Consider the following 121,896-nt stretch of genomic DNA (forward strand, 5'->3'; position numbering starts at 1 on the left):
TATGTGTGTGTGCGAGCGTGTGAATGTGTGTGTGTCTGTGTGTGAAGGTGTGTCTGTGTGCGAGTGTGTGTGTGTGTATATGGGTGGATGTGTGTATGTGAATATGGGTGTCTCCATGTGTGAGAGAGTTTAGGTGACAGAGAGTGTGTGTATGCACAGCTCCCAGTATTAATAGGAAACAGTGTGTATATGGGTGGATGTCTGTATGTGTCTGCGTGTCTCTGTGTGTGTGAGAGTTTATGTGACAGAGAGTATGTGTATGCACAGCACTCAGTATTAATAGGAAACAGACCCATGTGCACTGACTTTTTCCTCATTCTGGAGGGGTCCTGATTCTTATCAGTTACAGTGCACTGGGCCCTGTCCCAGCTGACATGCTAGCCTAGCACAAACCCTATTTCTCTCCAGCATACAGCTGTGTAAACCGTTAGAGTGGTAGGACCCGTCTCTCACTATTATCGTATCCTTCCCTGCCTACAACTCTTTTCAATTAAAATCCACAAAATAAAGGGCAAGGAACAAATTTCCTGTAATGGTTATATAACCGCTCTAATGAAAACCTGTTCTTTGCATTTTCACTGCTCTGCAGCTGGTCATGCAGAAACAGATGCCCACAGCTTTAAAGTGAATTTCGACTGTAGAAGAGGCTTTGAGAACTATATCAGTCCCTTAAGAATTATATTCTGTGAATGTGTTGTGTGTGTCTTCAATATTTCTATTTCACACGTTGATGCTGTTTGTGAATATTCAAGCATTCTTAATTTTCATCTTACTGTAAAAAGCACACATATCTGTAAATTACCCAATGAAGAGTTAGTAAATTTCCTGTGATTGCCATGGGATCATTACAGCATAATTTGCATAAGTTTGTACAAATAGTGAGCACATCGTCTGTGTATTTGTGTTTACATGTTTCAGTTTTTAAGGATTTGAATAAAGGTGTCAAAGGCGTATGAAGAGACAATATGTAAAGTCAAAAAAACCGAATACATAATTTGACATTTTCAATCAAACAATTCACGTGTGGTTAAAGTGATTACAGTATTGACCAACTCTGGGAGCCTTGGTTGTGACACGAGACTCCAATTTTTGATTTGTAATCAAGTTATTCACATGTGGTTAGAGTACAGATGATTCTCAGCTTTTATTTAAGGGTATATTTATACACTTTGGTTTCACCTAGTAGAAATTACAGAACAATTTACATGCGCAGTGAGCACTTTATTAGGGAGACCTGTACACCAGCTTGTTAATGCAAATATTTAATCAGCCAATCATGTGGTAGCTACAAAATGCATGAAAGCATGCAGACATGGTCAAGAGGTTCAGTTGTTTTTCAGACCATATTTCAGAATGGGGAAGAAAATGTGATTAAAGTGACTTTGTTTACTACTATTTACACATTTTGCAATATTACAATAGTCTTTTTTTTTTTGCCTAAGAAGAGAGAAAAATGCTTTTTCAAATGACAATAAGATTTAGAAATTGGGAACATTTCTAATTAGATTTCCCATTCCTCTCAAAAAAGAGAAGAGTACCTTTTACTGTTTACCGTTTACCATTTACCTCCCCTACCTCTATTAATCAGGCTCCTCTGCTTCACAGGTGTTTGTAATTAGTCACGTGTGTTCAATTGCATCTTTAGTGCATGTATACGAGAGCTTTCAGTATCTAGTCTTGATTCTAGGCTTTTGATTGCCTTTGGGGACTATTATTGCTGTTTTTCATATACTGAAGAGAAAATTGACGTGAATTCACTGTGCGAAGATGATGCCATTACAGGTCTGGCAGAGCATCCCCAGAGAAGATTCTCAACACCTGGTGAGAAGTCATTGCATACAAAGGATATAAGGTACTTATAAGGATATAAGTACAACATATGACTACTTTCATTTGGAAAACATGAATGTGTACCAAATGTTCTGATGACAAAGTACAGAACAGCCTCTGGATACTTTAGAGTTACTTCAGAATAAAAAGTTCAGCCCTGGAATTATCTAACAGCCCTAATGGGTACATCACCTGGATCTGGGCCTTTTTCAAAAATAACAAAGAATAATCCAAAAGGGTTCCGAAACTTATAAACAGTAAAAAAATGAAAATAAAAAGCAATCTTGCTTTAAAATTTGCAGAAAGGGCTCATGTTTAACTCCATGTTGTACAATTTAGAGGTCTGCTTTTGATAACATACAGATTCATTGTAACATACATTTAAACCAGGGGTACCCAAATTTTTGCACCCCACAGCATAGGCTAGCTAGCCAATTAACAAGCTGGCATTAACACTGATACTGCCATTTTTCCATGTTGCCAGAGCAAGCACTTTATTGATGTTTATGACTAGCCAAATAAACTAGCTACAATAGCTGGTGATTTAGCTGTAAGTTTTCTGTTTATGTACGCTGTTTATGGTTGCACTTGCTTTACTGTATCGGACACATTTTCACGAATTGAGTGCTTGCTTTCCTGCTGCTGTGAGCCTGTCTGTGTCATCAAGCAATGGCCTACACGCAATAACATTGCTGATCATAACCTTTACAACTTTATCTCTTTTTTTTCATTTAGAACGTTAAATTAGTCACATGCAAGCTAGCATTGTGTTTCCCAATTTTTAGTCTATGGACAATTCATTGTCAAAATGTCGAATTTTGACAATTTATTTTTGAAATTCTAATTTTGTAAAACATACAGTCATGAAATTAGAGAGCATGTATACTTCTGAATTTCTCATTGAATGAGTGGTCTTGTGTCGGGATCCTTGGATTAAAATTGAGTTATTTTTGCGCAAACACAGAACGGGTGCAACATATCAATACCAAAATCAGTCATTGGCGAGCCTGTAGCCTTTGTAGTAGACCTGCATTGCATTCAGATTGGTCTTGATATTGAGGTTCAAAATGTGCTATTTTGAATGGAAGTGCCAACCAACGCAAACATATACTCAATATAATAATAAAAATGATTAAATCTCAATAGGGAGGTAAATGAATCCCAAATATCCCTGTTTGGGGCTATGATTTTCATATATACTGTAGCTACTCTATGTAAAATGTACAATAGTAAAGGGAGATTGGACCAAAATCCAGAAATAGGCAGACAACCTAATAATGAAATGTAATGTTGCCAACTATAGCATTTTGCAAGATGATGAAGCATTCACCAATTAACAATGGTACTTTCACCAAATAATTTGAAGAACAAGAAATAATTTCCCTCAATGATAGGTTTCCCAAAAGTGCAGGACCCCATAAATCAAATGTGCAAAACATTTTCAGTTCTCAGAACCATTTTCAGGGCTCTTTGAAGCATATAAAAATCTAATATATGCCTACTGTATATGAGTATTCTATCAATCAGTTGTCAACTTAAACTTCAAGGTTAACACCCCAATGATAACAGAATGCCCCTGTGCTATAGGATAATAATTCAAAATGCTCATGTCAGTATGACAGAGATGTCTAGGAATTGTTTTAATTTGAATTTAATTATTTAATTACCTTAGAATTGCCATTAGGGTTGTTCATCGGTCATTATTTTTTAATGGCACTTTGCTCTTCATTACATTGTATGATATTCAGGCTTCTGTAAAGCAGAGGAATGTGTGCATGTGTTTGCTTTCAACGTGTTTTTGTTGTGTAACCTTTATCACTTGTCTGAAAACAGTATCAGCCTCATTGGTCTCAAAAGAGATGCTCAGGAGCACAGATTTTTCATTGATGAGAAAAATGCAATTAAAACGTCAACAAATTTTATTAGGATCTTCCCACTCCACTGGGCTTCCTGTGCCCCTGAGCTAAAGATGCAAAGTACGAATGTGTCAGGAAACATGACTCCAAAAATATTGGATGTTCGTGCATTTGGGCCAACCTCTGCAATTATCGTGACTTCAAAAACCACAAATGTCAATATTTGCAATCTTTTCCCATATTCTTTGCCAAATATTTTTATAGAAGACCTTTCATTTCTATACCGTATACATGACTGACCATTCCAAACTGGGGAGAAAATGGGGGGGATTTCAAATCTTTCAAACATTTCAAAGTCATGTATTCAGTTACAAGTACAATTGTAGAACACCTTGGAGGTCTGAAATGTGCACCTTCTGAGAGTGCTGGACTCAGCTCTTGGTACGTTCCATCCATCACAGCAATGATCTGCTGGAAACGGCCTTTAAATAACCATGAACATTCACTTGACCACTTAGACGCGCCGTAGTCATTCATCAATATTCATAGCCGCTCATTTCTTCTGACATCAAAGGTTGTACATCACGCAGTGCATCATAACACATCGTTATGCTGTAAAAACACTCATTGTAAATTCCAGAAAGTAGCCTTCTGAATATTAATGAATGATTATGAATGCTATTGTGTAGTCTTAGTTAACGCTTCATAAGGTGCAATGTAGGTCCCACTTAGACCATGCAATGTTAAGTGCTGCTAACCAAGTAGAATAAAGTGTGGTTTGAAAACATATTATACAAATTCATGAAGTATCACAATGCTATATTTTATGCTGCTACTGTAATATTTATATGGAAATTATGAATAATGTCAAACTTTGATGGAGCGTGATCTTCAAAGATTAATTTGTTTTGTTATGTGTGATAAGAGATCAGTGTTGCTCTAGAATAATAAAAATAAAAAGAGAGAGAATAGATCATTTTAATGGAAGTTAACAATGGGTCTCCAGTGAGCTCATTACATTGACCAGTTTGACTTATTTTACAGCCACTTGTAATTAGCTAGTATCTACAAGAGTTATTGCAGTAATCAAGCTAGTTTTTCTTTGACTACTTTTTGCTCAGTATTAAGTGGTGTTTTGCTCACTCTGAAAAGCAGGCATATCAGAAAAGACAGCGGCAATAAAACTAATAAAACTGTAGGGTTCCTTCAGGGAACTTTAATAATTCCATAGATGTGAGTGTTTTCCTTCGAAGCTGCAATTAACAAGAATATCTTTCCAGTGTGGAAGCACTGCAGGTCCGAGCTGTGAGCATGTGTAGGTGGGTGTTTGAGCTTCCTTTGCATACTGTGCATTAATAAACTACAATTAAAAACATTGCAATATGTGTTTCATGTATATACCTCCTCTTCAGAGAGTTTTACCTTTAGTTGAGACAAGGTTTACATACAGTGTATAACCCTTAAAGTAAATATTTAGAAGAATACACTTCCAAATTGTGGTCCTTTGTTTATGATATTGTTATCCACATTATCTAAGTTTCTGATTGAGGAAATAAAGCTACCCAAATTAAACAAGCTTTCTGTAACATTAGCATTCTTATTAGCAGTCTTTCTGTGTAGTTAATGCTGTAGTCTTACCACCAGGGCCACATATGTGTACTGTATAAATAAAAGAAATCATGTTTACTCTGATTTCATTATAAAATTATTACAGTGCACCAGTATTGCGTGATGTTATGGTTAATACACTGGACTGGGAATAAGCAGTCTGCGTGTTTGAATCCCTGGTAGACCTCTGCTGTAGAGAATGAGAAATTTCACATAAACAGCTCTAATGTATAAGGCAATATAAAAGAGTATGAAAGCAATATAAGAGAGTTGCTTGATATATCGCTCAAAACAAAAATGAGTGTATATCAAAAAATAAATGCATATCACCTGCAATTGTTGCATTCATGTGTTCTCCTTTTGAAGTGGGTGGATTGGTTGGTCTTGAATTGATTTCTAGGGTATACATTTCCGAGCGAGAAAACAGTCCCATGGTGAAAGCAGGATGTAGCGAAGACGCCAATGACAGTAAGTGAAAGCAATTGTAGTTGACTGAACTGCAAAAATTGCCCTTTGCTGTGGAAGGCATTTAAACTCTGTGCTTTCTTGAATAAGGGGATGCACAAAGCAAAAATCTGGCTTTGCTGGCAAGTGAAAATGTGCAAATGCTCCTTGTTTAGCGAGAATGTTTATTATTATTATTATTATTATTATTATTATTATTATTACTATTGTAATTATTATGAGCAGAGGTTTGAGAGTTAATTCCATAGTTTTGAACAGGGAAGGAATCCAGCTCCACACCCAAGTTCTTGTGGGCGGCACATTACCCATCAGGCATCAGCATTCACGGAGGTCTGTCCAAACGCCTTTATTCCTCTGTTGGCTTTTTTATTTCCTGCGCCTTTACTGCCCACCTAATGGCTTATTTATTACATCCATACTTTATAAGGCCGTTCCTGTGTGGCCTAATTACTCTGCGCACTTCTTTGGAATACTGAAATCATTACAGTCCACGTTGTTTTAATATGAGTCCTCACCAGCCTGAAACTCTGGCAGATGGGGAACTCAGTGCATTGTCAATGTTCCCAGAGGGGATTATTTTAATGCTGCACCAGGGGTGGATCCTTGGCAGCCCTAGCTTAAATATTCATATCAGAGTGTGTGATTCAACAGAAACAGCTTTCTGTTTCGATTACAAGTTTACTCTTCAAAATCCGTTAAATTATTTTGCTTTCTCAAATATCTTACTGTTATGTCTCTATTTATAAAGTAACTCCTTTGAGTTTGGAGTGACATTTAAAAATGCATTGCCAATGAGAGGGACTCAAATATGCTGAGATGTATAAAACATTTATTATGTGTCATACCACATGTTAAGTTTATGTTTTTTTGCAGTATTCACATATTTGAAAGGAAAAAACTGTAAAACGTTCCATTGCTAACAATGTTGAATGTATGGGTCATAAATTGAGACTGTGAAGAGTAGTAGCATTGAACAAATTCGAGATTACATGGTTCTAACTGATATTTTTGTCAAAAATGAGTTTGTGTCATGTTGTCTATAGGGCAAAAAAATTAAAAAGGTTGTATCTGCTTGGAACCCATTCACTTTGGAATCTTTGAAGCTCAATATCTCAAAACCACCACAGTTGGACCCTTGTACTTCTAAGGACACAAAATTATGACTCTCATCAATAACACTGAAGAACCAAACTCAATGTGATATGGACAGTACCTTGTTCTTTTAATAATCAAAAGTAAGCATACATTGTAAAGACCTACCATTTTGTGTGCTATTTGTTTGAAATGATTTTATATGCAGATTCATTTTACTCATATACAGCACAAACAATGAATCCTTATCCCCTGAGAGGAAAGTAAATATCAATTCCAAACCTCTTTTGTTGCTTTGGGAGAAGCCACTATGCTAAATGAAAGCCCTTGTTGATTGAAAAGTCATCTGCATTCTAAAAGATGGAGCATGACTGTTCATCCAAGCCATCTTTAACATCATAGCTATAATGTAGTGAAACAAAAAGATTTGTTGTATAGAAACCTCTATACAGCAATCGCCCATAATTGCGTCTGTATAAATGCCTTTTAATCCTAGCTTCTAGCTATTTATTAATGTGTTATTCATATTTTATAACTCTGTTATAGAGCTATGATGCTTATTTTATAACATATTAAAGTCACATAAAAAAATGTGTGTGAAACAAATTTGGAATAAAAATACATTTATATTCATATTCAGACAGGGCAAAAAGAAGGTCCTTATTCCCAGCGATGGAGTAATTAGCAATTTCATCTAAAGCACTTAAGTCCAATTCCGGTCCTAATGTTTTCATAAATGCCATCAGCTGAATAATACCTCAGAATTATTGTTGTATGAGGGTAGAAACAAGTACATTAAACAATTAAAATATTTTGTGCTACTTTACCAGGTATGTTCCATTAGCTGACATATATGAGCTGTGAATGAGACCCAGGTGATGTTTTCAGGCTAGTGGACGTGACCCACTTTAGGAAATGGATTGAGCACCAGTGCCCCAGGTGGTAATAGAGCGATATGAGGAGGTACATAAGACACAAGGGCCACAGAGCTAATAACATAAAGGTTATCCACATTACCTGCCATGTAATCATTGTGTTTAAGATGGCTGAGGAAAGGCGTGTAGCGGAAGAAATGGACGACTTGTCATTCTGTCATACAACGCTTATTTAAATGCCTTTGAATTCGCCTCTCCCCCAAGACAGCTTGATGGACAATACCCACTGTTCGCATTACAAAGGTAATTGGCGGCGGTTCTCTTGAGACACCGAAAGGAACAAAAAACGATTTCTCTAATCTTGCCATGAAGAATTTGAGCGGCCCCAACCCAATCACTCCAACACACCATCTTTGTTGCTTACCGCCTCCCCCTCTCCCCTTGGAAGCTTTCAAACGACTATTGTTATCCGCATTATCCAAGTCTGTAAACACATTGATTAAATCAGCAGATGCCGCTGGGATGTACAGTACAGTGCATACTGTACGTATGGCAGCTATGGTCAATGATCCAGCTTGTGCGGTGTGCGGGGTGCGGTGCCTCCTGCACCATTGTTATTACAAAACGGCGGCACAGCCTTTAGTGTCTGTGGTCATTACAGACTCCACAGCACTTATTTTTGTAAGTCTAGCCACCTAATCATCATTGCAACAGCTTATTTTTATTCTCCTGGTTGTTGTAACAAAAGAGACCAGATTTTGGGGTATTTGGCAGGTTAAGCAAATAAATATCTGAAATATACTGTATATCAATGCCTGTACATTATTTTGTCACAGTAAATATTTGACAGTTTAATATAACCATCTCACCCAATGGCTTTTCCAAAACCTATTTTGAAGGGAGAAACCCAGGCAGCTAGGTACAGTAACTACATAAAGTATTTTAACAGTATGATGGAGCACAATGCTAAGTTCAAGTTCACACCAGCAATGGAAACCACAATGTGACTGCCATTTTAATAATATATAAAAATATAGCAAAAACACTATTCTTTCAGCATGCGGTATATATCACTGAAGTTGCAGCAAAAGAATTTTAACTCAACATGTATTGATCGATGTGAAAGAAATAAATGATTCCCATGGATGGGGAAGTGGTGAGGTATACAATTTGGTCTTAAAATTGATCATATTTGAAAAAGTGTATTGTTTCGGGAGTATAAACCAGAATGTCCACTTAGAATCTGTATTTTGGCAAACTGCTTCTCAGGAACACAATTATTTTCTTTTTCAAAAGCCTAAATGTCAGCTGGGACTGAATAGACTTTTACTGTCAACAAACAATAGCATAACTTATACATTATGCTATTAACATACATCCAACGGGTAATTCTATGCAATTGTGTTTTTTGGTCATTTTCTTTTTCATGGAATCTGTTTGCATCTTACTGTGAAGTATCCACGATATGCATTATTTTTATTTTTTTTTACAGATAGCAAAGATGCAAGTTACAGACTTGCTCAGAGATCCTCGGTCTCAGCAGGTGAGCACATTCCACGCCTGTTCAGTCGACCTGAAGCTGCAGTGACTTTAGCAGCCGGCTCATCGAACATGCAGAATCCATTTGTTTAGTGGCCTGCCAGGGGAGGTGGTGATTGATTTATAAGGGCTGATTTTTATCTCAGACGATCGAGCTATCCGACGCTCATTGAATTTCAATGACCAGCCCCTTTAATCTCCTTTGCAGGTTGAGGATGCTCAGGTTTCATGCGAATGCCTTTGCTTAAACATTTGTTTAATTGATGCGGGAGTACGATTCAGCAGGGCAGCGGAGGGCTGAAGTGAACAGAGAGAGAGAGAGATGGATGTTTACCAGTGGAAGGCAGTACATACAACTATATGAAAGCTCTAAAGATCTGAAGGGAATATATGTATATTTACTAAGATTAATTAAATTTCCATTCTTGCACTGCTGGACATCCATAAATTGACAGAAGAAAAATAGTACAATGTAAAGGCTGCAAAATGCCTGTCCCAAGAAAAAGCCAGAAACATATATAAACAAGGTACCTTCCTTTTGTGGTGAACTTCGGTATGTACTGCTTTACATTAAATTTAGGTATAGCATATATGCTTATCTAGAGCAACTTAGATAGTGTGTACAGAAAGGTTCAAACAACAACAAAGAGGTGGTTCACAAAGCATTCCAGTTAACTGTTATGCTCATTTGTTTTCTAATGGTAATATCGCAGAGCATTTTTTAATATGAAAATAATAATGCAAAATTATTATTATTGTCTCTTTACAAGCTTTGTACCTGTGGGTATCAAACTAGTCCCGCAGCATAAGCCAAAGGCACAGACCTCATCAAGAACATCATCTTTCCTGATTTCAGGCACGTAAACACCAGTACACCCGTCCTCATTCACATAGCAAATAGCACTGCACCTTCTATTGCTCATCCTTCTTCAAACAACATCTGTTAGCTTATGGTAAGCACTCTCAACCCACATGCTTCCAGCAATCATCTTTTTGTGATGAATTGCCATACTGAAGCATCACTTCACTCTCAACCCTGTTTTGCACCTTTATGCATTTGATCAAATCTAAAGTGTGTGAATGGGCATCATTCTCTAAATGTTAAGTATGCCATTTCAGAAAATAAAATGAACTACAGTTGAAATCATGCTCGATGACATAGCCCACTCTTCAGCAAAAAAATACTGTGAATTTGCCCAGATAATGGCATCAGCCAAAACAGTTACAGAATAAAGACCCTGAAACTTCCTCACGTGCCACAAAATGGCTACTTCTGAAATAAAATCTGACACATGTCCAGTGTAGTGTAATCATGCAGCATCCTCCAGTGAAGGTTGATTTCACTGGCAAGACTCTGTATAGCAGTTTTGGGTGAGGGAGAGGTCCTGAGAAGTCTACTGTGTTTTGAAAAGGTATGTTTTCCAGACCACAACTGTTTAATAACGTTGCAAAGGGGCAGGGGGATGAATGACCCTTTGGGCTGTTGACACAAGGCCAAGTCTTACTGTACCAAATACAATGGACAAGGACATGTGTAGTGGGAACACATCATTGACCAAACAGAGACACAAGAGAGAAATTATCTCTTGTGTCAATTCCTCTGACACGAGAGGAATGCTGTGGAAATGATTTTTTTATTGGAGAGGTTCTGGAAATTACAATGGTGGATGAAGCCGATATCTGAGTACAGCGATGTAGGTTTTCATTTATCTGACATCTATTCTCGTATTGTTCTGAATTAGCGTATCTCTCTTAGACACTTCTCATGTTGAATCTGCATTTTCCTCCATTTCCCTGAGAATTAGTGTGGGCGGTTCTCTCTCCTACTTCCTGTGGACTCTAATGGTTTCCAGGAGAGAGGTGTTCTTCAGTGCTGGCCTCCCTTCTGGGAATGCTTATTAAAACAGCTTTCCCATTGATACAGTGGGCTTGATGCTTACCAGATTCGACAAAGTAAAGATCTCATGTTTGGCATAATATTACAAGGGAAACATAAGTGAATTAGTTGGCCGGGACGGCTGGCCATTATGACATTGTTAAAGCGCAGACTGAAACTCAACACCTGGTCGCCGCCGCATTGGGTTTTCATTATTTTCCCAGAAAGAAAAAAAAAAAGGAGTGATCGCACCCAGGGATTAAGTCATGGGGCAGGCTGTCGCCAAGCCAAACATCCTGCCTCCCACAGACAAGAGAAGGGATACAAAAGAAAACAGGTGTACATAGCGCTCTTCTCTTCTCCTGTCCTCTCCCACGGAAGTGTTCTCGATTGGACTCTGAATAAAACATCATCCAGCAGAAAGCGCCTTAAAAAGGAATGTCAAAACTGAGCCAATATAGAAGCAGAAATAGTTTTCCTGGTCAAGTGAAAGGTAGAGGAAATGGTTGGATCTCAGGAGAGAAGGAGAAATGGGGAGCTATCGTACATTTCTCTCGTTTGCAGTATGTGTGCGTATGTGTGTGTGAGGGTTTTTCTGTGTTGTAACTTTCTACAAAGGCATGGGCCATTGTAGTACAGTGTGACTTACTGGAGAATATTCCCTCTGCTGAAACTGTTCAGATTGTGGCACTTTGCCGCTGTAAATATTGCCAAATCACTGCCTTTCAACAAGTTTAAGACATGAGCATGCTGTTGCAAGATTGATGTATTTTCATTTGATAAAGAAATATAATGCCAGTGCTTATTTTCACTCCAGTCGGCATTGTATTTTTAAACATTGTCCAGCATTCTGCGCACAGTTCCCAAGCCTCACCCAGCATCAAGAGCCTGGGGCAACACTGCAAACGCGAGTGAACTTTTGGAAGAGATACTCGCATTCCACCTGAGCTGAGCATTGTGGGTCTCGCACTCTGATGTCACTGCTGAGGCCCAGACACTTCCTGTGTAAGATCACTTCCAGTCCTCTGTCAGTCCCAGAGGGGGTTCTTACAGGCCCACTCAATGCAATGTGGAGCATCACCATGACATTACATATATTATGGAAATATTACAAATAACACTGCAAATTGAAAGTGTGTGTGCATGCGTGTGCATGTGAGTGTGCGTGTGTTTCAGTCAGTGGTTAGAGCCAAAAGGTGCAGCTTTTTTTGTATTTATTGCTGGTTTTTGCCCAAGACCAAAACACATGAGCCCTTTACACATAAGCTAAGGCCATCCAGAATGCACAAGGGTTTCTGCAGAATTTACCACAAGGCATTTCAGCATCAACAGCTCCAACTTTAAGGAACTTTTTATTCTTTTCTTGGGGGCTTTCAGTGAAAAATGTCTTTCGATGAGGAAGCCCTAGTTATTCATTACTGAATACTTGCCGAAATGTCTCAGTCCTGTTAATGGCTGCCCCACACGACCAATCTGCTGTTAATGGACAAGGTCTACTTTTTTATTGGAAGGCTTGTACAATGTGCTTACCCACTTGGCACTTTGGAGAAATCTTTTGGACTCATTTTCTTCCCTGGCACGAGGCCTGGCACTGTGAGTTTTCAGAGTTTGGTGAGGGAGGTGATAATTTGATCTGTTTTTAAAAGTCCCCATTGGCACATTTTGGTGACATGCCACCCTCTACTGCCCTTTTGAAAGTAAACAGAAAGACTATTCATCCATCCCATGTGCTGTTATTAAGCTTTGGACACTCTTGTGTCCAACAAAGTCTAAACTTTGAGTTTGAAAACTGAGGGGTTTAAAAACTGAGGGGTTTGAGACACAGTACAGTGTTTTGAGCTATCTTGTTCCCTCAGTGTAATCATTGTAAAAAGCATCTATGCTTTTAGATTTAAAAAGATTATACTCTATTGTCATATTTATCTGATCAAAAACCTTCTTTTCACATACAGAAGGACTTTTCAGCAAAATAAGACCAACAGTCAGTGGCAGTGCTAGCCTGGCAAATGTACATAATGCAATTACATTTAATTTCCCCAACCGATTGCACTTGCCCATGGCCTATCCTTAGCCCATCTTTATCAGCTTGATAGACTGAGGGATGAAGGAGTTCTGCAGCCTGTTAAATCTAACTTGTGGGACCCAAACCTTCTGTTAGATAGCATAGGATGATATTCTTCAAATAAAACATGAGAGGTGTTAGACCTTGAAACGCCTTGGTGTAAAATCCAGCTATGATCAGCTTGATATGGTTTGACCAGCTACCAGCTGTTTCAAAACATAGCTTCAGCTGGTCATACCATGTTGAGTATAGAGTTGATCTAACTGGTCAACCAGCTACCAGCAGTTTCAAAACATAGATTGAGCTGTTTTTTTGCAAAAGATTGTTTGCTTTTTTCAGCAGGGCAGTGCTGCAGACAGCACTGTTCTATTGTAACACAGAGCTTTACCAATCCACTGTAGTCCATTTGTAAGTATCTCAGGACCCTGTAGGAACTAAACATGCCATATCCCTGCTATGATTGTCCCAAGTGCATTTGTGACCAGCCCTCGTTTTATTCAGGTTGAGGTATGTTTGAGGTACCATTAAGGGAAAAGCAAATGGGCAAGGAACCTTCAAGCACTGTGTTTGAAGGCTCCTGTGTGTGTCACACATACACACACACACACACACACACACACACACACACACACACATAGCATATGCATGTATATGATATATTTGTAATTGTATAAAGTTTAGTGGTTCAATATTCAGTTTGAATACTGGAAATGAGGAAGACACAAGAGGACTGAAATCTCCAAGGGAAAAAGTAATAATCATTGGCCCATTTTGCTTTCATCACATTAAAATCAGTTAATGATGGCCCATTTCAATCCAGCGCACTTGTAATGAACACAAGCTTGAGTTTTATTGTTTACTTCACGTTGTCAAAAATTTGCACACTAGCACTTTTAAAAAGATAACATTTTCTTGAACTTATTTCTTTTCTTGAATTGTTATAAAAGACTCTCCTGGGTTGAATAACTTGCTCAGCATTCTGATTGCCGCGATGCAGAGTTGTGATGTTGGAAGCAGAGCTGTGCTGTTCCTGCAGTTTTCCCTGGGAGTAATCCAGGAAAAGCCGTAATAAAGGCAACACTAATCTGGAGCTGCTGAGCAATGGCTGACAGTCCGTTTCCTGTGGCGTCCAATTCACCTCCCACTGACAGCCAAACGTAAAATGAGGAAATTGAGGGTTGGGTTCTGGGGCCTCTCTGTTCCATGTCCTACATGATCTGACCTGGGTTTGGACACAGACAGGAAACAGAGGTAACTATGAATCAATCTACTTGAACTTTCTATATCACTCCCTGACTTTGAGTAAAAACTGTAAGTTACAGGGATGGGTCATGGGTTTAAATTACTTCCACAAGTGCATGTATTTTCCATGATTATTTGCATGTATCTTCAGTTTTAAAATTCATTTTTCTTCCTCTTCCTTTTGTTTCATTGGGGTTTGAGCAGCTTTGTGATGTAGAATAAAATCATTTTCAATAAAATTCATATTTCATCTGTATAAATTACTGTTGTTTCCAATGAACCTCTGAAAGGCAAGGTTACGCAAACGCAGTTGAGAATAAAATCTACACAAGAGGGATTTTCAAGCCAAATGTCATCTTTATTAGTCTGCATCTGTACAAAAAAGCACTGGGTCACAGAGAAGCATGCATCTATTTACAGCATGGTCATAGTCAGAAAAAGAAAAAGCAACAGACATCACCCCCCTTCCTTCACATTTGTTAAAGAAGTTAATTAAACATTGTGCTTTGATATACTTCAATGATACAATATTCTATACTTTATAAATATGCAGTCCTCCCATCCAAGCATGTTTACATTTCAGTAACATTTCAAAAAACATTTGGGAAAAATACATTCTGCAGCTGCAAATCCTCCAAAAGCAATGGCTACGTTGCCAATCTACAATTATGAAACAGAAAAACCATCCAACAAATTTGAAACCACAATAAACAGCTGGAATGTAGTCAATGGGTGGGAATGACCGGAAGAACTGAATTTAATTCTGCAGAGAGAACATTATTGTAAATGGATTTTAAAAACAACATTGAACATAGCTTTTCTGTGGTAAGTAAAATCTATGTGAGAATGAAGAGTACTCTAAAAATTAATGGAGATTCCATTGCATAAACAAAGCAATTCCCCAACTTCTTATTTACCATTAGCCAGCACAGTATAAGGCATTTACTGTACACAATGATGATATTCAGACATTTTGCGATTCTCAAGCCCCTGGTGTCATTTATAAGCCAGCAGTATATCTCCTTTGCATTTCTTTTCATAATTGTGTTTACTTGGTTGATTTTTCTTTATTTTTAAAAGTCAAAGACAATTTATCCGTAAATCAAAAAGGTGGAGGTGGTGGATTCTAAATGAATACACAGATTACAGTTGAATTTCGGTTCCCGCAATTTGTAACACGATGTACACATACCAATTAATTGAAGATTTGACTGCTGACTGAATGCTGAAATGAAATATATAGCCTGACTCCCTTCAGGTTTCTTACAGCTTTTTTGTACTATAAATGTTCTCAGTCTAGATTCTAGGGCAACCATTCCATAGCAACTGATTCTATGGACTAGGTCAATAGTGAAGAACTCTTACAATTGTTATGACCAAACTACTGACTGATTTCAATGACATATCATGTATATCATGCTGCTGTGGAATCATTTCCATTCCATTTCTTCTTATTCCCTGACATATTCATAAATGGATGAGCTATTGTTTTCTGTACAGCCTATGTATATACTACCTTCCATTTACATATACACAAGCAGTGTACATATGAAGTGCATCATTTCATGCATTTGATTGTAATGCACACCAAGACAATGTATTCTGTATGTCTTAATGTATTACTAATCCACATGTGTATGCACTCACACCAAAAATTGTGTACACGTTCAAGCCCATATACACTCATGCACAACACACACACACTCTCTCTTGCGCCCTCTCTCTCTCTCTGATCGTCCCTGTTCCAGGCTCAGCCATTGTCACATCCCAGTAGATTTGGTCCCTGGGTATGTTTGTCATCCATTTGTAAATCTGCACTGTGCACATAGACTGGATTTCATATTTGTACCTAACAATGGAATCCAAAATGACTCTCCACAGCAGCATGGATGACATTATTATTATTTTTTTAAAAGCATCATTTCCTTTTGTTCCTCAAACTTCAACCTGTTTTCATTGTTTCTAATGGCATTTTTAAGAATGAGTATGAATCATGAAAATGCAGCATGTATATATGGTGAGCTGTAAGGCATCAATTTATATACATTTTGTTTTTATTTTACAAGTACTCCGCAAAGTGTGTGGCGTGAACCTCAATTGCATTACAGTGATACAAATTGCATAACTAAATGATACATTTATGTACACTGACGATGGAAACAAGAACAATACAATTGATGGAAATTTCTGCTGGTTAGAGCGGACACTACATTTCCCATGAGTCTCCATCTTAGAAGCACTGGGCATGAACAAAACATACAGTACTGGAACTATGTTTACTATAAGCAGGTGCATTACACTGCTCATCATTGGTCAAGAGGCAGAGATACCGGCATGACTTGTGATTAAAATACAACATCGTTCACCAATCAGCACAGGGCAAGGACAAGGGTGCATTTCAAATAACTTCAAATGAGAAAGAGGAATGATCAATATTGTTAATTTTAGAAATGTTCTCTGGAAAATTTACACATGAAAGGTAAAGTACTTTCAAACGAAAGATGGAAATATTTGTTTATATTGTAACTGTACATGATTTTTAAATTTTTTGATTTATTTTTTTTTTTTGCTTGCTAAGATGCAACGCTCTCATAGGTGTTCCAACTAATATAGTGCATTAGTAAATAACTATGATTATACACCCTTCACAATTATACACAGAGGACAAAGGAAAGGGAAGGGGGAAATTGTATACAAAAAAGATATAGGAATGCATTTTATACAAAAGTGGAGGAACTGCTTCCTGCTTTGAAAAACAGGGTGGTTTTACCAATTCTATCTTTTAACTGTTACAAAAGTGTTTTTTCTCATAGGTCTTTTTTGTTTTTGTACAGTATCTAAAAAGTATGAAGACATCAAATGTGTTTATATATTTTTTCCTCACTATTACCCAAGCCTATATCACCAAAAACAAACAAAATAAATCAAAACATACAAAATACAAAAAGCACAATAAGATGATGGATATTAAATCTGGTACCTAAATGTGGTTAAAACTGCAGCAAACGTTCCTTGTGTTTATCCTACAGATGGCCAAATATGGGAAAGCTAATCTGAACATGTTTCATCTCCCTAATCTATTGGCCCAACACAGACAAAGGCAAACATTGTTATTATCATTATTGTTTTGAAGAATTGGAACTGAAGTCCATGAAGAAATGTTGGCACACTTCTGTGTTGGCATGTGACTTTGTCTCCTATCTGCTATGCTCCTATGAAAAAGTATGCTTTAATATGTTAAACTAGAAAAATAAAAGTAAAAAGTACATTTACATATATGTCAACACGCCATATACAGAAAATATATAATTCACTGCCACTTCTAATATATGTGATTTATGCAAATATTGTCTTTTGTAATTTTACATTGCATGCTACAGCATATGCATGCAATGATGTGACATCAAAGTGTCAACAATTTATATATTTTCAATATATTACGTGGATTCTGACATTTATTAAATATGTATTCCTTATTTTTATATATTTCTTATAATATTTCAACATATATATTAACATTACTTTTTCGTATGAGGTTACCTCAGTTCCCAAAGTTCCTCAGAGATTAGGCCAAGCTCAGATTTCACTCATTTGGACTCACTGACGGAGTTGTTTGTAGATTTATGTGTATCTGACCTGATCTGTGATTTCATGTATCATGTTACTATGGTGAACATTCCTCATCCTGAGCCTGACAGCAAATTCAGCCAGTCTGTCATGCGGGGATTAGGATCAGTGTGTTCTCCATACACTTAATCGACGATGGATTGAACTGTGACAGAATCGGTAGAAACTGGCAGGAGGAATGGTATCGGACATCCATCCATTCTCTGGGGCTGGTCAGGCACCCATTTTACATTAATGGCTTAGTTATTATTAAGTGACCAATCATAGAGGCAACTGCTCGGATTTCATTGGGTTGGGGCAATACATATTACTGATTTTATGGGCGTCATCTGCACAAAACCCAGGAGAATCTCAAACTTTTCATTTGCAGTGCTGCAGTTTCTAATGCCTTGCCCAAGTCTGTGAATTTTAAATCTGTAGACTTTCTTTGTTTAAAGAAGGAAAAAGACAAGTCAGACAGCATCACAAAATGGAAACACTGAATAGCTGGTATAAAAAGCTTGTAAAAAGTTATTCATTTATCAACCAGAGGCAATCCTACTCCTTTTGAGCAAGAGGGATATATTATTTATAGGTTCCCCCAATAATATCACACCTCTTGGTTAATTTCCCATGATTCCACCTTGGGGCAGTGCATGTAAATATTTTGAATGTTGAATGGCATTTTTGTGGAGACCTGGGCAGTCACAGTTATCTTTGCTGTGAGAAAAAAGGGCAGGAGTGTGTGTGCAGACAACACCAACATGGAAACAGGGAAGGTCACTGCCAGAGCATGTACATGTGTGTTTGGGGTGGGGGTGTGGGGATCACCCTACTGCATTCCAGGAGCACAGAGACACCGTGGTTCCTCCACGGGAGCGAGGACCTCTGAGAAGTTACGGTCTGGGGACTTCTGGGCCAGTGAAGGCGAAGTCCATCTTCTGGAAGAATGTGGAGGGGGGCAGGGAAGGAGCCATCATTCACATAGGGGGGACTATGAGACCAGCCATGGCTGCAAGACATTGAGAAGAACAAACTGAACATCAGAACATAATGTTGAGAAGAACAGACTGAACATCAGAACATAATGTTGAGAAGAACAGATTGAAAATCAGAACACAATGTTGAGAAGAACAGACTGAACACCAGAACATAATGTTGAGGAGAACCAACTGAACATCAAAACATAATGTTGAGAAGAACAGATTGTACATCAGAACATAATGTTGAGAAGAACAGACTGAACACCAGAACATAATGTTGAGAAGAACAGACTGAACACCAGAACATAATGTTGAGAAGAACAGACTGAACATCAGAACATAATGTTGAGAAGAACAGACTGAACACCAGAATATAATGTTGAGAAGAACAGACTGAACATCAGAACATAGTGTTGAGAAGAACAGACTGAACACCAGAACATAATGTTGAGAAGAACAGACTGAACATCAGAACAAAATGTTGAGAAGAACAGACTGAACACCAGAACATAATGTTGAGAAGAACAGACTGAACATCAGAACATAATGTTGAGAAGAACAGACTGAACACCAGAACATAATGTTGAGAAGAACAGACTGAACACCAGAACATAATGTTGAGAAGAACAGACTGAACATCAGAACATAATGTTGAGAAGAACAGACTGAACACCAGAACATAATGTTGAGAAGAACAGACTGAACACCAGAACATAATGTTGAGAAGAACAGACTGAACATCAGAACATAATGTTGAGAAGAACAGACTGAACACCAGAACATAATGTTGAGAAGAACAGACTGAACACCAGAACATAATGTTGAGAAGAACAGACTGAACACCAGAACATAATGTTGAGAAGAATAGACTGAACACCAGAACATAAGGTTGAGAAGAACAGACTGAACACCAGAACATAATGTTGAGAAGAACAGACTGAACATCAGAACAAAATGTTGAGATGCTTTCTTTGTTTTAGACACAGTACCACTGCATGTGAACTGAATATAGGGCTTTGACAGATATGACCATATCATCTGAATGCCAGGGGATTCAAATGCTTTGTACAATACAGAAAAATAAAATATGACCACATTGAGGAGTGAAAGTAAAAGTTGGACGACTGAGGAACTTTTGAATTGCTGATGAAATGTGGAGGTTGTATCAATGATTCATATGGATATGTTGTGCAATCAATCCCCAATGAGCACTCGAAGGTCTATTGAATAATAAGATTTTATATAAGTATTTATAGTACTTTATTTCAATGGACTCTGGAAGCAGTTGGCGCCCATAGACCTGCATGCAAAATTTAAGGGATGCTAAAGAGCTGGCATCATCCAGAAAAGAAAATTACGCCAAACCTAAAATAACATCAACATTAGAAAATTAGCAGCATCACAAAAATTGAAATGATATGATGTGAATTAAATGATCTCTGCTTTCTTTGTTACTAACTCCACACAGACCCATGTTGCTACAATTGGAACAAACCAAAGACACCACACATATGGTATTGTTTGAGGAAGTATGCATGAAGCAAATTTTATGCTAGTGTAGGTACTGTACTTTAACAAAAAGTGATTTAATTACAGCTATCAATGCTTTCCTTTGAACCGATTCAAATAAGATTACTATTTTGATGATAAGATAATTTTGAACCATGTACTGTAAATACGATTTGATACCACTGTTTAATCAAAGAAATGTAAGCACTGCTACACACTGAAGTGAACTAAAATATATTTTTGCCTAGGGAATGCAGATGGGAGAGGACCTGTGTTGAAGCTGCAGAAACTGAAATGGACATTTTGTGGAAAACACACTAACATACAATAAGGGAGCTTGTCCTTCTACTGCTGTCTTTTGCATGGGCTTGCAACAATAAGCATAACCATGTGAAAGCTGAACACAGAATTACGTTTGAGGATCAGAGAGGCTCATGGTGAATGCACTGCCCAGACAAATAAATTGACACATATTCAGTGTTATTCTGTGGTACATTTATATATGAAATGGAAGAGGTGCCTAAGCATAACAGATATGTTTATCATCAGTTTAACTTTAGAGTGTGCCTGTGCACAGTACTTTAATATGACAGTGAAGAATGCATAGAACTAATGAGAAATGTATCAATGAGAAATCATTTTCTAATTAAAAAGAATTTGTAAGTCATACAAGTAATCGATTAGTGAACGAATGGCCAAAAACTGATATCATCCCTAATTTGATAATGCTTATTTTGTTTGCTTATTTCGACTTTGTTTGTTAACACAAAAGGGTTCATATTTTCCAGAAATTTTTGCTTGTTGAAATACCAGAAATAAACCACATCACTGATAGGACATACCAGTCACCATAAAAATCCAGTAGTGGTATTTAAAAGTGACAAGTGCACAAAAAAGATACAAGCACATAACTTAACACTACAAAGGCCAACACATAGAGACAAATATAGAGCAACAACATGAGAAATTTAGATTTCAAATGAAAATTACCCCTACACTGTAAATACAAGGAAGGGGATTAATAATTTTGGTTATACAAATGATTTCTAACTCTGCAGGGATAACAGCTCCAACACATTTGATGTTTTTTCAACCATAGCATGGGGAATTTGAACAAAATTATTTGACTACCTTTACAATTCTTTAATCAAATTCAAAGTTAATCAAAACTTTAAATATGAAAAATAACACACCCCACAGCACAATCTGGCCTTACTCACATTAAATTGTGAACTACACAATACTAAAAGTAACAAACAAATTTAGTAAAACACTAAATTGTCACTAAGGTGTAAAATGAGCTGTCCATTAAGAATGACCAAATGCCATTTCTGCCTCTGCCCATTCCTTAGAATTGACTGGCCTACACTCATAGCAGCAGAACCGAGAAGCCCATTTATTGCAGCCGACGCAAAAAATATTTTTTCTGTGTGACATGTGGCCACTAGATACAAACAAATATTTTCACTCTATTTGTCAGTCTGTTCCTCTGCTGGAACATCTTTATTCCACTCGTTGTTGTTAGTAGACTTAATATTATTATTCACAACTCCCCAATGCCTCGTAAGAGAGACCTGGAGGATGGCAGAAGACATTCCGGGTGTTCATTTAGAAAGAGTTCCTCGACCTTTGAATATGAACCCGTGTCCTCACTTTAATCTGTATTTCCAGCAAATGACTTTGGGACAAACACCAAGTCCATTGCATGTGTTCAATCTTCTTTGTATTTGTGGTGAGCTGGCTTTTGTAGGGAGTTTTCAGTGGTAAACATAATTTTTGCTGCAAACGTTGGCTGACGGAAACAAGGAAACACGTGTTTGACGTTCAGATAAGAACGGAATGACTCCACCTATAAACGTGAGTACAGGGTTATGGATCAACTTTGACTGAAGCCATTCTTGTATCATACCATGACTCGTCTTTTATCTTGAAGGTCGCTGAACAGTGTGAGTCAGGCACCCAGGCAGAGGGTTTCCTGATGCTTGGTTACACAACCAGCAGAGGACTACAAGGCCCAATATCAAAATAAAGCACCGAAGCCATCAGTCTTTTGACCTGACCGACCTGTGAGGACTAAATGGGAAAAAAGCACAGCCTTGGTGCTCTTATCAAAATTATTTGATTTTAACTGCCTTCATCTACCAACACCCTCGTGGTGGGTGGGACTAAGAGGCAGACAAGGGGCGGGGTGCTCACCCTGTAGGCTGCTCCCATTGGTGCTGGTGCAGGTAGGGGGCGGGGAGGTCTGTGGCCGCACGACGGGGGCGAAGGCGCTCTTCTGTTTGACTGTAGAGATCATATTGACAGGAGAAAATGAGAACATGCCAGCGTTGGTGATGGAGGAGGAAGAGGAGTTAGCGCTGGAGGAGAGAGTGATGGTGGAGGCCCCCAGCGGAGGGCTGGAGGGTATGACTGAAACAGACAGACAGACAGACAGACGTGTCAGTCACCAGGCGTGAGATGAGGCACAGACAGCAAAGGCATGGGCTGTGATTGGACAGAAGGGGGCCTTGGCGGGCCACGTCACATGAACTGATGTCAGCATCGGGCCGAAGTTGATCCATAACCTTTTTCTTTAAGAGCCAAATTTTTTCAGCGATCCCTTCAATCGAGGGGTTCAGTTTTAACATACCAACCTCCTTCCATGTTCATTTTTGAAGTACGCAACAAAAGGTACCATACTTCACAAAAGTGTCTCGATACGGTGAAGCTATATTTTCTGTTTGTATGGTATCATCTTGAAAGACATGAATTGGCCTTGGGAGACAAATTTTGTGTCGTCTGTATTTCAGCTAGCAACCTCGTCATTGAAAATTACAAGCAACAAGATTCTATTTGTATCCAAGCTTTCCATTCAACGGTTTACAACAACCTCATGTACTGTATGGGATGAAGTCAGAATGGAACCATAAATGATATGTTAATATTTTGGAGAGATTGACAAATGTATTTTCTGTGCTTTTATAAATGAATATTTATTCAGAGTATACCGTAAAAACATATCTAATTGTCTTCCCTTGAACAGTAAGAAGAAAATCTATTTAAAATATAAAGCAAACTAAGAACATAAATACACAAAATGGGTACACATTATATCAGATCAGTTCTGCACTGACTAACTAAATGCAATTAGATATCCATGGATATGAATGAAAATGGAGTACTGTGTATTTAGTTTTTATTGCTCATAAGTTTATTTAATTTGAAATCATAATATGAACTTAAAATAATTATATAATCTTGTAAATAAACTGAATAGGAAACGTGCTTTGCCCATGGGTGTGTGTTGCAATGAAGATGTTAAAAAGTTAGTGAAAGGAATGGAAAGGAATGAGAAAATGGATTAGCTGTAGTCAAAGCTGTTCAGGCCTGAAGCAAGTAGACAAGCCCCAACTCTTCCTCTCGTAATCTCCCTAACATGTGCACTCTCAAGCTCTGTGCATGTTTTTGAGCTCAACATCTTGGAAAGACACCATATGCAGCATGCCAAAATAAGAGATGGAGAAAAAGGCCCCCCACCCAAATTCCTCAGAACTTTCCTCAAACAATACTTGGCTGTTGCCTGTAGCAAGGTTTAGTCTGTGAGACAGGATTTCACTGGACCGATATCATTAGACTGAGTGGCACCATATCTGATACGTTTGCCCAGATCTGCTTTTAAAATCAAGCACCGTTCTGTCAGGACAAAACTACTAATTTTACAAAAGCAAAGGAAGCCAGAGGACAGCAGGGCACTGCCAGAGTTCAGCCATAAGCCTCTCACTCCTCTGACCACAGCCAGGTGCTCCTCACAGACGCTGAGCTGAGTTGGCGGCGGTCTCCGGACTTACTTGCGTAGGGGGAGTTGGCGGCGGAGCCGTTGAGGAAGCTGGGTGACCCAGGCACCCCGAGATTGGTCATGCCCGCTCCGTAGCCGTTCATGGTGGAGGTGATGGTGTTGTAGTTGGACTGCTGGGGCGTGGAGCTGGGGGCGTAGCCACGGGGAGACACGCTGTTGGAGTTACGGGAGTAGCCTATGGGAGGAGAAGAGGGGAGGGTGCAGAATGCACGGCGTAAGAGTCGACCACCTCGACCGGCAGAGCAATGTGACAACAAGGACGGAAATTTTTATCTCAGAGACAGTAAATTACATTGCATTATTTCCTAATTGGGCCTTTATGCACAGTGATTTGAAGCATCCAAATGGACACGTTTCCCATTTGCAGCACTACTGTAACATTAGATACACAGCAAAATGTTCAGTGTTAATATAGAGTAGCTTTCACTCCAATGAAGTGCACATTATCCTTACTTGACTCTTCCAGACTCTGTTAGAGTTGAATGAATACTGAGCATTTTATCGAGCACTTCCTGTACTCAGTAAAAGCAACAAAACGACAAAGATACAGCAGCTGGCGAGACACACGATTTGTTCCTGCTTTCCTGCTGTCCCTCTTCCCTAACCGCTGCCTCACAACGACCTATTCCTATTGCGTGGGAATACGGCGGAATGCAGGGTTGGTGGAGGGAGTGGCCCTTCGGAGATCCCCTCCTCCGCTGGCACACGTGTTTCCCATTGCCTGCCCACTCCCTGGGCCTGGGCCAGCTGCCCGTCAGTAACCTCCCCGCTAGGGCTCTTACACCCTCCACCAGGAAACAGAGGAGCTGGGCGGAGCGGATTGGGTGGGCGCGAGTGCTCGTCAACACACCCCTCTCTGCGATTGGACGGGCTCTCGCCTGGGGGAGGGAGCGGTGCTCCAGTGGGGCCGAGTGGGAGGAAGCGGATGAGGGTCGGAGTGGAAAAGCGGATGTAACCCTTAACCCGCATCGAATGAGTCCTCTATTCTGTGTGAGCGTAATGCATCCCACCCTTCATTTCAACAGTTTAAACAATGAGTTTGTTCAAACAGATCGAGGAAGAATCCAAAAACAGTGGAACCAAACAAAAAACCCCAATAATGCTTAAATTACATGGAGGACACAGCATACTGCAATTGCCTGTTACTCTGTGATTGCATGTTCATGACATTCACAAGGAAAGCCACTGAAGACCCAGTGGAGCCATGGGAGATCATATTCAGAAAGATGGCGAGACATCAGAGAAGTACTGTGGGCATCCCTTGTGTGAGCCAGAATTTTCCCCAAATAAATTGCATTCCATTAGCATTCGTGAGGCTAAAACATCAGACGCAGTGTAGCGAGAGGGCACAGCTTTTCACAAAGGCTGCCTCTCACAGTGGGTAGCCACGGCTCCCTGTGGCTCCCCATGATCTCATAGGTTCATGTAGGTGTTTTTCCCCGGCTGATGTTAATGTAAGAAACAGACAGGGGGTCGAAGAGAGGGAAAAGAGAGGGTAAAATTAGACCGGGCTCCGGTTTCACTCATTTGGACTCATTTTGGTAAAGAAATAAGAGCTGGTCAGGTATAGCTCCTAGAGAACTGCATAAATACACACAGCCACACTTTAACAGAAAACAATCTACAGGTTTATGTCCATTACCGAAGGAGGAATGCTTTCCTGGATTTGAACCCACAAAATCCACAGCCCATATTACTATTCCACAGCGTTGCCCGACACTGTGTGATCATTTTTTAACTCTGTGCACAAAGAGACACATGTCCGATTTGAATGCTCCGTACTGCTTCCCAGACAGATATTTGAGGCACAGTGCAATAAATATTCAATGTCAGATGAAAAGGAATTGCTGACACGCGAACGCTAATCACAAATAAGCCAAGAGTCAATACTGGTTTGAGACGTCTGAAGAGAACCAACAACTCTCTGAAGAGCACTGTTGGCACAACGGCCATCGCTTTGATTAGGAGCGACAAGCTTTAGATTTTTACTCCACCCCTAGCGTGAGGAGTGAATGTTTTAGTTGTAATAAGCTGCTTGCATACTTCACTACCAACTGTCACTCTTTGCCTTGTCCCTCATTCCCTCTCCTTTCCCAAAACTTCTGTTTCAAGGTTTATGAAGCTTGGGAAGGAACAGGACCGCCCTGCTTCTGTTTTACCCCATGAGCCCAGTTTTGGGGTTTGAGGGTCACACCCGCTCACCCTGGTCAGCACCTTGCGAGGCCTCGGAGATGTTGACGGCCAGCTGGCTGCCGAAGGAGTTGACCCCCATCATGGAGTGGGCGGAGCCCGTGAGGGAGGGCAGCTGGTTGTGACTGCGGGGGGCGCTGTAGAGGGCCTCCGTCAGGTCAGCCGCCCGCTTCAGTATGATTTCCTGGAGGGAGGGAGAGATTAGGAAAGAGATCAGTAACGTAAAAGTGAGCTGCATTCCTCTTCTTTTGCATTGCCAATTTCCTGTTTCTAAATTGCCCACATGTGTACTGTACCTGGTTGTTGTGGGGCATCCCGTACAGAGCTTCCACCAAATCTGCCGCCCTCTTCAGCAGAACCTCCTAAAATGGCGACAACCACAAAGCATACCCTTGGTGACCCATTCCACACACAGCTCACACAAACACTATCACACAAAAATGTATGGATGAAGTGTCATTAATATATTTCAGCAATGGCCTCTGAACACTTTTTTCAACTTTGAATAAGAAAGAAATTGGTATCCAAAAAGTAAAAAAATGTGATTATAGATCAATAGCAGAATTTTTGTCACTGTGATAGTAGTGAAGCACTTCACAGAGGGAGTCAGAGGATGGTCAGTTTAGGAGCATTGAGGTGAGAACATTTGTGATCTTAAAAGCCCTCAAAAGGTACACCAATTAATAATGGTACACTAACATGAATTCTTTGGTACATTAACATCTCCCCATTGGCCATACAGTTTATAATATATTTACACAAGGAGTAATTCAGAAACTAAAATAAGTAGCAGCACCCACTTCATTTGAGTTTCCTCACCTATATAACAATTGTGGTTCGTTGTGTCACATGGTACCAATGGAGAAAAACAACAATATGGGTGTAAACTATACCTCAGTGATTTTCAAAGTAATTAGTATTCCGCTTTAGTAACACAGTTATAAGCACATTATAATCCTCAGCAATACTTAAGATACTGAATAACCTTGAGGAGAACACCATTACTTAATATTGTTCCGGAGCAGTGCAGTAAATGCATGAGGTGTTCATAAGTCAGAATTTACGCCAGACAGATGCTGAAGTCTAATTAGCGTGTGTGGAGCAGCGCCACTAGGAACCTCTCTACCTGTGATGGTAATGAAGGGGACAGATGTTTGCGCGCACAGCTGTGCCCGAGGACCAGCGCAGACCGCGAGCGAGCCCGCGTCACGGCGCAGCTGCAGAGCACGGGCCCGGCTCCGTCTGCACCTCGATCCAGACCCGCGTGTTCCGCGTCTGCTACACCACGCGGCCCTGAGCCGTGGGAACTCCGGCTGGCTGCAGAAGTTCGGATCGCAGCCTCCGAGTGACTGTTTATTATAGACACGCTGCATCTGTTTATTGAATTTCTCTCTGTCTAATTTATACACCCCCCCCCCCCCATACATCACACATCACCCCCACTGCCTCTCCCCGGCAACCCGGTTCATACCCCGGGGCTGTTTTCTCACCAGACTGGACAGGAAGCGTCCAATCGGATCCGGCGGCTCTGCAGGCCGCAGTGACCCCTCCCTCCTTAACAACGATAACAGAGAAGGGGCTTGTGTACACAGTGCTCGGGCGCTGGAGCGGTCGGGGATGAGGGTTTTAGCGCGCGGCGTAGCACAGCACCGGCGTTTCCGTGGGGCCCTGTGCCACAGCTGAGACTGTGGGAGCCTCTGCTGGAAGTCTCTGGGGTATTGCAGTCTGGCTGCAGAGGAGAGGAGCCATGGTGGCACGGAGAGAGAGGGAGAACGAGAGAGAGAGGGAGAGAGAGAGGGGGGAGAAAGAGAGGGGGAGAGATAGCATGAGTGAGGGAAAGAGAGAGGGAGAGAGAGTGCTCAAGAGAGTGAAAGAAAGAGAGGCCAAAAGAGAGGGAAAGACAGATTGAAGGGTGGGAGATGCGGTGGGAGAGAGAAAATGAGGACCAGTTGTAGGTGGGGAAACAGAAGGGGAAGGAAAGAGAGAGGGAGGGCAAAATCTGGCGAAAGCAATGTGAAAAAGGGGAAATAACGGGAGAAGGTGATGAATTAAGGGAAGAATGATGGTGGGAGGGAGGGAGGGAGGGAAGGAAGGAGGTGTCTCTCCAGCAGAAGTGGTAGCAGGAGCAGCTGGGGGATTGCTACCCCATCATTATCCCATTGTACAAATTACAGGCTTCCCCGAGCGCGACTCTCACAGAGAAAACACCCTCTGATCACGCTTCTCTCCGCCTCGAACCGCCTCACCATGCCGTCTGCCACGGCTCTGCAACCGCTCGCCCGCTCGGCCCCCTGTCCTCTCTCGTCCGTGCGTACGGCGCTCGACGGAGCGGTGTCGAAGCCACGCGCGCTCCACCTCTGATTTCCCACAGTGCGGCCGGGCCTTCATGAATAATGATCTGCCGCATATGGCCCAGTCAGTCAGAAAGCGGGGGCGAATTAGTATGCCGGACCGCGTTGGCGCGTGGAGACAAATCGACGCTTTACACCAGCGAAAGCCCTGGCGGCTCGCTCCCATAGCCTCCAGGCACGCAGAGGACGGGAAGGGTCAGCCTTAACACAAATGGCCTTTTCAGACTAATAAATGATCGTAATATCTGAAGAGGGACAACACACAAAAGACAGCGCTCTCCCCTGCCACTCACGACACCCGCACCCCCCCCACCCCCCCACCCCCCTCATTTGCTTATGCTGTGAGCCAATGGGCTTGTAGTGCTTTGTCTGCGTACCACTTCCTGAAGCACATTGGATCACAGCATCCTCAGATCCAGGCAGTTTGGTCAGGGTGGGGGTGGCGTTTGGTATAGTGCGCACCCTGTGTCACTAAGGCAGGACCCCGTTGACTTGGGTGTCCAGGAGAAACCTGAGCCTGACCCTCACCTGCTTTTACACGTGTGTGTAGGTCCTGTGTGTGCGTGCTTGCATGTGTGCGTGGTTGCGTGTGTGTATGCTTGTATGTGTGCGTGGTTGCGTGTGTACATGTGTGTCTGTGTGTGCTTGCCTGTGTACATATTTATGTATGCACGTGTCTGTGTGTCTGTGTTGGCATGAGTGTGTGTGTCTATTTGTGAGTGTGTGTGTATGTGTGTGTGTGTGTTCGTTTGTGCGTTCATGCACGCTTGCAAGTGTGCGCACGTATGCGTGTGTGTAGTGACATGCTTGCATGTGTGTGCATACACATGTCTGCGTGTGTCGTGTTGTGCCATCTGTCTATCTCAGACCTGTGTCCTGCCTCTGTCCCTGTCTGCAGTCTGCTCACCCCGTCGCCCTGCTCCAACCCCACCGCTCCTCCCAGGCCAGCCCCGCACCTCCAGACTGGTGTGGCAGGGACAGGGGCACATTCCCGCGTGCTGTACCCGTACCCTGCTGTCCGCCGCGGACGGCCAATCTGTTACGAGCCTGGCCCTGCCAGCGTCCCCCTTCCCCTCCCCGCTCCCCCCAGGCCTTCCCAGAGTTCATTAATCTCCATTATAAAACAGAAGTTAGTTAATGTGTGACTCCCCGCCTCGGGCCCCACTCCTCGGCCCGTGCCACTGAAGGCATGTTTGTGTTCTGTGTGAGCGACTGCCTCTTATTTCACCTCCATTACACACTGACAGCCGGCCAGCCCCCACCACAGGGAGGGGATGCTGAGGAAGAGCCGCTTTGATCTCACTGTCATCCGTGCCTTAGAGAGAGAGTGTGAGTGTGTGTATGTGTGTGTGTCTGTGTGTCTGTGCGTGTTTGTAATTGTGTGCGTGTGTTAATGGTAATGGTGCATTTATATAGCCCTTTTATCCAAAGCGTTTTACAATTCATGCCTCTCATTCACCCAATCACACACACACTCACACACCAACGGCAATAGGCTGCCATGCAGGGCACCAATCAGCTCGTTAGGAGCAATTGGGGGTTAGATGTCTTGCTCAGGGACACTTCCAACTGCCAAATGACTGCTCTTATCTCTTGAGCTAATGTCGCCCCACACACATGTGTGTGTATGTGTTAGTGTGTGTGTGTGTGTGTGTGTGTGCATCATGTTCTAAATTACTATCGCCTATAAGTCTATTAACAAACCATATGAAAGAATATAAAAAAACTATTTGAGAAGTGCCGCAGCGAAAACCGCACTCACACCAACAGTCCTCTGGAAGATTCTGGATGCGCTCAGCTGCCTGTAATCTGGCCTCATAGCCAGAGCTCCACAGCGCAGGTCATTGGCCACAGGGCCTGGCCCACCAAACGCGGGAACAGCACCAGCCCAGCGGCACGCCCGCGCATCGCCCCGAGGCTGCCCGCGGCGGCGAAACAAAGCAAAGACACGGCTGACTCGTTTCACACAGCGGCCCGGGCGGATCTGCGGCCTGACAGGCAGCGGGGTGTGGGCGAGGTAAAGCCCCCTCGGTAGGGGGGCATCAGCGCTGGGGTCAGCCCTTCTGCCCCCCGCCTGCCTGCCTGTGAGCTGAGGGACGCAGCCATCGGATTCCTGTCAGACTAAGTGCCAGCAATCAGCGCCCCGGCGCTTTCGCGGCACCGAATCGATACCGCCATACCGCGACTCCCCGTTAGCGCCATTAATCCTTATCACCGCGCCACACCTGGAAGCAGCGAGGGGACAGGGCCAGGGTTGAACCCGGTCGCGTGCCCGGCTGCGGGGCGGCCCTGTGGGAGCAGAGCGCCGGTGCCGTCACCACGGCCGCACCGCTGAAACAGAGGCTAGCGCAAAACGCATTCATTTCCAGGACTCCATTTTCATTGTTCTATTCCAAACAAGCTCACTACCAAAATGATTTGCGAGGGATTGGCTTGTTTCCTGACTGAGAATAGAATATGCAGAGGGAATGTTAACGGATTTATGCCCTGCTCCCACAAGCAAACATCCTTATCTGCGGTTTAAGAGGAAACCTATGGAGCATCAACATCTTATGATAAAATTTCAGACGGTAGTTGCACAGTCAGGGCAGTGAGCCACAAAAAGCCCAGAGACTATAAATATTGACATCAAATTTCTACAGTATCACTGCTGCCGAGTACTCGACAGAGGAGGACAAGGAGCGGTAGCGTACGTTGCACTGCAATCATTCTGAAAGCCTCCAAAAACTGTCCAGCTACTCTGCGATACACCCCGCTTACAGAAAAGGCAAAGCAGAAAATCCATAAATCTCACATTGAGCAAGCATGTTTAGTCAATTCCTGTAATGTAAAAGCATTCATTACATCAGAGCTTAAACTCGGCTTGAATATCACATTTATTCATCGTGAAAAGTGTTGCTTTGGGCAATAAAACGGGAGCAGGATGGTCAACGGGAGTGTGATTCCAGTTTAAAAGAAAAGTTACATCTCAGCTCTGTGCAGTTATGATGACATTTATCTCGTAGAAGTCCCGGGTAATTTTTTTTGCTGATGAGATCTCCTCTCATAAAAACTGCATATTAAAACCCCAGGGACGTAATGAAACACAATGAAGAATACAGAATAAGTCTCTCAGTGCTCCGCGAAATACCGCACTGTCGAGTGAGTAAGAGCGCCAGGAAAACTAACCTTTTCTTTCAGATTGCCAATCTGGCCTCCAGTCTCCAAAATAAAAGCCCAAAAGGCATAAACGCACTCAGAAATTCAGCTTCGAGATGTCCAGGATTGATAGCACAGTGTGTCCGCTGTGCACGAGGGCTCTCTGGCCCGAACCAAAGCACGAATGCAGGAGAGAAAGGTCATCCTTTTATCAACACAGGGTGCACCGCTGCATGGGAGTACATTGCAACCAGGAAAAGAGCAGCCATAGGGACATTTTGATGCAATTCTCTCTCTTTTTCTCTTTCTCTCTCATGTCTGCTACAAATTTTTGTTTTTCTTTCTTGTTGCATAGACACAGGAAAAAAAAATGCATTCAAGATTTTTACTTGTACATCACTACGGGAGCTGTTTTAAAACTTTTGTAAATATTGGGTGGTTCACGTTAACTCTTTACTAATCTATGAAACATAAAACTCCTTCTGGCCTTTAGCATTAATTGGTGTGTACTTCGCAAATACACTTCATAGTCTAGGAATTATAAAAACCTTTTTAAAATTGAATAACTTTTTGGGCTTTTGAATGACACACCTAGCCAAGGTGCTCGTTGTCATATCTCCCCTTCCGGACACATTCTAAACAGGCAGAGATCAGCAGCCCAGCAGGCCATAGCTGGCTACAGCCTCTCGGAGCCAGGGAGAGCTCAGTCAGCAGCTGCTGCCCTCTAATGCCACGGCTGCATGCCACAGCCTGCACAGAAAAGGAGGCTGTAGTGTCAGATACGACTACACATTCGAAATTGAGAGAAGGGTTGGGGGAAAAAAGATAATAGAGATAGACGTCACACAACTCTATTAATCTCTCCACCACAGCACATATAGATGGCGCTTTTATGCCAGTGCTTACTTAAGGTACCAAAAGGGGGCACTGTGCCTACCAATCAGTGCATGTTCCAAGCACTTACGAGGTGCCACGGAAGCCAAAATCCCACATGCCTTTGTTTTGTGCTCATACTTTCCCCTTCCTTTTCCAGTAGCTCAGTTAATGGCTCAGCTACCCCGCACCTCCAACACTAAGAGACCAGATCAGCTGACCTAGGAGACCGGGCCAGCCGACATGTCCCTTAACAATGATGAATCACTGGCTGGCCGCATGCCCCAAATGCAATCAGCCTTCCCAGACGGCACACCCCATCCCCCCCACCCCCACCCTGCCGACCCTCACTCCCTCAACCAACCACGGAGAGGAGGAGGAGGAGCCGAGACGACTGCACCTCCGGTGCTTTACAATCGCCCAACAGCCTCGCACGCCGCCCCCCTCTCCTCTTCTGAGGGCGGGGGAGACAGAGACGTCTCTGGGTTTAGGTCACGGAGAGGGCACATGGGTCAGACGTAAATAAGCTGTTGCTTATTGTTCATGTTCTGGTAAATAGAATGTCTGAATGCATTCTACACAAGGGCTCTGTGTGCATTATAATGATGAATAGTCATTATATATCACCTCCTGACCTTTTGGAATAGACTTCGCGAAGAATCCTTCAACGATAGAAGTATCTCTTCAAATTAAAAACTTGTCCCATCAAACACTCAAGTGTTCTCGGCTATACATGTTGTTAATTCTAACCATCTGAAACTAAAATGTTGAGTGGAAGCAAAGTTATTCTATTAATCATTTTGTTTGGATTTTCTGCTCTCTCAGAAGGGTGCTGGTAAGAGTTTTAAAAGTGGATGGTTCTCTTTTATTTTTACCTTTCAGAGATTGGTGCCTTATTTCATACATAAAAATGAATTTCATATTTAAAATGTAGTTTTACTGGGAGATGGCTAATATAATCAGTAAACAATAAAATGGCAAAAACATTCAAGCATATAACAGTGCAGTAAATATGCTTTCAAAGTATGATTCTAATTGTGCAATATGCAATAAATGCAGTAAGCACATTTTGATGTGACTGTTTTTCCATTGAAGATGCAATCTCCACAGAGACTCTGTAGTTTAATAAGCCTTCTTCTACCAGCTAGAATCTACACATAAACACACACACACACACACACACACACACACACACACACACTCACTCACTCGCTCACACACACAGAACGAACATGTTTAATCGGATAAATCTAAAATGTTACTTCAATTTGTTATACCTACTGTATATATTTTTGGTGAAATCCATTAGTTTAATTTTAAAAATTGTCAGTTGAAGAAACCAAAAAGAAATAAAATGTTTGTGAAATAATTTTAAGTTTATTTTAAATTTTAAGTTTATCAAAATACGCATCTAATTCAGTGTACACACACACATACACACACAAACGCGCACACGCGCGCACACGCACAAACACACGAGGTGGGGGGGGGCATAATGAACACGGAAATCCAAGTTTTCAATATGCAGAGCTTCACTCTTTCCCTGCTGGTAAGTCAAACTGGAAATGAAATGAAAAGCAAACATGATCCAGCTCAGCCCAGAAGAGGCCATTGCCAAGCACACACAGCCTGCTCTAAAAATGCTATCTGTCAGGGGCTTGTTGACTGAAGAGAGGCATTCTCCCCAAAGCCATTTATTCCTCACTCAATACTCGAGTGTTTCCCTAAACAGAATAACACTAACGCTTCTCTTGGGTTTGTTCTGGTATCCACTTGTGTATGGTGTGTATTGAATTACATACCTACATATCGTTTCATAAGCAGATTGAGAATCACAATGCCATTCAAGCTGTTAAGTGCAACAATTCTAAAGAGACAATAATTCAAGTCCCAACATGAAGTATTCCCCCAGCAATGGGAGGATGTCCCACGCATAGCGCGCGTGATTGCATTAACGACAACTCACCGTGACATATGCAGAAGCTGCTCCGATCTGTTTTGTTTCTAATAAGCGTGTATCTATCTCTGTGTTTTAAAGCTTTCAGTAAAAAAAAAAGCTATTTCTTCAGAATGACAAAAAAGAATGAAAATACTCTCCACTGTCACCAATCAAATATCAAAGGAGCCGGACTACGTGTGTTCACTATTAGTATTAATTTACAAATAAACTGCTTTTGGTGACTGGATCTCAGATGTCAGAATTTGATAAATGGGTTCAATTTGGCAGCTGTTTTAAACTGTCAGTCCCCATCTGATTGTATCCCCTCGTACAGCAGTGCCCTGCCCAGAGGAATCTCACTCACTTAGCCAGCATGCTTTTTAGGGGAAAATAATCTTTTCATTCTAACGAGGCAGTAGAGTGCCCCGGGCAAGTGGAGGGAGTCTTGACTGCAAGCCGTGTGTGTGTGTGTTTGTGTGTGTGTGTGTGTGTGTGCGTGCGTGCGTGCACGTGCATGTGTGTGTTCTTGTTTGCGTGTGTGTGTGTGCACATGTTTCTGTGTGTGTGTGCGTGCGTGTGCGTGCGTGCACATGCATGTGTGCATGCGTGCGTGTGTGCACGTGTGTGTGATGTTTGTGTGTGTTTGTGTGTGTGTGTGCGTGCGTGTGCGTGCGTGCAAGCACATGCATGTGTGCATGCGTGCATGTGTGCACGTGTGTGTGATGTTTGTGTGTGTGGTTACTTTATGTTTTTATTTTTTTTATTTTGTGAGTCAGAGAGCGAATGAGTAAATGAGTGAGTGAGTGAGTGAGTGAGTGAGTGAGTGAGTGAGAAATGAGTGTACGGATGAGTGAGAGTCCACATGGTCTCCTTGGGTCTCACATATTTGGCCTTCTTGACTTTACATCATTCCTTTCTTAGTTGCAGCAACCTCAGGTTCAGTTGGCCATAAAACACAGCCATCAACAAATGTGTTTCAAGTTAAGCCACAAACCCAGCCGGTCCAAATTAATATAGTACAAGCAATCTTCCCTGAAACTTTGTGCGCCCGTAATCGATGCACTTGGCCCAACGTGTGATTTGCAGGTACAGGGCTTTATTTCTGATCTCTTTCCAGTCGCACTGACGCTGAGCGCCAGTTATTAAGCTGCCGGGGGAAAGAGGTGGCATGTGTGCCATGTGAGTCATAGTTCCAGCTCTCAGGGACCAATCATAAAACATTCAGGGAGCAGTTTGTTTTCCACTGCAAAAAAAGGGCCGGGAAAGGCCAGGTACCAGACGCGGTAGATTTGTGTTTTACTCTTGTAAGGAAGGGTCGATAAATCCAGTTGGGCTACAAAATGCGAATGCGGATATTTTGGTGAAGTTCGCAAAAGAAATCCACGCCAACCCACCAATCAGACGTGTATACAGATCTAGGGCTGTTGGTCCACAGCTGAGAACAACGGAAATGTTGGTGTGTGCGTGAAAGGTGCCTGTGCTCCCTACCTTGGGTAGTCTTTCAGGGTCCCCTGGATGCCTGGGGATGACCTTCTGTAGTCTCTGGAAGCCGTAGTCGATGGTTGGCTCATTCAGGGCTGGAGAGACAAGAGGCCCAAGGCAGTTAGCGTGACATCAAAGTTAACGATCATGGAGTCCTGGTGTCCTTCACAGAGGGAAATTACTGAAAATCAGGCACCACTTCACCTGATAAAAAAGTTTCACAACATTAATGGATTAAACAAGGTTTTGCTGGTGTCCACCTGGCTTATGTTATTTACAAATGCCTGTCCCTGTCTATTCACTGTCCATTGCTGAATGTTTAAAATCTTATTTAATATTGGGGCACTGTAGAGACCTTTAGATCCATACAAATGTACCATGACCCTTTCATCATTCTGGCTTTGTGGCTGCAGCTTTAGAAACACAATTCATAACGTCACTCTCTCTTTGTTTTTCCGACAATCACCAATTTCTGAATTGTTTGGCAAAGCCCTGAATCTCACCTGTTCTGAGATATCAGTATCAACGTGTGTTTGGGGCTAATATAATCTTTTTTCCCTATATCTGCCCTCAATTTGTGTTTTATCCTCACAAACAAATGAAAAAAAGGAATTTCACCTCTTCTGATTAATAAAAAAAACACACATACGCACACACATGCACGCACCCTTAAACGAGTTAAAGAAATTTCTCCGTAATCAAACCCATTTATCATAAAGTGCTGTCAAATTTGACTTTGGGGACAATTTGTCAGGCTTCTAGCCCACTCTGTTTTGTCACCAGCACCCCTTGTATTCTGTAAGGATGATTGGCACTCCAAATGCGGGGCAAATGGAACAGCTAGTTTCCAGCAATATGCATAACTGCCGCTTTCATGAATAAGAATAAGGGGCACGCTGGCGAAGCGCGGCTGCTCGTGTCACGCGGGGGAAAATAGATGTTGTTACCGTTCTAACAATATTTGTTTTCTCTTCTCGGAAAGAGGCCTACAGGCCTCCGAATCAAATTTTCCTGAGTTGATTGGCTCAGAGGAGAAGAATGGTTCACAGGTGGGGGTTGTTGATGATAGAGGGCAGAGTGGGTGCTAGTATTCACTCCTTGGCTCTGGGCTGAATTACATGTGCTAAGTCCAGAGGGTAGCCCCAAAACAGTTAGCCGCATGTCTCTGAATTTGCATGCTGAAGCTGTAAACTGCCTTCAACACATAAAGGCTTGCCCAACAAATGTTTTATGTGCCTGCAGCACCCTTACAGCCACAACAATAGTTAGTGTGAATGATATGGATACATCATAGCACATACATAGCTACACAGTAAAACGTCCAGTGTTAATTTCAACTCTAACAGAGTACATATGAGTCCAACAGGCACAATGTACTCTGTTAGATCTGAATTAACACTGAATGCTGTGCAGGCTGCATTGTTGTCAGAAATGCCTCTTGGAGCACAAGAGAAAATGCATATCTCAGTTCACAGCACATTCTGAAACACACTGTCAGTGAGAGCTGCTGCATGAGGAGGAGATGCTCGGAGCCATGCGAGCAGGGCATTCTGGGAAGAGCCGACCCTCCCACGGAGGGGCCACGGAGCGGCGCTGAGCACCACTAGGAGGAGCAGAGCACCTGCACAGAGTAATTCACTGTTTACCCAAAACAAACAAGAGGAGGCAGAGGAACATAATGAATGAATCTGATCGTAGATATAGGTCCTTAACTCGGAAACAGATCTGTTTCAATATGAGTGGATGGAATACTTTGTTAATGTTGTGGCTTTTTTTTATGTTGCTGTTTGATATATATCTGTATTCATCTCTATACATATTGTTTTGTTCTGAGGCATATGCACTTCATTGAATGTGACAACGTATCTCCCCAAATAAAGAATCTCATCAAATCCATTCATTCATAAAGTTCACACTGAACAGCAGCTGAGAGAGAAATCAGAGAGGTCAGCTCTCAACAACAAACTCCCATGATAAATTATAACCTTCACAGCTCATTGGCTACCTTAAGCCCCGCCCATGTTGTCTCCTCCCAAGAAACAGGGGTAGCGTAAGAGTAGCAGCACGCAGCTCGAACCCTGACCTCCTCCTTTTTCCTATGAGCATTAACTGCCTGATATGAAGATAGATTGCCTGATTTATTGTAAACATATTCTGCAATTCCAGCCATCAGTGCCACTTTCTCCATTGTAATTTGTATAGATTTTCACACTGAGGTGGGGGGTGCGTGTGTGCATGTGTCAGGGGTCGAGGGGAAATAATGTACTTCACAGGAAAGTGTGCATTAGAATATAGATGTGGCTACCCTTTCATGAAATCTTTTATTCTTCTTTATGAATATAGACAGTGCACATTGTCTCTGCTCCCTCATTACACATACACAAAGCTAGAGAAAGCTGGTGAGGGTGGGGTCGAGAGGCAAATGTTTGTTTTCACTGACAAAAGCAGAGAGCAACCAGAAAATAATACCATGTGTAAATATGGGGATTGAAAAGGGAACTATTCCCCAAAAAAAAGGTAGATACAAATGTGTCAAAGAGAAGAGAGGCCATTTTAGATACATTAACACAATCTGTAATACAATGTGTGAAAAATTACATTAGAACAGTGTACCATACTCGCTATCTGACAACCACTTTCCTTTGGGGTTTTTACAAACTACTTTAACAGCAATAGTTAATATCATAGAAATGTCTGCCTTTGAATAGCATTTCTGTGCTTTTTCAGAGATATTGATGTTAATTTCATCCTTAGCCAATCCCTTCACTTTTAACAAACCGTTGTTCACGTTATAAAACTCTCATTTATCATAACGTGTCTGTGAACCTTTTCTACTGGAGCATAATCAGAAGCTATGTCTGGCCCTCAGATCAATTCTGCCCCTGCACATGGTGTTAGAACCTGTCTGGTCTGAAACAAAGCTACTCTAAGAAGAATAAAACAGAGGGAGGTGAGAAGGAAGAAGGAAACTCCACAAGACAACTATGTCTGGACAAAGAAAGACGAGGTTCCTCTGATCTATGCCAAAGCGTCTCGTCTGATAATTCAGACGGTAATTCACTTTGCTACCCTAAGTGTTTTTTTTTCAGTTTTTTGCAGTGGATATGAGTTACTATGGAAGTAAATGTATAACAAGCAGAACTAAAAATCACCGCACTCAACCAGCCATCTCTGGATCACTGCAGCCCCCTGGGATAACATGTGTCCCTATGTGACACAGCCCTAGTTTCAATCAATATGTGTACTTAAGCCTGGCTAACAAGTGTCCTTTGTTTTCTGAGCACACAGCTTGGTGAGTTCAGTTCATTATAAAGATTGCTGAACTTGCAAAACCGTGATTGCGAAGAAGAAGAAGAAGAAGAAGAAGAAGAAAAAAAAACACTTATATTTAAATGGAAGTCAATGTTAAGGACAAACAACACTGTATGAATGTAGGCCAAAGTCATTAGGTAGTTATTAGTGGGAGCCAGATTAGTGTTTAACACCATCTAGCATGTCTCAGTGGACACGTTTATACTGTGCAATCAACAGTTTTGCATTTGCTATTCCGCACAGTACTTTCCAGAAGCCGGCGTGAACCGCGGCGACAGCGCAGCTCCTGAGCGGACGCTCGGCGGAGACGACCCTGATGACAGACGCCTCTCGGCCGCGGCGGCCCGATCGAACGCGCTCCGACGACGGGCGGCGACGTCATGGCGTTACATTACCCCCCGTCTTCACTTCCCTCCGACACCGAGCTGCCCCCAGGGCTTTCCCCTATTACACTGATGCGCCATCAAATACAGCCGACAGCCCAGACAAAGTGCGTGATCGCGGCCTGTCCGTCAGGAGGCCGCTTCATCTGAACGAGCGCCCGAGACTTCAGGGGGCCCGTCCCACCGCAAATTTCACATTTCAATACATTTTCCAATTGATTTCTTTATTATTATTTCTTGTCTCTGACAAATGGCTGGTTCATATTTCTGTATTGAAAACACTGGCAAGTTCATTTTCTTTTTTTGTATCTATATATTTCGGTTATGGGAACTTTGATTGCAGATTCAGCGTCTGCCACATCCCCTGTGTCGACTCTTCTCCACTCTGTGTCCTAGGGAGCTATGCACGGTAGAATTGTGATAGCATGTTTGATTTTCTGAAGAAAAATGTATAAATGAAACTCTGGGCTGCCATTATTTCAGCAGTTGCAAAATTACACATAATAACAGACTGTAGGAATGAGCACCATCTATTTATCCAGAATTATGTCTTTTTTCCCTCTTTTTTCCCTTTGTCCCCTTCGTACATATAGAAAATAAAAGAAACACACAAGAAACAAGTCATAAATGCGTAGACAACCCACAAGCATGGGCCAAACCATGTGCAATCACATGCACAGGTTCAATCACACAATACACCCACTTAAACCCATAACCTTTTCTCACACATATGTGTGTACAAACACACACACACACACACACAAAGGGGAATAAAAGGAGAAATTCAAAGCAAGAAAAGCTCGATCAATCACCAGAGCCTGTCACTGCAGCCCCCTCCATCCCAAATCGATGCTCATAGAAATTTCATGAACTTTAAACTGTGATTGGCAGGCGGGCTGTGCTGAAGCAGGGAGACGGAGAGAGGGAGGGAGGGAGTGAGGGGGGTGGCTGGATGGGGGGAATCAGGCCTTTAAAGATGGAGCCCACCGGGGTAGATGAAGAGGCGACACCGCAGGACTGATCACAGTTACCCTGTTCACCAGACACACTCAATTAAGAGCAAGCACTTTCCACTATGGCAGCCAATATGACTGAGACAACCCATTTCACACAATTCAGAACGGTCCCTTCTTCAGAAATATGAAGCAGTTGGCATGTTCTTTTTTGTTTTACCACACTTATGAATGAACCCCTAATTCAGCATTATAGTATCAGGCTTATGCAGTGTGGTCCAAAGGAAACTTCAGGCTCAGGTTTCATTTCCTTAATGAATTAATACATGAACACTATCACCATTACCCTTCATGAGTTTGGAGCAATAAAAAAACAATACAAAAAAAAAAAAAAGACAAAATAGATGAAGCACATCAGAAGCTCTCTCTCTTGACTGGTGCTCCCGGTCTCGACTCCGTACCATGGAGAGGAGAACACCTCTAAACACCTGAGTGGATTAGTCAACACAACCATTTACCATTCACCATTTACAGCCCAGGTTTGTGTGCACTCTCCACCAGTGGCCATACTGTAGCCCAGAGCCTGAGACAAATCCCATTCTCTACTGGACCAAGTGCCACATATACCGTTTCAGTAGAGGGGTTGCTGTAATGTAACAATGACCCATACTTAATTTAAATTAAGTCAATGTGGATAAGAGAGGAAGTCTGCAGGCATAATTCATCAATCAATCTATGAGGTACAGAGTGCTTTAGAATGCCATAAAGAAAGAGGATAAACAGATCAATTAACAGGGCAAAAACAAAAGGCTTTTAAATATTTCATATTTTAAATATGGAATCCTGTTCAACTAATCAGTTCCATTCACCAGTACAAAAGCAAAAAAGGGTTTATTATTAAAAGAGGAGTATTATTGTTCTCATACTAGTGACCAGTCACTATGACAAAAGATGGATCAATTTTCCCATATTCCCAACTCAAGGGACTGCCTTTTTAATGATTCACATAACTTTAATAATGAATGTAAGAAAGAGTTTTAAAAAGAGTGAACAGTATGTTAAAATTCTGCCTATTTCACCCTGCCTTTCTATCAGCTCCTTTTTTGGGGTTTGCCAGCAGTTGCCATCTTTTCTCCGCAGCATCACTGGGTCCAGAGCTAAAACAATCATGGACAGTCAATCTTCACTTGACACGGCTTTGTAGTTCATTCTATAAACTCCCAGAATCCCTTGCACAGAAATGTCTCCTAAATCAAAGTCCTATGGGACGCAGCTTGTGCACATTTCCCTAAACCCTTCCTGCTGTGTTGGGCATGAGATTCTCACTTGTGTGGTTCACCTTCTTAGCAAATGCAGTAGAATGCATTGTTCCCCGGGCTGACAAAACAAACAGTTCTGACCTGGTTCATCATAATACTGGCTATGGGGATTTGTTATTTTTATAGTATTTCTTAAGTTTACAAACTATTTGATGACAGGTATACCGGATAGAATGATGTTTCCAATACAAATGTAAAATTTTGCCATGCATTGAATTGAATTGAATTGAATTGAATTGAATTGAATTGAATTGAACTGAATTGAATTGAATTGAATTGAATTGAATTGAATTGAATTGAATTGAATTGAATTGAATTGAATTGTCAAAATGAAAACGAATGCTTGACAGTGTGCTCTGTTGGAATCCAGTGATTTAGTCTCCCCCAGCTCTCTTAGCTCTGGATGCTACATATATACGTATGAGGAAGATCGCATAAGGCAGGTCGCATTATGTGACAGTGTTCCTTATGAAATGGAGTGCACTGCCTTTTCAGCTAAATAAGCTGGGTTACTAGGAAGCAGCTGCTGGCCGACGATGTGCCTCTTTGTCTTAATTTCGGTGCAGGTGAAAGCATCTGGGTCAACAGAACGTTTGCCGCTACCAGCTACCAAGACCCCCCACCGACAGCCCCCAGCCTAGCCAGATCCACACCCCATACTCCAAACCCCCACGTTATCAAAAGCATCTGCAAATGTGGACCGTGTCCAAGCCTACTCTAAAAAACATCTGCTACAACCTTCCTTATCCGGCTATAACCATGAAAACACGGCCTGGAAGCTTGCATAAAAAAATCGCCCGATCTCTGCCTTGATGCATTGTACTCCTGCACATAAAATGTTGATGACAACTATTCAGATGTTAAAACTTATCCATGCACTGCTGCATCTTTTGATATCGATAGTTGTGGGTGTCATTCTTACAGCTTCCAAGTCATGCCTTTGCATACCCACGCATTGTCCTCAATGATGGAAGCCAGCTGTAAGTAGAGATGACTGCTTGAACAAAGACTACGGAGTATAAAGGCCAGCCAAAAATCTCTTGAGATGAGAGTCACAATAACATATCATACAACAAAAGAACAGACATCCCAAACAGCATTTACATTTACAATTGCCTCTAAATAAGTAATAAAGAAATGCACATCATCATAATGACTCTTATGGTTATTGTTATTGCGATTGTTATTCATATTCCTATTATTTTTCCCTCATTCTTGTCACCTCATAATCAGCATGACCTAATGATTATTAAGAGTGTTATTAATGGGGTATCTGCTGGAGAGGCCTGAGCCCCTGTCAGCCCGGCTCTGGGTTGGTAAAGTGCGGATCAATGAGGCCAGGGAGGGAGGGATCGATGGGTGGTGAGTTATTGCAGCACTCTGCGACTGATTTTCGGAGAGCTGTGTTTTCCCAGGATAGTCAATACCTCCCGGCTCCTGTCTTTAATTTGCCTATAAATTTCTACTGCCACAGCCGGAGAGACAACTGGGGAGAGAAAAAGGGGGACCACAAGAAAGGAGAGCATGAGGAAAGCATGGGGAACAAGAGCAGAGGAGAGTGGGAGGGGTGAGAAGAAAGGGAAAGAGAGAGGGGTAGAGAGGGAGAGAGAGTGGGGAGAGAGAGAGAATATGTACGAATGTAGTCACTGCAAGACAGTGTAAGACATGTATAGTGTTTACTCATTCTTATATTATTATAATGTATTGCTGTATATTGCTTTTGTAAATGTATTGCTTCCTAGAATTGTATATAAATGTACAGAGAGGCAGAGAGAGAGAGGGAGAGAGCGAGAGAGAGAGCGGGGGTGAGCTGGGAGATGGGGCCACAGGGAATCTCAGAAGGGGTCACCATGATATGGTGGGCTAGTTGGCACTTTGCCTTGACTCTAGAATGGCGGTACATAAATATTACAGTGAGCCGTATGTTTACAGATTTATTTTACTAAATGTGTGTAGAGGCTTTTCCAGCTCATAAGGCCTATGTGAAGATATATCACATAGTCTCTCATAAGTTTGTAGGTTACAAAGCAATGGAGTTCGCACATCACTTTAAAGGGCTGCTTATGCTGTCAGGAAAATGTAATAAATATTATACTACTTTGTATGTATGACTTCAACAGTGTTAATAAAGCAATAGTAAGCAGATATTAAAGTGGTAATAGGATATCTGTTTGGTTTATGATATTTTATTTCAGAAAGTGACTTTTTTTGCATATATCAAAGTTAGTACCTGATAGTTATTCAAAACAACAAACCAGGACACATTGAGAATTTTTACAATTCTTTCGAAATAAAATCCAGCCAAATAGCCACTGTTACACATCATAAGTGCTGCAGTCCGCTAGCACACTTACTGCATAGTGGCAGTGACTGATTGAGACTACGCTTTCTAGTCCGCCATCTACCCCAACTTATTTTATTTTGTCCCAATTAAAAGATGTTTTTTTTAGAGATGGGCCTAAAAATAAGTTTAGGAATTTCACATTTTGAGAAAATTACAAAAACAGTGAATAAAATGTTCAAAAAGCAACACGACCACAGTTCAAAATGTAGGATACCCCACATGAATGAGTTATTAACCTTCAACTCATTGATGGCTGTCAGAGAGGACTAATTAGAAACCCAATGTATTTTAAAGGCTAAAATAATGCTGGGCATGGGGTAACTGTGGTAACTATGAAAAGTATATGACGAATACCATGTACAATTTAAGGTATGTAAAGGTATACCCTTCATATAGACAAAATGTGATATTTGTATGCATTTCCATCTGTAGTATTCAGAGTGCCACGTTAATGATGTGCTAATTAGCTCAAGTTGCATCGATACCGCTGAATGGTGACTCCATGAACAGAGCACTACAGATGGCTCACTTCAGCTGAAGAGGCAACATACAGCCACTTTATATCTATCAGCAGGAAAGTTATTACAAAGACGTGCCGCAAATGATTTTCCCGTGGCCTAATATATACAGCCTGAAGACCATAAATATAAATGCTCTACTTTAGAATGATTTGATTACAGCATATGCCTTTAAACCAGATTATTTAATCTCAGATCCAACAGTAAATAATGCACATGTCTCTCAATACATAATCATGGGGTTAAAGGCTGTGACATCACCCACAGAGCCTAAGTACCGTGGGAATTTAATTCGTCCACAACATTGTCCAACAAACATCACACCATTGTGTCGAAGGCTTTATCATGCGAAAAGCCAAACCATCGCTTCCAAAGATGCGTTAATGGTCTTTAGAATCTGCAAGCATAAAGGGTGACTATTCATGCAATGGCTTCCATCTATATTATCATTCTGACCAATAGAAAAAGGAATCTGATACCCTGTACTTCTGTCAGTCATATCAGCGAACTGATCTTCCATTAACATTGCCAAAGAATTGACAGTGCCAAGACTGGCAGTCCATTGTGAGGTTGTCTCTGTGCCCCAATGTACATGTATGCGGATGTGTTTGTAACAGGGCTTAAAAGAGAGAGAAAAAAGGAAAGACGGACCTTGTCTTTAACTGACAGTTGTAGCAAAGTCCCCTCTCTTATGCTGAATGCGGTGACATTCTGTTATCATGCTAAACAGTCCCGCTGACCTTTACACTACTTTGAATGGTGTCTGGATTATTCAAGAGGATAATCGGAAAGTGAAAAGACTGATTTAACCTAATGATATGGAAGCCAGAAGCTTCTGTACATTTGTGTGTGCGTGTGTGTGTGAGTGTGTGCACTTGTCTGTGGAGGGTTAAGAAATACTTATGCATCTACCGAAATCAAGGGTCCCCCAGCTGCTGACATACAGAAATATGGAAAAAGTTGAAAAACATCTCAGTGTTATATTATTAAGTCGAACCTACTCAGTTTAATCGCTGACATCACGGAGGCGCAGATAAGGGTGAAGAAAGCCAAACGGAAACGATAACGGTGACAACACTCAATGCGATAGACAACACGACTGCATAAAGGAGGATCCTCCCTGGGCACGGCGCCGCCCTGCTGGCTCACCTGTGTAGATGAAGCGCCCTGGTGCTCCTTTACAGAACTGCTTGGACTTGTAGGAGAGCGTCACCTCCACCACGCCGGGGATGTGTCGCGGGGGAGTCTGGACTCGGATGGCGTGAGGTGTGATGAGCTGTAAAACGACAGGACGTACTGTCAGAGCGCACGGGGGACGCTGGGGGGGCAGCCATTTTGTTTCTAGGGCCAAAGTTCAGCAAGGTTTATGACCTCTCTATTGCAGGAAGCCTATGAGGAGCTTCAGAAGTGACAACTTCATTACATATAGTTTATTTAGTGTTTATTAGAAGCTTCATCAAGGTTGTCAGTTCTGTCACTGCACTCTGACCTCTAAGCTTGAGGGCACAGAAACTGAGGGGTTTGGGGGAACAGCACCTGAATGTCCTAATATTTTATATTGCAGCTATATCATAGCTATATCATAGCTGTTCATCTCAGGGGCTCCTGTCCACCAAAGGAAGGGATAAGGAAGTAGGGCCAATTTAACATATAGTGTGACATACTGCATAAATTGTATGTGGACTTTTGGAAAATATAATTTTAAATACATTATTTAAAAATGTAAATAATTTTTAATACACTCAGTGATCACTTTAAGAGGTAGACCTGTACACCAGCTTGTTACTGTAAATATTTAATCAGCCAATCATGTGGCAGCATCTAAATGCATAAAAGTATGCAGATGTGGTCAAGAGGTTCAGTTGTTTTTCACATCAAATGTCAGAATGGGGAAGAAATGTGATCTAAGTGACTTTGACCATGGAATGATTGTTTGTGCCAGACAAGGTGGACTGAGTATCTCAGAAACTGCTGATTTTCATGTATAACAGTCTCTAGAATTTGTAGAAAAACAGTCTCTAGAATGGTGCAAAAAACAAAAAACATCAGAGTTCTCCAGGCAAAAATGCCTTGTTAATGAGAGAGGTCAGAGGAGATGGGCCAGACAGGTCGAAGCTGACAGGAAGGAGACAGTAACGCAAAAAACCACACATTACAACAGTGGTATGCAGAAGATCATCTCTGAATGCATAACACATTACAACTCTAAGTGGATAGGCTACAGAAGCAGAAGGAATACTTAATAAATCTAAAAAATAAATCTAATAAATACCTAATAAAATGCTCACTAAGTGTATATGTATAAAAAAAACATCTGTCAATATCAGAAAAGGTGGGCCAAGAATTTCAATATCTGATTATGAAGTGTTGCAGTTTATTGATTATCTGATCTTGTAATACACTGTAATGCACCGTTCTCATTACTTTTGAGGACCATCACTTCAACCAATAGCTTTAAAGATTCCTCAAAGAGTAACAAGAAATCAAATGGGAATCCCCTCATAGTGGATAACCTGGAACACACTCTGCATGATCCATGTAACACACCCCGTTTTAGATCAAACTCAGGCCAGCCTGCACTCAGACAGAACCCACCTCGCTCCACACCAGCATGGTGCCGAAGACCACCTGCAGCCCGTCAAAGAAATTGTCGCCGATGATGATGACGGTGGCGCCCCCGGTCGTCCAGCCCTCACTGGGGCTGATGGCTTTGATGCAGGGCGTGGCTGCTTCGGAGACAGAGACAGCAAGGGTGTGAAACTGGGGCCTGACTTTTAGCGGCTGAAGAATTCACATAACTAGTAAGTGTCAGGTTTACTTTTACACAAATATACCTGAAGCATTTGTTTGATTTGATTGGACTCTTTTGATTTAATGCAGGTCTAATACAAAATACATCAGTCGTTACATAGATAGAAATGACATAGTTAACAAGAGCAGTGCTATGATATGATTTTATAAAATGTTACAGCTTGTTGTCTCAAAATCTCATTCCCCCCAAAACAATTCTGCTCATACTCTATGTTAGGCTGTGTTGTACATTGCCATTTGTCATATTTTAATACTAAATATAATACTAAAACCTGTTTTTATGCTCTTATTTTGACATTTTTTGGTGCTATTCAAACTACTTTTTGCATCCCCTTTGTTCTTTGCACTGCTATGAGTCATAACTCTCAATATAATAGCCTCCAATGCACATTAAGTACATTAAGAGTTATAAATGCAATCATATTCACAGTCCCAGTAATTGCAATCTTAATAGCCACCAATTGGGCATACTTTCCAGAGAATCAATGGCAGTGTTTGAATCCCAGTTCAATATTAGGGGCCGTCTCTCTATCTGCCAGTAAGCCTCACTCCTCCCCGCACCACAGAGACAGACTGGCAGACTGGGGCCCCATCACACACATTTCCATCCTGATTGATTAGTCTTGTCTGGAAGGGTAACCTCTGACCAGCCAGTCAGATAACAGGCAGGGGAGCCAGTGACTAGATCGTTGCATAGGCCTTGGGAAGAGTCTTACCATCGATCACACACTTTTGTGATTTGCTATCATTTCTATCGTCTTGCTGCAGGGACAATATGCACAGCAGGGAAAGCAAAATAATATATTTACAGTGTATGATAAGATGAGGGATTGGAAAGATTGCATGGCAGCTAACACTTGTGGGAACATAGAAAGAGATGTTAGGACATTTTAAGACAATGCTCATGAATTATATTCCAGTTCCGCAGCTTTTGGTCTCAATGTCCAGGAGAGAACTTCTGAGTTGTAGCATTTTCATTCTAAACAATGCCAGTCCTTGCTAATGCTGTCACAATGTATGCTCTGAACTTCTAAAAACCCATCTAATTTCAGTAAGATATATTTTCCATCTCAAATATTTAAACCTTTTTTTAAGGTTTAAATGAGTTAAGGGGGCTGAACATGAAGACTGCAAGTATAAATGGTAAGCGTAAAGATCAATAATAAATGGCTAAACGTTGATCCACATGAGCATTGTTCTGATAAGACACAGACCCGGAAGGCCCAGACTTCAGGATGCCTGGATGACATGACCCTCCCACATGACCGTGTCGGCAGAGAGCATCCTACCTTCAGAGGGGTCGAGGCGCCGGGCCCTCCTGCCATGTTTGGAGTTGTTGTGGACAAACATGTTGTCGGAAACCGCAAGGACGTGACCATCCACGTTGAGCGTTGTGGACACCACCACCTAAGGGAGATCAATGGGGAGGGGGAACTCGGGTCAGAGGACGTGGGCACATTCATAAGGGGAATGATGGTGACCCCTAAACAAAAAGCTTTATGGTTTCAAACAGCCAAAGAAAGTGGACACCAGCTTGTAGCAGTAAATGCAATGTATAACTACATGTAAGCAGCACATGAAGCGTCTTCCTCCACCTCATGCCTGCGTTAAAACTTATAAACTGTGTTATCAGAAGCAGTAGCAGATATCACCTGTGTTAGAGGAAAACACGTGCTTGACTGCACTTTCCAAATCTATAGCGGAGGTGACAGCCATAAGAGCTGACAAATTCAATTATTATTGGGCTTTTTGAGAAAAAGAGGAGCAAAGCAATAATGTTTATTTTTAAATAATCTGAATACGGCAGGTCTGTTTCAGATATCCTACCTGAAACCTTCGCATATCCCTTGGATTCCCAGCATTTTTCAAACAATTCTGATTACACTTGAGGAAGAATTTCAGGAAGAATCTGTGGGGGAAAAAAGAAAAATGTTTTGAGTAGAATGCCACAGCTGCCGTTATTGTGTGATATTTGAGACAGGAGACGGTTTGTGATATAAGCACATGGGACTGGCTTTCAAGACAACACACTCGACATGACCTGCCAGAGGTTGAGAGTTGTAACTTTAATTGAGGGATTTAAAGAAACCAATATGCAAAACAGCAATCAAGTGACACAGAATTCTCCATGGATTAGAGAAGGCTGTCAACGGACTTTTATCAAAGCAGAACACAGAGAACCCTTATCAGAATCATATTTATAACAACATTGAAAGGTGGGACAATGTTTATTGCTGATGAAAGGGCTTTGTAAATAAACACAGGATAGTTAAACTATGGTGATCACAAAAATAGCTTCACTATATGTGGGGCTACTTCAAATCACTTAAAAATCCAGTATCCGGAAACAGATTTCAAATTTCAGATTGCGATTTCAAAATGTGTAATAAGTAAATGGATTGTCACTATAATTTTAAGTAAGTAAGTTAATATTTTTCCACTTATGTTGGGATATATGCACATTTTCACCTACGGCATTGGATTATGAATGTATATGACATGGCATGATTAAAACCGAGGCCTAATAGAGTACACAGATGAATTAATGCGGTCTCCATGCATTTTAGCAATGACCTACTACTCACATTAATCTGGAGGGCCAGCCTACCCCATTATTGATAGAACGCTTCCCGCGTAATTTCTGCAGCACATTATCCTGATACTAATCCTGGCATTTAACTGCTGACAAGGTCGTAGACAGCCTTGTCACATTAACCACAGGATAACCCCAGCAATAGTGGGAGGAGGTCCACTTTTTATTTTTTCAAAGGTGATGTGCGATCTTGCAGGAGACATCGGCTTTATCAAGGAGATACGAATAGGTCTTGTCCACGACCCAAATCTGTTTCCGTCTAATTAGACACGGGAACCATCCTTCTATAGAACACACAGTACAAATCTGAGTCGCTTAAAAAAAAAAAAAAAGGATTCATACATTCCAGTCTTTCTGTATCGCTCCTGCAATAAAACAAACCAGATATAAAAATCTAAGCCCGGCCCCATACCTTTAAAAATATGAACATTTCGTAATCACAGTGGAAAGAAGAAAAAAAAAAAATGGGCGTCTCTATTTAGCCGGTATCGATTGGCACTTGATACGGGGTACAGCAGAGGCTGTTAATGTGCTTTATGGCCATAGAGTACAATAATATGGGGAGCCCACGGAGCAGCTCCATTCACATGATATTGGAGTCCTTGGGAGCAGAGATATGGATCAATAGGGATTGGATTAAAACACAGTAGGAGACAGGGCTGGTAACTGGACCCGTACGCTGATATTAGAGTAATGCTGTGTTTATTGAGAATTAAATTGAACTGGGGCTGAGACACTGGTGGAGAGAAAAGTAGAGTCGAAAGGGAGAAACCTCAGGGCATGCTGTGCGCTCGTTGACCGGGATTGACAGCTTTCCGCTCTCAGATGCGAGAGACGCGCGGCGTGGCGCGGCGGGCGAGGCCCGCGGGGGGCGGGAGCGAGGCCCGTAACCTCCTCGCGCGGGGCGCCATCTGCCAGCGGGCGCCAGTTGACAAGGAATGTGAGATTCCTGGAGGATTCCCGGGGATGCTAAAACGGATCAAAGTTGGGCAAGTTTGGATGCGCTCTGCTGTCCCTGATAGTCAAGTGGGATGGGGTCAGGGTAGAGGCGGGACGAGGACTGGGCTCTGCCACTCATTCTCACTTTGGAAATGAGAGCAAGAGATGAAAAGTGTACTAATTTCATTTATTTTACATTTTGCCAGACATCCAGTCCTGAATCAGTGCCTCCGTCACTTCCAGTATAGAAGCTGCCCAAAGGGTGTTTATAATGTCACCCAGAGTGAAAGCCATGACCTTATACACCATGCCCCACAAGCTCAAGACCGAAAGACCAAAAACAGAACAACAGATCGGAAATGTATCCATCAAAATGAAGGCAAGCACTCGTTACCATTGATCACCGCACCGTTTATTTGATTCAAAGTGTATTTTTCGTTCCGGCATCCCCTGCCACTGTAATAACAAAGACTTGTTTCTCTCAGCTGACAACTTCCCGATGAATCAATAGCCTATTTCCATATGATGTACAGTATAGCTTTTCACCGGCTTCTCAGAGCAGAGTAATATTGAGAACAGATTATGGCGGGGGAAACATGATCCTGTTGTAACGATCGTTTCCATCCAAACACTTCAGTTAGGGTTTAATTCACAGGTTGAGGATCAATGCTCTGGCTGCAGGGATGGGGTGAACTCAGAGTGCTGATGCTGTACATTAACTGTGACTGTGGCAGGACAATCCCATATCACCCAGTAATGCAGCCAGCAAACTTTTCTCTTTTTACTGTTTTGATACTAGAAATGTATTAAGGAGGTGAGTAGCAGAAATCTGATTACTACTACTAATAAATACATTATTATTACTATTATTATGAATAATAATAATAATAATAATAATAATAATAATAATAATAAAAAAATAATAAAAAATAATAATAATAACAGAACAAATATATTTTTGCTGTGATAACAATAATAATACAAATATACTGTATATTATTATATAATTATTGTTACTGTTCATTCTTATTTTTATTATTATGATTATTTGATGATTACGAGTATTATGATTATGATTATTATTATTATTATTATTATTATTATTATTACAGAACTACAACAAATGATGCAAGTGGTGCATGAAAGCAAATCGAACGTCTGAAACATTTCTATCTCAGCCTTACATTGGTCCAAGCCGCCTCCATTTCCTGTGTATTATATACTTCTGAACAATCCACAATGGCCTAAAAGCCCAAGAGCTTATTTCCAGCTCATCACCGCACACAAAGAGAGAGCCTGTACTTCCTGCTTCTGTAAACCAGAACAGTGATGCGCTATCAATCAGCACACCAGGTTGTTTATAAAGCACATACAGCTAGCACCTCGGATATTGTCTGGTGTGACATGCACGCACTTGTTACTCTCTCCTGGTTTGGTAGCCGGATCAGGAAACCTGAGGAGACGCTTTGGGGACGGAAAGCGGACTGCTGGGGACGGTCGGTGAGATGCGTTCTGGGAACCTCTTGTTTTTCCTCCCATATTGGCACTGTATTATAATTACAGGTTGTGTGGGGCTGAGGCACAGCGCTGAGACACAGAGCCCAGACACAATTATCACATCGAGAGAGAGACGGAGGCGTCAAGAACTAAACTTTTTCCTCTTTCTGCAGAGCCAGCTCATGGCCCAGCGCAGAATGAGAATTCACCCACAAAATGCACTGGAGAAAAAAGAGAAAATGGTGTGCATTCTGCGGAGAAAAACAGAAAGTTGTGCAGAGGAGGTGACGTGCAAATGATTCGGGGACAACATTCCTACAAGGTGCCAAAGTGGCTTTCTTTGCAGAGCACTGTTTTTTTTTTTTTTTTTTTTTTTTTAAGTGATGCTCACACCTGACTTTTTGGAACAGGAACTCTGTATAAACTTGGAACTTGTTCATTACATGCAGTGAACTTGTCAAAACATTTTATCACAGCAGCTGATTAATTCTGACAGCACATTTTTTTTGGAGAAAAGCTATTAAAATAGGATGGAATTGATATACTTTTCAGTTTTTGACATTGAGAACTAAAACACATTGTTTGCCAAGAGTCACGAGAGCATAGTATTATTCCATGTGATTATGAATGTAAATTTGAATTTCATTTTAAGTAGTTTTGTTTTTTACACGTTCATTAAGCGCTACTGGTGCAACTCCTAAATTGGATTGCTTCCCCTAATTACTGTTTGCCATTATTACACTATTAATTTTTGAATACTATATGGAGGACATTTTGAAACGGCACAGAATTTTAAACTCAAATTACAGAGTTTTGACTCAGACATTGCACAACACTCTCCAGACTACCAAAATCTCAAAATCAATTATCCTCATAAATGTATCCCCTGTTCCAAAAAAAAAAAACCCACTTTCACAATTTTGCAAACCGGCTCAAAACTGTCTCCCGTATCAAACAGCGGACCACAGTGGAGAAGAAGGAGGAAGAGAAGCAGTGACAGGAAAAAGAAAGGGAGAGGGTGAGAGCGAGTAACTTCCATAGAGTGGCCCATCCCTCCCCATCAAAAACATATTAAAACACCATAAATAATTAATGCCGTCTTGAGCCACAGTGCAATTATTCATTTCGGTGAGTTTTTTTTTTTCTGTTCTGCTCTTAGAGCAAAGTAGCTGCAGATAATGAGGGAGGCTGCCTCTGCTTTGTAAGCCATCACCTCATTAAGCTGCCCTGCCATCAATTTCCATGCAGACGTGTGGCCCTGTCAGATCCTAATGCACAGCAGACACTGTGGCGGGATTTACTGGGCAGACGTCCCTGTCCCCAGACCGAAAAGGAGCTATAAATTATCACGGGCCTGCCCGCTTTGATTCCTCAAGCTGTTTCACCATCACCGTCCGATTATATTGTATTACCGACGGAGTCAGACATTTTGTGTTACCCCCCCCGGATGAGTGTGTTGAAAGGTGACAATAACGGTTTGATGTAAGGCCATGTCCGGTTAAGGCTCTGTCTGCAGCCTGGATAAGATTTCTCTGTCGTCTTTCGGGGGGACGAGCGGCTCAATCGGAGAAAGCTCAGCCAAAGGAGAGGTAACAGCGGTAGAGTACTGTGCACCTTGTGACTGGTGACCAGCTCAGGGCGCTCTCTATGGACTTGTCACCATGTCAACCAGCCATAACATCCCTCATGCAGCCTCAATGCAGCAAAACAACACACTGGCATCCCTTGAGAAAACATCACACACACAAGGACACACAGGTGTGTACTCACATGCATGCAGACACACACATACAGACACACACTCACACACACGTTTACACATGTGAATGTGCCAACACACACTCACACACACATGCATATATACACATTTGCGGGCACACACACACAAACACACACACAGATATATACACATGCGTGGGCAAGCACAAACAAACACACACAAATACACACACAGTCTTTAGGGGAAATATTACAGTTTGTGGTGAAATTATTGAATTATTTATTTGTTTGCTTATCCAAAGCAATTTAACATAGTTTACTGAATCTCCAGCCGCATAACCTACACATTTAAACAGCTAGAGATTTCCTCAGGCATTTCAGGTTCAATCACAGAACAGGACTGAAGCGTGCAACCTCCTGGTTCCCTAACCCAAACTCCTTAGCACTTGATTCAGATGCCATCTAGAATCTAGGGCTTGATCTACAAACAGTGACAGCATTTCAGCACACTCTCTAAGCAAGCGGAGTCAAGCGTGTGATATGATTTCAGTCCTGTTTGATACATCTGGTTCTGAATAGGGGCTTCTGGCAGGCAAATTCCCACCAGTCTGTGCCTCATTTATTACGTGTGATTAACTAGTGGGGCAAAGCGATTCTGCTCCGGGCTTTGTGTCTGTTGATGGAACCGTTCAGGTTGCGAGACCCCTACCCCCACCCTCCAGGTTAGGACTGCAGGAGCAGGGGTGAGGGGGGGTTTCACGCCCCCATCGGGACCCCAGACCCTGCGGAGTGTGTCTGTGTGTGACTCCCCTCGCCCGTGGTCTGAGGCTCGGGTCCCGCTCAGCTCTGCTACAGGCCCATCAATAATTCACCAGCAGAGATGGCAATTACAGGACTATGTACAATCAAACTAAATATTTGATGAGGCACTAAAACAGTCCCTGGAACGCATCTTTGTCTTTTCTCTCTCTGTCTCTCTTTCCCTCTCTCTTTCTCTATTTTTCTGTCTTTTTCACCGCTCTGCATGTTCTGCACAACATGGGGACTCGAGTGTTCTATATATCCCAAGGTTTGTTCAGAAGGAAAATGCAGTTAATGCAACGAACAACCTTTACGTTCAACTCATTCTGTATGTGTGCCTTTTAAAGTCTATAGAGCATTTACAATATAGCCACAGTCAGAACCTATGTCACCATTAAAAAAATAAAAAATAAAAAATGCCATACTGAAAATATGGAGAACATTGAGCAGAAATCACAGATTTCGGCTACTGCAGGATGCCTAGGCTCCAGAGTGAAATTACTGAGATTATAAGATTATACCTGTTCCCAAAGACAACAGCTGATCTTTTGATTTTATGTGGCTCCCAAACGTAATTAGGTGACTCACACAATTGTTTTTTTTACAAGCCAAACAATGTCTAAATATATGAAATCATGCACAATAAGGCATGATGTCATAAACATGTCCAAAGCTGAAAGGACCAGTAAGCAAGTACAAAATATCAAAATAATAAAATAGTCCAAATGCTGGCTTATGGCTCAAATAACTATTTACAGTACACATTAACAACGGATCTGCAGTACATAAACATTTGAAAAAGGGTTAAAATGAATTTTTAGAAGTGTAAGCTGTTGATAGCCGTGGGTGGGGACGGGGCATCCGGTCCTCTCTCCCGGCGAGCCACACTTCCGGGCCCCAGCAATCATTCCCATAATTACCAGCTGATCCATTCCCGGTCCCTACTGATCCCATCGCTGGGAGTGTGCCAGGGGCTCGTCCCGGAATAGCAGGAGTAGTCTCTGCTCTCCCCAATTCATTTTACACTAAGAGGGAGGCTGCACTCCGGGTGCCACAGGGTGGACATGTGGCACTGCTTTCTCTGAGAAGTGAGAGCGCTCACTGCACCCTAAAGCAGGGAACTGAGCCAACCGGAGGTCGCTTTGTATCTCTGGAAAACAATACAACAGTTCCACACAATGCAGTGTGGTGCAGCCATTTTGTCTGTCTTTTACGAGCCTTGTTTCCTCGAACCCGGCTTTGCTCGGTTTTCAACTTCAAACAATAGGGTTTAAGTGTTCGCTAGATTATGATCAGAAATATAAATCAGGAAAACCATGAATTTATTTTCCAGCTTTGGAGATAACACTAAAATATCCTCCATTACCTTAATAGTGGCAATTTTGGTATTCTTGTGTGAACTATCGTTCACTTATGTTTACTAACCACATAGCCAGGGATAAATACTGCAATAGGTGCTTTCTTGTTAAAACACTTTACAGAGTGTTAAAATTAAAGCTAGCCTGCTTTAATTCTGGTAAACTTACTACTACTTGATGTTAAAAGTGTATTGTGTTGGTGAATTTACTGTTGAAATACTTCTTAGTCACTTCAAGTATGGTAATCAGTCGAAGAATTCGCAGTCGAAATGGCCGGTGGATTTTAATGCCATATATCCTGTATGGAATATAAACATGTATATAAACATTGACCACGATGTCCCTTTGCAATTTATCGATTTCAAGTGGAAATAGAGCCCAGTTTATACTGCATGAAAGCAAATTATGTGGAAATCATGGACAGATAACAGGCCATAACCTCTGTCACGGTTCCATCTCATTCCAATCTGGGCCAGCAAATCTAATCATTTATTTCTGGCAGGTTTGGTCACATTTTGCTCTGCTTAAATGATGGTAATTTGCTAACATAGGCAGGCCAACAGACGAAATAGCGGTGTGTGTGTGTGTGTGTGTGTGTGTACGTGCATGTGTCTGTGCATGTATGTGTGTAAGCAAAAACATCTTTCCAAAACAACAAAAGGCAAATTCAGGTTCATAGCCTATTCTTTCACACTTGAAAAAGCTGAAATCAGAAACAATTCACACAGTAAACCAGCGTCCATATTTAGACACTCCTGTTTATGAAAGAGTGATTTTAAATGGGGAGAATGCCTCTCTCCTGCAGCGCTGGCTATTCCCTGGCTAGTATCTCCTCAGGAGTATGTTCTCCCCGTTACTATGGCAAACAGGATATTTGTCCCACCAACTGAAATTACTCCATAACAATAATTCCGAATAGAGAATGAAATATCTGACCTAATGTGTGAAAAATGAATGAGGAGTGGTGTCATGCTGCGATAACCTCCCCGGTGTCTACAGTGCAGAAATGCATCATTTGAGAAAGTGCAGACAACCACTCAGTGCTTTCGTCAATATAAGAGGCTGTCTTCACACTATCAATGCGACGTGTGCATGCTTATCCTCAGTTTCAGTTTGCTTTTCACCTCATTTCTAAGGAGTAAATTCATAATCATGTACAGATAACTTTTGTAACTGTAGGTGCTCTTGACAAGAGGCAACAGTTCCCAAATAATTGCACTGCTAACAATGAGGGATGCCATCTAAAAAGATATGCTGCATGTTGACATAAGAATTAACACAAAGAACAGAAGGAAGGTATCTGATTCAAACCTTGAACTACAACACAGTATTCAACACATAATTTCAATACAACAACTGAAGATATCTGTTTAACTGCTTAATTAAAACAATTTATTGAACAGTAGACTTCACCTAGTTCCTTTGCTGTAAATTGCTTGATTTTGGGTAAAGCTAAACATAAAATCGAGGACCAGTTGGCATACTCTGTGGTATCTAGCAAGAATGGTAGAATTAGCAAGTTAGGGAAACTGATTGGAATGCATAATTCGAAAATATGTCTGTAAATTGATAAAGTACTTGAAATACTGTATGCCTTCAATATAAAAATCATGAAACCTGCTTTTTTCAAGAAAAAATCCCTGGCCCAATTACAGTGCAGCAGACTGACCTGAAATCTCCACACTGGCAAACTTGTGTTTTCACCTTGAGAACGTAAACTGGTTTACATTGTCAAATTCATTTTTGAGTGGTCAGTCAAAGTAAGTCTGTAACTTTCACTGTAAGACCCAGGCATAACCGAATATTCATTCTTGACTAGAGTTCATAAATAGTCCAGCAAAACAACAAACTGGCATCCCTTGAGAAAACATCATATACACACAAGGACACACACTCACGCACACACGTTTACACATGTGAATGTGCCCACACACACTCATACACACATGCATATATACACAGTTGCGGGCACACACACAAACACACACACAGATATTTATACATGCGTGGGCACACATTTTGGTTTCATCTGGCAGTTGAAATTATTTGACCTCTGACCCTACAACTTTCAATGTAGGGTGATTACCTCCAGTCAACTCAATGGTCATTTTCTCTCCTTGCCCTTTAGCCATAATACACTCTGTGTCCTGATTGCCTCATCATTTCAGTGCATCCCTCACTACCTCTTCCTGGAAGTGTTTTTTCTTTTTGTTTTGGCCGATGTTTGTGGAACTTTTGTGTTCCCTTTATTTTCCAAATTAATGTGGTGTTGCTGAAGTCAGATAGAAGTGGTCCATAGGTCAACTAGCGCCCTCTCTGGGGAATTAAGAAAACTGCTCCACCCCTGGAGTGACAGCTCCATTCCAGACTGACTGGAATCAATCTGTCAGTTTCCACAGCAATGGAGAAGTTGTCCTCTCAGATTTAAATACCACCTATAATAGCCCACCATCTATCACGCCCGCTGGCCAGTTATTCTTGGATGCATATATTAGCCCTTGGCCCAGTTAGGAATGTCACCAGATTAAACAGTCAATTTGTTAACCAGGAGACCAGAGGTGCTGCTTCTTGACAAGACTTACAAATATGCCCAAATGGGCCCAATTTTTCACATAGAGTCCTGCTGCTTTATAAACGCAGCAGGTTTTTCTACCAATACCGACTCAGCCCTTCTGGGGGAAGGGACAAAGGAACTATCCTAAAAGTGTAAAGAGCAAAGGATTCTGGGCAGTCTTACAGTAACCTTCACCGCAGCGGACACAGTTCCCTGGAACCGAATCGGAACAGCCACAGCAACCTTACTGTTCTCCATCTCAGCTGAGCCGTTTTGCTAATCTCAATTACCATTGAGGTCAGATTATAACTGGCACTTGAAACAACCCAAGGACTCGAGCACGGAGCCAAAAGGGTACAACTCATCGCACACTGAGGGAATTGGACGAACAGCCAGATGAGAGATGGCCCCTTGGTATTACTGGAAGGGAACGGAAGGGTGTAGGATACTGGCGCAGGCATTGCTACGGGGGCTGCCTCTGACAGAGGGCCCTGCGGACAGATTGAGAACATATTGGGAAACAGAGGGAGAGGCAGGCAAACAGATGCTATCCCTCTAGACCCTTCAAACTAAGAGAATGGGAGAACTGCCATTGAGCACAGACACCAGCGCAGCAAGAGGCAGGGTAAAACCCTACTCAAGGAGACAACTCACTTTAAAGAGGACCTGTGTACCTCAGTCTTGCTGAATAAGCCACTGCAAAATGAATCCACTTCTTTCACAGTGAAAACATTTTAGAATAGCAATATTGCTTAAACTTTGGCCAGAAAAATGCTAATGTACCATACAGTACATCAGTTGGTTCTTAGGTAAATGTGATGTGAAATAAATGGAATATACTGAAAATATACTTAAATATACACCGTTTCAAAGACCAAAACAATACCGATGCATCTTTAATCTGTTCCTAATAAACTTCCAGTCAGGCTTCATTTCTTTCTAGCATTCCTCTGATAAGCACTTATTTTTTACTGTTCCCGTTTTAGAGCAGCAAGGATCTTTGCCGCCAGCTAAGTTACTCATAACTATACATTGGACATTAAAGTTGCTTCATTGCAGAGAGAGCTTTTAAGTAACGCTAAGTTAACATGTATGTCAGTGTAGCTTTTAGTACAGTTAAATTGCTTTTTTAGACTTCGCTAATTAATTGTAGGACATTTAAAATTGCGGATACATGTACTTGTTCCCCGCAGTTACAAAACGATCTGCAATGTACAGATTTTGTTATTAGCCATCTTGTAAACAAAACACTCAACTACCAGAGTTTTCTAGGAACACTGACGTCATATCCGCTGTTCATAAAAAACGTTTGAAACGGTACATATTGTAAATATGCAATATTTAAGAAATATATGATATGTTATTTTATTTTCAAAGGAAGTCTACATATTGCCAATACATTGCAGTATATTCCATTGTCAGTACAGATGTACCTCAGTATATCAGAAAAAATAATATTGTAATGGAGGGAGGCACAGTTCAATCCCAGGTTTCTTAAGTAATATTGTTTAATGTCTTATAGAGACATGGTTTTGTTTCTTTTTAGATTAACTGGAAGAAACAGTCCTAGAAGGCATTGGTAGTGTCCCCTATTGACCGACTGACTCATTTGCATCTTTCATTAGCATTGCTAACCCCATGGTATCACTTTCCTTTGATAGCAGAAATGAGGTCCACTCATTAAAGCAATAACTGCAACAACATGAGTAAATCACTTATAAGGTCATATGCATCTTTCTGTCTGTAGTGCTCTCACCAGGGGATTTCCCGCACAATAACAATAATTACTGTATAACTGTGTCTTGTCTAGATGATCTTTTGTGTTGGGGTGTCAGAAGTTTAGTACTGATTGACAGTCCAAAGAGCAGCTTGGTGCTTTAGCAGACAGAAAATATCACTTCTATATATCATCCTGGATTTTTAAGTGGAGTATGCAGTATTTGAATGGGAAGGAAACTGCACTCAGCTTTTTTGAAGAGGGTGATATATTTCAGTTCACTTCCCAGAGCAAAGGAGTATGATATTATCAAATTATTGGGTGCGATATGACCCACATTGGTCAGCAGAGCCATTTGTTTAGCAAGGGATAATAACTCATACGCTGACTGATAACTTGTACAGCTGACTCTGTTTCTATCATACATAAAGTTAGTTTAGAAACAGCCACAAATGTAACATTTCAGCTTTATTCTTATACTTATTTACAATGTTACTTTATAAACCTAAACATTGGATAGTGATATTATCAGCTTTTCTGGTTGATTACACGCTGGAGGTCTAACTGTTATCAGGGTTTTAGGGTTTATCAGGGCACTTGCCGTCGTGAATTGCTATAACAAGCCAATTGGCATAGATTTGTTCTAAATGAGGAAAAAAATAAGATGAAATTGGCATTTCGGCTATGGTCTGACAAAGGAGTTCCGATCGAGACCAAGTTATTTCACGAAGGAGTTCCGATCGAGACCAAGTTATTTCACAAAGGAGTTCCAGTGACGTAACTATATATAGATGGGGCTGGCAATATGAAGCACAGAGAGTCATCATTTTATGGTCTCTTTGGTATCAACCTCTTGGCCTTTCTCATGTTGGACCCTCTCAGGCCCACATTAACAGGAAGGGAGAGCAAAGAGAAAAGCACACACTGTAGCCACTGACACATAACCAGGCGAGTGATGCAACCATTTCCAAACAAATGAAATTTGCGCCGGCTTTGAAGTTACAGGGAATCAAACCAATCCGGAGCTCGTGAAGTCCTAGTGTTTTAATTTGGTGTGATAGCCTCCTAAACTTTGAGGAAGAAGGGGAGCAACCTTAGCTGGGAGTCAGCGTTGCATAAACAAATGGAGAACCCAACAGCTGGGGCTTAAGCAGAGACCGTTGTTTTTCCAGCACAGTTCTCAGGGACATGGTCTGCGCTCTACAGAGCACCCTGAACAGACGAACATCACCCGTACCGCCAGCATACCGGGTCTCGGATGCATGACAAGTGGGTCAGGGCTCCATGAACCGAACCGCACCATCTGGCCACCTGTGCGTCAGGACACTTTCCGGGACGGCTACGGGCTTGTGAACCACATCCTCGTTTCATTGTTAAGTAGGTAACATTAAGTGGTGCTCTGTGGTAATTTGACCTGAAAATGTCACTTTTTTAATAGGTGCAGCACCAGCAGTGCCTGATAATTTAGGTTTACAGCATAAAACAACGTGCTTAAGAATGTATCACCATTCCGTAGGTTTACAGAGCGGAACCTACAAACCTTGTCCTCTGCCTTCCGAAGTCAATGCAAAATGCCTGCCTCACTGAAAACAGGACAGCTACAACAGCTCATATCATCTTTCTACAGCCGTCTGGGGCAAGGAGGGCAACTCCACTTCAAATGAGAGCACTCTGGCTACTGCTTTTACAAAACAGCCTCTTAGTATGCCAAAGATTCTTATTGGTACAGTTTCACTAAAAGTAAAAATATTTAGTAAAAGGTATCATGAAATATAGGCAGAAAGAGAATAACATCAGCAAAAACCAGCAAGTTTATTATCACATGAATAGTGCACTCAATAGGAAATGAATTAAATTAAAATGAATATGAAAAAACATAGACATCCAAGCGAGACGTTGGGCAAGGAATGGTTAACTAAGCACTCAATGGTAATGGTAATATTGTAAGACACACTGGAATTCAATGACAGCTAGCATGACGTAGGCACTGAGGGAAAGATGGAAGCAAGAGTCATTCTCCTTCACATGTTTCACACAGGAAGGGCTTCAGTATTCCTCTCTTACCCCATCTCAGTTGAAGGGCTATTCCCACGTGTTCACTCACAGATCACTTACAGATGTGATGGCTTTACTTATGCACATTATACATCACAAAGATGCAAATGATCAATTATACATATCATGTATTATATATCCAATTCGGCCCACAAAATGGACTTATCAATAGAGAGGAATCCATACTGCTTGTTGGAGCGAAGCCAAATAATTATGTCTATGGTACTGTCAACTAATTTCTCAATAGTTTTTCACAAGGGCAGTAATCTGCCTGCTGCAATTACAGTGGTAAGTCTCCACGTTATTAGACATTTATGAGAAATCATAAAATCTTTACAACTGGGGACATTGTAGAAGGCTCTACTGCCTCAACCGATGAAGGAAAGCAAGATTATCATGGTAAATTCATGCATCCCCAGTGTTATTATAGCTATATATGCTTCTGCCTGTGCATATTAATCCCATCATATTATTAAAAGTACCAGTAGACAGGGTTGAAAAGTTTTTTTTTACAGTTCATAGCGACACACTAGCACTTAGAGAATAGGTATTCCTTATTTAATTTAAAATAATAATATGCCCAGGATGCTCCTTGTTCATTTATTAATGCCAATACAATGTCATGATAGAGGTGCACAGAAGAGCTACCTTGTTTCAGCTACAGTTCATGCCTTTGCAGAAAGCCGAAAGGTACAGCTTCTTTAATTACCTTAATAAATTAACAAGAAGACCTTTGTTCGCTGCTTTGCCCGATTTACCTAAAATTACAATGAGGTTTTTTCATATCTCTCTCTCTCTCTATCTCTCTCTCTCTCTCTCTCACACACATACACACATACAGTACATTCATGGACACACACATGTAGACAAAGACACTCACATACACGCACACACATGCACGCACTTACACACTCTAACTATTAGGTAGTGGACACAAATGATTGCCATAACAGATTTTTCTGTGAGTGGACTGATCTTCTGAGAGAGTTTTGAGGTTCTGCCATAGCTGCAGCGTGGAGGTCTCCTCACACCCCTACTCCCACGGCTGTGGATTAGCCCTGCAGGCCGTTTCAAGCTGCCAGCTTTGGGCACTCAAGTTGCCACGGCGCATCATTAGGCAACGGCCTCCAGAGAAGTAGATAAACAAAAACAACCACTCCTCGTCTGCCTGGCAATTCCCTGCCAAAAAAGGTCCAGCCCGTTCAGCTTGTAATGCGCTCAGAAATCCTGGCCAACACACACCGTGATACTCGGCTGCCACGGGTGGATCTCTTTGGCGATTTCATCACTTTACTCGAACGTACGTTTACATTTTCCCACACACACCACAGCTTAGAGCACCACACAGCGTTTAAACACTGGGGAGAACAGAGGTGGGGCCAAGTATATCTATGAGAGAATAATGAGGTGAGCAACACTGTGTGCAACTGCCGAGAGAAAACTACACCGAAAAGCCACAGAGAGCGCACTAATGGCCGCCGGTCAGTAATGGCTCTGAAAAATAACAAGGGCCATATTTCTGCATGTATACGGGACACCTGTTTGTATCTGTTTCCGTTTGTTTTTAGCACAGTGCAGGCTTGCAGACAGAGTAACAAGTGGCATTAGCTATCACCTGACCACAGCCGGATGTATTTGCGGTTGTTTGTAAAGTCGATGTGAAAATGGGACGCAGTTTGATTAGTGACTAGTCGAATATGGGTCTGCGTTTTTAAGGCAATGAACCGGGATGTGACTGTCCCAGCTCCTCTGGGAGACTAATACCACATGCCAGACGCATGAAGCATTCAGCCGCTTGTTAATGTCATACCAGTTCCGTCCCAGCAGGAAATTTGCATTTTTTAAGCGCGTCGGAGATAATTGTCAAAGGTAATAATCATCATCATCTTCATCAAATTATTTTAATTTAAAAAGTTGTGATGGGCTTCCATCAATTTTAATCCCAAAAGAACCGTAATGATTAGTACTACATGACAGGTTGCGTTAAAATTAATTCAAATTTTGCGTATATGACAAATACATTATAATAACAGGCATGCATATTTAATATGAACTGTGTTCCTGAACAGTTCAAATTGTAGTCTGCTTAAACAACTACCAAGTTCAAATTATGGCAAATTGTAAACTAATTGCAAATTAATATATTATATCTAAAATGATCTGATAGATTCTCAATGATATAAGGATCTGTAAACAAAATTTTTAATTTTTTTAAAAGTATTTTTGCCACACATTGTCTGTAACTGAACAATTTTGGCTTTCATTAATATTGTCAGTTAGTACAGAATGAAACAGATGATAGTAATACCATACCTAAGCAGTGCTGTTCAAAACAGGGTAGAGGAACACACAAACATTCCACCTTCACATTACACATTACACTTCTACATAGATGTTTTTATATTTTTTGCGTCTGTTTTTATCACCATCTCATCACAGGCCATGGGTCTAGGATTGCCAGCATTCCCAGATTCAATAGGGGATGTAGTACACAAATGCACAGTTTCAATATTACTGATGAGATCGGACAGGGCAAGATTAGCGCCTTATTATGATGCAATGTTACTCATTTCATACTACTTAATGCTGGGTGTTTAGCAAATTAATTACATTTGTGGCACATGGCAACCATACAGCAACCCAATTTGTTAAGTTATTCACCAAAGCACTATACATTTGATGAGCAATTTATTAGGTAGACCTGTACACCAGCTTGTTAATGCAAATATTTAATCAGCCAAACATGTGGCAGCAACTAAATGCATAAAAGCATGCAAAAGTGGTCAAGAGGTTCAGCTGTTGTTCAGACCAAATGTCAGAATGGGGAAGAAATATGATCTAAGTGACTTTGACTGTGGAATGATTGTTGGTGCCAGACATTGTGGACTGAGTATCTCAGAAACTACGGATCTCCTGTGATTTTCATGTCTCTAGGGTTTGCAGAGAATGGTGCAAAAAACAAAAAACATCCAGTGAGCAGCAGTTCTGCGAGCGAAAATGCCTTGTTAATGAGAGAGGTCAGAGGAGAAGGGCCAGACTGGTCAAAGCTGACAGGAAGGTGACACTAAGGCAAAGACACTGCATCAGTGGTATGCAGAAAAGCATCTCTGAACACACAACGCATCAAACCGCTAACTGGATAGTCTACAGCAGCAGTTATAGAAGTATAAACATACTTCTAAAAAAGTGCTCACTGAGTGTCTATGGGACAAAGGATGTCTGGTATGGGACAACCCACATTTGGTCCAGGCTGAAACAGCACTGTTACTACTCCTAGGAGGGTCCCTGTTGACCCTTGAGTCAAAAGTACTTGTTTGGCTTGGTCCCGGCTGGTCACCTGAAACCGGGCCACATGTCCAGCGGAGAGACCGCAGACACCATCCCGTCCTCAGCACAGGGGCCCGCGCACCGGGCCCGTTAAGTGCCCCGTCAACATGTTAATCTAATTACTAAGCAGCCAAAAATTGACGCTTTTCATTAATTATGCAGGATAATTCTAATTGCAAATTCAAATGCATTCGCTCCGAACAGAAGGTGTTCAGTAATATTTCAGGGAATTTGCATATTAAATGGGGGTCGTTGCGCATTACGCATGCTAATGTATGCGCATTGTCTTTATTTTTAACTCGCGGGCCATATGCGCTCCTGCCGCCTGAGCAGGTGAAAAAAGTCCAGAGTGTTTAATTTGGGCGAACAAACGCGACGAGGCGGCTTGTCAAACGCCTCACACTGCCCGTCAATCTTTGTTCTCCGGCCCGGTGTTTGATTACCACCTGCAACGTTGTCGCCTGCAAACAAACCAAAGGGCGGCAAGCAAGGGTGAGAGGAGTCCCTGGCAACCGCTTTTTTTTTTCTCTGTTCCTCTTCCCACTGAGCGCACCCAGGGGGGGGGAGGGTTGTGTTGCCTGCCACCCATGGAGGGAACCTTAAAAAATCCCACAAGGCTTTGTGACAACTTCTCAGTCTAACCTGTGCATTGACATCCTGTTAAAGCTATGAAGCCAACCAACACCTGCCCCCCCCCCCCCCCTTCACTCTCACCCCCTACAAAAACGTCGGTCACGAAGAAAAGAGCAAAGGTGTCTGGAAATCTCATGCTTCCCGTTTCGAAAAGATTTACTCCGGAAATCTCTCGGATGCTTATGACCCAGAATTCCGAAAGCCCAGGAGAACAGAGCTGAGAATAACCGGGATAGGTCTGCCCAAATTAGAGCCCGTCTCCTGCTCTCCTCAGCGTGAGCCAGCCTCCGTTCCTTTATGGCCGTGTCGCGTCTGAGACGGACAGCTTACCTGACCTCTGCTGACGGTCTTCATTATGCATCAGGTCACACCACAGACAGCTACTGTCCTGGCCAACAAAGAGCTTAATCTACCGTAGATCCTACAAAGAACTGCATGTCCATGACATTCCACTAAAATGGAGTCTTGACCTAAGTCAAAGCATTCTACTTTTGCTTGGGATGGTGAGTGAGAAGGTGAAGGGGTTGGTGGGCAGCATTATTTCCTGACAGTGGGGAAATAAGTACATTTACTTATTTCTCAAGGACACCAAGGCCTAAAGCCTGAACAGGTGCTTTCGAGAAAAAATATTCTGCGTGCCCACTTCTTTTCAAAAGTTCCACGCCTGAACTCAGTTGACACACATCAATTTGATTCAATCATAGAACTTTGGGCTGTTTTATGTACCTCAGATATCTCCCATCTTTATATGTGCCCTCTCCACTTGATACTATGAAGACTTCAGAAATGAAACAGCACTCATGTGATTGACCCCAGTGTTCTCAGCAGCATAGAGGGATACCACTGTGACAGCCTCCTCTTATACACACTCATGGCAGCCATGGGCCCGGAAAACTTCACAACCTTGACTGGTATGCCCATGTGCATACAGTATATAGATTGAATGTGAACTACAGGGAAATTTGTTAAGAAGGCTGTGCAAATGAAGTTTAACCATGCCAAGCTTTGATGGTCATTAGATCTCTTACAGTAGGCACTCAGTTTAAAGCAGACTGTTGTGAACAGCATGCCGTATTGCAGTGTTGCCGAGGTTTCCAACTATTTTCTTTGAAATAATTGAAAGAGTTGAAAGAAGATAAAACTATATACTCTCAGGGTAAGAATCTGTCTGGAGTGAAGATTGGTCTAGAACATCTGATACAGCGTTTTATGACACAACTGCTTTTTCACTGAATTTGTACTCTACTAAAGTTTAAACGTAAAAACTTAATTATGGACTGAAATAAAGCATTCACACACAATAAAGTGTTCATTGACTGTACGGAATCAAAGTTGATTTAACTGTGAGCAATTTTATGGGCACAGGTAAAACGCAAGGGGCAAAATGATAGACAAACTCTGTTGCTGCATTTCAGTGAATTAACTAAATAATTATTTTATTGATTTGCCAATAAGCCTGACATGAACCAGTTCATCTGCAGCCGAAAGACTGTCAAATAGTAACACTTTTCTTTTAAAATGAGTACCAAGTTAAAAATATATAATCTGTCCATGTTAAATACTCTCCTTTCTCCTAAGCACCTGCGACTTGTAGTGTTGTTGGAGAACTTTAAAGAGAACACTTGAAAGATAAAAGTAAAAATTTCACTGTGGTTTGTGATTGTACAGAGGCCTTTACATTGTTGGCATTATACATTTCATAACACTCGACTGCTTCCTTTCAACTTCATTCCACAGACATCACACTTTATTCCAGGACTTTAAAATGTGACAGAATGTGACTGCAAGATACACATTATTGAATCCTCCATAGCATAGTTAATTAAATGAAATGAAATAGTTAACTCTCACCCTGAGAGCTGAGATTGCAGTCTGCTTCACAGTTTCACAGATGTCATTCACCCATGCTATTTGTCATTAGCCTGTGTCTTCTCAGATCACTGTTCACTATTCTACATCTTATACATCAAAATATGTTTGTTTTTTTCTAAATTCAAATGTAAGAAAGTTAAGCAAGAGTTACTTTTTTGTTGTCTTTCTCATGTGATAATCTTATCCCCCACCAACACAAAATGTTGTTCAGAAACAAATGATATAAAATTGATGACATTTGTTCATAGCCAATTTGTATATTGCTGCTGAATATTATGGCACGAGGACATTTTGGAGTACCTCTTATGAATTAATATTATGCGTTACCCTTTCTGGGATATACATTTTTCTGCCATATCAGAAAAAAAAACCCATGTAGGCTGAGCATGCAAAGTCACTTTTATTTTGAAAACCTGGGTTTTATTTCTCCCCAGTAAACATGAAATGAAGTAATCGCGTTAGCCATGCCAGTGGCTGGATTGGTATCTCTCACACCTCGGTCCAAGGGTGTCAGTGGAGCTAATTTGGCAGCAGGGGAGCCCCTGTGCCCAGCCGAGGTTCGCTTAAGCCCAGCAGCGCACGGGCGATCGTGCAGCCTGGCATCATTATACAACGGGCCCCATGCCCGGCCAGGGCTGGAGACACCATCTCAGGACAGGAGGACGATCCAGAGACACGCCTCATTTGGGACAAACCCACAGAGTGCTGGGGCCCAGAAGGCCCGGGGCAACGTCAGGCCCAGGCTTATCGTAAAAGGCACCTTGGGAGGCTCCGTGGGCAAATAAAACTCTGGGAAAATTATTGGTTGGACACACCATCCAAAGCCATAAATCTGAGCCAGGAGAGCCACTGAATGGGTGTGCGTGTGATACGTCCAGATTGAACACTTTCCCTGCCGTTCGGTTGCAAATGCTTTCTGACTCTTTTTTTTTCCAGTACACTTAAAATGATTTATTATTCAAGTAATGCTAAGTAAATGACAGCACTAATGTAATTCACAGTTGTTGTTTTTTGGGTTTCTTTTCTTTTTTTTTTTTTGCTTGTTTTCTTTCTCAGAGAGTGGGTTTTAGGTCTCTTGTCTACTTTAGGATTCTAATGCTAAAGGCTTCAGTTATGCATCAGAGCTCTTCTAGCAGGACTTTGGCATTATGCTAGCAGTAAATAAAAAAAGGCACGCACAGCACATAAACGATCCGATCCATTAGCTCTGTGCTATTTACACAATAGCCATTCCCTCTCAGGCAAGCATTCTGCTTGCAACGTGACCTCGTGATTTAAACCTCCAGTTCAATCATATGTACAGCAGTTAATGAGACTATTTTCCCACGTAAAATGAGCAGGATTAGCGTTACGATATGATGCATTATAGCCGACAATAAGACACAAAAGTCCAACTGTGAGCAAAAAGGGTTTCATTGTTTGTGACATTCAGCTCTACGGCTTGTGCTGTCGCCACTGATTATTTTGAAATGCATATTCTGAGATATGGAATTCCAATGCACTGAAATAACAGCAAAATGAAGGTTTGTGCCAGACGTTGCTCTGAATCACAGAAAGTGAAATTAGATCTCCAAGAAAAAAGGTCAAGAATTCTCCAATATCTGAACATTGTTGCACAACTCTTTCAACATCGTTTATGGCCAGAGTTAAAGACATGTTCTATGCACCCATAGCACATTTCCAAGATAAACCACATTAAACTTAATTCAAACTGCAGGATATATTTAAGGAAGGCAGATAAATTATATGATTTGGATTGTATCCAGCGTCTGTGATTAGTCACTGTGGGTCTCTATCATTGGGGTACATATTAATGCCTATTTTATATCATTACACAGTGTGATAGCATACTGTGATTATGCACAAGGATAATATGGAATAGTATATGGGAAGTTAAATGAGTAGTAATAGAAATTTAATTAAGGTGTCTTTTTCATTAGAATTGAAGTACAACAAATAGAACTGATAAAACTGCACTGTGATACATTTCTACTGCAAAGGTTAACAGTATCTTCGCATTTTAAAATAATTGGGGATTATCACAAGACAATAGACCACGACTGTTCTTGGCATTCTGACAAAATGAGCTCTATGGACAAAATCGGGTCTTGCTGTTATCCAATTACAGCAACCAATCAGCTACCACCAATCCCTCGCCCAAAACCCCCAAACCCCAAACCGCCACCTTCTCTGTGGTAGCTACTTATGAGTGTTGATGGTAAAGTATAAAATATTGGTGGGAAGTGTGTGTGTGTAGGGGTGGGGGGGTTATGGACGCAGTGGCAGGCTACGGGCGGTAGGGCAACAGCTGGCACAGTGAGCGAGAGGGTGCCAGGGCAGGCATCCCAGACGGAAGGAAATTATTCACCCATGTAGTCTCTCCAGCCCCCCTCTGCTCCTGTGCGCTGAGCTCCGGTGTGTCTCTCCACCCGCGGTCTCTCATTATACCCCCTCCCTGATACCTCACAACAGGAGCGCCGCGCACCGAGCCCACCACCCTTTAGGCTAGCAGGCTAATTAACTAGCCAAGTCAGTTGCTGTGTCACTCGCTAACTAATGGCCTGCCTAACTACATCAAACAAATAAATTATTGCACGAATCAAGGCCGCAATTCGATTTAACCCCAATTCACTCGCTCCTTTCCTAACAAGTCGGAACTAGTATTACATTTTTCATTTCCAGCACAATATTTTTTATTAATTTCAGTGAAGCGTAATTATCTTATAATGAGCTTATAATGGCTTGTAACAGAGTAATGCTTGCTTAAATGCATTAAGGAATGTAACTCACTGCATTTAGATTGAAGAGGGCCTACTCTCGAGTGCCAGAAGTAGTTTCTTCAACAAAGATCTGCTTTCAAGGCAATATTTTAAAACTACCACACCTCTTTGCCTTTCCAGTTCTATCATAGTGTGCCAAAATGAGGTCTGCCAAAAGCTAGATAAATATATTTTACCATTATTGTTTCATGTCTTAATAATACATGTGTAATTTCTTATACTAATGCAAATAAATGTTATACACTAGGTCGTTACCTTTCTAACAGGAATCATTTTGCAATAATATATATCTAGATAATAAACAAGGTATGTGAGGAAGCTTATAGAGTAACATTTTCAAGAAATGTAGAAGAATCTGAAAGTAAAAACGCAGGATTTTGTGGGAGTGCAGGCTCATACCCATAGCCCTGCACACACTGTACTGCAGATGAGATTCAATGAGCTTCTTCTCATTCAATAATTGCCTAATGCTGTACATGTAAGAGTAGCTGAACAAGATATAAGTGTCTTTTAAAGAAGGTGATGTTCCAGAGAAGTAATTGTACCTCTTGTCATTCTGTTTGGATTTCAAGGACTATTGTAATGCACTGCAGTCGCTCCTAGAAGGTAATGTCTTCCCATAGAGCGAAAATATGCTTGGTTTATAGGATTTATTTCTGTGTATTTCTATTAAAATGGCATGAGATAAGTGGGTTGGTTAAAAGCTTTGAGAAGGCCGTGCTATGTGCTACTTTTATATTTTTGCTATTTAGAAAAAGCCCAAACAAACTGCAGATAGAGTGACAGAGAGATGGCAAGAGAAGGGGAGAGAGAGTAGAAGAGAGAGAGAGGACAATAAAGAATTATATGGATAAAAAGATATGGCTGAAAAAAGGCACTGCATTCCAAAAAAAAAGAAGTACAATAACTGCAATAACTGCCCCACGTGGCAACAGTGGATACGTTATATGCAGTGCTTAGCTGGCCATATCCACATAGTATATCTAGAGTATTTAACTGGCCTTTTGTACAGTCGCAGATATAATGAACAATGCCTTATATTAGCTTGGACAAGACAAAATTTAGAGTATTAGAGTACAAAATATAATATGGTGATTTCATGACAGTCTTACCTGTGTTAGAATAATTTATAAAGTACATATATATCACACTGTATGTGTGTGTGTGTGTGTCTGCGTGCCTGCGTGCATGCGTGTGTGTGTGTTTGTATATGTGTGTACGTGGGTGTACAATAAGTAATCCAAAAAAACAAGATAAATATTTTCCGCGAAATATTCCCTGCTGTTGAGGAGAGGAGACCCCTGGTGAGAGAATCCCAAACATTCCCATCCCTTTTTTTCTGGTGTTTCCAGCGTCAGGGATCGGGACAGGAACCAGTAAATCACGCCAACCACTTCAACCAGCACCGCCGGGCAGAAGGGTTAAAAGTGCACTGTCTCACAGTCTGGGGCAGAAATATGTTTCCGTTTATGTTTTTTGTGGCGGGCTCTGGTCCCGCGGCAGGGGCCGTGGAAGTGTCAGTGGGGAGCAGGATGCCTGTCTGCAGTCTGCGGGGATTCTGGGACTTTTCCCCAGGGAAAGTTCAGCCACTTCCTCTCGCCTGAACTTTATGGAGGAGAGAGCACTTTTGTGTCATTTTTTCCCAAAATGTGAGTCAACATGTGTCATGCGGATTTTTTTTTTCTTCTATTTTATTGTATTTTTTTGTCAATGTTCCAAAGGCTGGAGTGATACTCTCAGCATGATCTTCACAGCGTTGGGTAAATGGTTTGCACTCAAAAAAATGAATTATTAGTTTGATGCCAAGCTATTTTATTTATAAAGCAAATAGCACAAGGGGGCCTTGAATAACTAGAGCCCTTTAATTTTGGGCATTATCAACGAGCATCCAAAGCTGTTCTCTGAAGCTCATTCATAGTTGCACTGCAGTCTACCTGAGCTTCACAGTCAGACAAGACTCCCCAATGATCAAAAGAGTAATTATGGCAAAAAGTACCATGTCAACTGGAAGCCTCCCTCCCTGGCAAACCCTATGGCCAATGACAGTAAAGCCCTGGCCCCAGTCAGCACTACTACGGGCATGATTCGATTTCAGATAGTGGGGAAATCGAATGAGAGTAAGTGCTCTGAAATATACAGCATGTTCCCTTACATATTAGGCATGTACACAATTCACTTTTAAAATCCACAAATTATTATGCTTCCTTTAATCTTATGCCATATTTCTGGTGCAAGGATCTGGTGATGCAAAACTTCTCATGACCAGTGGGATACTTTGTAGAAGAAGGGAAAATTCGGACCAATCTGCCAACTGAACCCAAACCCTGGAACTAATGGCCAGTGTAGTGATCTAAGATCTGCACCAAAAAAAAAGCAGGCAGAGGCTAAAAAAGAAAAGTTTGGCCCATGAATCTTGCTAATATTAAATGACAAATACTGTATAAACAGAGCCCAGAACCCTTACAAGAAGTTAAACAAAAAAATAATAAAATAAATAACTTATTTGCTATCAGTGCCAGGATTTCAATTTGCGAAAAGCCACTGGGCCAAGTTTTGGATCGAATCCCGGAGCCCATCAGCATTCCTGTATCCTCTTTTCCTCACAGAGCTCCTGGTCTTTCCCGTCACGGGCTGTCATGGGTGCCAGAACGTTTGCTCCTTGGGGGCGGGGTACCCACAATCCTCCATTCTCCTCTAGCTCCTTTATAGGGGAAGGTGGCAGACTCATTTCCCCCCCCACACTGGACAGCCAAAGATGCGCCTGAACAAACCTAAGACTCAGTAGAGAGCTAGACAAGACAGAAAGGTCATGGCTCTCAATGTTGTTTCAGTTACTTTGTTCTGAGGGCCCTGGGATGATGTCCATTGACAATCATAAGAAAGGTCCCTGGTATACATTTATCACACCAGAACCACTAGCAGCCATGGCATATTATAGTGCAGAGAAATGCACTTAACTTGCACAGTTCTATTTCCATCTCAGCTGGATGGATTGGATTTCACAGGATCATGACTGACTTATTTCACCACACAAAAAAAGGCTCTAGGGTTTGAATACCTCAAACCCTAGAGCATGTCTTTAATATACAGAGCAAGTGTTGCTGAAGTTTAGACTCTGCCTCCCGCCAGGCAACCCAATATCTTACAGAATCCCCTTCTTCAGGCATTACAATGCCCCATAACTCAAAACTCAAACAAAAGCACTTTATTCTGGCTGACAGTTACAAAGAACAGTTTTACCCAAGTGATTCTTCATCCTTCCCTTTGGCTATAATGCACATATTTATACTCAGATGGAAATATTACACATTACACACACACACACATAGTCTTTTGGGGAAATGTTGTGGTGAAATTATTGAATAATTTATTTGCTTGCTTATCCAAAGCAATTTAACATACAGTTTATGGAATCTCCAGCCATATAACCTACACATTAAACACACACATGTGAATGCACGCACCTACATACATACAAATACACTCGCTCTCGCACACACACACACACACTTTCACACACACCCACACACACTCACACACACACACACACACGTCTCTCCTGCCCTTTTTAATTAACGACTCGCTCATACACACGGTGCGTAATCAGTTATACCCGACACACTCGGATGAATCGATGCACGCACAGATCCCCAGCCCATCAGCCTCCACAGCAGGTGATCACCGGACAGCCTAAGCCACTTGATATTCCGACGCCTATCTCAGAGGCTCCGAGCGTTCCTTATTTTTGCCATGTTTTCCCGACCAGGATCTCGGGCAGATTCACTAATTAAAGTAGATCTTTGATTTGTGTGGTGGGATGTTTTGACAGGTGAGATTAGCGGCGCGCTATTAGCAGAGAAACTGTGCCGATGCGGCTAAGCCCGCGTAAGCCGGGCCAGAGCAGAGCGAGCGCTGCCGCGCATGCAATGGAATCAAAGCTGTCATCACGCCCGTAAAGTCCCCCTCTGATTGGCTGCTGAACGAACACTGGCTCTGGGAGTAACAACGCTGATTGACAGCCGGGTAGAGTAGGTATGCTTCAATTTACAATCCATTCTGCACACCCCATGACTTACGGCCGTTTCTCTATTGATGTTATTGCAACCTTCCAATACCGAATTACTTTCAGAGCGGTTAGGGTTTTACAGAAAATCCTTTAGGGAACCTTGATTAAAAAAATAATTCTCCCCAAAATTGCTCTCCTGCCAATTGTGTGGATACCAAAACTTATCATTGACATAATGATGACAAATATATGGTAAACAGAAGATAGGATACCGCTTTCAATAAAGCAGGCTGTTTTCATGTAATTATGAGGCCTATTAAAGAGTACAAAAACTTATCACGATTAATCATGCAGGTTTTAAAGAATGTTTTAATCACTATTTAAAACTTCACTAGAACAACAGTGCAGTATTGAATTTTCACAAGTTTCTTACAGTTAAATGTTTTGTTTCAATTCTTGCAAAATAAATTTAAAAAACTAAAATTTCCCTCGGGATGAATGAAGTATCTATCTATCTATCTATCTATCTATCTATCTATCTAAAAACACAAAGACACTATCTATTTCAGTTCCTGTTTCTGATTTTTCAAAACACAATTCTGTTACAATCTGCAACTCTTAACTCAAGCACCTAACTACTCTTTTGTTTCAAAAGGCTGCAAAGAGTGCAAAAGGAATGTGTGATATAAATATGATAAAGGCACCAAACAAAAGTGATTCATAACACCAAAACATCCCCTTCCATTATACAAGTAGGGAAAGTCTGAACAATTTAAAATGGCATTTACATTTGCATATACAACCGCAACAAAGTGTAATTATTGGTCTTGGGAAAATGAAGGGCTCACTTAGAATGCACCTTACTGAATATCCATCCATCCATTATAGCAGAACATGGTATAATTCCTTCATCTTGAAAAACTATCATTTGAGTTGGAATTACTGTGCACTATGTCGTATATGTCAGTTTCTGAAAAAGGAGTTTCCTGGGGATGCTGCTCTGTTCTGCACAACATTAGACTGTGAAAACACAGTCAGCGTACAGCACTGTACATGCTGTGTAAATAATCTACAGTGTGGAGCGGCATGAGCAGTTAGTCATTCTGCATCTGTATGGCTAGTTAAATTAATGTGCAATGTTTAGTGCGCTTGCAGTGATTCCCACGTCCTATAACATACAGTACTCAAATAAACCAGTCATTTCCAATTGGGGCAAAGACATTTCCATCAATTTGTTTTTGCACTTTCACAGTGCTTCATCTGAACCCCTCTGCATGTAATTTGCTTCCGTAACATTTTGCATGGTGATTTCTGGTTGTGTGTGTGTGTGCCTGTGTGTATGGGGGAGGATTAGTATTATCTACAACTCTTCGGCGTCCCAAGTATCATCCAGCATGCTTACGTTAAGGTGCGGGATGGGGGTGATTTGCATAAGTAATTAGCTAATGTACTGTTCAATTTCTCTCCCATCTGGCTCGAGGAGCCAAACCTCATTTCTCAAATTGACAGCCTGGTCCCTATCGCTACCCACACTGCAACAAGGCGCCCACCAAATTCATTTGTCAACCTTCCTCCGTAATGGGATGTTCACCTTGAAAAGTCAATTTAACGTGAGTCCACCCCCACCCCCACACCCCCACCCCTCATCAGAAAAAACAAGACTTTTCAAAAAAATGAAGTTAAAAAAACAAGCATGAAAAAAGCAGTTTTTAAACAAGACAAACAGTTGTAACAGACTGAACATGACTAGATTTGGGACAACTGGAAGAGGCACATTCAACAGGAATAATTGCACTAATTTTAACAGCAGTATTAATTTAAATTAAAAATTAAATATATATATATATAAAAATGTATAATAATTTAAAGTGGTATCAGTACTAGTATTTGTATCAGAAATAATCAAACAATGGCCACTCAAACATAGAACATTTATATTATTTCACAGGCAATACTTTATTTTCAAAATAAATTTCTACACAATGAGAGTGCTTTAAAAGGGACTGGGAGCAGTATGAGAATATATTGCACAAACAGTGGGACATGCAGGATCTCCCTGTGTATGGAGCTCTATGCAGCCCAGCATCAGGTGGCCTGCATGTGTGATACTGTGTGGGTGGAGAAGACTATACTGACATGACACTACAGTGATGGGGGACTGAGGCAGCAATTATATACAGATTAACTCATCTTTATATCATTCAGATAACCCTGTTCATTGAAGAAAATGTCTCTCTCAATGTTCCTGTATTGTCAGTAAGGGTACTTGAATTGTTTTGCATTCTGGGGAATCAGTAGCCATGCTTCGGCTACTGAAATTGAGAGGAAGCTTGTAAACATGCTATCCTTCTAAGAGCTGACAATCTCAAGAACCATAATTCTACTGTGCTGATACCTACATTAAAAAAGATTACATAAATATTATGTTTCTATGTTTTTGTTATCGAAGATAATTGTATTATGTTAAAAAAATGTAATGCCTCAAATTCCTTCTGCCAGTTCTCAGGAGGATATGAATTGAATGTGCATGTAGAGAGTTTTGGTAAATGAGACACTGAGAACAAGAGATGGAGAGAGAGACAGAATAGGGGAGACACTGGCAAACAGGCCTTATACTTGTCTGGAATGTAAATTTCATTTGTGATTTGTGACAGAATAATTTTAAAGTCCAATCCATCCAAGCAAACTAAAATGTTGTGCCTTCGGGTTTCTAGGTGATAATAAATGTTCCCTCTATGTGTGTGTAATTTTACAAATAATACGTCTCCAAGGTTGGGACATAAACAAAGTAACTACCTCTCAGATTATAAATAAATGCACCGATTAAACTAGACAGCAGGCCGGTATTGTACCGAGTTGTCAGTATATCAAGCAAACACCGCAGCTACTGTATAGACATGCCATATCTTTCCAACGTATCCGGGAATGGGGGCGTTCTCACCTCATGAAAGCCCCTACTGAAGTCTGGGTTTAAATACATATGGTATACGCTACCACGTACAGTTTAAACTTTTCACCAGAGCAGATCTTTTCTCAGGTTCTCCTTCCCACAATCCCCTCCTCCCTCCCCGCTCTCTGGTACTCCCTGAAGACTCGGGCTGCGGCAGGCGGAGGCAAGCACGGACGCGAGCCATGCCAGGGCGGTCTGCTCGGGGACCACTCAGGGAAATGGGCCAAAAAGCGAATTTAATGAAACCCCCCAAAATTAATTTTCAATCTCATCTTTAGCTGGAGGCGGCGTGGACACCAGGGAGATTCGGCCTGTCAGTGAAGGAGAGGATGAAGATGGAGGGGGGGAGGGGGGGCACACCACATCATAAAACAACTCCCCCAGTACCTTTTCCCCATTCTTTCATCAGTCATTTCTTTCCCTGCTTTCAGGGGCGTCTGCGCCCTTATTAAAAAACCTGCTCCTTCTTCTCCCGCTCTTAAAATGGCTGTTCATTTCACCAGCTGCCTCCGCAGGAAAGCGCTCGCTGGAACCTGCAGGCCTGACAGCAGGCTACCTGGGGCTGCTGAGGTCCCCCTGCCGGCATTGCCCCGGCTCTCACTGTGACACAAACGCAGAGCTCCTCTCCGAAACGTTCACAATAACGCCACTCCAAGCTACAAAGCTGTCACTATACACAAGGTTTATGATTTGGCTAACACATGAAGATATATGATTTGAAGTAACATCATTAGCATTTGAAGATACACTGTAAGTCACAGTGTTATCATTGTCATTATTATTATCTGAATAAATACAATGATATTAAAATCAATATTCATGTGCAATACAATGGGTAGCATTAACACTAGCAATGATGGCAGTTGTGGTGGTTGTGGTAGTGCTGTTGAAGGTGGCAGGAGCAGTATTACAGGCATTAAGAACAGTAGTAGCACCAGCAGCATTAGTAGCAAATATTAGTAGTAGCAACAGTAGCAATAGCAGTGCTTGCAGTAGCATTAGTTACAATAGTAGTAGCAGTAGCAGCAGTTGCTGGACCATGAGCAGTAACAGCAGTGGCAGTACCAGCAGTAGTAGCAGTAGCATTACCACCAGTAGCAGTAAATATAGTGGCAGTACCAGTAGCAGTAGCAGTAGCAGTAAATATAGTGGCAGTACCAGTAGCAGTAGCAGTAAATATAGTGGCAGTACCAGTACCAGTAGCAGTAGCAGTAAATATAGTGGCAGTACCAGTAGCAGTAGCAGTACCAGTAAATATAGTGGCAGTACCAGTAGCAGAAGCAGTAAATATAGTGGCAGTACCAGTAGCAGAAGCAATACATATTGTGGCAGTACCAGTAGCAGTAGCAGTAAATATAGTGGCAGTACCAGTAGCAGTAGCAGTAAATATAGTGGCAGTACCAGTAGCAGTAGCAGTACCATTAAATATAGTGGCAGTACCAGTAGCAGAAGCAGTCAATATTGTGGCAGTACCAGTAGCAGAAGCAGTAAATATTGTGGCAGTACCAGTAGCAGTAGCAGTAAATATAGTGGCAGTACCAGTACCAGTAGCAGTAGCAGTAAATATAGTGGCAGTACCAGTAGCAGTAAATATAGTGGCAGTACCAGTAGCGGTAGCAGTACCAGTAAATATAGTGGCAGTACCAGTAGCAGTAGCAGTACCAGTAAATATAGTGGCAGTACCAGTAGCAGTAGCAGTACCAGTAAATATAGTGGCAGTACCAGTAGCAGTAGCAGTACCAGTAAATATAGTGGCAGTACCAGTCGCAGAAGCAGTAAATATTGTGGCAGTACCAGTAGCAGTAGCAGTAAATATAGTGGCAGTACCAGTACTAGTAGCAGTAGCAGTAAATGTAGTGGCAGTACCAGTAGCAGTAGTAGGTGCAGTAACAGTCTGCATGTTACTGTAGCAGCAGTAGAAGCAGTAAATGGAGCATTAGCGGTAAGTGAATTTCATTAGCAGTAGCACTCTGACTGCTGCGCACTTATTTGCCGCAGTTTGGGCAGGGGCCCTGCAGGAGCCATCGCACCGGTCCCTTAGCCTCCCTGGGCCACGCTCTCCTCCCCTGTCCTGGGCCACGCTCTCCTCCCCCGTCCTGGGCCACGCTCTCCTCCCCCATCCTGTGCCAGGCATATCCTTCTGCTTGCAGTGGTGCTGGCACTGCCATCTGCCGACAGCAGACTCAGGCAGTAAAGCGTCACGACCCGAAGGTTCGAGTACCCCCACAAGGGGGCCGGGCAGATGGCGCTACCCATCGAGAGGGACTCACCGCCGTTAAAAATCCGTCGAGTCGCACCAGATCCCCTCCCTCCCAATTCACTCTGCTACAGGGCCAGACCTAACCTACTACCCTGCCACCAGAACCGCAACATCCCCCACTGCGCACCTTCCGCAGGAAACAAAGCCTCACACGCTGTATATGAAATGCTTACCAATGCTTCTTCAAAGAGTAAACTAGGCCACAAAAATCAAGGCAACAAATCATTCCTAAAGGCCTAAATAGCAACCACCATATTTACGCCATCGGGTTTTTAAATAGATTCTTTATTACCATTAGAAATTAGCCTTTGTTCCAGGTGTTTTATAGGTGAAAATGACTATATTACTTGTGTCTGTGTGTACTGCGCTTGGCAGCAGTAATCAATCACTGCAGCACGGCATTCCAGAATACAGTGCAGAATGCTAACCGCAAACAGCCAGGTACAACACTGCACAGCTAACAGCACATAAATATATCCACAGGCATTACTGACAAGTGACTACACTTATTCAAATAAAAATCAATAAATCTAACAAAAATAATGTGACTCAGAGTTACTAGCTGTGGAAACTAAACTAAAACACTAAGGGTAATAGACTAAGTCTGCGGAATTTGTGATCAATCCGGAAGACTGCCCTGGTACAGCTGAAATGCATGTATGAGCTGCTGATTTTTCCCACCTTCAAATGGGATCAATCTCATTTCTGTATTTTCAGCTTTTTTGTTCATTTTGAATCATTGAATTCCTTGAGACAGAAAAAAGGAAAAAGGTTGTGAAATCTACAGACTGCTAGGTTTAAAGTTGTCTTTCCAACCGTGGCCATTTTTCCTGAAATCTAGACAGCCATGTCACAAATTAACTCACAAGCATTGCATAAGTAACACGGGCAAATAAATAGGTACGCAGTATAAACAGATTTGGGTTTGGAGCTTCGGGGAAACTCATATGTAGCAGCAGTACAGTGAATAAAGTATTGTGATGTATTATTATTGTATTAATATATTAATGCAGAGGCAGTATGGTGTACAAGGGACCCAGATAAGGTACTTAACTTGAATTGCTCCAGTGAAGTATCCAGCAGTATAAATTGATAATATGTAAAAAGTAAGCTATATAAGTCAATGTGGAAATGAATAATGCATTGATAAAGCGTTACCAGTACACTCAGAGCGGAGACCACTTGGCAATAATCTGAGCTTGCCCATCCCTGATGTCGGCCTAGGGAAAGATTTTATTGGCAATGGGAGAGTGAGCTCCCTTAAAATGGGTGGAGCAGCCTATGTAAGCCAATCAAAACACATTTCCCAGCAGAAAGGCACCTTGATTGGTTCTCCTGAATCGCTGTCTGAGTGTTAAGGCTGCACCAATTATTGGACATGTGAAGCCTAAATCTCCTTTCATTGGATTTCCTTATCTACCATGATTCTCACACATTCTGCACCAGGGAGGGTTATCCGCAGTGCTCTGCAATCTTGAAAAGGCCAGACCTGAACAACATCGGTCTCCAGACTCACATCTGTGTCACGGCATTAAGCCAGGCCACCTAGAGACACCCTGAGAGCATGGATGCTCTATTTACTGAGCAGACATTTTTAACTTTGGAAATACAGTCTCATCATTGTTGAAGCTAAAAGTCATCTGACTTTTCTGTCTCCTTATAGATGTTCACAGAAAGAGGCTCCGCAGAGCAATGGGGACAGGAGCAGAACTTTCTATTAAAAACCGTAACCTCACGGAGGTACAGAGGACAGTATGAACACGGAGCTAAATATCTGCTCGACAAATAGAATAGCTGGGCTGGAAAAAAGGGGACTTTCCAAACAAGTGCCAGCTCTCTCTCTCTCTCTCTCTCTCTCTCTTTCTCTCTCTCTCGCACTCTCTCGATCTCTCTCACTCTCTCTTGCTCTCTCTGATAAATAAGGCTCACCTCGGCGGTAAATAAAACTGTTGAGAACCTGCAGGATAATGAACGAGCGGCAGAAGGAGGCAGAATGTGCACCTGCTGTTTACGGGAGGGGAGGGGGACGTGTCTGAAAGGGCGCTGCTCCTTTAAGAAGCGCGCAGGCCTTTGGCTTCACGTGCAGGGGGTTCTGGGACGTTTTCTGTTGACCGCTCGCTTTATGGCATGATTGATTTTCTGTCAACTTACCGTCTCCTGGGGAAGGAGGGGGGAGGCGGCTGGTAAGTAAAGGAGTGCAGAATTGGGGGAGGGGGGTAGGGTTTCTGCATGTGTGTGGATGTGTGTGTGTGTGTGTGTGTGTTTTGGTGACAGCACCTCTGCAGTAATTGCCATTGTTGGCTATCCTCTACTCTCTCTCCCTCGACCCAAAGATGCTTTATTTTGGATGTGATTGCTGCACACACCAAAATGTTCTATCAGAAGTGTTATTGCACATTTGACTCTAATAGAGAGCATTTTATCCGACAAATGTCCAAAATGTTGTTTTTTTTTTACATAATTGTCAAGTCTAATACATTTTTAATCAACAGACTGCCTAAAAATGCTTTCAATAAGCACAGTGAATAATTTCACATGAAACAGATGAATGGTCCAGTGCAACTAAGCCAAACTAGGACTGGCCAAAATAACATATTGGCACAGAGTCCATTTAAGTTCTGTCCTCATCACTGTGGAATGAGATTTCCCTTTCAAAGTCAACATTCACCAAGTCTTTGATATATGAGCTATAGATTAGTTATATATGAGCTATATATGAGTACATAATCACAATTACGTGCTCAACCAGTTCCCCATTCTGTTAACAAATAACAAAGATAGCACAGTACTTAGCACTTGAGCTGAATGAGGCAATTCAGTGTCGAGAGTCAGCTGAATTTTAGCAAGTATTTGCACATAGTTGAGCTGCTATCTACTCTGACAGAAATGATCCCATTTAGTCAATTCCAGAGGTCGTATTTAAACTTAGTTAGCCCTCTTGTCCCAATCTTGAAGCGATTTAATAAAGCCAGGCTTTACTGCTCAATACCTGAAACCAGAAAAAAGAGGGACAAGGGAAAAAAGAATCTCCAATTCATTCGGACCCTCGTCAATAACACTGTAATATTTATGAAGGCTGGAAGCAGGCCTGCCCTAAAACCCAAACTCCAGCTATCCTGAATTATAGATTGGTATTGATTTGTGTGCTTGTGTGTGTATGTGTGTGTGTGTGTGTGTGTGCGTGCGTGCGTGCGTGTGTGTTTATGTGCGTGCGCGCATTCACACATGCGCGTGTGTATGTGTCTGTGTTTGTATGGAGATGGTGATTGTTGCAGATGCAGACATAGTGTGTATTCTGTATTTCTTTATATTTTGCTATAACAGCAGTACAGACTCTTCATTCCCCCTTAAGCCATGGCATTGTGTTTCAAATCACAGGCCCAGTCCATAGCATTCATTAACTGTGGAAGTACACTTCAGGCTGTGTGGGTACTGTAGTTCTTCGCTCCCTTACCTTCACTCTTCCCATATCGCTCAATGACTACAGGCATCTTTCAGTCAGGATATAAACCCTCAGCTAATTCTGTCTCAGTGTTGGGGCTACTTCAGAAATGGATCAAGCTATCAAAACATTCTAAGTTGCATTTTTTTATTTTTTTATTATGCAAATTGAAATTAATTGAGTCCAATTGGATTTAATTGAACGGTCCTCGAAAGCTATCCTCTTTCTGTGGTCATTCATAATTGGAGGAGACAACAGGTGACATCATCAGCTCATCCAACAGTGTGAATTTCCTTGACTGATCTGAATGATGCAGCTGACAGTCAAGTTTTCCAGGGCCATGCTCTCCTATGACATCTCCCCTATCATATTGCTGGGTCTTTGGCTCTTTATACAAAAATCAATACCCATTTAATCCCTAATCTCTCTTGCTTTCTCTCTCCCTTTCTTTCTCCTTTTCTCGCTCTCTCCCTCTCTCTCCCACTCTCTCTCCCTCTCCCTTTCTTTCTCTCACCCTCTCTCTCACTACCTGTCATTATCTCTTTTTTCTCTTACTTTCAACCCACTGTAATGGTAGAGGTTGAACACAACTATGAACTGACTTACAAAGCTGCACTTCCTGGTGATTACATAAATACTTCAGGGTACCATTTTCACTGTACCTGCAAAACCAAATTATACAAATCTAATATATTTACATTGAATTTGATCTAAAGATCTTTACAGCAGGTTCAGCAACAGTTTCAACCTTTCACTTCCTCAAGAGAGTGAACATAAAGAAACCGGAGGAATTCTCCACCATGGAAAATCACCTCAAGCGCTCCGACCTTCAACTTCCTGGAGGATCGCGGCAGGGAACAGCAAGTTCTCCTGCAGACGCGCGTGCGTTATCGCAAGCAGGATCTCCCCCTCACCTTGTGTCTGTCAGGCAGGACGGGGCCTGCTTAATTAGGCCCGCCACACTCGCCAGTGATTAGGGCTGGATGAAATTATCTCCCAGTCTTTAATTCATGCAACACTTTGGTGATTGAGTGGAGAGAGAGAGGGAGAAGAGAGTACTGGAATCAGAGATAATGGGGATGGGAAGCTACGGAACGCTCCTGCATGTGGTCTCTAAAGGAAACGGGCCTAGCGGTGTATGTTTGCGTGTGTGCCTGCGTGCGTGTGTGTGTGTGTGTATGTGTGCTTGTGTGTGTGTGCCTGCGTGTGTGTGTGTGTGTATGTGTGCGTGTGTGTGTGTGTGTGCGTGTGTGTGAGTGTGGGTTCATGTGGGCGTGGGTGTGTGTATACGTATGTTTGTGTTTGTGTGTGTGTGTGTGTGTGTGTGTGTGCGTGCACGTGTGTGTGCACATGTGCGTGCGTGCATTTGTGTGTATGCATGTGTGCGTGAACGCATGTTTGTGTGTGTGTGTGTTTGTGTGTGTGGGTTCGTGTGTGTGTATGTGAGTGTAAGCATGTGTGCGTGGGTGTGTGTGTACGCATGTTTGCGTGTGTGTGTGTGCACGTGTGCGTACGTGCGTGTGTGTGTTGGAGTTGTTCCTCAGGTCATGGGTGGAGAGAGGGAGGTGGAAGAACTGCAGTTGAGTTAATCGCTCGCCCTACTACCGAGACCCCTCTCTGTGTGTGTTTACAAGAGTGGATTACATCCCTTCCCTGATTTGCTCTTTGAACGCAACGGGGGGGATCACTGAGAGGGATCGATTGCTTTTCTCCTATGGAAGGGGGGTCAGATAGTGCCAGAAACAGAGACAGAGGCTTCTAGAACTGACTCTTCAGAGGGCATTTCCTGACAGTGTATATGCAAGTAGGTTGACAAGTTGGGGAGGGAGTAATAAAACCTACAGTAAACAGCACTTTCTGTGACTTTTGGCTCTGACAAAAACTTTTATATTCCTGATTAGGAAATGTGTTTTCTATGAGCAGGTTCCAAACACAGATTGGATTTAACCATCTGCAAGTTTTGGGTGACAACAGCCTTGCTCCCTCCACTCCATTTCAGCCCTGAGAGACAACTTTAGGCCCTGGCTTCTGTAAGGTGGCTAACGCAGTAGGCCGCATGTTTCTCAGCTGTACGTGTACCAATTCTTCTGTCACAATTGGATCATAATTAAGTTACAATGCTGCAACATCCTGCATCAGCTTGCGAAGGAATACAGTAACAGCACATCCACTGAATCATTTGCTGCCAGGCTCCACTCCACTCCACAGTGCTCCCTCCAGGGTGATGCGATAGAAAATTACACATTGTACAAAGGGTTCGCAGCCACAGTAGAGTATCTTTTGAAGTGATGCATCCTCTTACAAAACACTTAGCAGCCAGGATCAGGGAATGTCCAGTAGGTTATGAAAACCTCAGCTTTGTTTCCTCTATTCTCTTAACACATGAACTAATACAGCTAAACTGACAACAAACGCATTAGCCTCAAATCATTAAACCCTCTTATTAGGTTTTGACACACACACACACACACACTAAGCATTAAAGACCATCTCACCTACTTAAATATCTTACCACATGCACACTCTACAAGTCGATTGGTTGCATCAATGAGAGCTGGGATTTACACACATTTTTTCCACTTATACCTCTTGCCTCAAGGGTGAGGATTTGATATGGTGCAGTGAGGGCTGTGGTTGTTATGGGTACACATTTGGAGAAGTGTTGTTGCTGCATCCTTGGGTTCAGTGCTGTAAGTGGATTCAACTCTGAGCCTGCAGAGGGTGGAACTGTGATATCTCCCTAACTCTACACACATCCTAATATCTCTTGATCACACACACACACACACACACAAACACACAATCACACACACCTATGGACAAGGGCAGATGTAATCACATACAAACCATACACACACAAATGCATGCTTCAGTGTAGACTTTTACGTGCACGTTTTGATAGGTGGAGACTAAAAATCCATATTTATGTGTGTGTGCATACTGTATGTGTGTGTACGTGTGTGTGTGTATATGCCCATTTCAGAGAAAGAGAGGGAAACTATATTGGCACTACAATACATTACACATTAGACAGATACTATACTATGGGGAACATCACTGTATCATCCGCAATCGATCTGTAGTCCAGGTAATCTGGGGCTTTCCCATCAAAGTGACATGACAAGGTCTCAGAATGCTAATGGACAACATAACAGTCAAATACAGCAATGCTATGTAAACTAGCCTCTCAAGCATACAACTGCTTACGATAGAGCAGGTCAAAGACTTTATTAAAATCAACATGTTAATGCTTCTGTATGTTTTCTCCAACAATGTTTGTTGGAATGAGAAAAGACACTAGTTTTTTCAATGGGTCCTCCTGCTAAGTTCTCGCTAGCACTGATCCCAGATAAACATACAGTGGACCACAGCGGGTTTTCCGCCCAAAAAAATCTCCGAGCCTGCCGAGCCTCCCACTGTGACTCCCGGGGCGTACGTGACACCGGTACTGCGTTGCGGGAACGTTGACGCAGCGTTGCGACGGCGTCTCTCGGGCGCTACGGGGGGCGGTAATGAGGTCTCACGCCCCGCGCGCACGGCGGAGCGGCAGCTCCAGGTGCGGAGCTGGATGGCCCCGTTTCAGAGCTCTCCCGCCTCTATTTTTGGCTCCGCGCGACTGACGGCAACGCCGCTCCCGCGACCAAACGGGCGCGGCCTTAAAAGAAAGAAAAGGCTGCGGCGCTCCCGGAGAACTCGCCGTCTCGTTTCTCCCGGATCCCAGAGGCCGCCAGGACGCCCGCGGTGAGCGGGGAAGTAGACTGGAACACGGTGGCCTAGAAGGACGGCACGCCGCGACGGCGGGAGAGGGGAGCCGGACGCCCGCCCGCACGTGTGAGAGAGACTCCCCGCGTTTCAGACAGCCAGGAAACAGGAGTCTGCCTCGTCCCCCCCGTGCCCGTGGCCCCTGCCTCTTCCTCTCTTCAGCCGCCCACGTAGCCAGCAGCAGCAGCAGCTGTGTTTCACTGGCCGTTCACCTGCAGACCACCTCCACACCTCCGTCACATGATCTCACACCGTGCCCTAAACTAACCCCCGCCACAACGTTCACTCTCATAAGACACTCAGTGAAGGAGAAACATCATAGCATCAGTGTCAATATTTATCTTTTTCTCAGAGGTATCGTGGAGCCACCGCCTACACACACATACACACAGGTACACATATATGAATGCACACACCTACATTCACACATGCATTTGTACACACACACATATGAACGCACGCAACTGCACACACATATGCATTCATACACACACGTATACACGCACGCATCCACACAAACACACACACACACCAACACAAACACGCATATGAATGCACACACCTGCATACACATATGCATTAGTACACACACATACACGCAAATATGAATGCACACACCTACAAACACACATATATTCCTACACACACACACACACACACACACACATACATATACACACACATATGAATGCGCACACCTGCACATACACACGCACACACACACACATACACACACACACACACACACACTATCCGTCCTCTTCCCTCTTCCCTCTGATTCATCCTACTCCCTGTACCTCCTCAATTTTTTTCAATTTTACTCAGGCTCCCGAGTAATGTTCTCCTTTTACTGCAAATCTATACTCTTAATCTAGCCCAGTCCGATGCTCTCACTCACCGATCAATATGGAGCGATTACAGGGAGGGGCCCTCAGGGACCGAGGCTCCCACCCACAGGCCCCCCGCCGGCCCCGCTGAGAGGGGCCAACACAATCACTCTCTCCCTCTCTCTCATGCACAAAACACACACTCACTCTCTCCCTCTCTCTCATGCACAAAACACACACTCACTCTCTCCCTCTCTCTCATGCACAAAACACACACTGACTCTCTCCCTCTCTCATACACAAAACACACACTCACTCTCTCCCTCTCTCATGCACAAAACACACAATCACTCTCTCCCTCTCTCTCATGCACAAAACACACACTGACTCTCTCCCTCTCTCTTATACACACAACATACACTCACTCTCACCCTCTCTCTCTCATACACAAAACACACACTCACTCTCTCCCTCTCTCTCATACACAGAACACACACTCACTCTCCCTCTGCCTCCATCTCTCCCACGCAAACACACAATCACGCTCTTTCACTTTCTCTCACACTCTGCTCTATCTCTCATACACAAAACACTCATTCTACCACCATCACTTTCATAACTGTATTTCTCATGCAGCATATACACATACACACACTGAGCACTTTATTTGGTATTTATTAGACTTGTTAAGTCTTCTGCTGCTGTAGCCTATCCACTTGGAGGTTTGACACGTTCATGTATTCATGTGTTTAGAGATGCTCTTCTACAGACCACTGTTGTAATGCGTTAACAAGCTGGTGTACAGGCATACACAAATAAATTGCTCACAGAGTGTATGTACATCCCTGTCCCTTTCTCTCATACACAAAAACACAGATACTCTCCTCTTACCACAAACACACACACCATCTCCCTCCCTACCCCTCTCTCAGTCTTATACAGAATCTCCCTCAGACACAAAAGACACACTCTCTCCTTCTACCTCAGTCTCTCTCAAACACTATCTATATATTTTTCATTCACAAGAACTCACAACTGTTACTCTCTCTCTCCCTCTCTCTTTCGCTCTCAATCTCTCTGTCCCTCTCTCTCTCTATCTCTCTATCTCTCTCTCTCAGTGATCTGCAGACATCAGTGTGTATCCTGTCATCTTTACTAGGGAACTGCAACATCTATGACATCATTTGCTTGTGCATATCCACCAGACACACAGCTAATCAGGACCGGTGCTGACCCCGACACGCCGGGTCTCTCTACTCAATCTCAGAAGCTCTGGTGGAAGAGCGAGCGCGCTAATCTAACCACCAGCAATTTCCCAGCGTCCTCTTCCCGCCTGCCCTTAGTTAGAGGTGGGCAGGTGATGAAGGGGGAGGGGGCGGGCCAGGGTGTTCACAGCTGTCGCCGAGTGCCCCGGAGATGCACCTGCCCCCGTCCCCCCAATCACAGAGAGGCCCTCGGGCAAGACCCGCGTCTGTGATGGACGAGCAGCCAGCCCAAACGAGCAGGCCGGGCCGTTACAGAGCGTGGGGCACTGGGGGGAGGGGGGAGATATAACGGAGCTGTCGCCATCACCCCTGCTCCACTTCCTGCAAATGACTCCAACCAGCGAAAGTTCCTGGGAAGAGAACTCTGTCCCGTAGCACATTAAAGTGAAGGGAGGTGGGGTGGTGGTGGGGGGGTCTCCATATCAGGCAATTAGACAAGGGCCCCTGTTAAGCCCTGGCAGTCCGGGGAAATTTACGAGCCCATTGGGGGAACTCACAGGGCGATCTAATTGCTGTATTAGCTTGTAATAACACCTGTTTTAAACCCCGGCAACCAATATTTCATAAGGAGGGGGGGGGAGTATTGTCGTTTTCTGCTTGCCTCGGCAGCATTTTTGGCCTAAATGGGGCAGCCGCTCGCCCGCGTTAGTGTGCGTGGGCGGTTTCGATTTCCGTCTCCCCGGCTCTCCCCTCCTCCTCGCCTCGTCTGCGTACGGTGCTTTGGGGAAAACCTCCGTCGACGCTAATGTGGGGATCCTGACACGTACACCAACCAGGCTCAGACAGAGGCACAGAGCCAAAGAAACACAAACACATCTCCATAGCAGCTCGTTTGACGGTCCTGCATCTTTCAGTTCATACTCCACTGCAGGAATCTGGCCCGAGAATCCAAATCTGGCCTGCGTTTTCTTTACTCCAAGGGTAATTAAATGCACAAATAGGGCTACTGGTTGGCCAGACTGTCTTCATACAGACTCCCAGGTAAAGGGAGGGTGGAAAACCTGCAGGTGAGGACCGTGATTTGTTGATGCCTGCTGTACTCGCACACACACACACACAGAATAGGAGAGACACAGAAACGAAGATACAACAAAGGGAGGCGGGTGAAATTTGAAAGCTGGAGAAAGCAGGAGAATAATGAAGCTCCTAAAGAAGGAGGTGCACCGGGAGATGAGGGGCGAGGGCGCGGGGGGGGAAGGGAGGAGGAGACCAGGCGAGGCCTCAACCTCAGGGTTGATTTACAAAGCCACGTTTCAGAAGCCACGCGCCGAACAGGCCAATGAATTCCTGTCATTAGCCTCTTTTTACAGAGACAATCGACGGTCATAATTTGCATCGGGCCGGCACCCGCGTGATTTATTTGTTGGTTTAAGGGGCGGCGGTTTCCGCGCGCTCGTAAATCTGGTATCTCTTAATAGGGAGGTAAAATGCAGGCGAGTGCATGGGCTGCCCCTAAATCAGGAGCCTCTGTTGTCACCCATAAAACATCTCGCGCTTATTTTTATTTTTTTATTTTTTGGGGCGGGATAATGAAGCGGGCTGCCCCCTCCATCAGAGACAATTACATCCCAATGCAGGCCTGCGGCCACTGCCCTGGTGGACCCACCCTGGGGAACTCAGGTGCTTTGTTACGGACGCACATAGCCAAGCGGCAGACCACGGAGAGCCAGGGGGGTCAGGACTATTGAACGCAAAGCAATAATTGGAATGAGGAGGAGGAGTGAGGCTAAGGTGGGGTCATTTCATTGGGCAAGGGCAAAAGAGAATTAGTGTGAATATAACAGAGAGCTGATTCGTACAGTAGCACAATTGTGTGACCGCTGCAAGGTACAGCAGCAAGGGTAACTGTATTGACAGAGGGAGTTAAAATACACCTGCTTGAGTGACACTGGATAAAACTAATACCTGACACCGAGCTACTGGAACCTGACAAAGAGAGTGAATATCAGAGTGTTCCTCTGCCGGAGCAAAGCTTCCCTTTAATTAGCACATTGAACCTCCTGCCAGAAGAACTCACCAGAAGCATAGTAATGCCGCAGCTTATGCGCTAGTCTGGAAAACGTGACACTCTTATACAATTTCCGTTTTACACGAAATGAAAGGCGTCCGCTCTTCAGGAGCACAGACGGTGCTTAAAAAAGCAAGCCCGCGTCGGGTGGGTCAGTCACGGCCGGGCCCCCGAGCGGAGACCAGCAGGCGCCGTGCCATGTGTTTGAGCGAGAAGCCTCTCCTCTGTGCATGACAAAACCGTCAGAGGTGACCCGCTCTCCGTCGGCTCCTGGTGCCGAGCGACGCGCTGCTCGCCAAAGCACGGAGAGGTGAGAGGACGTTCGGGACGAGGCCAGGGGAACGGGCCGGGGTGGGGAGGGTGGGTGTGACCTCACGCTTCCACAGCTCCCCCCACCCCCCTCCCCAAACCAACAGCCTGGACCCTCTCCAGGGCGGTCGTGGCTGAGGCGGGTCTACAGACGACCCCCGCGCCTGTGGAGACCTGTCATCTTTTTCAGAAGAGGGCATGCCGTCCAGGAAAAAAACCAAAGCCTCCAAAACCTGACTCCTGCCGATACCTGGGCCACAAACGTCCCAGCAGGCTTTGCTCCCGTGGCCATAAATCAGTCCCACTGACACCCAGCTCTACACTACCCCAAGCCCTCATCAAACACGGGACTGTGTGTCTTTGGCGTGTCGAGGACATGACAAATTCCTCACCCCAGGTATTGATTGCTGTACTCCACAGATACCTGAGGTCCCCAATTGGAATCCACACAATCTCTATGGCTATGCCACTAATACCCTTTGGGTTGCAAAAACACAGCTTAAGTTTAGTCCTCGACTAAGCTCTATTTTGAATGGAGATTCTCAATACAATACTCGATTTAGTCCAGGACTAAGGTTAAGCTCTGAAACAGGTCTTTCAAGTGTGATAGGGAGTCAATTAAATATTGCCATTTTCCCTGAAGAAAATCAACATTCTGTAGTTCTCAGGGTAACAAAACTTGAGAACGTACATTGCTGTCTTCCTTTTTGACTGAGAAAGACTTGAATTGACTTTGACTTAAGCTAAAATGTAATCTAATATATATTGCATCTCTACTCATTCTTTCAACTTGGATATGATGAGTTATGACTTCTGTAATCAGCAACCTGCTCACAGCATTGAATAGACACTTAGAAAAAATTTCAGGGCAACACTGCTGCACTTTTTAAGGACTGTGTGGGAATCTCAGAAATGGGCTGACCAAGTTTTTTCATTGTGGCTGTCTGGGTATGCACTCTTTGGCCTAATTAAATAAAGGTACGTACAGAAAGCTCTACCAGGAGAGGAAAGGAGAGAATCTGATTATTCTTCACCTCTGATAAAAAATACAATTGTCTAAGCATTGATAACAGCCATTTTATTTCTTAACATTAACAGTGGCAGGGTTGGAAATCCAGGAAACTGTGAAACTGTGGATTCTCAGTGAACTCACACAGGGCAATGTTGGAACAAAGACCAATTGAAACACTAGTGAATATGCAGAGACAGCAGAGTCTGCGGACACAGTCTAGGTGATGTTAGGAAACATGTGAGAGATATAAAGGAAACACACAGGAAACTGTTCTTTCATGAAGTTCACCCTTGCGTACCCCCTCTGAGGACATTAGTGGACTGTAATATTTAAATGTTGAATCTATTGCGTCAAATTGTCAGCCATTTGTGGCAAATAAAGGATGTGATTTTGGTTAGAACCAGACTCTGGATGGAAAATGGCCTCTAAAAGTAAAGGATATGCAGCCATTTTAAAGAGTACTAGGGATGCACGAAGCATCTGAGCATTCGTGTCTTACAGCACTGCCACCGTTTGTGACCGTTTAGACATTGACCAATGAGAGAGGCAAAGCCCGGGCCCTTACCTGTCGATGATGACAGGGTCAGACGGGGTCTCGTTCCGGTTCCCACAGCTTTTCTTGTCACAGCACCGACTGAAAGGACAAAGTGACACACCTTTTTGAGATATTCACATCAAAATACATCAGATACCATACATCTACCCTCTAACATTAGACAGGAGCACACAAGAAGTATAACATTGCCTTTAAAGCAGACTACGTTCATTCCAGTGCATTCCCACTGTATTCAGGTTAATGACCACCATTGCAGTGGCCCCCATTTTTGCAAAGGTACAGAACCTTCTGTACATTCTGAATGTAGGGCATCAAAGCTTAACTACAATGCTACTCACAGAACTCAGGACTAGCTTGTATGTATGCAGATGCATGTTTTCACAATGTAGTATGCATCCAAGATTATTGTAATGCACACAAAAAACGAATTAGGTGGGGACTCAGACCAACATTAGGCAGTCACCTGTTAGCCATTTCTCAATATTGGTCAGTACCTATACATATGGTACAGTGCTATTATTCGGTACAGGATAGAGTACGTAAATCACAGAAGGAACACATTTGGTGACATTTTTAGGTTGCGGTGCTCAGAGCACAGCCGAGCAGTTTTCTTTCTCCTCTCGTCTGTCCGTCCAGCTGGCTGGAGGTCCACTCAAGGTCACCCAGCCAGCCAGTGACAGTTTGGACAGGACCCAGAGGTTCCCTGGCATGGAGCCCTCTGCCCCCGTCCTGCCCGACACCATTGGCCCCTGACCACTGGCAGCACGTGGGGCCAGGCCTACAGCACGTCTATGGTGCCCATTCATACAGTCACCAATCAGAGAGAGTCACAGTGCGCAAACCATGGTGAAAAATCATGCACAGTTCATGTGCGCCAACTCACATCAACATCATACACATCACACACACATTACTCTGTTTAAAAATGACCTAACAAATTGGCTTCAATTTTTCAAAAAGTTATTTACAGAGTAAGAAAAGGTTAGCCAATACTTCAGAATTCATCTGTACAAGTTGCTGAACTAAATTAAAACATAATACCTTTCCAAAGAAGAATGTTTCAGATCACCATCTTATTAACCTCTCTTTATAAATCCCTATAACTACTAATTTAAAAGAATATATAAATGTACCTGAAGATTAAAAAGAACAGGTAAGAGGTTGAATGGAGTTTTATATTACAGTTCTATTTTAAATTGACCTCTAGGTAACAGCATTCGTCTATTCACATTCTAAAAAAGAATCATAATGCTTGACCTGAATAGACTAATTATCATCGTATATGCAATACGCTCACCCCTACTGCAGTGAATGTTAACGCACGGTATTTAAGTAGAAACTCCAACAGCAATATGACTTTATGAATCATTTAAAACATTTCATCCTTTGTAGGGGGAAGAATATAAATTGCCCCTCTGTTGTTATTGTGTTTTTACCCGTCTGTGTGTGTGCATGTGCGTGCGTGCGTGCGTGTGTGCGCATGCGTGCACGCACGCATGTGTGACTGTTGCCATAGATCGTGCCACCATAATTTATTCCCCCAGCAGTGTGGACCATTAGCAAAGGTTCCAGGAGACCAATTAGTATTGGAAACCCAACAGTGCGACTGTGGTGACAGCCTCCTCAAACTGGCAGAGAGGTGTTATAAACAAACAGGACCCCAGGAGCACATAGCTCCCCCTAGGGTACAGGGCCCCTCAGACGTGAAAACAACCCTTGGCAACGCGTCCATATTCCATAATCCCCTGTACCCCACTGAGCTACGGCCCCACCAGGCTAGTACTGGGGAAATCTGCTAAGTGGACTTTCCAGTGGCCTCTCAAACAAGACATTGGTAGGTGCAGTTCCAAACCTGGGGGGGGCAGTCTTTGTATCACAAGTATAGTGTGATATACGGCATGTAGCCATGAATGGTTTTGAGGTCAATATCAGGTGTTCGTTTGCATCTTTCTGAGAACTATACAGGAAAATAAAGGCAAGGACTGAAGCAAAGTAGAGATTGATTTCAAACGGTGGGTTTTTATTTTCTGTTTTTAAAAGAGTGACTGCTGTAATTACCTAAAGCACAGCCGGGGCTGAAGCCATAGCTAATGATATGCAGCAATCTGGTCTGCTTTGGGGAGATGCCACCCTTTTTCCACACTGTGCTGTGTGCCAAGCTGGAAGCCAGCCTGCACAAAACACGGCATCCACTTTCTCCACGTTCATTTAGGTTTCTCTCTATTTATCTGTTTATATATATATATATCAGAAACTATATTTCCCCAAAACAGACATTAGACAGAAAATTGAGCGGGGTAAGATAGGGCATGTGCTTAATTACTCATATGAATAGATTTGCATGAAAATGCATTTTAATAATTTGTTGTATTATGACTGAAATATATTACATGCTTTTATGTTGGATTAGTGCACTGATCTCCAAAGTTGACCGCCTTTGAGCCAGGATCAAATTCTTTATTTCACATCAGCCATTTGACAGAATTCTGTGCACGGACCTCACGTTAAAAAATGTTAAACACTTGTCCTCTTCTCCCAGTGCTTGTGAAAGTGGTTAATCACCAAGCTGAATAGGCCCAAACCCCTGACATGTGACCTTGCTATTACTGTGTGGAGTGCTCCTGATTTGACACTGATGGGGATGGGCTCAGGGCAGCACAGTGCAGTATTTTTTAATTTGACAGAGTTTGACAGGTTCTACGGTTTGACAGAGCTCAACTCCACATCCCGGCTTCCTATTGGCATATGGAAAAGTACTACACAAGGACAATCAAATGGACTAATGGTATTTACAGTTCTAGATATCCTTAATATTCAAATATTAAATGTATCAATTTTGAATCCCAAAAAAAGTCCGAAAAACAGGGGTTATGTAACACATGAACATGGCTAAGGGTTAAAGAAATTGGCTCTGTGAATAAAATGCATGATAATTATATACAAGGTGGTCAGAATACATTGTAACGTACTATTATCAACATAATGCTTTTATAAAACATATGTAACACCTTTATAAGTATGGCACTACACCTTTATAAAGCTTTTATAACCAATTGACCATGCTTTAATATTGCTGACATTGCTGATATATAACAAGTTTGCATTATTTGTATTTGTATTTTGATTTTGCTATAATAATCTGGTCATTCATGTATACTTGGAGTAATTATTATAATTATTATGACGTTTATGTTTACTTTTATATTAAGATTCATGTGAAAGTCATAAGATAAATTAAACATATCAGAATATACTGTTGTATTTTCCATCTTCATCAGAGCCTAGGTTAGACTGCATCGCTCATGTCAGTGAGAAAGTTGTAGTTCAGTGTCCAGAGAGCTTCAGAAGCGCAGAGACACTCACCTGCACATGATCTCGTGGGTGAGCAAAACACGGCACATCTCTGGGTTTTTGTCTTGGCCCTCGTATATGATTGCCTGTAAAAATAAAGGAAAGATGCGATTCATTAAAACTTACTCTATCTCACTACCTATTGCTACACACCACCTGTTGGCATTTCCTTATTAATTTCACTCAACAGTATCCTCGTAAATTGCGATAGATATAGTGACAGACTTAAAAGGTACAAGGACTGACCTACTTTCAGTGGTTTACCTTATAATTAGGAAACCACATGCACCTTGAAATGAAATATAAGCTCCCTGAAATGAAATCAGAAAGTGTCTGAAAATTAACCCCCGGCGTACCAATCTATGTCCAATCAAGCACTTTCCCTGGGTTTAACTTTCTCACATGGACCGTTTCTTTCCAAGACATATGAACAAGGGGTGCCACCACTTAAAACACACATGAAGGAAACAGCCCAAGACGGCCATTTTCCCATTGATTTCTGTTACTCCGTGGAGGGAGGCCACTTCATAGCCATCCATCACAGAGCAATCTCAGTAGGACATGAAGAAGGATGATAACTACATATTAACAGGGAGAAGAAATGTATTTTCTCCCTCATCTTCACACCCCGAGGGCCCTGGTTGGTGGAGGCGGAGATGTGGGGGTGCACAACCAACCCCCCTGTGGTCAGTTGGTCACATGAAGTTGACTGGTTCCCTCCGGGGAACGATATTTTTTCTGATAACGACCACTTTTGCATTATTGATCCCATGGTTGTGAAGGCCTCTCTTCCTTATTAAGAACTTCCAATTTCACCAGAGGGATGGGAACAGGAGGGGGAGGGGGGCCGAGCGGGGTCGATAATATTCATATGTAACGGCTGTATCTGTCAATGGCGAGAGTCGCGACGTGGAGGAATGGTCGGGCGGCCTGCGTTTTCCAGAAACGCATGCTACAGGGATGGGACATTACAGATGATATACTCCCTTACTTTATTATTTCAGAGGGTGATTCAAATATCTCAGCCCTTAATGATTCGATTTATTACAAGTGATTCTAAATATAAGATTGGTCCGTGTCTGTACATTTTCTTCTAATAAAATAAAGTATCTACATGATCCTTCATTAGCGGGAACTGTGACAAAACCTGAGAAAATGGCTTGAGTTCATCAGCTTAGTGACTGTCTTCCCTGCCCTTACCACTTTGTTACAAGAAAAATAGCATAATGTTTAAGCTCATATACAAAGTAAAAATAGTATACATAGTATGTCATCTACAGTAAAACACATTCATTCCAACAATGTGGGATTTGGTGCATGGCATTCCCACCGGAATAGCGATGGGAATGAAATAAATTGTCTGTGTGAAAGAAATTAAAGTTGTACGTCGTCCATTTCTGCAGGTTTGTCGGTCGTCTTCACAGCATTCACACCGCCATGCTCACAGGTCCGTACACGGGGCCGCTGTGTGCCGCCGTGATGTTGAAAGGCTCTTCCGTTCCTGGGATTATCAGGGCACACTTACGCGCACGAATCCTCCACTCAAGCACCTGGGAGACCTATAGCTCAGAGGCAGCCAGTGACATGGGGCTAGAGGTTCATCAGAGCCAGAGAGAGTGCACACAACCCTCAGACCCAGCACACTCTACCAGCTCTCTCCCATTAACTCTGTACCGAAGCGGAGAGGGTTTCTAACTGCGGAAGTGCTTGTGTCGGGGCGGGCTGTCCATTTTGTCTGTGAAAAGCACCAGCAGTGGGTTCAGCCCATGACTGGAGTGGCACTGTGGAATGCAGAGGGGGTCTTAGGCTACACCGCAGTGGTGCACTGGGGAAGGGGCACAGCACAGAGAAGACTGTAGTAAATACATGCACCCCCGCCCGTGAATACGCTGCGTGAGCCGTACCATACGTACGCGCGCCAGGCTTGTCAATCAGTGGGACAGAGAGGAGAATCGCTCCGTTGCTACAGTCGGGCATTACTGACTCCGGCGGGTGGCAGCTGCAGCCGGATTAAAGGCTATCGATTGGCCCGTAGGGGGCGGGCGCTTTGTGGCGCACAGGGGTGCCACGTCGATTCCTGACGGGCTGACATGGAGCAGTGCGAGCGGAGCTGGGACAGGGAGCGGGGGGGGGGACGCCAGGCTGACTGACTGTTTTGGAGAAGTTCTGTGAAACTACCACTAATGCTGTTGGCCCCGACTAGTATCAGCTGACATCAACTCAGGCTGCGACGGACAGAGTGCAGCTTGAAGCCCGAACCGCTTTCATGCAGCACACTGCACTGCTGTGACATCCAGCGATGACCAGCTCGAAATCACCAGCTTCCAGCAGATTCAAAACATAGCCTGAGCTGGCCAAAACATGTTGAAGCTGGTCTGAGGTGGTGAACAGGCTAGCAAGTGTTTAAAAAAAGCTTTTTTACCTTCGAGCTGCAATCTAAAAATGCAAACATGCCGTGTCCTTAACAAACAAGTGTTTAATTGAACGTAAGAAATCCCAAGGAAATCACTGGCCACGCTCTAGTGAATTCTGAAGGACTTCATAGGTTCATTTCTTGATTCTAAAAGTTCCTTTGAGGACCTCATTGGTTCGTTAACATGTCCCTGTGGAAGCCATTCTGTATCACAAAGGGCATTCCCTCCCCTCATAGAGATCACTAAGAATAATTACAGCTCTGATGAGCAATGATAAAATGGCAAGGTGTTTACTTCCCAAGCAACACTCAGTGAGCACTTTATTAGGTATTTATTAGACTTTTTTACTTATCGGTCTTCTGCTGCTGTAGCATATCCACTTAAGAAGTTTGATACGTTGTGTGTTCAGAGATGCTCTTCTGCATACCACTGTTGTAATGTGTGGTTATTTGCGCTACTGTCACCTTCCTGTCAGCTTTGACCAGTCTGGCCCATCTCCTCTAACCTTTCTCACAGAACTGCTGCTCACTGGATGTATTTTGTTTTTTGCACCATTCTCTGTAAACTCTAGAGACTGTTATGTGTGAAAATCCCAGGAGATCAGAAGTTTCTGAGATAATCAAACCACCCTGTCTGGCACCAACGAGCAATCCACAGTCAAAGTCACTTAGATCACATTTATTCCCCATTCTGACATTCAGTCAGAAAAACTGCTGAAGCTCTTGACCATGCTTGCATGATTTTATGCATTTAGTTGCTGCCACATGATTGGCTGATGACGTATTTGCATTAACAAATAGTTACACCATTAGCTGGTGTACAGGTCTCCCTAATAAAGCGCTCACTGAGTGAATACACCCTTGTTGTTTTCTTCCATTGCAAAGGTTATTTCAGTGTAACTTTACCAGCTTTTGACAGTTCCTGTCACGTGAAATAACACATCATTATTTAAGGTGACCTCCCCTTAGGCATCGCATACTGTTGTGATCAGCAATGTGATCAGAATAAAGACAACATATTCTGGAATGAAATCAAAATGCCAAGTCCATCTGTCACTCATAAATGACAAGCTTGACATTTCATGCACCCTGTGCAATATCACAAATGCACATTGCTTTATCGCAGCTAAGCTTTATGTAAGCAATGTTTTTCAGTCCAAATGAAGGTGTTTCTCAGCCTTTCTTGAAGATTTAAAGGTGTTTCATTCAGTGGAAATGAGAGAATGAGTTGAATTCACTGTAATTTAATTTAACTGTACAATACAATTGTATTGAATTGAACCAATCTAGGTATTTGTATTGCTTTCCTAGTCTGCTGAAGGTTAAAACTAAATAAATAAATAAATCATCAGATATTAATATACCACACAAATACTGCATTTACAGTCCAGGAATTTGGTTAGAATTGAGTCACAGTAATTCACTGCAAACTGCTTATTAACTTATCATCCTGAAAGACACCATCCAACCAGACTCTAGTTCCTATACCTTGGTCCTCAGCAAGCAAGCTCTCTCAGCTTATTTGGGGAGCTGAGAATAACACAATGCTGCTTTGACATACTTTCACACTTTCAGTCTCCTTTTTAGTATCCGCAGCAACGCCCCCTCCCCCTCCCCACCCAGAAATGGCTGGCTGAGTAAGCCTGCCTTCGTATGCCAACCAGGCCCCCATAGCCTCGCTGACAGGGTAGGTCAGGCGTGGCAGGGGCCAAGAGAGCATGTCCTCTGGGGGGCGCCACACACTCACACCCTCTAGGAGGCTGGAGGTTAGTAGCGCAAGGCAGGTTATGGTGAAGACCTCTCATTTTTACTGGCCCCTTCTCATAGGCCCTGCTCATAGGCTCTGGTCGTCCAGCGTGGCAACTTCTAGAGTTTCCTTGGCTAAATCGCAGCCCCCACAGAGATTTGGTTAATCCCATACATGCACACATAATACAATGTTCAGTGTTAAATCAACTCTTACAGAGTAAATTTCACTCTAATGGAGTCATTTTGGCTCTGTTTGACTCATATAAACTCTGTTTGAGATGATTTAACACTGAACATTGTATTATGTGTGCATGTATGGGACATTTTACTGTGAGCTCAGTTGGGGAAGCTAGCTTGAAAACCAATGAAACAAACATGGGAAATAAGGGAGACTAAGTGAGTACGCAACCATGTACGCCTCTGAGGCAGGATGGAAGACCAACACCATGGGAGGGCTGAAAATCAACGACAGGTACACGGTGTTCGCTTTGTCTTTATCGACTGCCCTGCAAACGAGGCACCAGCACTGGGAGTTTATTTATGGAATGCACGTGGGACAGAAGACATCCTGATTTGTCATTGTTCACCATCACAATAAACACGCGGGCAGCACGTACACTTCTGCATTGTCGGTCAGCCCCAAGAGACTCTTTCACCCCGTACTAAGGTGTACCCCGTGTGCATGTACACACAAGGCACAGGAATTAATCTAGCTCCCTCACCTGCCACCCATACTGCTACTGCTTTTGTGTCGGTTGATCATCCTGCCGAGTACATGTTTACATTTTTTCTTTTACATATTTTGTATTTTCAGCAAACAGACTCCTGATGTGGTGGAAACAGCGGCGTTCTTACCTGCTTGGTCATGGAGTCGATGAGCCGAACGTACAGATCCTGTTCTGTCCTGATGCCTACAGAGAGAGCGAACACGTTAAAATCAATAGCAACTGCCAAGCACTCAACAGCTTCTCCACACAGCGCTGGGTGTAATAGAAACCAATTTAAATGCATTCAAGTCTGCCTGCGACTTTTCTCCTTTCACACGAGCAGTCGGGAAACTACGTTCATGACACAGATAAAAAGTGTTGTCTTACGGGGTAGTAGTAATTTCCATAGACTTCTTTGCATGGCCCAGTATTTTTGAGTTCTTGAAGGAGAGTCTCTGATTTAAGTGTTAAATACACTCATAGGACTAATTGTTTTTTCTATCCAGTCCTGATTCTTTGTAATGGCACATTGGATGAATTAGATATGCAATTTTGTGAAATTAATAGAATGCTCATCTAATGGCAATTTGGTTCTCACAGTACAGATGGAAAATGAGCTATAAAGAATACATTTGTTTCTAGAAATTAGTCATGACCTTTTCATGTTTGCAATGTGTTTACAACCTTCGGAACAATCGTCCCCGGTGTACAGGTTGCAATCTTCTTTTCAGCCAGTCAGTTGGGCAAAATAAATAATAAAAACAAAATAATTTGTCCGTGGCTGTTTATCACTGCCGGGATCTTTACACCCCTCCCTCCAATCATCCTATTCCCTCAAGACAACTAGAGCCGAGAATGTAGAGGCTAATGAAGTATCAGTGATTATTGCCTTCCCTCGTTTGCTCCATAATGCAGCATTACAGATTCATAAAGTAAGGATGATGCAGAAATAGACGCTGAAGAACGGCTGATTGAGCGGAGGAGAGCAGCGAGTTACTGTCTCACTCCAGTGTCTCTGGTAACGACCTGTTTTTAAATGGCGTAATGTACCTGCCACTGTTTTTTTCCTACATAGGCACAAGGGATGTTCACAATTAACCTGTTCACAGATTAATCCGTTAGCGCTGCCTTTACAGCAATGCTTAATGACTGCATAAACATATAGCAGAAAAAACATTATTAATTCCAGTTAATTCACACTATGTTCAAATTCGCACACCTGGGCATCCAATAAATTGTTTTTATTATATATAATGAGCAATTCTGTAGTTATAAGTGCTTTGACTACAGTTATTACTTGATAATGTTAACTGAGAAGTATCAAAATGTGACGCTTTTCTGTTTGCCTCATAAGTAAATTAATTTGTAAATGCACAATATGATATAAACATTCATTAGTGGACTGGGCTATAACCTTTAACAACACATAAGGTCAACTGACTGAGATTTAAATCCGTAACTGCATCCCTCAACAAGACATTTTAAACCTCCTAAAATGTAAATGTTTACAAGCATTGGTCTGATATCAGATCGCATTTGTTGGACAAACACAAAATGTATTTATTTGTAGTTATTATCAGTAACAACTGGATTTTGCCCCAGCTGAACTTAATTTAACCAACAAATTTAAATATGTGAAAGATTTGCTGCTTAATCTTAACCATAAAATATTTTATGAGATTTATTATGAGAATTATCTTTCTCTTTGATGAGTGCTCTCTTTACACCGCGCTGTTGAAATGTCATCAACAGAACTGTTCCGCCTCACCGTTGCTGTAGAGCAGCTGCAGCCGATAGTGAATCCCGTTGTTAGTCTTCTCCCCATTATACTCCTGGAAAAGACAAAGAGAAACACCCATTACGGCTCTTTAATTCCCCCAGCTCCAGCCACCTCCCAGAATGATGTCATCATTAAGTGCAGTCTGATGGGACCAGAGGAGGATATGTGCAGGTCGGTCTGTTAGCTTGTGTGATGGCATCAGCATATGTAATAGGTTCGCATTACGATTTCTCGGTAAAACAACAGAATCTCTGGTGACGCTCGGGCAAATTATTCCCACTTTTCCTGAGGAATGATGTGACAGAAATAATCCATGTTTTAGCTATATTAAGGTTAAATTAACTATGCCATTGAGAAAACCGAAAATCTTGTAGGTGGTCGACCAGCATTCAAACCTACAGCACCAATTGCCTTGGCACATTTAAAGATTATGTTACAGACACCACACATTTCATTGAAAAGAAGCCCTCCGGTGACACAGATAAAAAGTGTTGTCTTACGGGCTAATAGTAATTTCCATAGACTTCTTTGCATGGCCCAGTATTTTTTAGTTCTTGAAGGAGAGTCTCTGATATAAGTAATAAATACACTCATACACTCAAAATGTATTATGCCATTGAAAAAACAGAAAATCTTTAGGTCGTCGACCAGCATTCAAACCTACAGCACCAATTGCCTTGGCACATTTAAAGATTATGTTACAGACACCACACATTTCATAAAAAAGAAGCCCCTGAGTGACAGACAATACAAAATGAGAAATTCAGTACCACTACACACAAATCTAAGGTGCATTTCCCTGACTTTTGATGAGCTGAACAGTCCTCTTTTGCCCCAAGATAGGTGCTAGAACACACTCGCGTACCACACCACAGAGTTCCAGCTGCACTCTGGGATTTCCAGCCTCCGGTTTCACCCCTGTGGAGGACCAAGCAAAGTTTGCCATTGTGTTTTGGCAGAGGCCCAGGGCGGAGCTGGAGGGGTCATAGAGGCACAGACAACTGTGACCTGGCAGGGCAAAATGGAGGCTCTCTCTGTGCCAGCTGGCTGTGCTCCCAATAACATCCATAGCTCCCCTGACCTTTTTCATTCTCAAAAAAATAAAAACTCCACTGCTAATTCAGGCAGGAGGGAAAGTGGGGCTCCAATTTTTCACAGCCAGATCCGGGACACAGATAAGAAATGTAGGAAATGGTGGATAATGTAACTTCAAGTCACCACAAAATCTTCCTGTCTGTTGATTTGGCCCTTCTTTGGTTAAATGTTTCATAATGATTCATTCTGTTCATGGTGAAATAAAATGTATATTGCTCTCTCTTTAAGAATTGCTTCATAAGATGCAGTTTCTGGGTGGGTGATGTTTATTCAGCTACTAATATAGAGGTGTGGTGTGCTGCTTAAAACGTCATTAATGACATAACAGAACAGATATGCAGAACTGCCCACCCTACTGCCACAAGCAGGCACATTAAATAAGCCAGCAACATTTGGTCGAATTTAGTGCGATCTGGCCTCTGAGGGACGTTCTTTGAATGTTACTAGAGGAAACGAGGATGTACCAATAGCGCAAGCATTCAGAAAGCTGACAGACATTGCACACACTGAAATATGGGTCAGCGAGTTGCAACTGAAATGTTGCAATCAGCAATACTCCCTCAATCTTTTCCATTCAGTTTTAGCTTTGTGTTCTCTGCACATCACACATAATGCTTGTTGTGTTTGTATTTGGAAACCAGTTGCTGATGATGATAAAACTAGCATGGCCACTACAGTTAGCATACTGGAGCTGCAATGCCTCTCCATTCACTCACCCTTCACAAAGGACAACATGCTGTTGAAACTATTTTTCGAAGGTCAATTAGAGTCCATCGTCAACTTATCATTTCTTTGCACATAAATAGCAAAATATGAAAACATCTGAAAAAAATTTTTACATAACTTTTTTACTGTGGGCCTTAAATGATTTCACAAAAGAAAGTTGTGTAAGACATAATGGAACCTGTCTGTACAGTGACACTGCTGGCTTTAGTTCTGTGGTACAATTTCTTTCACCACAAGCATTGAGCAGACATTTACAACTATTTAGCAACCCTGGAATAATAATTATGGCAAAAGAAATTACATTAGACTCATGTGCCTGTTATTGCACACTCCTGTAACTGTGACTTGAAATTCTCTCTACAATAAGAAATGAACACCAAATGGAACTGAAAAACAATCCTGCAAAACAACATGCAACTAATGTCAAAAATAAAATGTAAACTGTAATTGTATTTTCCCATATATAAATACTGTATATGAACTATACTCTTAAAACACTGAAGAAAAATAAACCATAGTATCAGTAATGCATATGAGTCAAAATATGCATCTTTTGTTTGACTTAAATAACTACACATATACACTGAGCAGATATAATATACCTTGTGACAAACTGTGTGTACCATTCACCCTGTAGCTACACATGCGGAACAGACCCTGTTGCTTGAATAAATCATCTAAACAGACATTGATTACATCCAGAGGAGGCTCTGTGCTAAGCAGCAGGTGTGAGGCTCTACTGTGTATGAGCTATGGATTTCGACCTAGCAAAACCATCAGCAGTAGCACACAAGCTAGCTCACTGGTGGAGTGAACCATAGGTAACAAAACATAAGCAGTGCAGATGGGGTTCAATGTGAAAAGGCTTCCATTTTAGTTTTAGCTGACTTCTGTTCAATGAGAGAAGAGAGAAGGAGCTGTACGGCAATAAGCTCACGCAGATACAGTCTGGAGTATCACCACTGCACTCATGCTCACCCCTTCGGACTACGGTGTACTGCACTGAAAAAAGACTCGCAAAGCACATGCTGCAGTGGTTAGAGCGCTGGGGGTTGCCAGTTCAAATCCCAGCAGGACTGTTGCGGTTTCCTGTGAGCGAGGCCTTTCACCTGGACCCCTTCAGCAAAAACACAGCTGTCTGAATGCGCCACTAGGCGCTCTGTGTGAAACAGTGGCAGCGAGCATTGCTACGGACGAGGTGTTTCACGGCAGCGGTAGACGGGCCTTACTTTGTCCTTCTCCACGAAGTCCACGTAGGAGGTCCTCTCAATCTCCACAGGCTGGCCCTGCCGGTCGTACAGCGCCAGGACGAAGTGGAAGAAGTTGGATTTGCGAAGGTTCGAGGGCGGCTGCTTCTCGTAGTGGGCCCGGGCCAAGCCCACTCCACTGCAGGGGGGAAAGAGAGAGAGAGAGAGAGAGAGAGAGAGAGAGAGAGAGAGAGAGAAATAGTCAGTGCATGACTCATTCATACTCACATTTATACTTGTTGTCTTGTTCCACATTTAGCAAAGAGAAAACTTGTCTGGGAACAAACTCAGAGCCCCCCCCCCCCCTTCTCCTAAGCAGCTTGTCTGTCAAATCCATGTCCGCTGGTTCACCCTCCTCAGGGGACAGCGGGAAACACCTCCATCGATGCTCTCTCTTTTCACCATCGATTTAGTGACAAAAGCAGCACTCGGGCTGACAGAGACTGAGGGGCCATGTTCAGACACAGGTGCCAACGAGCCACCAAAACTCCCTCTACTTTCAGACCACCCTGCTATGGGTTTACTATGAATGGTCCACAGCGGGCATGGCAATGTGATATGAATAGCTGTAATGAAAATATGTCAACTGATCAAAATGAAGTATGAACTACTATTAATGAGATAGAGGCAGTGGGATATTTCTGCCACTATTCTAAGATAAGACTACACAGCACAGTCAGGAGCACTGCCAAACTAAAGCAGTTTTATACTCCCGCGTCCCCAGTGTCAACCCCCTTTCAGTTACCCCATGTTACTCATTTAGATGTACTGCAATGGGTACAAGATAGCACCACAAACTTTTATATGGTCTCCTGTGATATTCCGTCACTCTGTCATTTTCTGTCAACCCCGAATATGACTGGTTCCTTTTTCCCTTAGCTCTGCCCTTGGCTCAGCAAGCTATACGAGCCCCTAATGGTGTGTTGAGTGGAAGGTGAGGTTGCCAGTATGAAACCAGCAATAAAAAACCCACTGCGGTCACAGCAACAGCCGAGGAAGCCAGAGAGCGGAGCAGAATTACTGGCTCGGTCTGCTTTCTGTTATGCGATCTCTTTGATCACAACACGAGGAGAAAGCTCACAAAATAACAATCGATGGTGAGCAGATCAGACTAAGATGATTTGAATGAGGCTAGAATGAGGCTGCAACTGCGGCCATTTGGCAACATTTGGGGAATTTACGGTAATCTAAATGTGGATGAGGAGGAGAAGGAGGAGGAGAAGGAGGGGGAGGAGGGGGAGGAGGAAGAGGGCAGAGGAAGGAAGTGAAATAAAAACGGGTATGGCTGCCTAACAATCACCGATACCTCCACTACAGGAGACACCACCGAACAGAGCCTCTGAACTGGTGTTATAGTAATATACTGTAATTATTTTCCTTGTGAACTGAGATACAGTAAGTCTCCAGAAGTTTCTTTCTCCACAACTTGTACAACTTGTGTCTTGCAACTTGTGTCTTTTATGCCCCACAAGTTCCGGTCAGGATGGTTTTCATGTTCAGATATAAACACACAATGATTCCTTTGTTATTGATTCTTAAATGGCACATTTCCCCAACATCTTTTTCCTCATCGTCCCACTATATCTGTACAGAAGCATCATTAGATATACCATAGATACTTTTTTGATATTCAGATTTGACACTTTATATAGCTATAATGGATGGTAGAGCTTGAAACGGCTGCAGATATTTCGGTCCGGCCCTACGTGAGCCTGTGTTTGTTTCAGCCTGAGCCCGACCAGAGCCTGAGTGTTGCCTCCCGGCTTGAACCTGCCTTTAATAAGTGTGTCAGTACAGTACGGTGCAAGGCAGCAGGCTCGAGCAGTATGCCGTTGTAACTTTGATGTTCTCCTTTTTTACGGCTAGCAGGGCATCGCTGTATTTGCATTTTATGAACCCCACGATTTCATTTGCAACTCAATCAAAAACCATGTAAAAGTTTGTTGAGAAACAGGATTTCTTTTTTCTCACTGGCTCTGAGGTATCCATTGAGGCACCCATTAAGGTGAGCATATACCTGAGCTTAGATTAGCTTGCCTACAACCAGCTCACACGGCTCTTTGCACTCAAAATCTAAAGGGATCCATTAAGCCTTACCCCAAATGAGCCTGATATAAAACAACAGAATTAGGGGCCAAACTGACCCAACCCCTCGGGTTCTGGTGGGGTTTTGTCAGGCTCGGGTGAGAATTACAAGCTCTAATTTTGGGTGTCTTGGATGGATTAAGCCATTTAAATTGCAATTATGACATTAATATTTCATAGCATGTTACACGAGAGGGAGCATGATCCATTGTTTTCATTTTCTCCTCCGCCATATTCTCCCAGACTGCAATGCATGTTTCTTCTGGGTTGAGGGCACAAGCGAAAGGCATTATGGGAGATATTTGAGTACGCTGAACAGGAAATTGCCAAAAACATTCATTTTTGCTTGAATAATTCTTATATAAAATTACATTTCGTAAGATTCAGTAAAAACTGCTGCTTAAACAATGCAAATGGCACCTACATAGATGGATATGGGTAACCCCCAAAACACATAACCCCACCAGAACTGACAACAGAACTGTTTGAAGAAGGTCACTACTTCATTCAAATACTGCATTTAGTAGGCAAAATCTAATAGTGAATATTTTGGACTTCAATGGACTTCAATTCGTTGTCATCCTTAAATTAAAGGCACAATAGCTGTCAAATGTCTCTGCAAAAAATCTCAGTGAAAGTCCTTATATAAATATACAAACTGGACTCTTTATTCTGGAAGCCAACAACTAAAAATATTTGTGAAAGCACTTCACTCCAAAAGCCAGTCATCACAATGACTCAGCGTAAACACTGCTGCATATTCAGGCAAAAAAAACATAAAAACACTACAAGCATGAGCAAGGTGTGTGAGTACATAAAAATAATTTTTCACAACTTACACAACTAGCTCATCAGCTGTAATCATTAGCAATCTGTTATTAGCTAACATACTGGGCCATATTTTAGTTAATTTGGTTAATTTGGTTGTTCATTTGCATTGTTCATTTAAAATATGGAATTATAGAATCATGGAATTTCTGTCAACATGACTAGTATTGTGGTCATCATTTTCATCTATGACCCCAATTAATAGCTCATTTCTAACCAATTGTTGAAGCTGTATTGTCAAATACCAGCACATATCATATAGATCACAGAACTTAATCTAGAATAGAGTGTATCTAGTGTAAGTACCAACAGATCAACTGCTAAATAAATATGCATTCTTGAGCCGCACATCTGATGAAAATTTCTTAGAAAAATGCATTTTCAAAAGTTACATTCATCAGTGCTGACCAAAGTCCAATCAGCATACAACGAACAACACATGTTTACAGAAATGCATTGGTGTATTTTTATGGATTTAGGCAGGAATAGGGACCCAATAACATCTGTACAAGTTGCCTCAAAAGAATGCTAACTCAGGTTTTTTTTTTTTTTAAGTGAATTGTCTTTTCTCTAATTTTACCAGTGTTCCAAATGATTTCCACTCTTAGCTTAAATAAATTAATTTAATTAAGCAAACAAAAACCTTAAGTGGTACATTTATTACCATAAAGTATGGTTTCATTAATTCTGATTATGTTAACAACTGCTTCCCTCATTAACATAATTGTACAAATGTTGTTTTTTTAGTAATGCTATGCCGGATAAGCAAACTGAAAGGAAGTGCGCAGACAGAATTTTTCACAGTGAGAACTATCAGCTCTGAAAGCTTGTTTTCATTATAATTTTAATTATTCTAATTGCAGCTGCAACCATTTATATGTTGGCAAACCAACCAGGAGAATAAAGCACTCAGTCTCATAAAAAAAATTGATGTTCCCACATTTTTTGTACAGATTGCATCTGTAAATCAGTGAAAAACAGACAGGCAAACAACAAATAAATAAAACAGCTGTTTCTGCCCACATCACGGCAGATGGGACATGACAGATTTCCATAGCCAACAGCTGAGAAAAACCGCACAAAACAACAGCCACACTTGCAGTGCATTATCACTATTAGCTCTGTTCCATAAGACTTGCATCATGTGCCTTCTTATAAAATGTGATACATGATACATGGATCTACTGATCTAGTGCATGAATGCGCTGCAATCGAATCCAGCAGCCACAAAATGCAATGCACAATCGTCCTCGAAATCGCTCACAGAAGGGAGGGATGCAGTCAGCCACACACCAGTGACCCCTGCTGGCTGAGCGAGTGAGCGCAGGCTAGTCCGTTCACTATCTTCCTCCCATTCATGTCTGTGTGAGCCCGGCTTGCGGACTGCTGAGAGGCAGAGATTGGCAACGCATGATTCGGAGGAGAGCATGTGCTTGTTTACGCTTTGCCAAATCGATGGTGGGGGCTGCACCAATGGTCACTGGCGAAAAACACGCTAGGCCGCTCCAAATTGGCAAAGAGGGGGGAGCATTCAAAAAATGACTCTCGTAAGCAAAAAAAAGAATTGATACCGTACCAAAACGTAGAAATAGACCAGAAAATACACACATAGAGGAATTCTATTCAGAAATACAGAAAGTCCCTGTGCAGCCTCGGTTATATGCCTGCTGTGGTTTAATTTAGTGTTGTTAGCGATAATTATGATAAATGAAAAAACTGGCCCAAGGCTACAGCTCATTCTGATGGATGCAGTGCCTTATACTATGTGACTTATAAACCTTATGACTTTTACTTGATCCCACTTACAAGATTTAGCGCATAGGAGACAGCGCAGAGGTGACAAAGCACACAGCAGCCACCACAGCAAGACAACACGGACCCAGCGATGCTGGGTACAGCCAGAGAACACTGCACCTCGGAAATTACAGTTCAGGTGACATGACGCATTTGGTTGAATTATCCGGATCATACAGCAAACTAACACTATAAAAGCTTGAGCTCTGTGTGTGGGGAGGATTGGGTGAGGGGGGTGCCCGCGGAAACCCCGGAGAGCAGCCCATCCTCTCTGCCTAGCAGGCCAGGTCCACGGGGGCATTAATCACAGGACTGATGGAGTGTGACCGGGAAGTCTTTAACGACTCCGGCCCGCTTGTTTCAAAAGAATGAATCGCCCGTCACAATTAATGAGCCAGACGCACGGCCGCCTTGTTTATACAAATGCGACACTTAAAAATCATCCACTGGCTGGCCACCAGCCACTGTTATTAATCAAATAAACAGCACTAAATCTTACGCCTGCTCTCTCTCTCTCTCTCTCTCTCTCTCGCTGTCTCTCTTTCCCTCCGCTGCTATCTCCCACCACGCATGCAGACTTGACTGAGGGAGAACACAAACGAAAGGGAGACTGTAATTCTTACCGGGTTACCCCTTATGCCTGACACAGAGGGGGAATCTCGAAGGGTGAGCATACGCAATAATTTCTGAGCTGATGTTAAAAAAGTCATTTTCTATTGCATGCACAAAATGGTTCTTTGGCTTGTCTACATAGATAAACCCATTTCAATTTTTTATGGAAACCTCTATCATAGGTGCGACGTGAAAGCTCCCAGACAAAGAAGCATTTTGCTCAGAAAAGAACCCGTTGACTAGATTGGTTTCTTCTATGGAATCTCATGGTTCTTTTGGGAGTGTATACATTAAGACATCATGTCAGTGTGAGTCAGTTATTTGCTTCCGTGTTTGTACTTGTATTTGTCCAGGCTGCGGGCTGAAGACATGACCAGGAGGTTTTGAGCACCTGCTCCAGTGGGAGTCATATCAGTTGTGATAAGGCAATGAGACCATGTCCATGTCTCAGATACCTTTAATCCCGTCCCATGAAACCAATATTTGCATTAAGAGCCGATTGCATATTTCCCCTGGGCTGGCTGAGGCTCTGTCAGTACAGACAGAAGAGACTGTCACACTGATGAGGTTAGAATCACAGTTCTTGTCAAAGCAGCATTTAGTGCTAAGTGCTACGAAAGAAAATCTACTCAAAAATATTGTAGGATATATCTGTAGGGTATTAATTAATACAAGGGTCAGAGGTTAGTTTAAATTAAAGTGTGAATGTTCCACAGGAGCACTTTCTAAAAATGACAGTAACACCTAAGGCTTCTTTTCTTAAGAATCTGACAAAACAAACACAGAAAATAACAACATGGTAAACTAAATAAATATGAGCGCATTGTTGTCAAGCTGAAAATATACTACCTTAAAAGGTGCTGTGGTATAAATTGAAAAAACACAACTTGCTCATGATCTTGTGAATATACGGACAATCAGAGTGATCAGAAAGTCGTTTTTACTGGGTAAAAGCAACATTTTTTTTACAACATTACAACAAAGTACAAAGAACAGAAAAACATACCAAAAAGTATATCAGGATTTTTTTTTTCTGTAGATAAACTTCCATGTAGCATCTACGCCAGTGAACACGGCCGTTAAAGTCACACAGTGAGAGGTCTTGCTATAGTACTGTTAGGTACAACACAGTACTGTGTATAAACTGTGGGCTTTGATTCAAATACAGCCTTGTAGTTTCTGCATGCCCGGTGAGGGCCTGCTCTCTCCCTTTAACACATCATTACTGCTGTCACTTTACCCACCTAGCTTTTCACTTTACTTCTGACAGCACAAAACAGTCATTAGCACTGAGCCTCTTAGCAGCTCAGAGTTTTGTTCAGGGCCTTGCCAGTGCAGAGGATGGTGGCATTGTACTTTCCCCGACTTCAAAAGGTAAGCTACCACTCCTGCAAGAAAGCCTGATTCATTCATTTTCTTCACACCCTAAGGTGTGTAGATATTACATGCTTTCTGAATGCTGAGAGTTTTCCTTATGTTTGACTGAGGCAAATTATGAATAAGATAATTTGTTTGTTTGTTTGTTTGTTTGTTTGTTCCTTGAACAAATTTTCATTAAGTTAAGTTACTTAAAGAGTTCTAATTGAACTTTGTTCACTCTGTAGCCGTTTAGTGTTAAAACATTGTTAGTGCCTTTCATTTTTCGAGGGTGACACAGTTCTGCCGTATTAGTTTGTGCTTCTTATATTCGCAATCAATAAGTTAATTTTGTTTCAATTCCTTATTTCCAACAGATAGAGTGCAGAAATAGTGAGCGGGAGTGAATCTGGGTCTGGTGCAAACCTAGACATTCTTTACAGTGGATTTTAAATACATGATACAGAAGGCCTGGATAGCACAACAGGTAGCTAAGGGGTCTGGGATTTTTGCTGACAGTCATGTCAATATGCAGTCGGTCTGACAATTAAGAAATGTCACAGGAGAGTATGGCTATATGTCTGAAAAGATCAAAGCCATGGGTACTTGAGGCACAACTCACCAAAGCTGAGTCTCAAAGATGAAGAATATGAAAATGGAGATGTATAGTCGTCTAAATCTGCAAGGCAGTGTAAGCCACAGGATTTCCCTCTGCTTGATTCAGCAAAACAAATGTGGCTGTATGTCTCTCAGCGTACTTTGTATTTTAAGCACAATGCTCGCCAGAAAGCCAGAGCCTAGTAATTCCACAATCTCCCACTTACTGTAAGTCGGTGCAACTGAAAACTGAAGGCTCTGGTGGCAGGGTGAACATCATTGTTAAATTATGAGACATGCCTTTATATTCTTCAATTAACTTTATTCAGTATTTTAGTATTTACCCAAAAAAGTACATAAAGACAAATTACTATCACAGAGATAAGTGCTCCATCCTACCACTTATCCTATCTCATATTGTTTATTTAAATGTCATATTTGCTTTGCACTCACACACACTTACAATATAGGATAGCACAAATCATAATAGAGGCACCTTTAAGTTTTTTAGAATTTCCAAGAGCACACAGCTGTTTTAATCATGAAAGGCTATTATGGGATGTACCTAAATGCTTCCAGCTAAGGTCTAATTTGTTAGTAATTTCAGCTAGACAAGCAATCACATTTTCGCAGATCCATATTATACTACGTAACTTGCTGAGCAAATTGCAGAGTATGAAAGTATGAAACAACAGTATCAGCGCTGTATATTCATGTGCCAGTATTTATTGGCAGTAATGACAGACATAAATGGAAAACAGGTGGCAGAGAAAGCTGTGATGCTCTGTTCTGAATGGGAACTATTGTTTGTACTTTAGCACTGATCCACTGTCAATACAGTGCAGAAATTAAAAAGTTTGCTATTTTTATCTTTACCATTTATATTAGTTTATTTTGAGAAATGCTATCCAAAAAACACAAAAAGAAAACATAGATATGGTTTTACTGACTGGATGTTTGGAGGTATTTCACTTCAAATGCATTGGTATTTAACAAAGTGACAAGGATAAACAATTAAAACACATTAAGCAATAACCGTTCACACTTTCCTTACCTAAGGGGGACATTTAATATAACCGGAGTTGGTTCTTAACTTTTAAACAGTCACTGTTATTGCACTTTTTGGTCACTGGTTTTTATGGTATCACTTAAAGTAAATGCACCCTGGCCTAAATATTTCCACTGCCAGCATATAACGCAAATCCTAAAACTGAATTTAAAGAATGTGGACAAATAAATATATATGAAATATAAAGGAATACATTCTGAACCCTCCATGTGGATGTGTTTTATTTGCACTGGGTTTCTGTGTTCACGGCCATTCTCTTCAGCAGACTGGCTGCAGCGACTCTTGCCCGTTTATCCATCTGTCACTCAAGGCACCAAACCCCGTAAACATTTAGGAGTATAATTAGGAGGCAGCAGCTGAGGCCATTATCAGCTCACCTGTACACTTCTAATGGGGTTAAGTTACAGGCGACGGGGCCTTCCAGACTGTGCTGACGAATGGTTCGCCCGTTCTGGCAGCTGCAGCAAAAAAACACTTATTTAAGCTTGGTATCTCCCTGTGTGCTTTGAGTGTACGCATTTTGCACATTAAAGAAGTCACCTGTTCTGCCATTTATATATTCAGGATATTGATATTGCCTTTTGACCAAGTAATGGTTATAACAATTTCCAGACTGTTAGGCAAGACAGTATAGTTTTTTGTTATTTTTTCACAGGAGAGCATTCACTTTGCAGACCAAAGAAAACATTGGCATCTTGTAGCCAGTGGTTAGCAGAGTCATCGGATTTGATTGACTGACACAGGCCCAGGAGTGCTCAAACATAAGCTATTTACCCTTGACATAGCAAACTCTAAATCCTTCACAAACTTGAGGATTTTATGACATATTGTCCTCCCATACAAATTGACAACAAATAATCCACATTGCCTACAGTTAATCTTAAAGCAAAAGTACTTTTTTATCCAAAAAAAGCACAAAAATTGTGTAAACAGTAGTGAAAAAAACAGTAGTACTGCCAGAAAAACCCTATTGAAAGTTAAGGCCGAACCACTTTGGGAGAAACTGAATCCGGGCCCAAAATGCAACACTCCGCAGGACCTTCCAGCCGGCCTGTGGCTTGGTGTGAGTTACAGGTCTGGCCAGGGAGCATGCCTCTATCCCTGGTGTACCCATATTTCTCTGTACACCCCTGCCTTCACCTCACCACAGAGACTCAGTGGGTGTGCGACGCACCACAAGGAAGCCAGATTCCACAGAACTGCATCAAAGAGCTCTGACAGACCTTTCAGCAGCCTGTTGCACACATTTAGGATGCACATTTCAGATTCCCATGATGCCCTTCTTCAGAAAAAGCCACATTCAGAACAGCGGTTGTGTTTGTGCATGAATTTACTAACTTGGAATTTTTGTCTACTTTTTACAATTTTTCGATGAAATTCTGGTGAAAAAGAAACACCCTTTCTTTTTGGCCAAAAAAATCACAGCCTGCAATACTGAGATTAGGGCTTGTTAAGTGTTTTTGGCACTACGCTAAAGATCTAATATTTTCTAAATCTTCCAGTGACATGAGAAATGCTGTCACGCTTCAGGAATGTCACAGAAACATTGGGAGAGCATTATGTATGAATCTGAAGTAGGCTGTATGTATTGGGTGTTTGCTGAATTTAATTATCAAGGAATCTTTAAACTTTCACTCCCTGTGGCCCTGTTTTTACATTCAACTGCCGGGGTCCATAAAATGGCTTCCGGGTAGATCTATTGTACAAACAAACATAATGCAATTTTTCAATGGTGAAGAAAGGGATGCACATGGTTTAATGGACAGCACAATCTAACCAATACTGTAATTTCTTACAAGATACTAGAAATCAGATTAGGATGCACATTTTCAATTAAAAAGTTAAATAGAAGTTGTATATATAGTCTATATATTATTATGGGGAAAGTAAGATGACCTTATGAATGAATTAAATGATATTGCAATTGTTTGTATTTCTATCTCTGCAATACCATGAAGTTGGATGAAAGGAGAACAAATGTATGAAAACCGAGAGTCCAGGCACACTTTACGAACTTCAAATCGTGTTGTTGAAAGATATTGTGGCATTAAGTGTGATTAGAAAATTAAAGCCAAACTGAATATTAACAATTGGTCAGAGAGAAATTGTACCTATAGACTAAAAAAAAAAACTAAAAGACAAGAGACCACTGCATTAACGCGAGTAAAAACCAATTGATCCATGTTAAACATTGATAAAATATTTGAATATATACGCAAAAGTATCAGTGTTTTGGGGATCTGGCTGTTGCACGTTACATCCCTGCATATGCTTACAGCCCGACATCTGCCACCTAATAGTCCCCGGTCGATAGCTTTTAAAGTGTTCAGTTAACATTAGAGAAACACGGAACTTCAGAACTATATTTTCTCCGAACACCCACGCAAGACACACATGTCATGAGAAATTAAGGCAGTGACTACTCAATATTATTTCTAAATATATCAGCGTTAATAAACAACAGTTATACAGTTATGCAGCTAGGCAGAAAATATTTGATTCATGCTTTGCAGTTTGCGCAACCACTCCACCAGGACTAAATATTTCAACGAGATGCTTTATCTAGCCACTTGGCTAATGTGCCACTCATGTCAAACATCGGGGTAATTCTCTTCAAGGGCAATAAGACAGATAAAACAGAAATTGCCTACATCATAGCAATGATTCTAAAGGCAAAATAGGTGATTTACACACCTAATAAAGGCAAAACTACCTACAGTACAGCATCAAACAAATTGTGCATCGAAGCCATGGGCACGGAGGTCAGATGATCGTTAGCCTGAATTAACTTCAATGGCCCTTAAAATGCATATTTAAAAACGTTAAATAAAGTGATCATTTAAAGAATGCTTATTTATGAACAATACAAAATGTTACAGCCTACTGTCACTCACAACAGTCAGTGGATAGAAACTGAAAAATAATGACAGATGCCCTGTGCTAGAGCAAGACAAAGTTCATCATGGCTCCTTCAACTTGTGCAAGAAATTTCACACATTACAGGCAACACTGGTCTTTTAGTCAGTATAAATATTGCCTAAATAAAACTTGGGCCTTGTCATTTGACCTTTTCAGTAATGAGCCACGATACTTAATTGTGCTACATAACATAACTGTTTTGTAAATTAGCCTGATGTATGTTTTAGATTATATAAAATATATGACACTATTTATACATAAATAATGTTTTTCTGTATATAAAATATGCATTCAATTCATAAAAATGTACATTCTGGATATATCTATCGCTGAAATGAAACGGGTGCAAGCAAACGAAATAAAGGCACGTCCACCTATGGCTTTGTAATGTAGGCTAATAAACGTTGCCAACTTTGGATCAGACTTTACAAGACGTAGCCAATGTGAAAAATCAGAGTTTCAGTTATTTGAATGGAATGAATACCATCCGAACAAACTTGCAATGATAAATATATATAATAATACAAGAACTGATTGGTGCTTTGTGAAATTTATATGGAGAAATACAGAATGCTTTTTGTAGTAGATATTCACGTTTGATTTTATATTGTTATTTGTCGATTTTGAAAAATAACAGATCTCTGTGCTTTTAAGAGCCATGGTGCAATGGGTGCAACTAATTACAATAACTCCACTTATTCTAATAAGAACACTGCACTTCATTTAAAACTGATAATGGCATGTCTATTTTCTCTAAAAACTGAACGTTTCTGTGGGATATCAATTTTGCTGAGGTATTATAATGTTCTTGATGTTACATAAATGCATGGCCCTATCACTCACATAATTTCAATTATGTGCTGTTACTGAACCCGCCCCTGAAGTTTAAAAGCGAGACTCATGTGTTAAAAAACTAATGGCGAATAAAAAAGGACGTAAACTAAAACATAGTGATGTTCTAATCCTGACCTCGCCCTCGTCGTCCGAAACAAAACGCTATTCCTTTGCAGTTTGTGTTGTCCTTCGAATCAGCGCTAATACTGTCATAGCGTGTCCAAGTGAATACGAGGAACCAACAAGGACTTTATTCAGTGAAAATACATCATAGCTGTGAACGGGACAACTTTTCTATCTGGCATTTACTTCAACTGAAATCGTTAACCGATCCGTTTGATATTTTTCTGCAAGCAGTAGAAGGCACCGTTGATCCGTAGGCTACCTTTCAATCTCGGGTAAAGTTTTCATCCATAGTAATAAACGCAGAAAGTGGCAATACAAATCATACGTCCATATGTTCTGTTTAAACTGCAGTAACCACATTGGGACACATTCAAATGGATATAGTCTTCGACAACTCGAATTCGAAAATACACCGCTCGTTTTTCGTTATTATTAAGCACCTTTTAAAAGTTTATCGTTAATGTTCAGTCTTAGGGCTTTACTATAGCCTACAAGCAAAACCCCCTCTAGTAGACTAGCTACATCGCTGACCTTTTACCAAGAGAGACAACACACAACGGTTTTCTCTCTCGTGCGCAGGCAGATTTGTATCATGTATTCCCTGTCATTTGCCAAACACTTCAGCACCTTCGCACGCGCCCTTGGTATTCAAATATATGATTACCTTTGAGCTGCGGTGTTCGCGTCCAGAATCCCCGCACTCTGCATCCACGAGCGGACCGGTGTCATGCCGCTGGTAAGGGGTTCTTCTTTCATGGTCAAAGCTCCCCGCGGGAGACTGTCTTGGATGGAGAACATGAAAATCGCCTTTTGTGTCTTTTCCTTAACACCAGTTCAAACTAAATAATCCTCCTTCGAGCACAAAACAAGGGCACCTGGATTAACAGGCAAAAACCAGCTGAGACGGGGTGAAAATCTCCTTCCAAAACGCAGCAAGGGGAACGATAGAGGTTCTTATCCAAAGACGGACTCTGTATCCCTTTGAGTTTTCTCCTGAAGTTAGATCCAAAACCAAGTTCAGTGGTTTCAAGATTAAATGGTCTCAAGTTAAAAGAGGGGGAGTGAAAGGGAAGCGTTAGAACCGTAAAGCATCTCAAAGGAGGATGATCAGCCAGGGTCTTGGACACCTTTTCGGTTCAGGGAAAAAGGGAGTGACTGAATTGGTTTAGAAGAAGAGAGAGAACATACGCGCACGGGATTGAGAAATGAAAAGTGGGGTAAAACAAGCGACCGCTTCAAAAAGGAGTAAAATGAAATGATTACCAAACAAGAGGCAGGGATGAACCAGGGAAGGCTAGTTCTCCCTGGGGAAAAGGGGGATTGGGTAGCAAGAAATCTCATCCCCTCCTCCCCGTCTCTTTATGCCTCCTCAGTCCCAGCGGATCGCACCTTCTCTCGGGTTCTCCAGCTCTCGGTTCTCGGGGGAGACACACTTGGACTTGGCAAGGGCGGAGACTCGTCCTTAAAAGGGATAAACATTTGGATATTAATGACCCAACTGGAATCCTATTGGAGGGAGTCATGGTGTACGTCATTTTTAAAATCCGCCGCACTAAATTCACATTATAACTAGAAGGAAACGTCAGAGCAAGAAGAATACTTCATGTGTGCATAATAACACATCAATGTATTATTGCAGCGCAGGCTAAAGGTTATTGTTTAACATTAAACATATGGGACGTTAGTTACCTTTTGTTTAAGAGGGAGTTTGAAATATGAGACAGAAGCATATTCTGTACAGCCTGGTCAAATAGTGGTGAATTTAGTCAGTAAAATCGCTTTATTGAATGTACGTTCTAGAAAATGCATTATTTACTGTGAGAATAAAATAAAATAAAAATGTAAATATAGATAAATAGCAAAAGGTTAGGCCTATTGTCAAAAGAGCGCGAGGAAGTAATAAACGGTCTCAGTTGCTGCTGCATCATTAGTAGGCCTAAATTAAAATAGCATTTTGTATCATTTGTCATTTGCCTAGTAGTTAATATAAGATTTGAATATATTCAATATTGCTTTGAATTGGAAATGTGACCAGTAGCCCACAGGCATCATTTTGTAAAAGCGGTGGTTACACTGTGTGGCTGATACAGGTAGTAAACGTAGCCTACGTTATTTAAAATCATTAGTCTATGCAATAGGTAAAAAGGTCCTGGTAATGCGAACCTGCAATCACTGGTTCAATGAGGTCACTCATTGCAAAACGTCCCTTATTGGAAAATGATAACGCACGAAAATAATCATTAATGGCATCCGCTATTCTTAACAAGAAGTGGTACGTAAAATGTGTGCAATAGCTACGCCTAGAATACCCATTCTATTTTCTGAATGTGACATTTTTAAATGTACGTTGGATTGAATTAATTTCACTCGTG

At 42.1% G+C, this 121,896-nt stretch overlaps 1 protein-coding gene across 3 annotated transcripts; it reads right to left on the reverse strand.

The window, feature by feature from the left end:
* Positions 1-14,794: 14,794 nt before the first annotated feature.
* On the reverse strand, positions 14,795-120,455 carry LOC133130213 (transcription factor COE3-like). 3 transcript variants are annotated; one of them, XM_061244607.1, is made up of 16 exons: positions 120,189-120,455; positions 107,287-107,443; positions 104,225-104,288; positions 102,605-102,660; positions 97,600-97,673; positions 94,246-94,314; positions 49,822-49,903; positions 49,284-49,401; positions 47,779-47,909; positions 46,333-46,459; positions 36,361-36,449; positions 26,868-26,933; positions 26,584-26,755; positions 24,374-24,556; positions 22,740-22,829; positions 14,795-19,063 (listed from the first exon to the last, which is right to left on the reverse strand). In XM_061244607.1, exons 1-16 carry the CDS (start codon positions 120,320-120,322, stop codon positions 19,032-19,034), a joined length of 1,644 nt encoding a protein of 547 aa, XP_061100591.1. In that variant the 5' UTR covers positions 120,323-120,455; the 3' UTR covers positions 14,795-19,031. The 3 variants fall into 3 exon arrangements, with proteins under 3 accessions (XP_061100591.1, XP_061100592.1, XP_061100590.1); XM_061244608.1 differs by having other exon boundaries at positions 26,596-26,755; positions 47,779-47,912; XM_061244606.1 differs by having other exon boundaries at positions 47,779-47,912.
* Positions 120,456-121,896: the final 1,441 nt, after the last annotated feature.

Source organism: Conger conger, chromosome 6, assembly GCF_963514075.1.
Source record: "Conger conger chromosome 6, fConCon1.1, whole genome shotgun sequence".
Taxonomy (NCBI): domain Eukaryota; kingdom Metazoa; phylum Chordata; class Actinopteri; order Anguilliformes; family Congridae; genus Conger; species Conger conger.

Bases quoted from the DNA above. Each gene is read 5' to 3' on its own strand.
- LOC133130213 (XM_061244606.1), bottom strand. From the start codon at position 120,322: ATGTTCTCCATCCAAGACAGTCTCCCGCGGGGAGCTTTGACCATGAAA. The intron at 97,674-102,604 runs GTAAGAACGCCG...TTATTTTTACAG, and splicing joins TCGACTCCATGACCAAGCAG to GCAATCATATACGAGGGCCA. The intron at 24,557-26,583 runs GTGAGCGGGTGT...CTCCTCCCATAG, and splicing joins CTCGCAAGGTGCTGACCAGG to GCTACTCCCGTAACTCCAAC.